Below are 144,179 nucleotides of genomic sequence, written 5' to 3' on the forward strand. Positions count from 1 at the left end.
GAAGAAAACTGTACAAATAACAATAACAAACTTAAAATAAAAAAAAATGAAGATTTAGAGAATAAAATTATAAAATAATATTTTGAGTATGCTCTAAATATAGGCCCTTGTTGTAACATTATTAAATATGACAATTAAAATGAATTAAAAAAATATTATATTATAATAATTATAATAATTAATAATTATAATTATAATAATAAATTATTATATATAAAAATTATATATAATGTGACACTAAAACACTGTTGCATAATTGTGAAGTGTAAAGAGAAGATAACAAATAAAAGCATCTTTGAACATTGAAATCATTTAATGTTTTAAAGCAAATACAGTTTACTTCACTGGGTCAACACATGTGAACAATATATATATTTTTTCATATCATTACCGACCTCAGCAGACATACATTCACACGGCTGCATGAAGACAAGATCTTTCTTTATGTTTTTGTTTTTTTGTTGAAGTTATGTACAAAGTCATTGTAATGCATCATACCCACATCTCTATACAGAACCCATTAACATATCAAAACCTATCTACCCAAGTCAATGTCAAAGTAGAATTATGGCAATAAGCTATACATCTCCAGCCGTCTGAGCGGTCTAATTTGTTTTCTAGTTCAGTTTGCAGTCAACGTCCAGACTTGAAACTCCACCACTTCTGTTCCCCCTACATACAGTAAACCCAGCTATAGTTTTCAAGGTACATTATTTACAGTGGAATGTCAGGCTTTGAAGTGGGCAGTTAGAAAGACATGAGACTCTGGAATGAAAAATCTAAAATCTTTATATCTAAAGAAAATGAGGAACATATAAAAGAAGGAATAAAAAGAAATATGTTGTCTGTAGAACAATATATAAAAAAAAAGAAAAAAAATCTAAGTATGTCCATGCTATTTAACATTGCTAGAAGCCTCAACATCAACTGATCCTCCAAGGGAAAAAAACAACAACAACAACAATTAACCAAAAAAACGCAGCTGATATGGGTCATGAATATTAATTGTAGTCGCTTGAAATCTCTTATTTGACATTTAAAGCCATAGTAGCCATTTGGTGGATGGATAACTTGTGCTTAGCTTGAGAAAATAATAATAATAATTAAAAAAAAAAAAACTTAAACTGACAAAACCCTGGGGGCACATTGTCAGTGAAAGAATGCGAGAGAAATGGAAGCGATATGAAAATAACTACATATAAAATTATGTACTAAATAAATTTCTGGAACAAAAACTTGTGCTTTAGCTGAAGTGATGCCAGTCTTTTCAATGACGGCCTTGATTAAGCAGCAGGTTTCCAGTTGTGAGCTGGTTAACAAAGTGCTGACAGACCAGCGATGTGCTGCTTTTTGTATTTTTGTCATGTCATATGAAACAGAGAGAGAATATTTCTATTTATGAGGGTTTATAAAATCTGGTACAAATACAGCTTCTATAATACTCGAAGTCCAGGTGATACGCTTTCCACCGCGCTGGCCAACTTCTGTTGATTCATATCTTTATCATGTCAATGTCGTAAAAATGTACAGTGAGGGCAGACAAGACACAATAACTCTAAAAAAGAAAAAAAAAAGAAGAAAACAATATGTACAGATCTAAAAAAAAACATAAAACCTTACATCTCACATGTCATAGGCACTGCAATTTGTATAACGCTGCACATTGACCTTACTAAGCTAAAATACAAGGTTTGCTAAGCAACAAATGTACAGTTAATCATCATGTGGTCTGTTTTAGGTCAAATCAAGATGTGCATGGGTTACCATTAAAGTTTTAATTCATATTTAACTTAGATGTTTGTATATTACGACTTTCCTCATGGGTAGGACCACAAGGATTCTGCGGCTGCAAGTTCTAGTTTGTTTATTGTGTCGATTCTTTTGACAATGGCTTCATCCACCAAAAAGAGTGTGGTACTCTGAGCTTTAATGCAGAAAAAAAGAAAAAAAAAAAGCCATCAGATTCAGTGTGGACCTGCTCATGGGCAAGAATTCTTTAGTAAGTGGCGTTCATCTGGAGTTTCCTCCATTTACAGGTCCTCCTGGATTGTCTATGTGTTTACAAAGGTTCAGCATCCTAATCTCGCGTCTTGTACAGAGTCCCGTTTAAGGCTGGCAAGAGAATTAAATATTTCATGGACAAGCCATGATAAATTCCACTAATGCATTTTTTTCTGTAGGGTGATATGGATGCAGTTAGGGAGGTTATTTGTCTCTGGAAATAAAATCCTTTAGTGGAAAACTGCCCACCCTTTCACAAAAAGTGAGAGTTGAACCAAACAAAGAGTGATTAAAGACAATAAAAAGGCCTGAATGCTTAGTACATTTTGCAGCCAAACAGGTGTCAGTATCTTGATGAACAACCATTTTATTTATTTAAATACATACTTATTTGTAGCCAACAGATCTGCTCCTTATAGAGGATCAGGAAGGATTTGGAAAGGATTCCTGGCTTTGCAGCAGATCCTGTGGTTTCAAAGATCCAGCGGTACATAACACGCCTGTCTGTGATGCCCAGCTGCTGCCATGTTTACCTCTGATTTCACTTTGGCTTGAGACTTTTCCGCAATTTCATTCCCATGACCCATGCCTTTCCCGCTACCTGCACTTGGAAAAACTTTTTCCATCAAAAGGCTCTAAATAGTGGTTGACAATCCCATGTGGAACTAAACATTACCTTTGAACCTGTTCATATTTACAAGATCTTAAAACATTTTGACCACTCCACATCACCAACTCTAAATTACAAACACCCTGTCTTTTTAACAACACCACATTATACAGGATTATCCTTTTGCGTCTTAAGAGTTTCAGAGGAAATGGATTTTGGAAAGCATCGCTATGAAAACACTGCATGTGATGATGGCACATCCGAGGTGGATCTATGGATGGAGACTGACTAAGACTGGCGTGGAGATTGAGGGGCGAGTGGGTGGGTGTAGTATATCTGTCTAGGCCCCGTTCGGCATGCTTGACTGCAGTGTGCATATGACTAACGCTGCAGATGTGTTCCTCAGCTCTCAGCATAGCTGGGTCTTAAAATAAATACTGTTTTTGGAGAGCAGTCAGAACCCACATGCATTTTTTTTTTTTTCTCCCGCATTGGATTGTACGCTTTCAGGCTATGCCACATTTTCGGACCCTGTTCGTTAGTTCTGGACCTACATTTAGGGTCCTGTAGGATGTTGGAAGCAGTGTTTGTGCCAAGAACTGCAGAATTATGATGTTTCCAATAAACACAATAGTGCTAATGTGACCTTTGACCTCATAATGACACATGACTACATGACTATTTAGTTCCACATTTTCTGTTAACCAACACTCCATATAAAAAGCAAGACTATATAAAAATGAACAAAACTATTAATGTAAAAGCAATGGTAATATGCTAATGAGATTAAAAAAGACAAACGATAAAAAAATAATAGTACATCCAGTGTAAGACTTTCACAACATGATCAGCAATATACCCCTTTCCAAAACAGTTACAGTCTCTTTTTATACATTTAATACATTTATAATAACAACAAAATGAGACAAAAAGGATAATACACTGTAATATTTTCAAGCGACCTGCCTGTCCAGCCTTACTGGATGTTGATTGGCATCAGTCAGTGGGAAAACTTCTTGCTGTTGTAGCAGGTTCATCTAAAAGCATGAGGATGTGCAATGATGTTGACGTGTTGATGCTGCGAGCTATTTTTCTACAGCTGTTTTCGATGGACTCTGATGGGGGCGGAGGTTACTGGGTCAGGGGTGGGATGTGCAGATAAGGATAAACACATGGAGGGAGGGTTCTAGTGATGGAGGTGGGTGGGTGTGGTCGGATGCAGGAGAGGGCAAAAGGTCGTTGATCTTTTTTCCGTGTCGTTGCATGCCACTCTACACGTACCACTCTTTCTTTGAAATAACAGAGCCGTCGGTTTGGGAGACCATGTCGTCGGCGATCTCGGGCTCGGGGTCGTACTGGAAGGCGAGAGTCCGTTCGTCGTAATCACGACTTTCGCCTTCATCTACGGTGAAATAGGGTCTCTTCAAATCCTCAGAGTTGCCGTCGAAATCTCGGTCGCCGCCCTCGAAACCGCCGGGCCCGCTAATTTGAGCCGGCTTCTTTTCATCGTCCGAGTCGTCGGGGTACTGCAGGTTCTTGGGCATCGGAGGATGGGCAGGCACGCCACCGGCCTTGCTGTATCCATTCCCGAACACATGTTTTTTGGTGCTGTAGTCGCCTTTAAAGGTGCGCTGGCGACGTCGCAGGAAGAAGACGAGCAGCCCGATGGCAGCCACCAGCAGCACCACCCCGCCAACCGCGCCGCCGATGGCAGCGCCGGAACTATGTGGCTCCGGTGGGATCTCACGGCCATCAGGAGGGAAGTTAGGGAATTCTGGGTAGGAAAACACAGATGGAAGGGGAGAGTGTGTCAGTGCTCTGGTGGGAAGGAGGTGCATTTGTGCAGGTGCTCATTTTTGATGAGGAAAGGAATATAGGGGTGGAGAAACAAAAGGGGAGACAGGAAGGAGCCCCCGCCCCGTAATCACCAACCCACCCCACAAAACCAACCCATTAGGACGGCTTCACATAGAAAAGCAAGAGCTGAAAGTTCAGTCAGAGCATGCATTTTATAGAAAGAACACAAGAATAAACACCCAAACTCTTTTGAATGAAACAATAATGAACAAAAGTCTTGAATCTTAGGGCTCCTATACACTAGAGCAGGGGTGTAACATTTCCCATTGGCATATGTTTTTGTTGGTTGCACCACATGACATTGGTTTCACATACAAAGAGTAGGATAAGGATGGAATTTGATCTGTGAAGGGTACGATTCAATTGGATTGACTACATTTACATAGTTTACAACCCATTCTATCTCCCAAGGTGTCAAAAACTGAAGCATGGTCAATGCCTTGCGCATCAATATTAAGACTCTAAAGGTACCTATAGAGATCACTGTATCGACAAACTAGGAAATCTATTGCTTTCATTTGCTTGCCTTATGCATCAGATGATGATAATTTCCCATGCCCTTCATGTCTGTGTGGAACAATGTTTCAAGTTTGTCAATATAGCAAAGACTTGGATTACCGTTTGGGCCAGATTTACTTAATAGAGGGCAAATTAGCGTGAGAGCGCAATTCCAAAAAAAAAAAAAACGCCGATGAGAGTGAAAAGCTGTGCGCGTGATCTACTGACGATGCACATGTTAAAGAACACAGACGCAGCCGGATCATTTCCATAACGCAATCTACCAGTTAGTGTCTGGTTTAAGACTGGCGCATACTTAAATAATGGCCCAAACACCAGTAAATTGACAAGCGCAAACCTTAGTAAATCACCTTGTGTGATTCATTTAAATACTCGCCTCCCATAAATTTTGCATATGAAAGGGAAACCCCTACAAATGCATATGCAATAAGATCAACTGTGAACAAAAAAAGAAAAAAAAAGGGTGTCCACGTCTTTTCAACGCAATTTTTTTCACTGTGTGTCTTTAGAAAATCCTGACAGTAGTTTTTTTAACGCCAAAAGAGGGTTTGTGCTGGCACAAGCTGTATCTGGCCCTTAGTAGTGTCTTAATAATGACGCAAAAGGCACTTGAGCATTATTTGATGCCTTGAGAGTGAGAATGGGTTGAATATTAATAGGTGATTTGTGGACCCGCCACTCAAGTCCCATTGATGTTTGCAGTAAATGTTAAAATTTTCCTCAACTTTAGGTTGCTTTACTCTTGCAAACTCTTGTGTTTTTTCTTTATGTCCTTGCGACACACAATCTCTACTGAAATCAAAGGATTTTAAGCATTCTATGATAGCGAAAACTAGTGCGTAGGCACCCTTGATTATTTAGGTTATTCACTGTAGCACTTTAATCTATCTGGAAGTAAAACTTGCATTTTAAGTAACAATCAGCACAAGTACACTCATAACAACAAGCCTACAGGTCTACAAATCTGACTGACCTCAAAAATTATGATTCAACATTAACACAGGTTGCTTGCATTTGAAGCTCTTGACCTTGTTGGCTTACATTTAATACATTTCATAGCATACTTTTTTATTCTCTCAAGCCATTCATGAAATATATGTATTTATTTTTTAATCAATGATTTAAATGAAGAGCCCCAATGCTGCAGGTGAAAGGCAAACCAAGCACTACTGCTTTCAAAAGTTCATAGCATCTCTCTAACCAGTGATGTGGTTTTTATAGTCATCCTGGAACATGAATCCCCAGCAAGGCTACTGTACATGGTTATAGCTGACATACTGGTTGTGGTTTTGTTTTCAAAGCACATAAAAGACATGCATCCAACAGAAAGCAAATGACACAGCATGTAATAAGCCCATGCAAAAAGTCAGTAAGCCATTTCTTAAAAGTACCCAAAGCACTGCGATTTGCAAACAGCAATTAGAGTTGGAGAAGAAATTCAAACATGCTCACACACATACACAAAACCGAGACGCGCAACTTTTTCAGCATCGGATCATTCACAATTGCTGGATTAACAGCTTATATGCTTACATGCGGTTTCTGAAGACTTTTCTTTGTGCGGCACTCCTTGTAAACATAACCAAACCACTCCAAGTGTTACAACAGGTCAGCGCAAAAATCTCCCAACATTCAAATATAACATAACATAACTGAAGGATTAAAAAATCCAGTTGAATCTAGTTGCAATGCAACAACAAGCTATCTTCTATGTTAAGCTTACTGAAACAATCATTCATTTTGTTGGTCTTTTCATTTTTATTTTCGTCACATCCAAAATCCCACTCCAAATCAGATTGTTTGATTGGCTCAATGTAACACATCAATGAAAGAAACCAACCCCCGGTTTCACAGACAAGATTTAGGCCTAATCCCAGACTAAAATACATGTTTGAGCTGTTTTAACTGAAAGCAACTTGTACAGACATATCTTAAAATATGTCCGTGCCATAGTTTTGTCTCAAGACGCGCACCAGTAATGTTTTTTTTTTTTTTTTTTTTTTTTTTTTAATGCCCTTAAATGCCCTAATTGACTTAAGGCCTAATCCTGACTTAATCTAAGCCCTGTCTGTGAAACCGGGCCTAAGACATCCAACAACATCTTGTATCAGCTTCACCAAACATCTTGCAAATGTGTCCTTCACAGGTTGTGTTCACACAACACTTGTGCGTCATTAGCAGCAAAATACAACTTCTTACAACAACGAAACAGTAGACACAAGACACTCCACATCATATTTTCATCTTGAAGCCTATGCCATTTACGTGCGCTAATAGAATATGCCGGTTAAAAAGGTCAGCGGCTGCATTGTGAAGGTTTCTGACTGCCTTATGCGACAGTGACTTATTGAATATAGGCAGTAATAAGGTGGTCAGGGTGAGCTGCATTTGACATATTCCAGCTCCTTAATTAGCTTCCGTTCTAGACCTGGCAGAGCACCGTCTGGTACCCACCACACACGCTGGGATGGTCAGATATTTCTCATTGACACGCTCAGACATCTTGTGAAGGATTATGGTCATAAAAAGCAAAAACCTCTAGGGGTTCAATCCATCTCGTCCTTTAATCTAAGAATATAAAGTTAAATGCTAATAGGGAAGAGAAAAAAGGCATAGCACCCTTTCAGAAGATACACAAAGTGCACAAACGGAAACTTTTCTAGCTACACAAGCCCAATTTCATGCATTGTTGCATTTTGAAATATGGCACAATGCTAGTACGTTCATAGTTGTGAGTTTAAGCAGAAATGTTCTGCTTCTTTGGTCAGTTTTCTTTTTCAAGTGAACTACTTTCATGACAGCAACAGTTTGAAGATAACCCTCGTAAGCAAGTTAGTGAAATTAAGTCAGTAAACTGCTGACATGGTTATAGCAAGCTGTTAACAACATATTGCTTTAAAGGCACTCTTTTTTTTTTTTTTTTTTTTTTTTTTTTTTAAGATAACTATGTCGCCCCCTAGAGTGTGGAAGATTGTTACCATTGCAATATGTTTCTGACCAAACAATGACTTTGATATGATTGTAATTCACTATTAGGACAGAAAATAAGGACAAAGATGGTGTAATCTGGTTTTGCTGATTACCCATCCTGACCAATAGCATTTAAGTTGTTTAACTAGTCTCCTAGCCATGCAGACAGTTGGCAGGTGCCCCAAAACCAGTTTATCCAGGCTAGGAGACCAGTTAACCAGTTAAAACTGTTGTTTTAGCATGGTCTTCACATATTTATTGTTGTATTTTATTTTTTAACTTTTGTATGTAGCTTAATTAGCTGCCTATCTTGGCTAGGACACTCCACATTTCTAATCTCAAGGTTTCTTTCCTGGTTAAATAAGGGCTAACAATATAATAGGCTTACAAATTATTCCATTTCCTGCTTAGACTCCATTAAACCATTATTTTATATTCTCAAACACCTCTCATTAATGTTAATGACAAATGCTAACACTAACAGGCTGCTGTTTCTCATATCGGGGGGGTCAAGGGAACAATTTGACTTGTGAAGTCTTTCTCTGAAGTTTAATTACTGTGACACTCCACGGCTAAAGCCATTCAAACGCAGGAACCCATTTATGTATACTCTACCTCTCTCCCTGTCTCTATTTCTCCTTCCTCTGCTCTTTCTATTCTAGGTTTAGTCAGTGTCCACACTGTGGTTTGGCCGCCGGTGGTGCGACCACTCTCTCAGCTATCAGCTCTCAAGTATTAATCTGGCCTTTAATGGGATTAGATGAACTGGGGGCTTCATCATACAGAGAGAGAGGAATCCACAGGACTGGAAGAGTTGAAAGGACCAGTCTTCTTTCTCTAATTCGTTCCTCTTTCCTTCAGTGCACCTTTCTGCCAGTATCTACCCAGCTCTTGCTCCATCACTCTAATTGGTAAACTCATTTTGTGCCCCTCATCCTTTTCCTGCTGAATGCGTGTTTATACTGCTACTATATTTATGACACACCATAACTAGCCCTAACCAGACAGAAACAGTAAAATTGCAAAATGACCCCCATGAAAAAATTATAGCAGATTATTTCAATCCGGAGGCCCCTTATGAAGCCTATAAACATTTGCCACCCAAGTTTTTTTTTTTTTTTTTTTTTTTTTTTTTTTGAAAACATCCATCTTTTAGAAATTTAATGGTATACACAGTTTTATTTTCTATTAGTTTATTATATGTCTGTATAGTTTTGATACATTTGTTTTATTTCAGTTTTAGATATTTTAGTACAATAGGTAAAATTAAATGAAAATGAGAACGGACATAAAATAATATCAAGTTTTCCTTAAAGTCTGCTATTAGCTCATTTGCATCCTATAGATCCTTTAATTTAAAGATCTTTAAAATGACTCCATCAGGCACACAATAGCTCTGAGATAATCAAAGGTATGGAGAACATAGACGAAGCCCTTGAAGCCTTAATTTGCAAAGCTAATCAATGGCAGTATTTGCTTTATAGACAAAGTACTGAGGCATGGAATGAAACGATCCCTCACTGCACTTCACAACTCTTTGATTCTCAATATCCGTTCTTATCTTCCTCTCGCACTATCAAAAACGCATCCTTGAAAATTTGTTTTATTTCAGCTGAACTATGGTAGCTCAATGCTAGCTCTGTTGATAGAGTTAGCATAGGCTGCTTCTCAATTCCAAGAACGCAGAGAACGGACTTGCGTTCTCGTGGAGTCCGGTCTTACCAGGCGACCTTGAAAGAACTAACTCGGAAGGACGCGAGGACGGAGAACGCATCATTTGAGAATTGAGATGTGCTGCGATCTTGTTGTTCAACTGACTGTTACAGCATATTATCAGTGGCTAATGCACAGTAAATACAACATAACATCACAAACAATTGTCATAACCTATTAAAAATTCTTTCATATTATTATTATTATTATTATTATACACATTGTTTTCATATAATTTTATATCTTTTTATTTCACCGCGTGATTTTATGAAAATGAGTAGCCTTTGGCTGTTATGCTTTGTCAATGTTACGATTATTTTTTATATGCCAATAAAAATACTGCAGGCTTTCTTCAGGTTATCATTTTATTAAAATTAAGCAAAACAAACAGTTTACTTTCATGAGCCGTCACGTATTTGCGAGCTTGTAGCTGGAATCTCACGAGAACTTTAAAGCTTACAGGCTTCCATACGTCGACTGCCGCAGCGTCTTGTGGGATTTTTAACGGTTCGATTCCCTCAAGTTTGCATTCGATGCATCCTCAATATCAAGAACACATCCGGGTACTTTCATGCGTCTTCCGTTCTTGCGTTCTTGAGTATTGGAACAAACTTCGACAGTTGATGATGACGTAGAGCAAGAACACAAGGACGCAAGATCGCTGAAGAACGCATATTGAGAAACAGCCATAGAGAACATTCTCAGAACTTTAGCTAACATTCTGGCGAGGTTCTCTCAAAGTTATTCCTGCGTTCACGCCATGTTGTAATTACCGCAATTACAAGATGACAGCACGTGATGCTCATTATCAACGCCGATATGAATCTGCAGCAGTCAGGTGGTACAGCGTCACATAGTACAAGTCGAAGCTCTCAGAAAGTTGTAATTATGAGTTCTATCAGGATGTGAATGCCTTTAACAAGTCGCAATGTCAGAATTATGGTAAGTATGACATTTTGTGAACGCACCTTATGAACAAACGTTATTCCAGTAACATTAATAAAATGTTCGTTCAAAGTTATCTGGTCTTTAGTAACGTTCTCAAAATGTTAGCACAAAAAAGCTATTTATATATCGTTCATTTATTCTGAAACATTTTAGTTGGATCATCGTCTAATGTTTTTAAATGTTACTACTTGGTTCGTAATGTTCAGAGAACACAAAAGAAATGTTCTCACAATGTTTACAAAAAGTGATAAAATGGAATGTTTCCTTAGCGTTTGTATAACCATGAAAATATGATGGGCCCTAGAATACACCCAGTGCAATGCTGCGCCAGGCACAACGCAAGTGTTTTTGCTAGTTTCAGACAACGCAGTTGATCATTTTCACGTCCTGCACCACATTTTTTAAATAGCAAATGCATTTGTGCCCATTTGTGCGCCCGTGCTGGTTTGAAAACGAGGTGTGTTCAGGCGCATTGTTGGAGAGAGGATAATTATTGGATTATTATTGCGTGCATAAAGATGAATCTGGCTTGTCCCATAGATGGTCTGCTCACGTGCTTTAACCTCATGTACGAGCAGATCCATTTCCTTGCTAGAGAAGCATTCAGTTTTTCCGCTTGCAAATTCCGCCATGTAAATAGCGAATCCGCCAAAGCACACCTGGCTTTTAAAGGGAATGGGAGGTGTGGCTCTGATTGGTTTCTTGCACATTACGCCCAAAACACACCCATTACTCATTAAGAGAATAGGGACAACCCTTTTAGACCATGCGCGTTGCGCACTGACCATTTCTCCCGCCATTAAACTAGCAAAAGTGGATTCGGACACACACTAAGTGCACTTGCACCATGCACTTTAGAAAATACGGTTAGATCATTAAATTAGGGCCCTAAAATGTTCAGAGAACATTTAGAAATGAATTTTCATAATTTAATGGGAATGTTACCAAAACATTCTTTGAACATAATAGCTAGGGAGCTAGCAAGCCCTGAGCTAAAAAAACAAAAACTGCTATGCTACTTAGGTGCCGTTCATTACCTCAGGAACTGCATCTTTAGAGGAAAATCCACATACAATGTGTGTGGGCCTGTTGTTAATCACGCTGGAGTAATCATATTACCACAACACCAATAATTCAGCAGTCTCTGGCTGTTTTTCTTCATCGGATGGCAGGGAAGCGGAACGAGGTGACAAACATGTAACGCGGTTGCATGAGGGGCCGTGAGGGATCTCAGACTTCAATGCCACGTCGCCAAAGGCTACACCTGCCAGAAGATAGATAAAACCTCACTCGCAGTGTGTCTCCAACTGCCCTGATACCATTAAAGCTGACAAAAGAAACCGCCTATTAACAAACCTCTGGGAATATGCAGATATTGTCATTACCCTGAGTTGCAATGGACAACCAGAACCCTGGTGGGATTAACTGGTCGAAGAACCATGAAACACTATAATTCAATCAAAGCGCATGAATTTATAACGCGTGACATGCAGCATCACAGTCTTCCCGTTCGGCTAATCATTAACCGGCTTTGAAATGCTGTGACAACATTTTTTTAATCATCTCTAGCTAGAGTTTACATTTATTTACATTCATTTTCTTCCATACCAGCATGTCTTTCAATGTGTGTAATCTGTTCTGACAATTACTAGCGAAGAAACGCGGTCTAACATATGTTCTCTGAGAACCATGGAGGTAACATGTAAATGAAAGTAAATAAATAAACACTAAGCTTGCATGCTACTAAAGGGACTGACTTGAACAGATGCTTGACAGCTACTTTATAATGAACATAGAACACCATCTATAAATACACAGAATAAAAAATAAATAAATATAAAATAAAAGTCAGTCAGGGATCAGGCGGCTGCCATCACTGTCATAAATCTAAATGAGCTGATGAGCTGCTCTGCTCGTCTCATGTGAGATTGACGACACTTCTGAATTTAGCTCTCACCAGATAGTGTCAAAGATGTGTGTGAAGAAAACAGCATTGTGCGAATGTGCGGGTGTTTATGTTGTAATATGTTTGTGAGAGAAAGACTCCGGGGGAGTACAGGGGTATGAAATACTGTTACTGCTTACTAACTAGGGCATATTTTATCAGTCACACTCCCAGTTATTATGCTTTCAACTGTAATTTAAGTGTGCTTATAACATTATTATTAACTATCAACCATCCAGAACACCATAGCAGCTATACAACCATCAGAACAACTTAAAAACCACAGAAAATCTAATTATTACTAGTCATAACCGAAACATTAATAATTTGGGTATCCTCAGTAGGCCATCGCGTTTATTCTCCTGACACCATTCCAATGCATTATACTGCCTGAGAGAAAATTGAATTATGTGATTTTGGCTCATGCAATGGAAATAATGGTTTCAAGATTTGTTATTTATTTATTTATCCCCCCCCCCCCCCAATTAAATTGTGCTGTTGCTGAAACTAATGTAAAAAAGATGTGACTATCATGGTCTCTTACCTCTGTGTTTAGTCAGAGCTCAAGTATGGAATTGTATTTATGAAATATTACACTAAAAATGCTGGGTTAAAAACAACCCAAGTTGTTTGAAAATGGAAAAACCCAGCAATTGGGTTCACTCTAAAAAATGCTGGGTTAAAAACAACCCAAGTTGGGTTGAAAATGGACAAACCCAGCAATTGGGTTGTTTTAACCCAGCGGTAGGGTTAAATGTTTGCCCAACCTGCTGGGTAGTTTTACTTACCTCAACTATTGTTTAAAAATTACTGTATTGCTTAATTAAAATTAACCCAAAGTATGTTGGAAATGAACATTTATTAATGTTCAATGAATAATTATTAAACAAACATTTATTAAATTGCTTATTAATAAATTTATATTAATAAACTATTCAATTTATATCCATAAAATATTAAAGCTTATTAATAAACATTCACCTTTTGTCTATTATTGTTGTCTCTAATTGCATCTGGTTTTTAATTTCCCAACTATTTTGGGTTCATTTTAAGCTAGCCATATAGCAATTTTTAAATAATAGTTGGTTTAAATAAAACTACCCAGCAGGTTGGGCAAACATTTAACCCAACCACTGGGTTAAAACAACCCAATCGCTGGGTTTGTCCATTTTCAACCCAACTTGGGTTGTTTTTAACTCAGTATTTTTTAGAGTGTTGTTTTAACAAACCAGTTTTATTTAACACAAATATTGTTTAAAAATCACTATACAGTATGGCTGGCTTAAAAAATTAAAAAATCAGACTCATAATTACTAGAGGCAACAATAATAATCAAAAGGTGAACATCTATTAATAAGCAATTTAATAAATGTTTATTGTTTAATTATTATTCATTAAACTTATTAATAAATGCTCATTTATTAAACATATTCATAAAATGTTACAACATATTTTAAGTTCATTTTAAGCAAACAATAAATAAAACAACCTAGCAGGTTGGGCAAACGTTTAACCCAACCGCTGGGTTAAAACAACCCAATTGCTGGTTTGCCCATTTTCAACCCAGCATTTTTTAGAGTGTAGGACTGTTAAAAGACTGAAATAACTTGAACGAATAAAGATTTTTAAATAAATAAATAAACCTAGCCTGTTACTAGGTGATTCTCGTTTAAGGGTTTGCTGCTGTTTGATATGTATGAGCATGTCTATACAAGCAGCATCACAGTGCAGGAGGCCATTCACATTCCTAACCTCTATCACCATCATGCTCTGATACAGAAAACTGTCCAACAGAGGCAGAAAAACTAGATGAAAGCCAATATAAAGATAGGGAAATCGAGCAGTGAGAAATGTGAGCAGAATATAGTGAATGAGCCAAAAAAAAAAAAAAAAAAAAGAGGGAGAATAGGAAAAAGAGAGTGACATAAAAAGAAAGTTAGGGAGGGCCGGTAATGGAGGAGGATGTGTTTACTCAGTAGTGAGAGATGGTGAGCGAGAGAGAGAGAGAGAGACAGAAATTGCTTGTTACTCTCCTGACTGGATTTGCCCACGGTTGTGAAGTCATGGAAATGTAATGCTGCCACAAAGGATAAATCCTCATCAGCGAGCTAAACTCAACAAGCAAACTTTCTCTCCAGAAAGCCACACAAAAGGCTCCTTCTCTCTCACTTTTCCTCCATCCTCTTACTAGCTATCATTCCTTTCCTTTCTTCCTTACAATGGTTTGCGCTTTAGTCAAATATTGCCTAATATTCAGGGTTCAAAGTTAAGCCTGATTGACAATGTTTGCAGTATGTATGCCAATTACCTCAGAAAATAATTTTGACTTGTCCTTCAGTTTGTAAAGATGCACTGACAATTAAACACTTACTGAACAAGTTTATTTTTGTGCTTTTAAAAGGATAGTTGACTCACCAATTTGAATTCTGTCATTATTTACTCACCCTCAATGAGTAAATAATCTTTGCTTTTATTTTGTTCTATTGAACTCCAAAGGAGAAATTTTTCATAAAGAAAGTCATACCAATGTTATATTAGTGTCAATAAAATACTATTATAGTTTTTGATAATATTATGATTTAGTTTTCATTTTTATACTTTTAGTTTTAATTGTTTAATTTGTTTAAGTTTTAGTAATTTTGTTCTTTTTTTATTTTTTATATATATCATTAAAGTTTTTATACATTTTTAAACATTATCTGAGTACATCAAAACTAAATGAAAATGAGAAATGTTGACTTGGAAACTACCTGAAATAAAATAAGTTGAATTCTTATTTTATTTTATTTTATTTTATTTTATTTTATTTTATTTTATTTTATTTTATTTTATTTTATTTTATTTTTTAGAAACATTTATTTATTTATTTATTATCATTATTATTATTATTTATTAATTTTTGGTGGTTTAGATTTAGTTAACTATAACAGCACCGAGTCATGACATGAGGGTGAGTGAATAATGACAGATTTTTTATTTTTTTTGGGTGCACTATCCCTTTAACTGTCAGTTCTAAAAAAATTCAACCTTTGAACGTAAGCCTGCGCTGAAAGTGATAACATGACGGAAAACTGTTGACATAGAGAGATGATGACACATTTTATGCTCTAACCTGAACTCGTGCTGGCATTCGCAGCTCATGATATATTTTCTCCAAAGAGCTGGTTGAATTTTTAGACATCTTAACCAAGCGCTGGTCTAATCTCATTTAGTAGTGGCACCCTCGTATCAAGCAAATTCTCTTCCTGATAGATAATCGGACTGACTGAGCATCATAACTGCCCATGCATGGCTCTTGCAGAACACGATAAAGGCGCAGCTTGACATTTCTAAGCTGATACGCATGAGATCCTGACCCAAACAAGACCGAATTAATAATCATTTTTAGTAGATGAGCTGTGCTGTTTGTCAAATGCAAACATGTCCCCTTCATCAGGCTGTCAGAAGCAGCTGGCGTCAGTAGAGAAGAGAGAAGTGAGGCAAGCGTCACTACTGGTAATGCTTAGGGTTAGAGATTAGTACAAACCCCAATAACCAAGTTAAACTTGAGCATATAGTATGTTTAACATTATGTGCTACAGACATGCACTATATAAAAAATAAAATAAATAAATCATTGAAGTTGTAAATAGAACAAAGTGTATAGAAGTGTTTTACTATAGTGTCATTCTACTGCAAAATGTTGTTTAATTCAATGTGTTACTTGCCGTTTCTTTTTAATTATTTGTGAAATTAGCCATTTCTGAGTAAAAAAGTGGTTCAATGTAAATCCTACACCAATTTTTGTAGTGTATTTCAAATCATTGCTGATCATCAGTCGATGAAAAGAGGCTTAGTCGACCAAAATTTTATTAGTTGCTTAGTTAACAGCTGGTGGTAATTACAGTACATCGTGAAAGACATCCAAACGCTCGCCTATCATTCATCAACCTCAAATATGGCTTATCATCTCAAACATGTAAGTAATAGCAACTTGACATTGACGCTCACTTTAACATTAAAATGTGGGGTATTCAAGTGTTTGTGTGGAGTGTGAAAGCTGAATATTAGCGTGCTTTTACTGCATGACAGCTAACATGGAGGCGCCGGTACGATCACTTGCGCTTAAAATACTCTGCAATTTTTGGTCAAACAGATAAGAGTAATAAATATTTTCAATCTGTGAAGAGTGTACTTTTATTTGTGTGCACTCACAATAATGACGAAACTTGTGCTTTTTAAAGAAAGCAAACACATTTAGCTTTCTGCTGTCTCTCTGTGAACTTAAGTGCACCAAAAAAGATCTGAAACTCCATGTAAACCTGCCTCACAGACATGAAAAATGTATCTATAGAAAGCGAAATGTCTACTTTTAAAGGGCACCTATTATGCCCCTTTTTACAAGATGTAATATTGGTCTTGGGTGTCCCCAGAATGTATTTGTGAAGTTTCAGTACAAAATACCCCCACAGTTAATTTATTATAACCATTTAAAAATGTCATTTTTGGGGCCTGTTTTAAAAAGAGCTGTTTTGGTGTGTACCACCTTAAATATAAATGAGCTGCATATCCCCGCCCTGCCTTTGGATGAGGGCGTAACTTACATACCTATGGCAATAAACAATGGCTGAGAGTGAGAGACCCGCTGTTTTGTATGGCATTCAGCCGTACATGTTTGAACCGGAATCAGACCCAGATGATGAAGAGACTCCAGCAGAAGAAACACAATTGAGAATGGAGCAGGACGTCTCTGAATGGTTATTTGATACATTTATGTACTTATAGAGTTTTAATCGCATCCCCTTTGCAATTATGGATGTGCAACACACACACACACACTGTGATAACGTTCGCGCAATTTTTTGAAACTACAAACACAAATACTGTGATAACGTTTGCTAAGTACATTAGATACACACTATACAAACAAGATTTAAATTATATACACAGACATTCTACGACGACGACAACAACTTCAGACGCATTTGTTATTGAATTGGCTGACATCGACTGAAATGACTATTTGCTCAAAAAACATTAAATACACTTACTTCTTCTGGAGGTGACGTTGGATTGCGAACAGTAGGCAACGATCCACACTTGAGGATTAACTTTGAAGCAAGACCTGCTTTGAATTGACCCTCGTTCTCAAAACAGTCAGTCAAAAAAAATTATTCGCGCAAACATAAACGTATTTTGGAATTTTGAGTGGCACCTTTCCTTCGTAAATAAAATCCATCCACTGCGTTTTCAGTGGCTCTGATGTCGGAAGTAAGTGAAAACTACTATGTTCATTATTACATCCCACAACAGAACACTTATGTTTCTTAGGAGACATTACCGGCTGTCGTTGAAACAATGGAGGATGGTTGATAGATCACCGACAGCGGGATCTATGCCAAAACCAGATTGTCAATCAAACCACGTGGGTGGGGCTTAGCGCAATTCTACGTCACAGTGAGAGCAATCTTAGAACAGGGCGTTCTGAGACAGTGCTTATGAATTATTGAGATTGTAAAAAAAAACACTGGGTGGATTTTTCTCATTCTAGGGTGTTTTTGCTCACACACTGCCAACACACATTTATGGTCAAACAACATGTAAAAGTGGATTTTGCATAATAGGTGCCCTTTAAATAAATCAATTCAAATGGAAAACAAATATTCTCAGGTTATGTAATCCATATGAAACACACATATAGGCATCTGCACTACTGCGGAGACGACGAGTCAGCATCGTCAACTTCATCACTGCAGACGAAAATACAGAAAACACTCGTTTATCAATTAATTATTAAAATGTTAAAGCAATCTCCTTGCTGTTTTACCCCCGACACATTCATAATCATTATTTCTGATGGTGCGCTGTGGCGCTTGAACGCTGCTTAGGCTGTGTTGGCATTAAAGGCTATTTTTTATGATTTATATGGTTTATTAATAAATGTGTGACTAGTCGACCAGAAAAATCTTTAGTTGAGGGCAGCCCTGTTAAAATCAAACATCAAGAAAAATGTAGTAACATAACTTCCTTAAACCTTTAATAGATCTTCATCATTATTTTCAAAAATGTTTTAAATATGTTTTTCAATTAAAAAAAAGTAGTTTTTGAATAACTGAATTAATTATTAATTCAAACATTTTTGTTTTATTTTGGAGTTTTTAGAGAGTGACCTTGCCATGTTGGTAAAATTATATATTATTTTGAGAGACTTCAACATGATTAAATATGATATTAACTAAGTACTTAAACATGATAACATTTCTTGATTTGTTGCTTGGACATTAATTTGATGGACAAATTAGATTTTTTTTTTCCTTTCCACAAATATTAACAAGCGCTAAAGATTTTTTGTTTTGTTTTCTAAGAAATAACAATAATGGATTATGCCAAACTAATTAAGAAGATTTTCCTTAATTTCATTCATTCTTTTAAAGTCAAAAACTCAAAGCCAAAAAAAAAAAAAAAAAAAAAAAAACGGATACTCATGTTATTGATTGATTGATTGATTGATTGAACAAACAAATTAATAGACAAGTCACATCATTGATCTTTACTCCAAGGGGTCAATGTTTGGTATGTATAGCATTATTGACCTCCTTACCAATAGAGCTTCATCAGGGTAGACACCATATTGAATTTCACATGGATAAAAACAAAGCTGTGAGGGATAGACAATGGCATGCAATGAATACATGTCCTAGATTACATGTCAATTTCAAAAATCTGAAAATCAATGCAAACAATCGATATGTTGTTAATGTTGGCATAATAAATAGAAGAATTGTAAATTTTATATTCATGGTGACTTTGAACAACAGCACAATCCACTGAACACACTGTACTTTTATCCCTTACAACCTCATTTTCATTCTTTTTAAAAAAATAAATATGGCGCCACCCTGATTAAGTTCTATGCTTATCATTGCATTGCATTTAAAATATATAGTAAGTAGTGTTCAGTACATACTGCACAATAAGCAGTATGCTAGCTTTCCTCTGTGTTGTTTTTGGGTCTGTTTTTTCCTGGATAATTTTGGTACGCTCTGCCTAATGAGTGACTCACTGCTGAGGCTCTGACCCTGGGTTACTGTCTGACCCACTTACACACCCTCCCAGGACTGATGCTCACAACAGTAACAGACAACGTGATGACAGGAGGAGGGGAAGAGAAGACAACAGGGGGAAGAGCACAGGAGGCTGATCACTGCCAGAGAAAACTCCGCACTGGCTGTGTGTCCTGCAGTGTGAATACTCCATCACAGACAGCAAATCTCCTCCCACAGAGAGCAGAAAATGGCCTCTGTGGAAGGAGGGGACTGGGGCGTCATAAATCGCAGATATGCGTCGTGGATGTCTTCAATCGTGCTGCTCCCTTCGGGAACATTCACATCTGCCTGTGATGGAGCAGAGACGGTAGGAGGAAAAGGAGGAGGAAACGGACTTGTATTGAAATGAATGTTAAAATTGGTGAATAAAATTATGCGTAGAATTTACTTTGAAGCAATTTTTACTCAGGAATTCCCAATAAATGTCACAAATAATTAAAAAGAAATGGCAAATAACACATTGAATTAAGCACACTGAATTTCTGTAAAAATGCCTAAAACGCCTAAATAAGGCATACCCAAAGTACATAGCATGCTGTTCTTGCACCATTTGGATTATATGCAAGATTTTTGGTTTCATATGTCTAAAATATGATATATTATACATATTATTGAGACCATATGATATGAATGTTTTTTAAAAGGACGTTTTGTTATTCATTTAAAAGACTCTGCTGAAAAAGAAAAACAAAACAAAAAAAAACATTGCTTTTGCTATGAATGCTGGATGCTTTTTACCTAGCTTAAATAGCAGGTCTTCATGGTAAACCAGGTTAATCATGAAGAAGCAGTCAAAAACTCTTGTGAGCAAAGCTTCAACATGTTATGCAAAAGTGCTTCGGGTACCCTGAGTTTGATTTTTTTTTTTTTTTTCATGATCCCGTTCCCCTTTCTTCCTCCTAATGCTTTCCATCTCTCCTCAAACCGTCCTGTCAAAATAATGGCAAAATGCCTGACAATATAACTTTAGAAAGGGGGTAAAAACAGCTTAATTAAAGCTAAATTCTCCTAACATCATTTTAATGTATTATGCTGCCAGGGTGAAAGTAGAATTATGTGATTTTGGCTCATGATATGGATAAAAAAAAAAAAAAATATATATATATATATATATATTAATAATAAAACTAACTAATGTCGAAAAAAAAAGAATACATAGAATATTAGGAATTTTAATAAATTGAATAATTACTAATTAATCTTACAATCTTTATGTAGTTAATTTTTGAAAAGATTGAATTTGCTGAAATTCGACATATATATATATATATATATATATATATATATATATATATATATATATATATACTCAAATTATATATGTAAACAATAAGGTACAAGAGGCTATGCTGTATCGTGAATAAGTCACGGCTGAAGGGGTTGCAGGCACTCCGCTTCCGCTTTGCATCATGCCTAACAACGCCCTTCAGCCATGACTTACTCACAATAGAGCACTAGCCTCGAGTACCTTAGTGCTTTTATAAAACGGTTACCACACAATACAAATATTAAAGCCAAAAATATGTATCAATGCAACTTTCATGAAGTAAACTTTCACTAAAAGCCTTCCTTCCGCCAGAAAAAAAAACAGTCCCTGACCGTGAACAGCAACAGAGGTTACATTATTACGCCATTAGATGGCGGCAAAGACTGTGTGAGTGTTTATGAGTGTGTCAGTCAGTAGCGAAGACTTTTACATTGAAAAGACTGAATTGCTGTGAACATAGAACAAGACACAACTGACAAATGCTTTGACTAGTGCTGTCAGTCACGGGAAAACCCCTTAACTGTTAAAAGGACAAGATAATACATCGGACATTTAAGCAGATTTTTTATTATGAACAAATGACTGACCTGAAGGAAAATGCTAAATCTGATTGCAGGTAATAAACTCGCTCACTTTATCTCTTCTTCACAACACTCTTCTACATATTACAGTAAGCTTCAATGAACAATATCAATATGGGTGTTGTATAGTGATACAGGAACTAACCATTTTATAATTGCATGTACTGTATATATTGGGTTGAATATATAATTTGGATGTTCCTTTCTTAACCAGATTAACTAGCAAGTCTTTATGGTAAACCAGGTTAAGTAGGAAGATTGCCGTCTTCTGAGCAAAGCTCCAACATATTATGCTCCAAGTTGGAGTCCCGGCTATAGGTTTTTTCATGATCCGTTCCCCTTTCTACTCTCCTAATGTTTTCTGTCTCTCCTCACACCGTCCTGCTTCACTAGCTTAATTCTGCTTGTTAAAAAGGCTATGTCATTTCCGCAAGTTTTGTACTTTTAGCCATGTGCATTAGCTTTAAGTCTCTGGTGTCCCCAAAATGTGTCTGTGAAGTTTCAGCTCAAAATACCCCACAGATCATTTATTGTAGCTTGTCAAATTATTACACCTATTTGGGTGTGAGCACAAACACGCTGTTTTTGTGTATGTCCCTTTAAATGCAAATGAGCTGCCGCTCCCGGCCTGCTTTCCAAAAGAGGGCGGCGTTTTAACAGCTTGAGCTATAGTTGCTCAGAAACAAAAAAGCTGGACAATCCCACAAAAAATGTCCTGTTTCAAAAGGAAATATGTCAACATAGGACAGAAAAGTGCACTCATCAAGCAACTTAAAATGGATTGGCTGTAGCCGTTTCTCTCTCTCCTAAAATAAACCAAAACATATCTCACACACCCAACAGAGAAAGAGGCCAGAAAAAAAAAAAAATAAATATGGAGAGGACGATGTGCACATGCTAATATCTCATTTGGATAATGAAGCAGAAGCTTAGTGGGAGTTGAAAAGTGGAAGTCACTTCCTGTAGAGAGCAGAGCAGGCCTGACTTCACACTCCATCAGTCCAGCACACTCAAGACTCGCCCAGGTGCTCGCCCGCCGAGACTCGTGGGATGCGGCAGCACTTGCCCACGGCTGGGCGGCACAGACCCCCCGACACGCAGCTTTGAGCTTGCTCTTCAATTGCCTTGACAGCCATGTTGTCCTTGTGGTGAGAGTTTAATGATACACAAAATCCACATGTACATCCTGCGGAGGGATGAATTATGCAGCAGGCAGCGTGTGGGAGCTCACAGTGTCATATCAGTCCGATTGAGACCGATTCCGCAATGACAAGCAAGACAAACAAATTTCACATCGCTGGAGGGATATCACACCAAGCAAGACATTAAAATGCCTCATCGGGGTGGTACTCAGAAAGACGGAGAGGATGAAAGAGAGGGATGAAACAGGGAAAAAGAGCATAGTGGACGTGAAAAGGAATGAAGCTAATTTCAGGTTGTCAATGTGAAATGAAAACCTATCCTATTTGCTCCCTTAATACACATTCCTGGTCTATTTGTGAATAACTGATCAGTGCATGATTTTCCAAATACGATGTATCAAAATATAGTAACTTGCTCCACCTCTGAAATTAAGTTCCCTTTTTCCCCAACATTTTAAATCATTCAATATATTATTTCACTCGTAAATATGATTAAATGCATCACAGAAGTAAAACGAGTTGCAAACACTTTCTCATTAATATTATTTACAGTAATATCTCAGTAATATCTTATTTTTTTTTTTTGTTTGAGGTGTAATAATAACCAATGATTTCACAGCCTACTTTTTATGGTCCAGTCAAATTTCAACAAATAAAATCAAGTCCCACCTACATTCTTCATAGTATAAGAGTGTTCTAGGAAACAGGCCGGTTCACACCAAGGAAAACACTGACAGCCAATCAGAATCCATCCTGTTTTAAGAGCTCAAGCATTTAAAGTGACAGATGACAAAACTGCAGCGCATGTTTAGAATGAACAGAACAATATCATCCGCTGGTTTGGACGCTAAAATAGCTATCGCTATACACTCTATGTTGGGTTAAAAAACGGCCCAAGTTGGGTTGAAAATGGACAAACCCAGCGGTTAGGTTAAATGTTTGCCCAATGTGCTGGGTAGTTTTATTTAACCCAACTATTGTTTAAAAATGACTATATGGCTAGCTTAAAATGAACCCAAAATAGGTTGGAAATTAAAAATTACACAATTACTAGAGGCAACAATAATAATCAAAATGTGAACATTAATTAAAAAGCAAATTACTAAATGTTTATTGTTTAATTTGTATTCATTTTTAGAATGTAGCTATCTTTATAGTTATTTCTCTTGTTGTGAAGAGCTATAGAGTCACAACTGTATGATACAAAGTAACAGTTGTGAGATATAAAGTTGAAATTATGAGAACTATTCCCATTTGTGAGATAAAATTGCAATTAGGAGAAATATAATTGCAGATATAGAAATAAAAGTTGAAATTATATGGTAATACTTTAGTTTAGGGTCCAATTCTCACTATTAACTAGTTGCTTATCAGCATGCATATTACTAGGATATTGGTTTTATTAGTACTTATAAAGCACATAGTAATGTGTTTTTCTTGGTATTATAATGATCATAGAATTACCACATTCTACAATCCCTTAATCCACCCAATTCCTACCCAATACCTAAACTTAACAACTACCTTACTAACTATTAATAAGAAGTAATTATGAGTGTATTGAGGCAAAAGTCATAGTTAATAGTGAGAATTGGACCCTAATCTAAAGTGACCAATTATATAATAAAATAAAGTTATAGAAATTGTTAGAATGATGAGAAACTTATGAAAATAAAGTCGCCTTGGTGATACATATAAAGTTACAATTTTTGAGATGTGAAGTTCCAATTTATGATAAAGACATAATCACTTTTGCATTTTATTTATTTGTACTCTGAGGTAGAAATATGCATTTCTTAAGAACATAAACAGGGTCAAGTTGCGTCTCCATTCCGTCTTTAAGATGAGTGAATGACAGCCGACGTGTGCGCTGGTCTATTCCTCCCTCCGTCCTCTTCAGGGACAATAAGAACAGCAGGAATCATAATTCTCATATGTGTGACCAGCTCTACACACAGTGGGATTTGTATAATTGGAGTTTTGTATGGCGAATCAGCCCTTTGCTCTGAAACGTGGCGTGAACGAATTTCAAATGAAGCCTGTGTGATGTGAGTGGAGGCTATCAATATATTAAAAGCCCTGACGTTTTCATGCAAATGAAACGCTCCTCAAATGGCTTCTTATCAATTCATATCCCAAGATATCTCTTGCCTTTTCTTTGTGTCGTGTTTCACTTTTTTGAGCCGTTTTAATGTCTGCCGCTCTCTTCCTCTTCATCCTCCACATTTTGCTCCCTTGTCAAGACTGGGAGGACATAATGTGTGACAGGAGTGAAAGAATAGGAGGGAGATGCCAGGGCTTGACTCAACCACTTATATAAAAGTCAGTAAACACCCCCCCATCCCTTCATCCGTACATTCACCCTCATGCCTCAAGGGCTCGTTTACGTTTCCATTTTATTCAATCGTCTCAAACGAATCCCAATATCGGGTCCACTCAGGCGTTACTTCCCGCAACAAGTATTCCTTTATTTATTTACACCTTCATTGATGTGGCTATGTTTTATTCATCTCATTTTCACCTTGTGCTGGGCATTTTCAACCTTTCCTCTGCTTTTTCCCCTCCCCTTCTGATTCTTCCTCTCATTTTGAACTTCATTTTCTCACTGTGGTGTGAGGGATTGCTTGCTCAGGCGAGCGTGAACAGTTGTCAGCGATGTGTAGCGGCGTTAAGCTAAGCGGTTTTGGCTCTCTAAACGAAGGGGAGCTAAGTCACCTATGCCACATTAACCCATGTTGTGCAGCGCAGCTACAAACGGGTGACCTCATGGGCCTTCCAGACTAGTCTGAGGAAGTCAGTAACTCATCTTAAAGGGATATTTAGCCAAATGAAAATTGTTAGAATTAATTCTTCCTCATGTCATTCTAAACTAGGGCCCTATGATTTCCACAATGTAGAAAATGAGGGTGGAATCACAGAATCCAGTCATAAAAATGGATTTTACAGTATAATGTGGAATGTCACAAAAAACGGTGTGGTTCTGTCTACTACACATACTGTTGTGTTGTCAGGATCTTAATATAAGAGGACACTCCACATGAATTTCATCTCCAGAGCTGCTCTCAGAGTCACTTCACCTGCATTTTATCATTTAATATGATACAAACTATCGTCATATCATATACACAAAGAAACTCAAAGGACTTGATGACATAAAACTTAAGAAATTCTGACAGAATTTATATTATGTACAGCAGGATGTACATCTCAAAGTATTAATAATAATAGTAATAATACTAATACTAATAATACTTTTTTTTATAATAAATGTGCACTAAATAATAAATCCAGACCAAAACAAACAAACAGATAACACAATTTCTTTTACTATTGTAATTTTTTCATAAATTATTTTATTGTTGAAGTCTTAAGAATTAAATTCATTAGACATGCTTTTTGAGTATTACATTTAAAAAAAAAAAAAAAAAAAAAAAAAACTATTTAAATGGAATCCATAAAAATTTAAATGGAAAACATAGATTTCAGAGGGCCCTTGAAATATTTCTTTTGTTAAACTTTTAATATACTGTTGTTAAATCCTTTGAGTTTTATGATTTCAATTGCTTTTCAATAGCAAAAACATTTATTTTTTAATTACAAAAATTTTAACTTAACCATATATATATATATATATATATATATATATATATATATATATATATATATATATATATATATATATATATATATATATATATATATATATATATATATATATATATATAAAACTCTATATATTTTATATATCATATCATGAAAATCTAAGTGCTATAATCGGGTCCCCGGTGCATCTACCATCCAAAAAAAAAAGGTGAAAAAGGACAACCCAGTAACTTCATTTTGGCAAGCCTTTCTCTGCAAGCATGTGAAAAAACGAGCCGTACAGATTTCACTCCCCTTGTGACATGGGAAGGGGAACTTATTATAATATTACTGCTTCTTAATCTGTATGTTTCCACCCAAATCTCCGTCATTTTGTTTTTGCGACAACGGTGTACCAGTAACACTGGTCCTGGAGTGCAGCTGTCCTGCACAGTTTAGCTATCAAACGCATTCAGAATCAAATGTTATCAAACATCCACAAAATGCATGCCATACCTATGAGTTCTGATATGCTCCATCATGAACAGTTTATAATGATGCATTTTGAGAGTTATATTTGCTATGTGAACTTCACCTGTATTATTTATGCCTCAGTGTATTGGAATCGTGAGCTTGGAGTCGGGGGGCACAAGCTCATTTGCATTTAAAGGTACACAGTAAATCGGCGCATTTTTTCTCCCAACCAAAAACAGGCAGTTAAAACATGGTATAATAAAAAATCCATGGGGTATTTTGAGCTGAAACTTCACAGACACATTCTGGGGACACCTTAGACTTATATTACATCTTCTAAAAAGGGGCATAATAGGTCACCTTTAAAATTCTGTTGCACTGCATATTGTGCCCTCATTATGACGTTTTTGCAACTCTCCGAATAACTTAGAGGTTCAAGTAGAGCTGGCATCACATCTGATATAATAAAAAAAATAAATAAAAATAAAAATAAAAATAAATAAACAAGGAAAGTCTGATAATGGACAGCTTCTGCAGCAGCATCAGATATAATCCAGATCTGTACATGAAGATATCCTCTGTTAATATGTGTGGCTCAAATGTTGTTTAGAAACGAAATTCATGCAAATAAAGACAAAGCTGTTAATATGCGAAAAGACAAGGTCAAAATACTGTCATAATACTGTTTATTGAGTAGTTCAAAGGGTGAGATCAGCAAAAGAGAGAGAGGGAAAAACAGAACGAGAAGAGAAAAAGAAAGAGAAAGCAGATGGAAAGAACCACACGCTTGCCCTCTTCTCTTTCTCAGGCGCGATAATGAGATAATTACGGGACCATCTTACACCACTCATTCTTACTCACTGCTCACATAAAGATGAGACCAGCAGTCTTCAACACTTCCCACACAAAAACTGAACACACAGTTTGGAAAGACGTAAATCTCTGTGTTCATTTCTTTAATTACAGATCACCACGGTTCCTCTGATGAAGGAATCTTTCAAAGGCTAACCGCTTCCTCAAAACTCCTAGAGCTCTAGAAAGACAAACCTGAAGGAAATTCAGGCATGTCAAAGGAAATATACAAAAATAGATCACAGATTAGACAATTTATAGAAGGTAGAAAAATTCAGGTAAGTTTTTAAGTTCAAAGCAAGTTGTCACCAGTATAATTAATTTATGACATTTATAATACCTGTCTGCCAAAACAAAGGTTTGGTATTTTTGTATGTTACCTTTTTCATCTGCTGTTTCAATACTTATTTTGTGTTTCATAATTGTGTCTGATTGATTGATTGATTGATTGATTGATTGATTGATTGATTGATTGATTGATTGATTGATTGATTGATTGATTGATTGATTGATTGATTGATTGATTGATTGATTGAGAATGTACAAGTTGGGGCAAGTTGTCATTGGTGTAATTTATTAATTACAATATCTGCTGGCCAAAACACAGGTTTGGTATTTTTGAATGTTACCTTTTACACTGCTCTTTCATTACTTGTTTTGTGTTTCATAATTGTTTTAATATTTTACTGAAATGCCATACCCAAACCAAACATGACATAAAAAAGCAATAGTACTTGCAGACTGGTTTGATTCTGTTTCTGTGGTGTGGGTCTATTGTGAAATCTCATAGGTCTAAAATCCCCTTTTAACTGTAAATTAAATATAACATATCTTATTGATTGGCCGTGATTGTCTCACGTTCCACATACTCAGTGTGGATGGACAAATTGCTTGTCACTAAAAACTTGGTCAGTATAGATGTTGTAATAGGCTATTTAATGCCATGTTCACAAAAGGTCAACATGTGTTCGATGAACTGTTTCTTGTTTTTCCTAAGCAATAATGCTGGAAATGTTCAATAATGCAATACACTTTGAAGTTTGTGTCTACTTTTGACAACATAACTACACTGAGAAACATTCAGTAGAGTAAAACGTATACTAATAGCTATCCTAACTGCAGTATTGCTAGCATGACTCTGCTCTAATGCTCATATGTTTATTTGATTTACTTTCAATTATTATTATTAGCCTATTACTATCAGCAGAATGGCCACTGATGGTCAGTTTCAGAATACAAGAACAAACCATTTCTTAATTTTTACCCTTGTTATGACATTATGGAAACAACTAGCACAGTTAGGTGGCCTGAAAATGAACCTAGTGTAAAATTGTTTAACACTCCTCATGCATTCAACTTCAGCTATAAAGCATTCGCTCCTCTTATCTTCAAGTCTCCAGAGAGAAAGAGAGGGAGAGGTAGTTAGCAAGAGAGATAAGATGAAAGATTCAGTTCTGAAGAGCTTTGTCAAAGCACCACTGTTAATCTACAGCGCATGAGACAAGCGATCAAACTACTTGACAAATTACGGCTCCTTAGAGCTTTTCAAAAGGGGAACATCCACTGAGGCAGATTTTTAATCAAGGTGCAATAGGGTGGGTCAGGGTACTTGAGATTCAACCCAGTATATCTAGTGGAATCTACTGTATACGTGGTACCCTGTATACGACGCCGGTTTGTAGATTTCCATTCAACTGTGTGCAGAAAAATCACGTTTGACGAGGTGAATTTCAATGGAGCCAGATGTTTATTACTCCATGTCTGGGCACCGAATGCAGTGGTTCCATGAATGCAGAGCACAGGTCATATGGAATGCATTAGTGGCCACAGGGTTTGAGTAAATTTCCACCAGTATGAAAGACAGCTACTGCATAGTCACTTGTTTTTTTTTATTATTTGGAGGACACTTCATTTCACATTCTGCCCTGCTGAATGTTAAGTATAATCCAGTCAGAAGCAGAGTAAAAAATCTGCCCGACCTCAGCAAGGCCTGTCCATTGCTGTTCGAGAGAAGAGAGATTGCGTTTGAAGTTTATGAAGCATCAGCACACGCTTTAACTGAGCCTTCCAGTGCTGATGCCAATTCAATCCAGCACAGAGACAGAGAGAGAGAGAGAGAGAGAGAGAGGAGGGGAAAACCACAGGAAAACAGACAGAGAGAGAGAAATGGAGCATTAGAACTCTTCATTTTAACAGTTTTAGTCTTAGATCTTGTCTTTTGTTGAAAATAAATCTTAAATTTACTCTTAAATCATGTCAAATTCATTAATTTTTAGTTCATTTCACTCTGACTGACATGGCATATCATACCAAACATTTTAGTTAAAGTTAATGTGCAAAAATGGAGGCCACAGTGGCTTCTCCAAATTGTTCCATTCAAAATTGCACTAATTTCCCTATAAGTTAAGATTTTTTTTTTTTTTTTGCAAATAGGTGTGAATTCAGGTTTGGAATAATACAGATTTTTAAATGTTTTTGAAAGAAGTGTCTTATGATCACCAGGGCATAATTTATTTTATTATAATGTAAAAAATAAAAAATAAAAAAAAATTATAAAATAAAAATTATAAATTATAATATTATAAATTATATATAAATAATTTATATAATATATTGTGAGATATTATTGCAATCACTACAACTGTTTTCTATTTTAATATATTTTAAAATAAAAAGTTAAAGTATAGTAAAAGTATATAAAGTGTATTATGTATAAAGTATATAATGCTATTGATATGAAACATTAATAAATATTAATGAATCATTTGAATTATTTCTATCTACATTATTCTTTGTTTAAAATCATTTTCATCTCATCTTAATTTTTGCAGAATCAGAAACGAGGAGACAACACATTTTGCTGACGGGATTAACACTGGTAGAAAGAAATAAAAACGTGTTGGTCACAAGCAAAAGAAACCGACAGAAAGAATGAAAAAGAGAGCACAGCTGTTGAAGGGTTGAGATTCGCTCTCTTTTAGATCTCCACAGCTTCTTCTTCACAATGTTATCATCTCTTCCACACAGTCTCGCAGCTGTTGCAAGCTCCTGCAAAGGCGTGCCAGCCTTGCCACGTTCTCCGCACACAAAGCCCTCCCTCTCTCCCAGGTGCAGGCAGGCGAACAATGGACAACCGCTTATGCAGTTCACAAGAAGCCAGGGCAGAGACGTGTTGCTCGGCATAAGCTGCGTCCCTCTGGCACAGACGCCACAGTTGCCATTACTGTGGGAGTCGGTCACGTGGAGGTTTCGGTTCTCACGCGGACCTTTTCAGGGGCAATGCGTGTGGAGCTGAATGAGCGCAGAACACTAGTTTTACAATGTTTGAGTGGGCTGCTTTTGCCAGAGGTATCACTTCCACTCTTGCCATGAGAATGAGGCTGTAATAGCCCATATGTGCTCTTCCGTGGAGAGGTTTCCCTCTAGCCATGATAAGGACAGATGGAAAAGCCTTATTAGCATCTCGTTTTGGCCATGCAGGCGGCGGTACAATACTACAGGGACCGCAGAACTGCAGCGGTGAAAATTTACAGACCCTCAATAAGGTTCTACATTGAATCTGGACAGAATGTGATTAGATTATGCACCCCAGGTGAATAAGGTAAAAAGTGGCTAATAGATATCACCATACTTCCCCAGTTAATTGATTACAATAAGAATTACAACGTTTTTTATTTATTTATTTATTTATTTACTGAAATGCTATGGTTAAATACGCAAATGAGACATTATCTAATTAAATATGCAGCAATTTGCATACATTTTCAGAACATAAATCTAAACACTGGATAAGTTCAAACATTTTATTTTCATTTTGTTGATATTTTAGAATCAAAGTTTTAGAATCAAAGAGGGGATTTTTATCACTCCATAAATCAGAGAAAAAAATAGAAAAAAAAAAAAACAAAAAAAAAAACATACTTGTATAAAATCAGCTAAATTATATCACTCTAAAAAAATAACTAAAGAAATTTACACAGAAAGATACTGTTTCCATTCAAACAGTAATATACCATAAAACAATAAATTCTGGGTAATATTTGTCATTTTAAGAAAATGACAAATATTTTCTTCGGTAACCTATAGGATACTTTCTCAAAAACAACAAATATTCTGGGTAATATTTGTTGTTTTTGAGAAAGTATCCTATAGGTTACCGTCTTGAAATGATAAATAATATTACCCAGAATGCATTGTTTTTACAGTTTATTACTGTTTCAATGGAAAACTGTATTTTACTGTGTAAATTATCGTACAGTTATTTTTTTTAAAGTGTAAAAAAAAATAAAAATAAATAAAAATCGCTCAAAAAATATTAGGGGTGTTACGGTACGCATATTCGTACCGAATGGTTCACGGGGAAAGTTCCAAATGGAAGTGATCATCCCTATGCCCTATGTAATCATCCCTATGTGAGTGTGCCGTATGTAGCCATATATATATATATATACACATTATATATACAGGGCTTGACATTAACTTTTTTGTTCACCAGCCACTGTGGCTAGTGGTTTTCCAAAGTAACTAGCCACTCAGCATTTTCACTGGCCACAATTTTAATGTTGGTAAATTACATTTTATATGATTAAAGTTGACTTTGTTATGCTTAAATGCATCTTCTGAAAGAATTCGGAATCTCCATTGCATGAAAACTTGCCTTAAAGTTACAATGGGCCATTTGCAACCCATTTTACTTCTGTAACCGGATACATTTTTGAGTCAAGATATTAATCAATAAAAAATAAGTAGGGCGAGACTTGATTTTATCTATTGGGCATTGATTAGAGTAGCCGTTACACACCAGAATGGAACCAGATGGTCGTAGGGTTGAAAAGTAAGAGAGATCTGAGATAGCAGCCAAAAAGTAAAATTGTTTCCGAGGCAGAGCAGGTTATTGCATTTAGATAAATGGTTACAAACATTTTTGGACTGATGAATCATCACAATAAGACCAGGAATGTGCATTAGAAAGTAAATAGGTCCATTCTGATTTCATGTTGACCTTAAAACAAAGGATTCAGCTGCAAGCACACAGCAACTACAGTTCTCAATGCATTGTGCGTAGGCCGAATATCTCAGTCATGGTTATTAATGAAATACTCACAGGAATGTGAATGAGATTAATATGGAGTCATAAAGGGAGAACAGCTGCTGCCATGAAAGTTGTGACTACAAATAAAACTATAATGAACTCATAAAAAAGGCATGATGGAATTGAAAGATTCAACACTGCAGACAAGCACAGCGTATATAGAATATTTAAAGCTGCAGTGTGTCATTTCTGCACCACTGGTGGCACCAGACAAAACTGCAAAACTACTGGATATTTCCCAGCCAACCGAGTAGCCTCATACTCACGCCATTGGTTGAGCCAGACGTTGACATGTTAAACACCACAGTGTTCACACTCCCCGCAAAAATCAACCTACGACTTCATACTTAGTTACATAATGCAAAAATGAAAAATTACACACTAATGGAACACATCACAGTAACAATCTCTCTTCATAAGTATCATTTTGACACTTCAATATCTGTAAGCTCTCCTACAAACAGAGAGGGAGAGACAGAGGATGACCTCTGGATGGAATGATCCATCAAAGGATAGACATTCCCGTAGAGGAGGGATCTATCATCAAATGGGCACATGCAATGCGGAAACAATCCTCAGGCATTGCCAAACAGAGGTCGGAAAGAACAAATAAGGCTTTCAGTGCATGTTCTGCCGGTGACCTTTGGCGAGGGAGAAGGAGAGCAGAGGAGACATGCAACTTCATGAGAATGACGTTTTCTGAACCCATAGGAAAGGTGTTTTACAAAGAGAAAATGGAGACTTTTATTCAAGTTTCCTGTTTCTAATATTTGTTTCCTAAGCAAATGACTCCAGTAATCTCATATTTATGTCTTTTCAGTTTCAGAAGAGATCACAGCAATGTCCCAAAATATTCTCAGATTTTTCCAAGCTACAAAATAACCATCAAGTAATCAAGTTAGAGATGTCAACATGAACTCAATCGCCAACACAAGGACCAAATTATCTTAGATATACTATCAACATTGATTTTATACTTCTATTCTCATAACCTTGTAACAAAGTCTAAACAAAGATTGCAGATGTGTTTTTTGTTTCAGGCTTTTATGCCTCGCACGGTTTGATATCGGAGAATATGGAGCTCATACTTGAGGAGGAAAAAAACACCTCAATTTTATTCAGAGGTCCAAACTGAGCAAAACTATGCCCATATTTATATGGACAAAAAGATGAAGTTCTGATAGCTGTAATGTAAATCAATGAGATGCAGACTACTTACATAAAATGCATATAAATATAAGAAATATGTCACTCTATATAGCAATAATGTGTCTTATTAAGATGATTTTAATTTAAATGCTTTAGTTTTACAGTCAAAACTCTGTAGTTATGGTGGTGGGGGAAGGATTTGCTTGCTAAAAAAGTATAAATTATCATTCAGATGACAGAGAGCATGAAGTAGATTGTGTACAACATGTTTTTCAGGAAGGTTTTGATCATGCTGATCATGTATTGGCCTTAGAATTTTGCGTATCAAATATGATACAATAGGCTTTATAGGGTTAATGTATGTCAACAACTATCTCAATTGTGTTTCTTCTTGGAGAAACATCTGAGAGAAAGTTGATACTTAAGTGGAATATAACAGATAACTCAAAGAAGTCTCCTAAGCTACAAAAAGAGAGCAATAAAATGTTCCATAGCAAAAGTACTAAAGTTCTGTCAACTCACATCTTGACCTACTGCTGAACTCTCACCAGTTGCTGCATTGCAATTTTAAAAACGATCAACAGAATCTCTTCCAAAGCAGAAGTGCTCTATACATATCAGCGGCAGAAATTTCCTGCCTGCGGTATATTTTCTTTCACCACTCCTCATTCAATATCAGCCATTCAGACTTCCATTAACGCTTTGCCCGTGCCTGCGGAGCGTATCATCAAAACCTGTCACGGAATGAGATGACATCACTGCATCCCCAACACATCACCAGAAACGCCAAATGAGACGCTGCGGGACGAGGAAGGTCTGAAAGTTTACACACAAACACACCCACGCAAAGAAATAAATGCAATGACCGAGAAAAGCTGAACCGTTGACTCCAGCATGCAAAGCAATGCATGTTAGAAGCTCTCCATTGAAGCAAAGAGAGAGGCGTACAAGCTATTATCAGAACAAAACTGAGGATGCCTACGCTCTCTTCAAATATTGGACCAATTTTGAGGTTCTGCTTGGCAATCTAGAGCAGAATCACCTCCTTTCATTACCGTCTTTTGTCTATAATGTATTGCAAAGCCTGCGGAGTGAACTACAGGTGTTTGATATGACAATTAGAGTGAAGGGAGAGGAACAGCTCCAGTTTTGCTCTGTTTTCATTTGTAGTTCTTGTTTTCACCCAAGAAAAGGCGGAGAAGACGGAGAAGATGTGGGAGACGAAAGTAGCTTGGAGAAATGTGAGTTTTTTGCAAAGTGGCTGTGATCAATACTAAAGAGGCAACAAAACTGTGATGTTATTTTGGGGGGGAAATGACAGGGCGCTTTATTCTTTATCTCAGCATCTGTCTGCGTGTGTGAGTGAATATTGTGGGCGCTAGCAACCTGATGTATGATGTGACTGTGAGAAATTAAAGAAAAGGAAATGAAAGCATTTCCTTCCTCTTCACTGTCAGGTTGTACCAATAGACCAATAGGTAGGAGGCCAACCTCCACAAGATCAGCACAGTGCAAAAAAAAAATGTATTTGCAGGCTTCAACATGCAGAACGCAGCACCAAAAGTATTCTGACACTAAAGCCACACTTGCCACAAATGTCTGAATGTCAACAGCATTAGATATTAAAGGGTTAGCTCACTCAAAAATGAAATTTATGTCAATAATAACTCACCCTAATGTCGTTGTAGACCCGTAAGACCTTTGTTTATCTTCGGAAAAAAAATTAGGATATTTTTGATAAAATCCGAGAGGTTTCTTTTGTGCGCAAAAACAAATAAAAAAATAACGACTTTATAACGACAATTTCTTCTCTCTCTGTCATTCTCCGATGCGCTTCCAGGTTGTGCGTCAGAACACTGACTCAGTATTGGCAGATTTCATCAAAAATATCTTAATTTGTGCTCCGAAGATGAGCAAAGGTCTTACGGGTTTGGAACGACATGAGGGTGAGTAATTAATGACAGAAATTTCATTTTTGGGTGAATTAACCCTTTAAACTATCACAAAAAGTAATTTGTTAGGATCACTTTTGAAAGTTGGTTTTAAACAATAGAGGACAAAATTATACATATATATATATATATATATATATATATATATATATATATATATATATATATACCTGGCTTTATATTTTAGGAATGGGGTCCCTTTCAAGATGATCACGGGGGCTCCTTTGCATGAAAAGGTTCAAAAACCCTTGGCTTAAGTGTTCAAATACTTTTTGTGGTCATCGTATCTGCGTGTTTGATAAGGGTGTTCAATGAGATTGAAAATTAGTTTGTAAAATAAAGGATTCTCTTTTCATTAGCACATGTTGACATGCTGTAGGGCCTTCATGAAATGTTTAACTCTTACAAAACTCACATTTCTGGAGCTACAATTGCCTGGGCCCTGGTTAAAGCTCTCCCAGCCCCAATGCACACACACAGAAACTCGGATAAGCATCCACAACTTACCCGTCACGTTGACCTCTACCAATCCAGAGCGTGTGCCGATGCTATTGGTGGCGTCACAGACGTACGTTCCTCCAAGCTCGTAGGTCACCGGGCCTTTGAAGAACAGGGTGTTGTTCTTGATTTCAATATTGTTGGGAAGCGATCCATTCAACCTGAGAAAAACAGTAGATGTTATTTTTTAGTTCACCCATATGGAAAAAAAACAACTCACGTTGGTTAAGGTTTGGAAATCAGTAGATCAGCTGTTATTACGAGGACAGATCTGCTATGTTATAACAAACCAAACATACCAGGCATACTTCAAGAACTACACATCTCAAACCAGCAGACGTGAAGGGTGGTACTACATAACGACTGAACGGGCCCTTACAGGCCTGAATGTTGCCCCAGGATAGAAGGAGTGATTTGAAATGAAGAAAACAAACAAAGATAAAAAGCAGAGATATCATATGTGGGGGAAAAAAAAAAAAAAAGTGTTATTTTGCTGCTACTCTTTCAGTTCTGGGCTGCTGCCCCTGAAGTTGGATCCCAAAAGACTAGGACAAACCGATCAAGAAAAATGTGGAGTCTGACTTGCTATGTGGCTTCCTGAGACATTAACTGTAGTGTCCTACCTGATTGTGGCCTAATTCTGAACTCTTCATGGTTCAGCTGCCCAGCGGTTCTAAACATGCCCCATTCTTCCTCTAAAGATAGACAGAGGTCACAATCTTTGGTGTGCTAGTGGCAGATGTTCTTCTTCCTTCTTATCAGAGATCAGTATAACGATGCCTCCCCAGGCACCAGACACCTTCAGATCATCTTGTTCCCACTTAACAAGTTCCTTCCTTCCATTTCAATGACACCCAATCTGCCATGTCTTTCAGGGTCTGGATAACTGGTGGCGTCCTTTATAAGGAGGACATTTCAACTAGGAACCTTCTGATGTTAGTGTTCTCAGAGCAAAAGATACAAAACAGTCCATTCGCTAGTACAATAAAGCATCTAAACAATGAAATGCACCATTTATTCAGGTCATCAAGCATGGTAGAAATTAGGCCAAGTCTCAGTCAGAGCAGAACAGATCATGCATAAGTAGTGTGTACTACAACAAGATCAATTATAAAAAGCATATTTTTCAACCTGATTGGATGAACCACATCTGAAGTTGTTCAAAAAACCCAACTGTCAAGGCACATTAATTGAATTCTATATTAATTCGACATAAACAGCCTATTGCTACGTTCAGCATGTTGGAATTACTGGGCGGTAAAAACACTTTACATCTTTGCCGATCAAGACACAGAAATTAAGACTTTTTTCACTGAAAGAACCGGAACAGTGGTAATTTTATAGTAATTTAGTATAAATTTTGTATACTTGGGGGAAAAAATCGTTAATTGTGATTATTAGTATTAACACATGAAATTAATTATAAAATGTCTCTTTTTTCGTATTCCTGTTATCAGTGTTTCATAAAAGCAATAAGCCAATTACAGTGATTTTACCATGGTTAAGTGGTGTTGTCAGACATGATGCAAATAACAGCAATGACTACTAAAAGTTCTATTACAAAACATATAAACCTCAACAACTCACACCACTGCCTTGATCCTTAGTCAATTTTACTGACTTGTTTTTGCAGAAGTCTTCTGTCTCCTTTCTTGCTATATTATTCATAACCTGGTTCAGGACAGGGCCTGTGAGACAGCTTTCAGCCCCAAAATGCAGAAGGTATAATGTGTTACTCTAAATGCTGACTGCTGCAAAGCAATCTGATAAGATCCAGCAGACGGAAGACGGGAGGAGAGATAGATAAGGAAATTTGTCACAATGAGCTGTCTGTAGATAAACGCTGAGTTTGAGTGTTTATGACTGTTCTGCTGGCTTTATGATATATTTATGGTAAGAATCTCTTGGGCATGTTTTGATAGCTGGGAAATTAACGCAAGTCTGAAACTGAAAGTGTGTGTGAGAGAGAGACTGTGTGTGAGTACTTACATCATATTTCAGTGTGAAATCTGAAATATAGGTAAGTTATATTTCATACTGTTTCGTACACTTTTGAATATCAGCATAAAGTCAGGGCCAAATGGTTGATTATTTTAGCCAAAAAACACCTATTTAGACAGGAAAAGACTAAAATGTAAAGCGCCCAATCACAGTTTTTATTTTTTTATTTTTAAAAACTTATTTTTATAAACTGAATATTGAATATTGAACGAGATAAAATCCTTGAGGCTTCATTTTGGCGTTCCTCTTCACCATATAGCTTTCAGAATTCTGATGGCTGGACAGTTAGGCCGTGTGTTCTTCAAAGCGTTTTAGCCAGCTGAAAATGCTAGGCACTCTGCTTAAAACGCTTATCTGTGAGTTTTTTTTTTTTTTTTTTCTCCAGTTAAGACGCTTTGTTGCTATGATACGAAATAACTGATTTTGCAGGTAATTTGTTTCAGAGTAAAAATGTCGACACAATGTGGAATACTTGCTATGTATGTTCAGAGACCAGCTATATTAAATTCTCATCCGTTTTGTTCCATTTTCTGCTTGTTGATGTTGTTGTATGGCAAGAATGTTGTGACGGTTGGCCGGTGTTGCATTTATCCCGCCCCCCTCCACTCTGATTGGACAGCTGGCTTAAAAGTGACAGTGATGAGCGCAGCGTTTTACTCAAAGTTGAACATTCTTCAACTCGAGGCGAACAGTAAAAAATTCTGAGCTCTCAGCGCTTGAGCGTGAAAAAGATGCTCAGCGCCTCGTTACGCTCCTGGCATTTAAAAAACCAAGCGCTCCCATTGAAAACAATTGGAAAAGTACGCTAGCCACTGAAAAAAAAAAAACACTTTGGTGGACACACAGCCTTAAGAACGTAATCATAGATCTAATCACAAATCCATTTGACTAAAGATTATGAAGACTTGCACAGATTAATTGTTCATAACAAGACTAGTAATGTGCGCTAACAGAGTAAATAGGTTTCAACTGATTTCATGCAGACTTTAACACTGAAGTGTGTCATTTTCCCCCCACTGTGTTAAAATAGTTTCTAGTAACGTTGTATATAGAGACAACTACTTGTAGGCTGACTGAAAAGCGTAAACACTCTGGCGCTTTCAAAACATTGCTCTGTTTATTTAAGAATCTGACCAGCCTGACATAGCAACAGCAGTTCAACCAATAGCGTGAGTTTGGGGCAGGTCTATGGATTTTTATTAAACATTTGCAGATTCTGGGAGAGTTTAGAAAAGCTGGAAAAAAGTGATTTGATTTTTTTTTTTTTTTTAAATATATTTGGTGAAGCTAGTGGTGCAGAAATTACACACTTCACAGACCTGGTGTTCTTCCCAGTTTTTTTCTCTGCTCATTTTTAGAAGGGCATTTGTGTAATATTTATGCATAACGTAAAATATTAAGCGTTTATACAATGTAACAGACTTCCGCACATTTGTAATTGAACTACTAGTACTTGTGTGTGCCTCCATAGTTGTTCTGGATTGAAATGTTCTGCAACAGCACGGTGATGACCTCCAGTGTAGCGCCCAGGGGACCCTTCAGAACACATTTGGTGTCCGCTCTGCACTGCTGCTGTGGCCGTCCCCTCTTATCTGTCACGCCGGCGCCCGTGTCTCTACCCATCACTGTCTTCTCCTCCGCCTTGCTCTGTAATCACACCATTCTCTTCTATCTTACCTTTTTCTCCCAATGTTTATCTTCTCGCTTTTCTATCAACTCCCACAGTTTGAATAATATAAATATTCTGCTTTTATAAGTGAATTGAGTCATCAGTGTTAATATGCATGTTTGTGTTCACAATATACTGATTCACATTGAATAAACACACACAAAATAACACTATTTTGATTTGGACCAGTAACAGCAACCACATCAACAAAAAAATCATTCAGAACAGTTTAGCAATGGCATAGCAACCAACAACAAGACTCTACACTGTGGCGACATCTTTTGCACTAACAAATTGTCCCAGAAATGTTGAACTTCCTTCCCATTTCCCATTGTCATCCTCCCTCCCAGTCTTGTACCTCATCTTTTCCCTTCTCACTCCCCATTTTTCCTCATTTCATCTCTTCCTTTTCTTCTCTTTCATGATACTTCCAGTTTCAGCATACCAATTACTAATTATAAAAATGCCTCGAGAAGACCTTAGCACCATCCGTGAGTCCCTCTTCACAGAGCTGGCTGCTGTATATGTGTCCTTTGATACCTTGAATAGCCCAGAATGTTCAGCGCTTTCCTCTCTCTCTTGTCCTCTCTCATTAAAACCCAACCCGGTCCACACAGGCGATGCACCCTGGGCATTGCCAGCTATTAATCCACCACAGCTGAAGTCCGGTGACATGTTTTCCTTTCCCAGCTTTCGCTGCCTAATTACAGAACAAATTGCCACATTTATCTCTCAGTTTTTGCTGCATAATTTCTCCATTTTTAACTGTAACACACGACTAGCTCATCCACTGTGTCCAACGTTGTTGGTGGTGTTTGGTATTGTGCGCATTTACATACACGTGCGTTCATGGGAATTAGCTGGGTGATGAATGATGGGACATTTTGCCGTGCTAATTGGCATATAAGTGTGGCGCATACGGCTACGGCGTGGTGCTGAATAAAAATGTGCACTAGGGAGTTCAAGCAAAAGGTTATATGGGTCATCTTACAAAGTTGACCTGAACCAGGGACACAGGAACAATCTGGAACAACACATTAGAAGCCTTATCAGCTTGTCTCATGAATATTAATTATGTGATGTAACTAGTGATAGGCTGATAGGTCAGGCCAATTAATCGCCATCAGGTTGCTGAGTTCACTTGGCCTAAGTGTGTACATTTTAAAATCTGCCAATAGCTAACAACTAACAATTATTGCTAAAATTCTAGTAAATATTTGTCTAAAATAAAGGTTAATTTCAGCCTTTTTCTGTATTGTATATATCTGTGATGATGAAATACATGACTAGAAAAATAGTCTGTAGGTGCATTTGAAACGTTTTAACTAAATCATCTTGTAATGAATGTCATTTCAGTTCTACTTTTTGAGTATGAATTATCATATGCAGTAAAATACAATACTTAAGCACTGTAAAAGGTTTTGCCTTTTACAGATCTTCAGATCTTAGAACTGTATAATGTATGAGCTTCTACAACTTTTGACCTTCTAACTGAACTCCTTACTGAATTCCTTTCCACAAATTGATTGTAGAAAAAAAAAACAGAATAAATTAAAAAATAATAACAGTTTTCTCTTAATCTTATTAAGTGCAAACAATAAGTGCAACCATAATCAAAGTCATCAAATAGAGACCAACTTTTTCTCCAAGCATGATATAGAGCCAAGAGATGATTACAAATACACAAGCCTAAGATAGCTTCATACTGGGAGATATTTACATGCATCAGAGACCCGTTTTCAAAATGCTGGTATTGAAATCGCATTTGAACCATAGACTGTAAAAAAATATGGACGTAGCGTCCGTGACGTCACCCATAGAGTTCTGAACAGCAGTTTTGATGCGTAAATGAGGCCGCGGCCATCTTAGCTGCACGTCACCAAACGTCACTCCCGGATAACTGAAAATGGGCAAAGAGGCGGGGAGGTGGTTTGAGCTGATATGACTAGTTGCTGAAACCACGCCCTTCTAGCTTGACGTGACCATGTTAACAGGCAAAGGAGCTATCTATCTATCTTAGATAAAATATTAATGAAGATAAGTTTTATCATCAGAACGTTCTAAAGGTTTACTGTCAATCTACGGAGTTTTTTAAGATATATATATATATATATATATATATACACCAGTAGTGTTGGGTGTGCAAATAACAACATGGAAAATCAAATGGGACTTCATACCTTTATAATGAAATAGAGATCGCGAGATGAATCCAATCTGTGGCACTTGGGTAAAATATGAGTGTCCATTGCAAAACAAAAAAACATGTCACATTTCTTCTGAATGATCTGCTCTCTGTCATCGTTCTTCAAGAAAGGATGCAATCTGAACAGCCTTTATGTTGTAAAACTGTATCTAACAAATAATGAGCCTGTGTCCAAAGTTATAATATCCAAGCAGTGCTGTCGGATTTTGATATCCTCCCGCCATTGTCATTGTAGTAAATCTCACAACCAAAACTTTCAGCCAATGCCACGATCCAACAACGTGTGTTCTGTTTCTTCCGCATGCATGCACATCTACACAGACACATGTCAGTCTTGAATATTATGCAGCAAAGCCATATTTTATAATTGTATAAAATAATCAAGAAAAAAAAACGGCTGAGATGCCAAATTCAGTGGCAGCTGAGGTAAAGTGATGGCTCACAGACAGCAGCGCAATCTACCTGTCACTCAAGTGACCACGCCCTTAATTATGCAGAACTTTAAGGCTTAATATAATTTAAACGGATAAGTTATAAAAAGATTCACCCCTCTCAGAGTTGTCATGAAGGGCAAAAATAGCACTATAGACCAAAACCACAATTTGAACCAACTTGTAAAAATGTTTTTTTTTTTTTCTGCTGTAAACTTGGCCAATTTAACATGGGACTCTATGAGATTCTGCTCTCTTTTGGAGCCTGTCCCTAGCGGCCAGTCGATGAATCGCAGTTTAAGTTACTTCCGTATTGTCTTCACGAGAGAAAGGGGGAGGTTGCCGCTTGATTTGACCGCACGCTCGCATTTTACTTCTGCTTTCACCAATGTGTGTACTCTGTGTATAGGGAGTGGCAGTGCTGAGCGTGAATTCTACAAGATAAAGACATTTATTAGACTGTGTTGTGCAACGAATCCTCCGCTATGGTCTTGTCAGTCATCTCATCACTTACTTTCGTCATGTGATCATTGATCTGCTGCACTACAAATGGCTCTGCAGCTTGTGTTGGTTAAGCTGGATGGAATTGAAGCAACTATTATCCAACTGAATTAAATATTTTTATTTTTATTAAAAGTCAGTGGAGGCATAATGTAAACCTAACGATGGCATATTCTATCTTAATTTCACCCTCATACTCCATCATGGCAACATCGCGGGACAGCTTTTTACCTTGACGAGAATATTTTCGCTATAGGATGTTTGTCAAACTTCAACCACACACCCTTTCTCCACAACCAAGCGCTCAAACAGAACGCGCATAGTGTTTCTGATTTTCAGTCAAGCTCAGTGAAATTCTAATAATGTTCTTCTGTGTGTGTTGTATGTGTATAATGATTAATAAAAGTTTAAATGATTAATAAGCAAACTTGCTGCAGTCTTGACCTCACCTACACACCAGCATTGTCCACAGAAAGGTTTGCAAAACAAACCCGAGACTGTGCAGTCAACATATTCATTTGGTAGGCAAAGCAATGATGTCATCTTTTGCCAACATAGTTTGCATCCAAACCCGTAGCACCTGAAACTCAACAAAAGTCACCCATCACAAGACTCAATGACAAACAAGATTTGATCTTGCTGTATATCTCTTTCACTGTTCTTTCAAACCAGTGTATTGGGGTAAGGTAAACATTCAGAAGTACACAAAGCGTAGCTTATTTTCTCATGTTTGATCTTGTTTGAAGGGTTATCAATGGCTCTGTGAGTTCTGAATAGAGCCATTGTAAACGGCTTTACTTATCATGATTGAGTGCTAACCACCAATGAATGAAGGAGTAGTTTATGGAAGGAAATGATTCTCTTATCAGTCATAACACATCTAAGCAGTCATGTAATATTACAGTAAACTGAATATTTCAGAGGAGCACTCTTCAAACATCAGTCATCATTTATTTAGTTTAATGATGCCGATATACACAACCAGTCAAACGTTTGGACAAACTGATCTTAAAAACCTTTTGATCTAAAGGGTTATGACTAGATGCTTGACATTAGTTTTGCAGATAAATATAAATTATGCATTTCAATATTAAAAAATAAAATGCTTATTTATTTTTTTTTTTTTTTTTAAATGAATGGGTTAGATGTGAAGGGAAATCAGGCAAATGTTCAACACACATAAACTCTTCTTACTGTTTAAAAGTAATATGAATTATATTATTTTTTTAACTTTTATCCATTTGTGTTATTTACTAAACTTAATATATACTTTACTCTTGGGTTAAAAACAAACCAAGTTGGGTTGAAAATGGACAAACCCAGCAATTGGGTTGTTTTAACCCAGTGAATGGGTTGTTTTAACCCAGCGGTGGGGTTAAATGTTTGCCCAACCTGCAGGTGAATTTTATTTAACTCAACTATGGTTTAAAAAATTGTGTATTGCTTGCTTAAAATGAACCCAAAATATGTTGGAAATTAACATTTATTAATATGTTTAATAAATGAACATTTATTAAAGTGGGGGGGGGGGGGTGGTAATCACACAGTTTCTGCCAATCTCATGTAAAACTTAAGTACCTATAGAGTAATATAGCATCCTTCATATCGCTGAAAAGTCTTTTGTTTTATCATATTTATAAAAGTTGCAAACGCTGTACCGAGTCTTTCCGAAAACAGCCGAGCGGTCCTGTGAGCGGAAACAGAGTGACGAGCTGTCACGCAGCTTTTGTGTAGAGATCGGCTGCAAGCTATCAATGGTCAGTTAAATTTAAACACACACAATGCACCATCGCATTATCCATGGTTAACTTTTGGATCACTATAATGAATATAGCGTATAGTGAATGATGAATAATGAATTAATGTATGCACTACATTCGCATTGTTTACATCATATGCACTTAGGCGCCTACTGCCAACAAAACAGATATTTGATGCAGTTTTACTCACCACCTGCGGTTCTGACTCATGACCGGATCATTACCACTGTGAGCGCTCCCTCTTTCAGTTTCAAACAATCTGTAAATCCAGCGTAGAACTGGGTCTTGTTTATAAAACCATACGCGCTGATCCTGAGGGCTCGAGCAGCCACAGAAAAACACGAGGTATTCTCCATTCATTTTAACCAATAAAAAAGTGATTGAAACTATCAGTTTCTTTGGTTATTTTAATAACAAATAACGAGAGCGCATCAATGTAATGCGTGAGAACAAATCTCTCAGCTCCACTGGGTACTTTGGGAAGCAAGGTTATCTTTCCCTCACAACCAAAAACACACTTCTTTGGTGACATTGTTGATTTCGTGGTCTAATAACAAAGTGACAAAACTTTCTCGAGCAAGTCTTGTGTAGCGCTGCTGACGACTTCCGTAAAGCCGAACGAAGTGCGTTGATGGGCTCTCGCTCTAGTGATTGCCTCTAGTAATTAAGTGTCTGATTTTTAATTTCAAACCTATATTGGGTTCATTTTAAGTCAGCCATATAGTAATTTTTAAACTATAATTGGGTTAAATAAAATTGCCCAGCATGTTAGTGAACTGCTTGATTTGTACCGACAGGAAGAAAACGACTTTTCAGAACAGCAACATTTAACCCAATCTCTGGGTTAAAACAACCCAATCGTTGGGTTTGTCCATTTTCAACCCAACTTGGATTGTTTTTAGCCCAGCATTTGTTAGAGTGTATCTATAATGTAAAATTCTGGAAAAAGCAATAATAAAAATTGAGTAGCTGTGTGCAAACTTAGCATAAATAAATGACTGTAATGTGTATTTGAAAAAAAAAAATGATAAACTATATATATATGTATTTGTAGTGAATGTGACAGACATAATTCACCTTGGTTATTAAGTGTAGTTCTGTACACTGTGTTTCTGCATAACTGTTCAGGGATCGCAGACCCTTTAAATGTTGGGAATGCGTGATAACGTAAGACGCTGGTCAGCGCTATCTTTCTGTTCTTTGTTTTCCCTTAAAAAAATAAATGCTCAAGTGAGATAAATGCAATAAGTGCTCAAAGTGAGAAGTTGTCTCTTGCAAATTACTGCAATTTCCACATATTGCTCTTTTTTATCCTTCACTATGCTTTTCACTTAATAATCATTACTCATTCATCCCACTATATTAATAGAGACAACAAAGAGATTGTTCGTAATGTGGATTAGTAGGTCAGGAGAGAGTAACTCACAGTTTCCACTGGTAGACGGTGACGGGCGGGTTGGCATCTGCGTTGCACGTGAGCTGCACGTTTGGACGATTCAGGTACCAGTTGCCATCAAAGCCCTCGATTTTTACCTCCGGCTCATCTGCATAAAAGCAAAAAAGCATCTTCAGGCAGAGTCTCAGATGGCTGTTCTGGGTCACATGACTTGGCGATGGGTGCTTGTCATAATACTGATTAATGTTCTGGGCTCATAGCTGAAAGGTCAAGAGTTTATTTCTTAAGCGATTGGGAGGAGAGCCAACAAGTGAAGGGTTACTGAGACTACAACCACCGCTGTGCCCTTTAGCTACCCACTTAGCCGCAAGCTACTCCAGGGCAACTATTCCAGAAATTGGCCTAATTGGATAAGAACCTCAGCTAAATGCCAAATTTCAATTCATTACAGCAATTTTTTTTTCTTCTTTTTTTTCTATTAATGACGATATTAAAATGCACTGAATACTTGATGGTACCAGTCAGTAATTTCTATGTCTCTTCAGATTTATTCTTAATTGCTTTTATGAGCATGTATAAGGCTGAGCAAATTCAATTTGGAAATGTTATACCAAAGGGTAACTTGATTAACAAAACACTCAAAGTAAATCAAGAATCAGGACGAGTGATTCTCTGTGAACTTCCCGTCACTCTAAACACGGCCTTTCACACAGACACGCCACAAGAACAATGTATTCTATAGCATGGTGCGGGAGAATGGGTGGATTTCCTCTATCAGTGGGCTTTATGGGGGCTGAAATACTGGTCTAAACTGCCCTAAACAATAGCTGATAACAACAGCGGCTGAGACAGGCCAGTGACACATCTCTTCCTGCTCTGAACCTCCTCCGCAGAACTTGCGTAACAGTACAGCATAAATGCTAACAATCTTATTATCAAGCACAAATACATTAATATGCATTTTTTATACATTCTTTGACATTCCAGTGGGGTTTAATTAATTGGATTAAAATATTGTATAACATACATTTATGTCATTTTGTGATGTATAAAATATACAATTATTAAGACTTTTTTTTCATATTTTTGAAAGAAGTCTATGTTCACCAAGGCTGCATTTATTCGATAAGGAATATTGTTCAAACAGCAATATTGTGACATATTATTACAATTTAAAAGAATTGTTTTCTATTTTAATATATTGTAATTTATTCCTGTGATGGCAAAACTGAATTTTCAACAGCGATTACTCCAGTTTTCAATGTCACAAGATCCTTCAGAAATCATTTTAATATGCTGATTTGGTGCTCAGTTATTAGAAGTTCTTATTATTGGTGTTAAAAAAAGTTCTTGCTGCTTAATGGAATGTGTGATACTTTTTCTTCAGGGTTTTTTTTGATGAGTAGAAAGTTCAAAAGACCAGCATTCATTAAATATAAATCTTTTGTAACATTATAAATGTCTTTACTGTCACTTTCGATCATTTTAATGTGCCCTTGCTGAATAAAAGTTTGGAATAATATTTTATTTTTTACCCCAAACTTTTGAATGGTTTCCGTGCATCACTGTATCACTGTTTCCACAAAAGTATTAAGCAGCAAAAAACTGTTTTCAACATTTATTAATAAGAAATGTTTCTTGAGCACCAAATCAGCATTTTAGATTGAAATCTGAAGGATCAGGTGATCGAGTATAATTGTCTTTTTATCTCACAATTCGGACTTTTTTTTCTCAGAACTGGTATAAATTCGCAATTGCAAGTTATAAAGTCAGAATTGTGAAACATAAACACGCAATTCTGACAAAAAAGTCTTTTTTTTTCTTAGAATTGGACTTTATAACTCGCCATTGCAAGTTTATATCTCACAATTCTGAGAAAAGAAGTCAGAATTGCGAGTTTACATCTCACAATTGTTAGAAAGAAATCAGATTTTCGAACAAAAAAATTCAGAATTGCAAGTTTATTTCTCACAATTGCGAGAAAGAAATCAGATTTGTGAGAAAAAAGAAATCAGAATTGCTCATTTATATCTCGCAATTCTGAGAAAAGTCAGAATTGTGAGTTTCTATCTCACAATTGCGAGAAATATATCAGATTTGCGAGAAAAAAAATTAGAATTGCGATTTTATATCACAATTGTGAGTTTATAACGCGCGCTTGTTAGTTTATAACTCATAATTCTAACATTATAACTCACAATTCTGACTTTATTTCTCACATTGTGAATATATATCTTGCAAGTATCAAAAAGTATCTTCATTTTATTTAGTGTCAGAAACAAGCTTCCACAGAAAACAGTTCTTCAAAATCTAATAATATTTCACAATATTACTTGGTTATAAATAAATAAATGCAGCCTTGGCGAGCATAAGAGCCTTAAAAAAAAAAAAAGCCCCACAGAATGTGTGTATCACTGTAAATCTATCGATGTTGTGCAATTTAATTTGTTCTGCTGGAGTTTAAAAGATATGAAGAAAATCAATGTTCTTACACTGAACGTTGAGTATGACACTGTCGGTAAAGCGCTCTGCACGGTAGGTGACGATGCAGGTCAGCTTCTGTCGGTGAGTCTCGCGGCTGGGCAACACGATGTAGTTGCTACGCACAGTCACGGTGCCATTCGGATTACGTGTTTCTTGAAACGTGGCTTCTCCTTTCAGAGCGGTCTCCCATTTGATGACACTGGGAGGCTTGCCGTTAGCTGACATGCAGGTGGCCACGGGCATCTTGCGTTTCGGAGTCCTTGCCACGATAGTGGGTGAAGTCAAGGTCATCTTGGTCACTGGCCGTGCTGGATAAAAGAAGTAAACAATAAATAAAACAGGGAAAAGAAAGGCTGTGAAAGATACTAAAAAAACAATGTGAAGAGGAACAACAAAGGTGCCCTTGAGAGTTAAGGAAAAAATCCACTTCCTCTAACTCTAATCTTGCTGTTCTGAAAAGTCGTTTTCTTCCCGTCGGTACAAATCAAGCAGTTCACTAATTTCTTTTTCCCCTACCCATGTTCAAAGCAAAAGCATCAGTCAAGCACTCAAACAGATGTAGAAACCACTCATTTCTCATGGTGCCCGAAGTCATCCAATCTCGATCCTTTATGAGCTGCCAATTAGCAATTAACGGGGCCCGCATCAAAAGGGAAGATGTGTGTTTATGTGAGTGCATGTCAAAGAGTGCTGATAGTGGGTCTGAGGTTTGTGGCGAGGGTTGATACGACATGAAGAGGCTCTTTGAAAGCACTAAGCTGGTTATCTCCATTCAGGTTGCTTGCTCTTACTGCAATGCCAGCATTCTCAGAGGACGCATGCGAACGTGATATACAAAATGGGCTTGGGAGTTAACAAGCCACACCAGTGAAAAAAACAAAAACAAAAAAAACAACAACAAAAAAAAAACACCCTGTACTTGAGCCAAGCAGCTCCCTTTGCTGGCTTAATGGAAAACATATCAACACTTCATTTCTAATTAGATCTGCAATCAGTGGGAGCATTACCCACATCTCTAACGCGATACTCTTCTCTTGCACCCCAACACACACACACACACACACACACACACACACACACACACACACACACACACACACACACACACACACACACACACCATGTTTTTTTTCTAACCTGTGCAGTTTCCCAAGAGATGAATCACTGAAAGGAAAGCTTTAATTGATGTCTGTTTAGGACATTTATTTATTAAAAGAAAAGTTAACCTAACAATACATTTTTACGATTTATGCACCCTCATTTTGTACCAGTCACATATTATTTTTCATGTTAGGCAGAATGTCAGAGAATCTGTTTTTCATACAATGGAAGTAGGTCGTGATTTAAACAGCCAAGCTCAAAAAGGCACCATAAAAAGTAGCCTGTCGTGCACTTTATTGCAAGTCCTCTGAAGTCAAATGTTGTATGGATCAATAGGATTTTTTTATTTTTTTTTTGGTCAGCCAAACCCCTCTGACCTAAAATATTTACTAAGTATTAAGTACTTCTTGAAATTTTAAGTTAAAGGGTTAGTTCACCCAAAAATGAAAATTCTGTCATTAATTACTCATCCTCATGTCGTTCCAAACCCGCAAGACCTTCATTCATCTACGGAGCACAAATTAAGAAATTTCTGATGAAATCTGAGAGTTCTCTGACCCCTCCATATACAGCAATTTAATAACCACTTTCAAGGCCCAGAAAGGTAGCTTAGGTAGTCAGAATGCTGACTCATTATTGGCCGGCTCCTGCGTCAGCATCACACGCATGCTTTGTGCTGCTCACGTGAACAGCGTCGGCCAATACCGAGCCAGAGTTCTGACGTAGAACCAGGAAGCGCTACAATGTAAACAACTTCATTCGCTTCATAAAATTAAGGTTGAACAACTGCAGTCATGTTGACTATTTTAACGATGTCTTTACTACCCTTCTGTGCTTTTAAAGTGGTAATTAATATCTTAACTTGTGTTCTGAAGATGAACGAAGGTCTTACGGTTGTGGAACAACATGAGGGTGTACTTAATGACAGATATTTTTTTGTTTTGTTTTTTTGGACCCACTTTATATTAAGTGGCCTGAACTAACTCTTTAACATTTTAATAATTTACCAACAAATTTGCCTGTTTATGGTTCTCTGATGTTGGTTAATGCCATTTTATTTGCAGTTTAAAAAAACAAACATCTTTTTTTTTTTTTTTTTTTTTTTTAAATTTTTATGATTTAAATACCTGATAGCTCACAAACCCTGGTTCTACTGTATGGCTTCAGAAGATCTGGAGTCGTATTCTACTTTTATGGTGCTTTTGGTCTTTTTGGAGCTATAAATCATAAAACACTATTCACTTTTGTTGTATGTTAAAGAGCAGCTTGGACATTCTGTGAAACATCTGATTTTGAGTTTCAGGGAAAAAGTAAACGATAAAAGATTGGATTCCTTTTAAAAAATGATAACCGATCTTTACCTGTGTGTGAAAATACATATGAATATTTTATACCTGCAGGTCAACTTAACAACAATCAATACATTTCAAATGAATGGAAGGTTTGAACCAAGCACATTACGCACAAGACCTGAAGCAGTCAAGGACAAAGATGATTTTTGTCAAGGGCTTACAGGGTTATGAATAAAATATTGCTGAAACAACATCCATTTACACCTTAATACCAATACTGCTAACCATGACAACACTTTGTCAGGGCTGAGAGTGCTGAGAATATTCAAGAACATGACACCTATTTCTTGCCTGTCCATTCATGGTGATATATATGTGTGTAAAGAACTTGCTGCTCCATGCAAAACCTTCCTCTACAGCTGTACGGTAACCTTGTGCTTACTTACAGCTGATTAACTATTGAAATTATTCGCCAAAATTAATTAATTCTTAGTGAAAGAATTCTAAGTTCTTACATTAAACTCATTCATGAAACATGAGCGGAATATTTCTTTAAGCAGTTTGTAATATTCTTTTGTAAACTGTCAATTTGATGTGACAAAAATAAAAATACTTACAGTACATAAACTGCAGAATTCAGTGTGGATTTCTATGTAAATTGTATGTACATCCACTTTTATACAACTTGTAGCATTCAATGCCAACAGTGTTTTCAAACAACTTACATATTTACAATTTATTTTGCATTAAATTTGAATTTTCGTAAAAATTGTTCACAAAACATTTATAAGGTAAACTGTCACATTTAATGTGAATTTGTTGATGTTATGGAACCATTCGAAAAAACATTATTGCGTAAAAAAAACAAAAAAAAACAAAGAATGTGGATTTTTTTATAAAAAATGTTTATGCACAATTTACTCTGTTTACTCTTTTTGTAAACTGTTCGCAAAAAAAAAAAAATTCTGTCTAAATTCGTAAAACCATTCTAGTGTAAATTTTTGCATTCATTGAAAATTTTTGTATAAATCATTCTTGAAATAAATTGTACCATTCAATGTGTATAAACTGTATTAAAATTCAAATTGTATGTACATTCTTATAAATTCAAAATTTTAGCACTGTATATATAATATATATGTTTTTGAACAAATTACACGCACACAAAACTGCCTGCAATTTGTGAATGAGGCCCGTTGTCACATTAATGTGACAATTTACAGAATGATTTTATGAATGACACAGAAATTTGTTCTGCGCTTTTTTCAAGAATGAGGCCCATTGATCCTCTGTTTGTGAATGAGTTCTTTTCACAGGAGAACAGCACTATATATGTATGGACTCAACTGCTAGTGTGGTGGCCTTACCAAAGACGGTGAGGTTGACCATATTCTCCCTGTTGCCTGCAGGGAAAGTGGTGTACTCGCAGATGTAGGCCGCTTCATCAGACAGCCGCAGGCTTGTGAACACAATGGTGGTATCCTCAAGAGAAGAAGGGGTCCTCTGGCGCACAGCGGGGTGCTTGAAGCTCACACGGTCTTTGAAAGGAGGCAGCACAGATACTCCCAAGGCTGGGTTGGCGGTGGCGACGTTTTGTTTGGTGCCATTTATCAGCTTTTGCCAGGTGACTTGAGAGATCTTCACTGGTGGCTTCCCGTTGATGAAGAGACATCGCAGCTCGACCGTATCACCCACAAATCCAGACTTGCTGGGGTCCGTCTGCACCGACTGCCCATTCCCCGCTGCAGAAAGACAGGAAGAGGGACATTACAAACAAGTCAACCAATCAGTGCTGAGAACGATGATTGATTAATGCATTATACTCACTATGTGGCATCATTTAAATGTAAAGGAAATAATTTGTTTAAGAAAGTTATTAAAAGGGACCTATTATGCGCCCTTATACAATATATTATAAGTCTCTTGTGTCCCCTGAATGTGTCTGTGACGTTTCAGCTCAAAATACCCCACAGATCATTTATTATAGCTTGTCAAATTTGCCCCTATTTGACGTGTTCCTTTAAATGCAAATAAGCTGCTGCTCCCAGCCCGCTTTCCAAAAGAGGGTGGAGCTTTAACAGCTCGCGCTTTGGTTGCTCAATAACAACAAAGCTGGAGAATCTCACGCAGCCAAAAAATCTGAAATCTGAGCGGCTCGTTGCATAGAAAGGCTTACTAAAACAAAGTTATCAGGTTGTTCTTTTTCACTTTTTCTGGGTTGATAGATGTACCGGGGACCCGATTATAGCACTTAAACATGGAAAAAATCCGATTTTCATGATATGTTCCCTTTAAGTTTCATTGGGGAAAAGAGTAATTTTTCTATAAACATTATTAGCTAATTCTAATAAATTGATAATAAATTAAAGTGACAACCCTAGCTTAAGTTACAACAACTCATTGACCCGACTCTGGCTTTCAAGCTACAGTCGAGTGCGTCCAAATAGCTAACATGGCAATTCAACAAGAGTACTTCAAACACTGTCTTCGTCGACAAACAGAACTAATTACAAGCATAGCAGCAGTGTTTACAGGCAGCATTAGGTCTTCAAGAGCTCCGGATGTGGACTTTCCCTGCATGTGTAATGATGGTAGATCCCCCCCGACACTGATCCTGACTGCCAACCCTCCCACACCACTCTATCCTAATTATTTCTCATTGGTAAACATCTCGGTGACAGCCTCAAGCACCTATTAATGGAAACAATGTGGGATCCAGTCTGAGTGTGCCCACAATGATGGCACTTGAATTAAGCTACAATAAACCAGGCAGGCAATTAGTAGTAAACGAATGGGTTTTCTATTTTTTCCCGCAATAGCTTTCAGGAGTTTGAAGGTATCTGTCACGTAGAGGATGCCTCCATGGCCCCCAGTTAAAACAATAGTGGTTTTGTCTCTCTAGATAACCCTAAATACGCCGTGGCCCATGGTCAAATACGTCTTGTTTTGGCAGGCCCCTGGTCTTTTGTCTCCCTAGTGACCTTCTTTTACCCCCTCCAGCTGAGAATGATGTGTCAACACTCAAACCCCTCCTTCCTGCCCCTTCCTTTTCTCTAAGTCTCGCTTTCTTGCACGTGCTATTACTCATACTTTTGTTTAACTACCCCCTTTACTTCACCCCCTGCTTTTCATTCATATTTTCTTTGTCTTCACTTCCTCAACACCTGACCAGATAACCGGCTCTTCTAACATTTCCAGCCTGTTATGTTTCTTCAGAAGGGCCATGCATCCATGGACACTTTCAGTTCCTGTTTAGCTCTACAGAGGCCATTCATAACAGAAGCTTTCCTGACCCATTAATAACTCTGAGGCAAACGTGTCTCTGGAGGGTCTATGACTTCTGTTGTCTTTAACAAAACTGTCGTAAAAAAGAGTATATATTTCTGCTCGCCGTCAGGTGCTGTGCTGTCCTGTTGGCCTCACTTCCTGCACAAACATATACTAAAACACATAGCTTCACCTCCCTCTTTCCTCTCTGCCTCTCTCTTATTTATGACTGGTAAAAGAGGTAATTACCTCCTACAGAGAGACCTTAGCAAAGAGGAAGTAACTCTGAACTACTGTACTTAATCACGCCACTCATAAAAGTTGGAAATACTGCAGGGAAAAAAATAAAAAATAAAAAATCCAGGTCATTTGATCAAATGGGTTTAATTTGTATCCCTAATATAAATAATATGTACAGTATATATATAAAAAAATGCTATAATAATGACATCAACTCCTTTCAAGATGTGAACTTTCAAGGACAATTTAGAGCCTCCTTTATTATTTCATCTTTTGTTTTGTTGTTTTCATCTTTCATATTTTTTTTGTATAGTAAACAACTGATCATTAAAAACTGCATGTTTGTAAAAATATCAGTATTAAATTCTCTTTTTCAGAAGAACATTGTAGTCTCATGACCTCGAGCACTTCTATCAAATTAAAATGACACAAATACACAAATTTTACAAACAAATCAAACACAAAATATCTGCTTGTTATTTGTGAATGAGGCCCATTGTTACATGAAAGTGACAATTTACCGAATGATTTTATGAATGGCAGAAATTTGTTCTGCTCATGTTTCAAGAATGAGGCCCATTGATCTTCTGTTTATGAATGAGCTCTTTTTCACAGGAGAACAGCAAAATCCGTATTAAATTCTCTTTCTCTTTCTGAGAAGAATGTTGTTGACTCATGACCTTGAGCACTTGTAATATCACATTAAAATAAAAACAAATTGTCAACCCTGTGAACTTTCTGAATATTCCTACATTGAAATGTGTTTAAAAAGTATTTATTTAGATTGAGATTGTATACTTAAACACATTGCTTGATATCATTTTTCAAATAATATTAAAAAGTATTTTAAAAAACACGTTTTTAAACTGTAAAAGGAGCCAGTTTCATTGAATGGCCATGTGAGTCTAAATATTTATACAGCATATATTCAAATTATACCTGTTGAATATGAGAGAATAGCAGGCAATTCTGAAGAGTTTAAGGTAAGCTACTGATCAGGGATCAGCTTCCTACTGATAAGGGAATTTGTAAGCCATTTTAAGAAAAGTTGAAAAACTGGTTTGAGAACAGGCCTGTGGGTAACATTAGTCATGATTGTTCAACAAGTATAGGCAAGTGTTTAAATGCTAAGTTCAAGACTTTGAAAGCCAATCTGGGAAAAGTTAAACATGAGAAGACACTGATAGTATAAAACTAAAATGGATCTCATGGCCAGCGGGGTTGAAACTAGCCACACACTTAGAGAGAAAGAGAGAGAAGCAGGGAAACTGTGTCTCTTCAACCAGTGTACACAGAAGTATGTTTTTTTTGTCTGTGTGTTTGCAAGTTGAAAATTTAAAGAAGAAAAAAAAAAGACAGTTCAAGGTCTCCACAGCACAAACTTCAAAGAAAGATACTCAAGATTTTAGTGAATGCATAGTACTGACCTCAAATAAAAATAAATAAACTCTTATCGCTGAAGTAGTGTCCTCTTTCACATGAAGTGTTAGACTGGTTGAGTTTCAGGTTTGTGTTTAGCACGAATTTGATTTTTTTTTTTTTTGCCATGACTTCAGCTGTGTCAATACCTAGCATCTGCATATGGATTAAACTCGCACATACAAAAATTACCATCACCGTAATGTTCCTGGTGGTTATTTCCAGCTCTAAGTCATAAAAAACCCTAACCCTAGGTGTGAGCATCATCAAACACCACTTATAATGAAGGGGATCCAGCTGGTGATGTGTCAGTTTTTAAACCGATGCACACCAAACCCTTCATTTCTCATTTACTCAGGCCTGTACAGATGAGATATTTTTGACCAGAGTGTATAGACCCATCAGCAGGCACTGTGAAACGACAGATTGATTGACTAATCGAGTTTGACAGAAAGACGGCTGGCAACCTCTGCACAGCTACCTTGGGGAACACCTGTGTCCTTGTACCCCTTGGTTTGACCCTGTTTCCACCTGAATTTGCTACCGTGACAGGGTCGAAACAGAGGAAATGCCTTGTGAAGTACCAATATTATTTACAGCTTGCCAACATAGGTTAGAAAAACCATCCGAGGCAGATTTAGGGGCTGAGTGTCTGAAATATAGGCCTAGTTTATTTTAGCTACATAGAGACATTTCTACAGAGGAATAGTAGAAGCAGACTATATCCTGCTAACTCCCTTTTTTGAGTCATCCACTTAGACCACCACAAATAAAGATCAGCCTTTGCTTTTGGGGGAGTTGTGAGAGGGGTAATTTTACGGCTCCAGAACTCAAATCCTCACATTGAGGAACTGAAAGCCTTTGGGCCCCCCTGACCCCGTTTCCACCTCCTCTTCCTCCACCCCAGGGCTGAAGGAGTCTTCCAAAGAAAGTAGGAGATGGAGAGTAATTATAGCCTGCACAGTGGAGTTGAACAATGGATGGCAATCAGGGAGAAAACTTGAGAATATAAGCACTTCTGTAAACAATAAAAGAAGTCAAGTTGCTACGAAACGGAAGCAAAGACAAACGGACTGCGAGAGAAAGTTGGAGTTGGCACAATGGTGCCCTTGAAAGCACAACAAAAAAAAAAGTTAGGTAAGATGAGCAACGATGAAAGTGAATTAACACACCGCAGAGCAAATCCTGAGGTCTTAAAGTATCATCCAGTAGATCTGACAAACACACCCAAGGGTGGTGTTTCAGACAACATTGACTCTACTTCCATTTTCAGGTCTCTTAGCTGGACTACATGCAGAAACTCATAATGTGGAGGGGAGTAATTGCATTGAAATGTCCTTGAGACATATGAAGTCAGAAGAGGCTAAAGCCTTCCAAAGTTCCCATTGCTCAAGGGGTGTTAAACAATCTCAGGTAATCACGATGTGGCAATGTATGTTTCATCCACCCATCGTGCCTCAGAAAAAGGGTATTAAACAAGTCCAACATAATGTGCAATTAGTCCCTCAACACTGAAACTTCACAGAAGTACACAATCTGGCAAGATTTCCATGTAGGTGGAAGTCGAGGATGAATGTGGTTTTCCTACCGGAGGATCCACTCCAAGGCCGACTTTGTTTTGCTAGCATAAAAACTGACCTGGGACCTCCAAAATAATGAAATATATAAAATACATGCAGTGCACACTAAAGACTACTATGTTCTAAACAAATCCATAAAGCAGGGGTCTCCAAACTCGGTCCTGGAGGGCCACTGTCCTGCAGATTTTAGCTCCAACTTGCCTCAGCACACCTGCCTGGAAGTTCCTAGTATGCCTAATCAGATCTTGATTAGCGGGTTCAGGTGTGTTTAATTGGGGTTGGAGCTAAACTCTGCTGTACAGTGGCCCTCCAGGACCGAGTTTGGAGACCCCTGTCATAAAGTATTGTTTGCAAATTAGCTGTAGCCAAAACCAGGTGTGCACACCTCAGATGAAATATTCTCCGAACATACAGGAGCCAGTGATGAGTAAATATCATCGAAAGCAGCAATAAGAAACTTTTCAAACTTTATATTTATCTACGCAGGTAAAAAATTGTTCACTGGCAGTTGGTCAAACGGCCTTAAGACATTTAATAAACATAAAAAATGCTAAAATCGCAATTACAGCAGAAATACCAGAAATGTCGTACCCTATGTGGGTAGAGGGGTGCCTTTGAATATTGTGTTGGACAACAGGGGACCTTCGAGTCAAAAAAGGTTGAGAACCACTGTTCCAGCTTTACTTCTCATGAAAGAATCACAGAATCTGCCTTATTCAATCAAACAAGTGGACCATGCGGCTGGGGTGGGGGTGCAACTAGGACTGCAACTAGGACGCCTCCTGTAAGATGCAGCATCAGTGTGGAGGCACACTCCAAACAGAGCTACCATTCTCCGCGACGGCAGCCTGACCGGATCTGCATCTCTCCCCGGGCACGAGGCACAACACTGGACCTGCTTCAGGCCTCTGAAAAAAAAAAAAAAAACTATGGCATTCAGCCCATCTCATTAAGAAAACCGCTGAAAGGCTTGTTTAGAGAGTCTACAAAATACGCCCCATTGTGTGTGGGTAATCTAATAGCAATCTAGGTCCTTCAGTGGGGAAAAAAGAAGAGCTCAGCTTCGGTGAGGAGACTAATATGTTTATGTGCTAGAGAGTGATGATACGGTGCCTGCCAGCACATCCCGCTCACGCTGTGGGCGCATTACAACGCTGTATCAAGTTAGCAGCTAAAAACAGAGAAGAGACTGTGATGGTGGAGTTCAAGAGTACCTCTAAAGTCAATGAGGAGAATGTAATGAATCCTACGGCCAGCTGTGCATGTACAATTCGTTCTAGCATGTTTGTTTGTGAGTGTGTGCGCATGTTTCTGCAGACATCCTGAAATGTTGAGTCCTGTCTCTATACACATGGCTTTCTGATTCCTGTTTTACCAGCTTCCTTCATCTACTGTGTCAACCTTAGCTAATATTTACCTTCATCACAAACCAGCTGCAACAGATGGTCAGCATTTCAGCTTTCACCTGTGCTCTGCTCTCACACCTTTCTCCATTAACGCACAAAACTTTACACACATTTCCCCTGAATATCCTTTTTCCTGATAGACCATCTACCATCTGCTTGACTGAGGCTGTGTATTTACCTGTACCAATGAACCATACAGGAAGTTATTTTCCATATTCTCTTTGTCAAGCAGTTTGGTAGACATCATCAACACACCCTAAAGGCCCCAATATACTCACAGCAAAGTTCATTTTCTTTCTTCGTTTAGGGGGAAAAACAAGTTCGAAATACCTTTGCAACAGACAAATGGTAGTTCGAAGGTGTTTACCAGCTGAAGCTTTTCTGGAAAGTTCACTTCGGCAATCTGTTTCTCCCAAAACAAACTCCAAACGAACTGATTTTGGTAAATGTGTATATATATATATATATATATATATATAAGGAGAAATATAGCATCTAATATTGACCAATACTGCTAAATTAAAAATATCATGTAAATTAGCTGGTTTTGTAACCTAACTTGAGCTAAAGAATATAACATTTTGGTCAAATTTTAGTGGTGATATGTTTTTTTTCTAAGCGTAGGCTTAGCAAACAGCTCTTTGAGATTTTGGCCTCACCTCATTCAAGCAGATAGGAGCTGCACTTGCATAACTTGAAAATAACTGGCCGAGGGCATTATCAAGATGGCCGCCAAGTCAAATGACTTGCTTAAAAGGACATTGCCCTCATCTAAAGAAGGCACTGATTATACAACCATATGTTGCTTTCTTCCATATTTGACTATGGATCCAACCCCACATGGCACAAGTCCAACGCGAGGAAGGAAGGAGCATACAGGCCCACGCTGCTTCCCCCCTGAGAGTGGTTTGAAGGCGTTGTGAAAATGTCAAGGGGATGTATCAGCATACCTGTGTTCTGCTCTCTTCCTTCTCATCATTTTTTTTTTATACACTGATTCATCTTTCACAGCTTGGCTTGCCAGCTCTTCCAATACATTTTTATATCCACAATCGAGCAGCAAGGATAGATGATGTAATACACATGCACACAGGCTTTGAATCTGTTATTTTGCAGGCATATTGCACTCCTTATAAAGGTCAATGGGTGCAGCAAAAACTTTAAATGATCGTTGCATCATGCAAACCAACCTAAACCAAAGAATTGCTTTCTAAACCGGGATCTTGTCTATGGCTACAATGGTTAATTTCTGACCAATTAATTTCCAAGACATACCCTGTCATTATCATGGGATATGATTGTTAGATTTTTAAAATAATATATAGACATCATACTTTGACAAAGCCATTTCTAACCAAAACCACAATGAGGAAAAAGTATATTTGCTAAATATTATAAAAAAAAAAAAATCATATTATAATTTATACATATTAACAGAATTGTAATTACTGTTCTACTTTAATATATTGTAAAATGTAATTTATTAATTTATTCAATTCAATTCACACACTTTATTCAGTTCAATTTATTCAACTTATGGAACGAACACAGTGCCAGTTCCATTTTTTCAGTAAGTAGAATAAGGAAGGTGTAGGACATACAACGTAAGCTTTTTGAAGAATACGAAAGTGCGTTTTTTTTTTTTTTTTCAAAAATGACCGATCGTTTCACTAAATAAGACCCTTATTCCTCATCTGGTATCATTTAAAGCCCTTTGAAGCTGCACTGAAACTGTAACTTTTACCTTCAACCGTTTGGAGGCCACTGAAGTCCACTATAAGGAGAATAATCCTGGAATGTTTTCATCAAAAACCTTAATTTATTTTCGACTGAAGAAAGAAAGACATGAACATCTCGGATGACATGGAAGTGAGTAAATTATCAGGAAAAATTTATTTGAAAGTGAACTAATCCTTTAATTAATTTAATGTGTCCTTGCCAAATAAAAATATTAATTTATCATTTTTTTATTTATTGTTTTTATTGATTTTAGTACCAAATAATCATATTAGAATGATTTCTGAAGGATCATGTGACACTGAAGGCTAGAGTAATGATACAGAAAATTCAGCTTTGTATCACAGGAATAAACATTTTAAAATATATTCAAATAGAAAACAGTTCTTTTAAATTGTAATACTATTTTACAATATTACTATATTTTTGATGATAACATAAAAGCAGCCTTTGTGAGCATATGAGACATCTTTCAAAAGAAAAAGAAAAATCTTAACGATTCCCAAACTTATACCGGTAGTGTAAATAATACGTATAAAATTTTGTTTTGTCTCGCTACAGGCTCAAAAGAGGTCAACAGTATTTACAAAGTGTAAACAGGCCGATACAAGACTTGGAGACAAGGTCGTGCTCACTATCGTTCTCTCTCTGTCCCTCTTGCAACATAAACAAGGACACTGTCATGGTTTCGGTTGGGCTGGAAAAAAAAAAAAAAAAAGAACAAACACAATATTTGTCCGTACTTGCCCTAACAGCTGATGACATCATCCTGATACAAGATACCAGGCCACCTGTCAGAGTCAGAGGAAGCGCGGGGCTGTTAGGGTTGACAAAACTTACGTAGTTAATGATTACAAAGGCCAACGAAACGACTACACAGAAACTGTCCTGCTTATTTGGAAAAGAGAGACAGAAACTAAACACAAAAATAAGGAAAAAAGGCTCAGCTGGCACCATTACATAAATGCATGCATAAATGCATAAGGGAGTTTTACACGGAACGATATTCAGCTAAATTATTGATGTCCCCATTCAGTAAAAAGCTTTTTCTGTGGTACACAGGAAAGAGTGACGGCTTCCTTTACTTATGCTGTGTTCGGAGTATGTATTTGTATTTGTTAGCGCATGTGTCTGTTTGAATATCTTTAATGTGTTGATGTATGCACAAGGATAGGTTTGCGGATAAAAGGACGGCAGCAGGCTACCTTCTAACAACATAAACATCTATAAAATGACTTTAACAAATGGAGACGTTTTAACAAACCACAGTCTCCTGTGGATATCAACATTAAAGTGACCAGCATTTCCCAGCGGGTGATTTAAAACCGACATAGCCAAACAACATGACCACTGCACGCACAAGCCCGTGAGTCATTGCAAATGCGAAGTAGTTTAGAAATAATGAACAAAACATAATTAATCTTTTATCGCACAGATTGCCAGATAAATACGCCCACGAGCGTTAAATGATCAGAGTTGGCAATTTTTCAATAATGCAGTGATATCCTCCGGCATAAAATCAATAACAGCTGTTAGATGTCTTCATGTGAAAAATAACTAATCAATAAATAATGTGGCCATGGCCATTACTGGTGGGCCATAAGTAATGGATTACACCTGAGACAGCCGTTGTCTTGGGCTTACTCTTGGTGGGTGGTTCTAAAGGGGGTTGGAGTCAAATTAAAATGAATTCAAGGATAGAGAGAAAGACAAAGGGGAAATAAGCATTGTGTACAATTAAGCTAAATCAATTGTAGAGTACTGAAATATTACATTATAATCATCCTTAAAGGGTTAGTTCACCTAAAATTAAATTTTATCACCATTTACTTGGTCTCAAGTCATTCCAAACCCATTACATTTCCGTTCATCTTCGAAACACAAATTAAGATATTTTTAATGAAACCTGAGAAGTTTATGTCCCTCGACCAAAATGTTGATAAAATCATCATAATCCAAATTCATGTGAATATATATTATTAATTTATATGATAAACATAAACAGACTTAATTTAGACTTTAATTCATATATTATCTCTTTCCCTGCCAGCTTTTTAGAAAAAATTGCCAGCATTTTTGATCATTTTCACAAAAGTTTCATGCCGCCCAGTTTTTTTTTTTTTTTTTTTTTTTTTTTTTTTTATAAATATCTGAACATGCAATATATCAAAAGGAAGAACAGATCCTCTGCTTTTAAACAAAAAGTTTCATAAAAAAGCAACATTTTGAGCAAAAAGCTGAGAAAATCTCATTTTTATTAAAGTCTACATATGGATTGGATTCACAACGATGATCAAAACATAGATGGAGTAGATCGAGTCCATTAACATCCCCAAAGCTTGCACAGTCCTATAGCTCGTCCTGGGTCGACATTTCATTCTGTAACTTTAGGCAGTTTTGATTTATATGCTGTTTAATGTTGTTGTGCATTTATATCTGCTTACATATGCTATCGCTTGTTTCTGCTTCTTACTCGCCTGATCAGGAGATTCAGTACATTTTTAGAAGATGTGTAATAGCGCCCCCTATTGTATAACAGTGAAAACACGGACAGCCGGAAAATTCCATCAGTGGTTGTCTCATAAATGACGGAAAGTTCCATCAATGGTGGGGAAAGAGTTAACACACGACATAAACACAGAAGCTTGTGTCACGTGCTAGAGCAAACCTCATTGGTTTGAGCTTCTGTGTTTACTATATGTAATGTGCTGCATGCATGTGTGTCGATCATTGTTTAGATAAAGCTTAAATTAAATCTGTTCATCATACAAAGCGATCATATTTCTTCACAAGACTAAACAAGATTAAATGGCGCCTTTATAACCTTTTTTTTTTTTTGATCTTCAAAATTTTGGTCAGGGGACAAAAAACACATTAAGTTAGGTTTCATTAAAAATATCTTCATTTGTGTTTCGAAGATTACCCGAAGACTGGGTCTGGAATGACCTGAGGATAGAGGATAGAAGTAAATTATGCCTATTTTCATTTTTGAGTGAACTAAATCTTTAAAATAACAAATTTTAATTGTGTCCAAGGTGGGTAATTTAATATTACAATACAAATAAAAATATTGCTCTAAAATATATTTACTCTAGCATAAAATAATAATAATAATAGCAGCATTTCACCAAACGCACTCAACATTATTAACCCCCTCTAACTGAAGCATATGACAGAGTAAAGCGTCATGCAACAGCGTGCAATACAACACAAACCCACTGACTCAAGAAAATCATGTCTGGTTCAACTTCATGTCTGTCTCTGATGTTTATATTGAGTGTGGGTTTGGGTGTGTTTTGTGTCCACTGCTGAGCCGATGGCCCCAGTGCACCTTGGGCTACATTGTCTACTCAGCACATCTAGCAGACAAAATATTTCAAGTTCAGCCAAAAGCGGCACTGGGGAATATGCTAAGACAGCCATGCATGACAAATCCTCTCCCTGTCCATCATCATCAATGTGCAAAATTTCAGTCTGGAAAAGTTCAAATCCAAAGTGTTCACAAGGAAAATCGGATTGGAGGTAAGTATAATGATTAAATGGATTACATGGATGAGCGATTTAAATGCTATGCATGAACGAGCATGATGTAAGATTCCAGGTTTGGTATGTTGCCAAAAAAAAAAAAAGTCACATTTTACCTTTAAATGTATATATTTTATGTAGGTTTTATATTCTGTAGATACTGGTATTGGCATTGGGCACTTGTCATTAAAGGATTAGTTCACTTTAAAATAAATTTTTCCTGGTAATTTACTCACCCCCATGTCATCCAAGATGTTTATGTCTTTCTTTCTTCAGTCAAAAAGAAATTAAGGCTTCTTGATGAAAACATTCCAGGATTATTCTCCTTATAGTGGACTTCAATGGCATCCAAACGGTTGAAGGTCAAAGTTACAGTTTCAATGCAGCTTCAAAGGGCTTTAAACAGTACCAGACGAGGAATAAGGGACTTACGGTAAAATGGAACTGGCGCTGCGCGTTCGTTCCTTAAGTAGAATAGGGAAGGCGTAGGACATACAGCGTAAGTTTTTTGAAGAATATGAAAGTGCGGTTTTGGTGGAACCACTTGGCCTCATTTGTTTATATAAAGCATATACATTTACATTTTTTCGAAAATGACCAATCATTTCACTAGATAAAACCCTTATTCCTCATCTGGTATCGTTGAAAGCCCTTTGAAGCTGCACTGAAACTGTAATTTTGACCTTCAACCGTTTGGAGGCCATTGACTAAAGAAACTAAAGAAAGAAGAACATGGACATCTTGGATGACATGGGAGTGAGTAAATTATCAGAAACATTTTATTTGAAAGTGAACTAATCCTTTAAGGCTACCTTATGACTTAACAAGTGTTTAGCTTTCCAAACTCCCAAAGTTCCTGTGACTAACAGTAGCACAACCCCCTAATAGGAGGGCAAATATAAAAACAAAAAGAGAACAGATAATCAATATTTGATGTGAGGTGCTGCTGACTGGAATCCTCAAGCCCCCTCCTGCGTCTCACTGATGAAAGAGTTTTATTAAAATTTCTTAGAGGGAAGTCATGTTGAGAGATTCATCCATTTTTAACGATTTGTAGAATAAATATGAAATGTCCATCAGACATAAAAGAGCATGGTTGATTATCAGGGTTTAAACAGGCCAGTATTGTGGAAACACTACAGCTGGGCCGGTGGGCAGCTTTGGTCTCTCCCCCTCATTCGACAGAGCAGATTGATCCATTAACATGTCCGGTTGGGAATTCACACTCCCACTGGAGGGGGTAGTGAGAGAGTCTGGACCACTCACAATTAACACATACATTTAGTATGCGACCGGCCAGTGCCATCATCTGTTATCTGGCACTAGATAATATCATAGAGATTTATAACTGGAAGAATATTAGGAATATTTTAGCCAATGCTACAACTATGAGGTTAAGACGAAATGGCAAAGCCATGATGGTTTCACTTTGGATTATTCTTGATTTTAAATGAGGTCTTAGGGCGCTTGGACATAAGGGTTTGTCACTTTTTTTTCTTTTTTTTTCTCAGTCAAGACAACGTAGTTAACGCTAGCAAAGTTGTTAGCAATCATTATCACATTTGCAAGTACTCGTAATTTACATGCATGTTTGGCATGATACAAAATACATTTAAAGGGGAACTTAGCTATTATTTCCTCTTTTTTTTTTAAATAATTGATAAACCCTATTAAAAGCTATTTTTTTCTACTAAAATGATCTAATAACACCTATTATCAGACACGTTTTAACATACTGTCATAATTGTAAACGCACTGGTTTGTAGTCCAGATAGTTTTACTGTCACCAGCACTTTCTTATTCTTCTAGTTATTTCCATATAGCAACTAATGAATCAGATGTCTCACACTTTCACTGAAAATAGATTACTTCCCCATTACAAAACAAGCATCGGTAAACCAAAAAGAGTTGCTTTTACATGATGCTGCCTCCACACCAGTAGGTGTCAGTACAAGTCCAAGACGACTGCCATGTCGGCCAGTGCAACATAAAAATGACTCAAAGCAACTTTAACTAAAAGAGCAAAGAAGGGTAGAAAAGTAAAGATGGTGATGTATAAACCGTTCAGTGTTTCTGAGGAAAACTCTAAGAGTATGGGGCTGTACTATTTCCGTGACCAAGACCGCAATGGATCTTTCCAATGGCTCTTTGGGAGCGTTCCATTCTCTACACACAGCCCATGGAATGCTCACCACATCTCTAGTCTCCAGTGCATGTGCTGCCCAGCTGGGTAGAGGGACGTCAAGTCCCCCTCCTCCAACTCTTCACCACACACCACAACTCAGAGTTCTTTCCCATATCCACACATGCACACACACACACACACACACACACACACACACACACACACACACACTTCAATGCATAGCGGGTCCAAAACACACCACATCTAGGTCCAAGATCCAGTTTTCACTTTCTCTACAATAGTTCTATAAACCTTCAATGTGACTTTTGTTCTAATCACGGAAACTTTCCAGAATTCTGTCAGATTATCTCAGCGAGTCTAGAGGTTGTTATTCCAGGTCACACATCAAAGAGCAGAGGAAACCCAATCCAAATGACACATCATCTATCATAATGCATGTCCTTCCATCAATAACCTTTTCCGCCAAAAAACCTAGCAGTCTGCGGTGCAATGAGTGGAAAGTGATATTCGGATGACATTTTTCTTAATTTAAAAACTCACCAAATAGATTTGCGGTCATCAAGCGAGCGACTGTACAGCAGCGTAGAGCAACTGTAGCATTCTAATAGCCTCTAAGCAAAAACAAGAACATTTCATTTTTAAAAGCACAGAACAGGAGATTTCTCAGAAGTGAAGTGCGGAACCGGGGCGCTGATTGCACATTTGAAGAGTTAAACATTGAGGCACTTTTGGCTTTCAATTAAATGAAAAGTATCTGGCTACGAAATGAAGACGAGAACCACAAAACCACAGGTTGAGGAGAGGGAGAGCGTCTGAAAAAGTCGAGGGGTGGAATGAGTTACAGCGTTCCCCACAAGACCTCAGAAGTCCAATGCTGTATATTGACATGAAGACCATGAGATGGAGGCTTTTCATCAGTGGAGTCTAAAGAACGTTAGCATATGTGTGTTAGCATATAGCACAATTCAGTGTGGTTGAGGAAAGGGGAAAAAAAGCAAGGCTAGCTCCTCATCCTTCACTGTAAACGCAGGCCTGAGGTAATTGCCTTGGTTGTCTGAAGTCAACAGGGTGGGTGGGCTCACAAAGGAGGGTCTCGGCTGGAAAACAAGGAAATGGACTTGTGGGATTACGTAGTGAGTCTGAAAATCAAAGGTTTTTGAGGAGTAGATTCTTGTCTTTTCCACAAAACAACTAGATTACAGCAGAACGACATTAAGATGAATAAGAGAGCAAGCTTTGTTTGAAGTTCAGCTTTAGGATGCAGGGATGTCAGTGGTTCTCTGTTGATAAAGGGTGTAAGATGAGTAAAAAGATTTAACTAAGGCTGTGGATAATTGTGGAGTTCGAGACAGTTTCAATGTAAACGCATTGACAGCACTTTAAATGGTTCTCTTCATTAATGGCCATCACTATAATTACCTGCTGTTTGAAAGATGTTCTGAGGTTAAACTCCTAACTGTGTCAGTTCGCACGACAAATTCAAACATCCCCAAAGGTCTACTGAGCCATTCTTACAAGGAGACAATCGCCTGTGAAAGGCGTCTGCTTTTCGCCTGATACCTTTTGATAAAGAAAGAATGGGGTAAATATATAAATAAGTCTAGCTGACATATCACAATAGTGTATTACTATTGATCAGAGACCCTGAAGCGAGCAAGAAAAGAGACTCAAAGGGAGATTCAACAACTCAATTAGCTTGGATTGAAATCACTGTCACTCACTGAACCTTGCAAGTGGAGGAGCACCGCTCGAAAGAACGCAAAATCGGGTAGTCTTGGCAAATCTGCAGCTTAAGGAAGAAACACAAATTTGCTAGCAGCAAAGGATTAAACTCATCATCATTTCCTCTCGTACAACAAACCATATTCCGGTGGAAATGACTCACATGCCCCAGATGCTTCCACAGGAGCAGCAAGTTATTGAATTTGTATAGCTCTTTTTTAAACACCAAAAATTTTGCATATAATAGCAACTCATTTCAACCACTGCCAATACTTGGCACCCACCTGGAAACTGAACAGCAGCCTGTTTCTGCCAGTGCAATCAACACACATTTGCAATTCAGTGGGGAGAATATGGAAAATTTGCATTATTTTTACATTATGCATTTTTTGATTGAGATGTGAAGTAAAATTTGTCATGTGTGCTGCCAGGTAACATTTAATCAATAGTTTACCCTAGAGATTTAATCAGATCAATGTCATTTTTGGTCAGCCTAATCTAAAGGCCTTTGTGACGTTAAATTGCGAAGATCTAGAGTTTTCACTGAAGGGCGTGTCCGTGGCGGCATGACAAAGTCTGATGTTTCGCCATGAAAAAGGAAGTTGTTGTAACTCAAATAGTTTACCCTAAAATGAAAATTTTGTCATAATTTACTCACACTTTTCCACACCTGTTTTGAAAACCATTGATTCCTAAACAATTTAACCTATTTGACTTCCATAGTATGGAAAAAAAAGACTGATCCCTTATGAAACACATCTGGTGGACATAACCCAAAATTAGCATAATTGTACTGTTACTAACAGTACAAGATCTACTAGTCGGTTAGCTGTCCAAAGAGCCCACCGACTAGTCAATTTTGAATACCTATAGTTTTGTACCAGAAATGTATAGTTTTTACAAAGGTTAATTCTTGGAAACAGACACCCATTCTCCTGATTTACCATTTTGTCACAGTGCCAACCCTATGCATAGCTTCTCCTTTCCCCTCCCTCGGTCTTTCCACCACTGTCATGCTTTGAAAGGATTGACGGGCTCTCAGACAGAGCTGATTAAAAGCTTTAAGGTCAGAGAAGTGGGACAGCTATTCAGTGAACACCTGTCTGGCCATACACACACTGCCAACCCAATGCATTGCTACGTGTGATCTTCATCACAGCATGATCAGAGACTCCAATAAAGCAGCCCTGTCGCTCCAACACAGCACACACACTCATGGGTGACTGCCCTACCTCTTTTGGCCAAAACGCCATCATTAAATGCCAAACAGGTCCATCTTTTTAAAGGTGCTGGAAGCGATTTTTCTAAACCTCATCCTCTTTTCAAAACCCATACTTCCACTGACATGTCAGAAAACCCGATGGCAGCAAACCCGAAAGTGGAAAATTATTCCCAGACAGAGAACATTTCAGACTGTGGCTCTTGTTTGATTTTAAAATTAATTAATACTTTTAAAATATCTCAGTGTGGTCAAAAAAAATAAAAAAATAAAATAGTGAATACTATTGCAGATAGGTTTTCTATAAAAAACAATGGAAATGAAGGATGAGTATGCTCAGTTTGAGAAAGCATTTGACATTGTTGAAAAACATTCACTTCCTGGCACAAGATTCCTCTGCAGTCAGCCAAACCTGAAGCTGTCCTGAAGTGCACTTTTAAGTCAATTCTAAGATGTACGACTGCTTGTGACTAGTATGAATACAGAAGCAATGTATATTTTTTCAGGCTGTGCTATCTCTTGGAAGAAAAATGCAGTTGCTCAGCCCTTCAAGACAAACAGCGTGCCTGAATTGAACAAGATGCAGCTTGTCTGTCACATTTTTGTTCATAGTAGTTGAGCAAAACTTAATTTGCCTGAAAGCCATTTTGTGACATCAGTAGCTATCGTTTGAGCACACACATATACTGCAGATGGATGTGCGACATGACATCTCAAGCAGTGACAGAAGTGCCCTGAACTTAACATGTTATGTGTTTTCTTTTCTTTTTTTATAGCTTAAACAGTAGAGCATGGCACTAACAATGCCAAGGTCATGGGTTTGAGTCCCACACTGTAAACCCGAATAAGTTGGCAAAAAAAAAAAAAAAAAAACAGTTGCACAAAAAACATTATATAACACTTAATTTTAGCATTTACTCTCCATTTCGAGTGCCATGGGCAAAGCATGCTTGGAAATAGAAATCCCAGCCCAGTTTCAGTTAAACTTAAGTTCATGTAAATGAAAAGAAATAAGTTCATAAAACTCAAAACAATGAAACAGGTCAGTTTACTTAAAAAAAAAAAAAAATCAGTTCTGTGAACTTAAAAGAAAAAGAAAGTGCTAAATACTCATAAAAGTTCATTTGACTGAACTCATTTGTTTAATTTAAGTTTATCCAACTCAAACCAATTAATTATTTTGAGCATTAGGGTTTACAGTGAATGCATTAAAATGATTGTATACCTTGAATGCAATGTAAGTTGCGTTGGATATTTTTTTTCAAATTCATATTCATTTTTTTTTCTTTTTTTTTTTTTTTTAAATTGGTACAAACTGCCGAAAAGTGATGGAAAATGGTGTATCAATTGTATTGTACATTTTAATCTAAATCATGAAAAAAATCTTTTGTCATATTTTTTTTTTTTTTTTTTTTTTTTGCTGTTCTGAGTAAGTAAAAATACAATCTTGAGGGTAACCAATTTATTATAAGTATATGTGTCACAAGTTCTATCAAGGTGACAGTCTGATTACTATTACCACAGCAGCAAATGTTATAATCAACACACTGCAGAAGTGTTAACTGAACCCATGGTCCTCAATATTTATTTTAGATGACTGCACTTTAGCCCAAGTGCATTAGGTTTACAATTGCAAATGTGTTTGTGGGATTTTTATGTCTATGAAAGTTTTAAAATAACTTCTTATTAACGGTTTTCTACTTTCTATGGTTATGCCAAAGAATTACTGATCATTAGAGGCGACTTTTCAGGATTTCTTTCCAAAAAGTTACAGGCATTACAGTTTACTTGGCACATAAGTTCTTTCATAAGGTCTAACACTGCTTTTCTGTCCAGAGTTGAATTTTCATTTGGAGATTAAAACTACAAGCTCAAATTATTAAGAGATGTTGTAACTATACGTTTGCATTAACCAAAGAAAATGTGAGTTTTGTTTGCACATGCAAAATTGTATTCTGGGTGGAACCCCAACTTTCTACGATATTGTGGTCACTAGTTAAGCCTTCGTGTAAGTTTATGTGACATTTTCCCACCCTTTTCACTTGCAAATATGATCACTCAAAAAGCAATAGTGTATATCTCTTCAAGAAGGCACAAGTTTCAGGTATCAATCATGTAGCACAAACATGCTGAAGTTCAATACTCGGTGTCAGGGATATGTTCAAATCTCTAACCTTACGTATGAGCAATAGTGATAGTGGTGCTTGCCTTAGCAATATATTAAAGAAGGAAACTCCCAAGCAGAGAATACTACTTTAACCTTCCCAGAACCTGCCTTCAAACTCATTTTCCTCCTTCAAAGCCATTATGTGCCTTCATCTTACTTTGAACATATACTCCTCTGCACAATGGAAATGGTGTAGTGTGACCTCAAAGATATTCTCAGAACTGATATGCGGTTTGTGGATACTCTATCAGGCCTGGCGCACATCGTTTTACTGCCAGGTGCAGGAGTATCTCCTGTTTTGCAAGTTCAGAAATCCTCTCCCATCCAGTGCAGTGGCTTAACCTGTCTAGCCTGATACGACTCATAAAAAAAAAACAAAGAGAACCGTTGATTGCTTGACCTTGCTGTAGTTTCCCACAATGATGAAAGCAAGCATTTGAAAGATAAAAAGGCACTCAATGTTCATTTGCAAAAACGGTGTACAGAAATATGGGTCACATTAAATGTCAGACTCGAAAAAAAATTGAAAAATAAAGAGTAAGTACGCGTTAAATGTACAGTCTAATTCTAGGACAATAACTTTTTCAGTTACATAGTATATTGATTAATTATATGACATTTACAATTTTCTCATTAGCATTCAATGTTAACCACTTAAAATATATATATTTTTTTTATTTTCTTAGAAAAAGGATTTTTATACATTTTTGAGTGCACTAGCAAATAAATGACCTTAAAGTAACAACCATGGACTAAAAGCAAGCAAACAAACAAACAAACAAGATTCCATTGTATCTTTAGCTATATATATAAAAAAAAAAAAAAAATATATATATATATATATATATATATATATATATATATATATATATATATATATATATATATATATATATATATATATATATATATATATATATATATATATATATATATATATATATATATATATATATATATATATATATATATATATATATATATATATATATACATATATAAAATTTTATATATATATATATATAAAATTAAACATTTTATGCATATATTTATTTATGTATTCTGTAAATCCACAGTAATGACCTAGTCTGCAAACCAGACAGCAGGGCGCAGGTTTCACTTTTACCTTACATAATGTTTTGCTTTAATATTTATTTATTGACCCATTTTTCACCTCTGTGGGAAATCATTCTCAAGAAGGTGAGACTTGTTCTTCTTGGTGTTTGTTTATTCTGTGACATGTACTGGTCCACACAGCTAGGGATTCTAATGATTTTGCACCATAACACATCATTCATTTTATAGGAGTGTTTGCAGTAAACACTGCTGTCCACTTTCACTGCATTAAAAAGAGCAGCTCAAACACTTTTCAAAACGTCTCTTTTTGTATCCCAATGAAGAAATAAATATGGGTAATTTGGGAATGACGTGAGAGAGAGAGAGAGAGAGAGAGAGAGAGAGAGAGAGAGAGTAAATACTAACAGATTTTGTCATTTTTATAATTTTTCATTTTAACGGTGCACACAAAATCATGTTTTTTTTCTGATACGGCTGTTGTCATTATAATCAAGTCAGGCGAAAGCTGTTCAGTTGGCTCCTTTAGCACCATGTTGCTATGACACTGTGTATATCAGATTAAGACGACACATGCATGGATCCACTTCTGACCGCATTTGCATGGGAAACAAGTTTATGAATGTAATGAACTGCTTCTAGCACCACTACAGCTGTTAATGGAGACAAAAATGACCCTAGTTTTGCAGCCAAAAGAATCTTCAAAAACAGGCATGGGTAAACCCATCCTCACACAATCCCTCTGTTTCAAGTGCGGTCATTAGAAAGGTTCATGTTCAACAAATCTGACATTTGGTTTGCTGTACATCATATTATCTACAGCCGCAAGGTATGTGTTTGTAATTGGTGGAGGGTAAATGTAACAATGTTTGTTTTAGTTTTGAAGGGATTCAACTCTTGGGCATGAGACGGGTGATAGAGCGCAATCTGTTCCCAAAACTGTCACTTTTGTTTAGTCGTGTTTATTCTAGTGTGCTATGACATAACATTCACATGAACTTGACTGGTGAGAGACTGAATTCATCTCCTTGTGTTTATTTTATGAAGGTTTTTACAATGTCTACGTCATTGTTGCAAAAATCACCATCATTGCATTTTGCAGATTTTTTGTCCAAACTAACTTGAATTTAAGGTATGTATTTTATAAATCCATGCATTTCCTGGGAATCGAACCCATGACCTTGTCACTGCTAGCATCACTCTCTACTTCAGGGGTGCCAAACTTAACACCTGGAGGGCCAGAGTCCTGTGGAGTGAAGCTTCAACAATAATTAAACACCTGATCCAACTAATAAAGTCCTTTAGGATTACTTGAAAACTAAAGGTGGGTGTGCTGGAGCAGGGATGGAACTAAACTCTGCAGGACTGTGGACCTCCAGGAGCTAAGTTTGAACGACTCAACTCATTCTACGACAAATTCTACCCAGAAATCTTCCAAATGTAAACATACTGCTCAGACTCAACTCTACAATGATAATTAAGACTCGTTTTCTTATGTTTACATAATTCATGTATTTAGTCTGACGATCAAAGGTAACTATGTATGCCACTGCGGGGGAACTTGAATTGAGTTCCATTTGTATTCCCAAATCAGGCAACTCTTTCAATATCAACAATGAAATTATTAATTTTCATATTTAACAAAAGCGTCCACACAAATTACTTGATTTGTTATTGTAATACTATGGCTTTAAAGATTAAATATGCAGGCAACACAACAAAAACAGCACTGATGAATATGTATGAGTGCTTCCAAGCCGTGCACCCGATTCGCTCAGACGAAATCAAGTGAACCTTATAGTGACCTACTTAAAAGAATGCCAGATGACAAGGCCATCTCATGCTTTTTCATCTTGCAGTCTAGTGAAGCAGAAAGGCCCACACTGCACCGTATTTTAAACAGGCCTCCTTATCAATGTGGTGTGGGCAGTCCTCAGGCAGCACAGGGTTTGGCTGATTAGCCCTGTGAAGGGCAGAGCGACTCTACCCTCCTACACTGAACTGTAGCGCTGCCACCACTTTCTGTTGTTAATGGCGTGTCCCACCCCTGCAGCATGAGACTAGAATGGTCCGAGTCTTCTGCTTCCCACCGTGCGGCTCGCAGCACTCCGCTTGGCCAGTGGACTGTGACAAGTCCGGGGCTCCAAGGTTGTTTGTGCCACACACCAGCCAAGTCTACAAGGCAAAGGTGACACTTAAACCTGCCACCCAGCCGGACCATATGGCAGCTGTTTCTTTAATCAACAAAGGTGTCTATAGATGACACTTGGCATACGCACCTGAAAAGAACCTGTTAAGCATTCAGACGTAACGCAATGCAGGTGTGCCAGGAAGCCGGTGTGAGTAAAGGTGAAGCGAAGCATCACGACAAGCAGAAACATGAATTTTCTATGACGCCCAAAGGCTCACAACTGCCGGTCTGCTCTGATCGTATACTTCTCATTAATTGTCTCACAAATGATGTATACGTTTCTCAAGAAGTGGGCGCAGCAGTTAAACCGCAGAGAGGCTGGCCACTGTGAAATCTCATGAGGTAGCGGTGACAGGGCTTTAACGCACAATGGCTGTGTGAGTCAAGACACACTCATCTGTTGAATAGTGCTGATGAAATTCTCCACTGAAGCAGTTCGAGCAATCATTTCTCAGCGTATGACTCCAAGACCCAATCCCACAATCCCTAAGCCTTTGCTTCTTGGCCACTGAGGGAAATGAGACCCACAAAGGTCTTGCTCCTCAACAGGGTCACTCAATAGCCACTGAAAACGGTGGATCAATGAACTCATTGTACTTTTTGTTTTTTTTTTATTATTATAGTTGGCGGCACAGTTGTTAAAAGAAAAAAAGCACAAACAGACGGTGGGAATCCTCAGAGGAGTTCATGCCCCACTGCACTGGGGTCTACATCAGTCAAGACAAAAGGAAAAATGACAAAAACACCTACTTAAGACACTCCGTTCAATATGAACAATGATTCAGCAATAGTTTCTTACCACTACATAATGTTTGGGAAATAACTAGTGAATAATGTAAAAATGTGGTTACTCTTGTATACACAAGCCAAACCACTAGAAGGCTAACAGGACCAGACAAAAGGTCATGAGATTGGTCATTTGCAATTTAAATTGTTCTTCACCAAGTCAACATGGAATCAAAACCAAAACTTTTTACTAACGGATTATGGTTTTGCTCTATTCTGGTAACATCCATTTTTCACAATGCAATGGATAAAATCATGTCCCACTCTACATTTTTTGTTTTGCTGATTCCTATTTTCCTCATAAAACAAAAACCAGGAAGTAAAATGAGTTGTGGACATCATTTTATTGTGGACTTTAAGTTGATAATACGCATGGTCTGAAATCACAACTCCGTTTTAATGGCATTTCAAGCTTCTTGAAAATTGTATGTTTGATTTTTGGACTATACATAATTTAGAGACAAAAACAACCTGCAGAATTGACGTTGTGTGTTATTTTGATATCAGAATGACCTTTCAATGAAACAGTAGACACAAATGCAAGGTTGAGTGGTTTTGCTCTGTTTTGTTCAAAGAGCATTGCCTTCTGATCTCTTTCCGAGATGTTTTAATGCCAGTTGACTCACCAAAGGCCAGCGAACATCTGCATTAATATGAACATAAGGCCTGAGAGCTTGTGTGTGAGGATGCTTTTTACACTCCCTCACTGTCTGACAACACTCTCACTCAATGACCTTCAAGTTGCAGTCTCCCAAGCTGAGGAGAAAAGAAACTGAGGAAGAAAGAGAGAGGATGGAGGGCCACAACAAGAGAGGAAATGCTTTTATTTTAGTCACCAGGTTTTATTTAAACCTCTGAATTAAGCTTCCCAATAAAAAAAAAAAAAAAAATCTACATATTATATATATATATATATATATATATATATATATATATATATATATATATATATATATATATATATATATATATATATATATATATATATATATACAGCTATGGAAAAAACTTAAGAGACCACTTAACATTGATTTCTGAACTTGGAGTGGTCTCTTAATTTTTTCCATAGCTGTATATATATATATATATATATATATATATATATATATATATATATATATATATATATATATATATATATATATATATATAATTTTTTTTTTTTTTAATTTATTTATTTATTTATTTCTTTTTTTACAGTGCAGTATAGTTTTGTGTTTGGTAAGTTAATTTCAGTGATTCATTTCTAAAAATCACTTCAAAATACATCCCTGAAAAACATGTATGATGTCCCTGAATGGCAATTTTCATATACTGACATGGTTCAAAAAATGTAGAGAAATACTGCTGTTTGTTGCGATGTTTTGTGATTTGGTGCATATAAATGACAAAGACTCAATGTTCTTCTTAAATATGTTTATTTACTTAAAAAAAACATTGGTCCTTGATTATTTTGGATTAGATTTTTTGCATTAAACATTTTGAATCTATTCAATAATAGTGCATGTTTGGTCTAAAAAGTTTGTGTGATTTAAAACATTTAATCAAATACTTGCGTATCAAATATCATCAAGAGACTTAAAAGTACTTGACTGAGAAACATTTTTAGATATATAGCTCAGCCCTGGCGTCTAACAAAATGAAAAATTACCACAAAGTAAAGAGTAGACATTTAAACAAAGGAAAGCACAAATTTACAGAAAAAAAAAAAAGAAGAAAAAAAAACTCACTTTCATATCACAAAAACTGAATGGTGTGCAAATACCATTGGATAATCACTAGAGGGGAAAAAAAAACAGATCACTTGCATTCAGTTGCATTTTTGACTTGCATAAATAAGCTGCAGTAACATAACACTATTACAGACACTTTGTCTGTGCAAAAACAAAACGGCTTCAAAAACTAAACCGCACACCAGTGTCCACTGGGGTTTGGTAGACTGAAGTATCATATTGTGCAAATGTGGCACTCTGAAAATTGATCCATGAAAAAACAAAGCCTGATCTGGGCTATCCTCACCCATTTTAATCATGCATGGAAAAAATAAGCACACTGCGCTTACGTGTGCACTTATATGTGTGAGGCCCCATGATGCCTGGAGTTGTGCACGATTCCTTCTGTGCGTCTCACGACATGCTGCCTTTGCGTGCGCAATATTGACTTGACAGCTGAGGAAGACGACGAAAGAGAGAGAGATAGCAACTGCACAACCCCGTCAAAAAGAGAAGAGGAAGTGCTGAGCTTGTTATGCCAAATGGCGTAATGGGAGAGACTGGAGCGTGCAGAGCATCAAATTTTCATCCGTGCAGCAGCATGCAGTTTAGAAGAGCTTTATGGATGCAAAACAGCAGAAAAATATCCTCAAGGAAAGGAACTTTATTTTTAGATCGTGATGGGCACTGTCTAGAATAATTTAATTAGTTTAATTACGAACTGCGGTGCGTGACCGCGCCAATGCGTTTTTTTTATGGTTTTTTTTCACTGTTTGTTCTCAGGTTTGATTCCGTAATCGCTCCTTCCACCCTGACGTTTAAAGTTAAATTAGCCGTTCATTTGAGACAGTCACACAATGACAGCACACCGGCTCCACTTGAGTTCAATATTTATGCTTCCCGTAAAATAAAGGCTGAAAATGGAGCCTCATTCATTGCTGCAATTCAATAACCCACCATCCTCCCTTTCCAGAACATGGGGGAAAATCCAGGCATCCATAATCCTACTGTTTCACACTCAGTAGGCCTACCTGGCATCAAGAAACAAGCTGGGACAGGAAAAAGAATTAAAAATGTCAACCAGCTTCCCAACAGAGGGAAATATAACCCAAAATGCAATCGCACAAGCAGGGGTCAGCTTCTCAAGAGGAGAGCCATGGGCTTCAACAATGTACCTCTGCAAAACCCCCAAGGATTGGTCTTTTTAAGCTTGGAATGGACAAGTTAGAAATGCCCAATGCCCATGTTGTGAGCTGAAATGGCTTGTTATTTCTCTTGCATGCCCATTAGTGTCCTTTGTGCAGTAAAACAACAACCAGACAGGAAACTAATTACAGAATGTCAAGTGTCCATCTATATCGTGAACAAATACACTTCCCAAGCCTGTCATGCTTATATATGCACCCGTTACCAAAGACACCTGCATCCAGACTCTGGATTCCAGTCTCCCAGATGCAAGCACCAGATGTACCCCAAGCCGAGCCAGCTTGCTGGAGAAAAGAGATGGTGAAAGGAGGTGAAAATAGCCAGGAGAATCACAACATGATTATAAAAAAAAAACTAAAAAAAAACAGCACAGTAGACACAATGAGAAAACCTGCTAAGACGTCCCTAAAGAGCCACGGATATAGACGGGAGCGCTTAGCTGAATCGAACGGGGATTTGACTGCCCAATGCATTTGGTTCATAATGAATGCACTTCCCATCGCTGGAAGTAAATGGAACGATTCGCAGAGGACTTGTAGACACAGGATGCAGTAATATTAATGGGCCTACACTGAGAAGATGAGCGTGTTTTTTCAATCGTAGGATTCAGGGACCTTGTCAAATTTTGTAGGATTTTGGCAAGGGGAAGTTCTGGATGGAAAACAGGCAGGTGGGGGACACAATTGAATGCATTGCCAGCTACTCTCAGACCTGAGGATGAGGAAACAACGAGGGAAAATGATGAAGCGTAGGACGAGTGTAAGAGAAAACCACACTCTACTGCCCTCAGGGGTGAGGTTAACCGTAGAGTGAGATGACAATACAGTCAACAAGTTTCGAAATGTGCTTCTCTTGCAAGGAACAGACGCATATACAAGACACAAATCCAGTCTTGCAAAATTTGTCAACGCCAGCAAAATCTCACCTGAAGACCAGTCAAACCGCTTCCTCGACTTTAACGTTCTCAGCAGGAGACAAGTGTAACGACGCAACCTAACGGATGCTGTGTGTTGAAAGATCTTTTTTCCCACACTCACCCACACTTAAGAAGATGGGAGTGGCCGTTTTGCCACAGAGTTGGTCCTGTAGTTGTCTTCCCTGTAATTGTCTACACATTGGCGAGACCGCAACATCGCCAATAAGAGAAGGTTACAAACCCAGTGCAACCAAAGCCAGAAAAAAAGGCCTCTCTGATTCACATTAAGTGTGTCACTCATGATCTGTGGCCGATAGCTGTCCTCTATTTTAAGATATTGTGTATTTTGGGCAAGAGAATGCAGTTAACCTAAGGGGACAAATCATTACATAAAGGACATTCACAACTGAGGACAAATGCAAGTAAGATGTTCTTAGTGTGTTTGATCGAGATCCTTACGAATATACTGTGGAAATATGTTACAGTGCAGTATTAGATGATAAAAAGGGAACTTTGATATGGTAAGGGATGGACAAAATGACAGTATTTACGTGCTAGTGATGGTAGAAAACTGTATTAATTTATACAAGATTTTGTTTTTTGGACATGTACAATGATGATACCATGTTTAGGAGTGGAGAATGAGAAGTGAGCTTACAAATAATGCTTGAAGGAAAAATTGTGTATTTCCTGTTCCCTCATTTTATTTCCATTCTTTTCCATGCTCATTATTATCCTCTGCACACAGCAGTGTTGTAGCAGTTGGCCGCAGGCCAGTTAAATGCAGGGTGCCTCTGTTAAATGCATCTCTATCTCTGAACCCGGTTTGCACTCTGGTGATCAGGAAGCGGTGCCGAGGTCTCTACGATTCCCACAGAATACAAACACTCGCACACGAATCACAGCCTCTGAAGAGAACAGGATGAGTACGTGACTGTCAGTGAACAATAGCTTGATTTAGGCTGCGCAACTGGAAATATGGGAGTTTTTGGTTCGTTTTGGAAGCGTAGCCGTAGGGGTGTTTCAACTGGGCTGAAACCGCAAGAACAGACTTGTTCCTCCTGTCACAGTACATGTCTTTTTCTCAAATGAAGCAAAGAGAGACAGAGTGATCACACAATAAATGCCTGTTGTGATCATTTAATCTCTCCAATGACATTTGCTCAAAACAGTACTTGAGGAGGTAGGGCAGAACACGCTGGCTGAACGCACTCCAAGTTCCTCCGATAAGAATAGAACCTGCATTTTGTTTATATACTATATAACTACCATGTTCATGAGCAAACAGGACATTGTGTAGCTACTTTAGTATAATTTGTCTCTTGATTCAGTCTTTCCTTCATAAAAATAATCGATGGCGGTTGTATTGACATTAAATATGGAAAAATGGGACAGTGGGGTATGCTGATGGGTTCTTGTGTTAACTGTAATTGCTCATCGTAATCCTGCGTGCGAAAAGACAGAGCGATGACACTTATCGTTGATTGTCCTCCCTCTGAAGCGGAGTTTAAGAACTACATGCCCGGATCCATCATTCCCAATTAGGCAGTTTTACTGTGAGGCCACACATAAATGTAAATGAACCATTTTCTTATTATCAGTCACTCTGTAAATCACTCGAAAATTACCGCCCTTGACAATTTGTTGGATCCGAACAGCAAAGGTGGGATGGTGATTTTTTAAAACACGGTCCTTTATCTCGAGCCAAGCTTGGGTTATATAAAAGCAATTGCGTAAGATCCTTTTTTTCTACTATTAGTTGCAATAGCCTTCATGGTTAATTTCACTGCAGTTCAGTAGCCTCCATTATTTTAAAAAGAGGCCTCTTTTATGCCTTAAACTCTGCAACAACGTTCGTATTAGACCCTTTGTGTGGTGTCTTTGAGGACAAATGAATGGTCAAAGTCATTGTGTTCCATCAAGCACAGATGAGTCCACATGAAAAGCTGGAGCAGAATTACTTAAGCTTCCGCAAAATATACGTTTACAAAGCATCATCCATTTTAACATATTCTGGTCTCTCATTACTTTGCATATACAACAACTTTGCTTAAGTTTCCATTACATTTATGCAAAGTTGTATTGTGATCATTGTGAACAGATGCAAATTTTGAGCTAGGTCTAACTGTTAAAGGGTTAGTTCACCCAAAAATGAAAATTCTGTCATTAATTACTCACCCTCATGTCGTACCACACCCGTAAGACCTTTGTTCATCTTTGGAACACAAATTAAGATACTTTTGATGAAACCCAAGGGTATCTGATCCACACATAGGCAACAATGTCATTACAACTTTTGACGTCCAGAAAGGTTGTTAAAAACATGGTTAAAATAGTCAATGTGGCTGAAGCGACAAGAATGCTTTTTGTGCGCAAAAACAAAACAAAAATAACTACTTTATTCAACAATTTTGAACCGTTGTCAAATTCAATGCAGGCTTCCTTGTTCACGTCCGAATGCCGGCTCATTATTGGCCGGATCCTATGTCAGCATCACAAGCATGCGTCGTGCTGCTCACATGTTCAGCTTTGGCCAACAATGAGTTGGCGTTCGGACGAAAAGAAGGAAGCCTACACTGAGTTCACTACGTATGACAACGGTTCAAATTGTTTTGTTTTTTTTTACTTTTACTATTGACTGTTTTAACCATGTTTTCAACTACCTTTTTGGACGTCAAAAGGTGCAATGAGGTTGCTGCCTATGTGTGGATCAGATACCCGATAGAACGAAGGACTTATGGGTGTGGAACGACAAGAGGTACTTAATGACAGAAATTTCATTTTTGGGTGAACTAACCCTTTAAGATACAAATGTTATGCCTTACTCACTTTAAAAAACAAATGTGTGAAAAGAAAACTGATAACCAATAAAATTACCAGTCAATCCGATTATCATTTATCTAATGATAATTAGATAGTGACCACCATCAAACTTTATCGTGGCATGCTGTAACCTCATAAAGTTGTAATAACTCTGAATGACAAAATAATAATTTTGTTTTTTGATAGCAAAAGACATATTTATTGAGATATAAAATAAAAAAAAATAATACATTAGTTATAATACATAATAAAAGAATATATATTGTGAGGGTACTGTGAATATACTGATGAACTTACACAACCCTTTGGAGCCCCAAAGTAATACAGGCAGAAGAACAGTTCTACAGTCAGAAAACCATACATTCATGAATCGCAATTATGAGAAGAAAAGTGGGGATGGGGTGAGGTCACACCTTCAGTTTGCTCCAATGAGGATCTCATCAGCATTGTAAACCCACTCTCTGGGAAAACACATCAACAGCATCTCTCCGCCGTCAACCCAAATTAGAGTTTAATGACCACAGTGTTGCCCATTCACTATTGTTTCCCCCCACAGAGCAGTCCCCTACCCGCAACCATCTGTAGCACCTTCATAATGTTTATCATCCTTCTCTAAACAGCCCATTTTCCCATAATCACCCTCTCTCGCTTATACAACCCCTCGTGATTGCCCCCCTTCTCACATATTTTTTCCCTCCACTGAGATCGCATTGTTTCTCGGCGTGGACCTCCGTGCCCCAGAAGTCTTTGCGCTTGTTGTTATTGTTCTCTACGCTTGGCCTTATTCACACACCAGGCTCAAAGTGGCCTTGGTGGGCCTGCGTCCGTGTGGCATTATAGCCTGGCATTCTTCAACTAATTGCCCTGGGCTGGATTTCCCAGCAAGCCTTGCACCAAATCAGCAGGCATATCCAGCAACGCTGATTACATGCCTGGGGGAGGCTGGATGCAACTCTCGACTGGGAATCAGACACCATGGAGGAAAGACAGAATGATGGGATAGGTGGATGGAGCGTAGGGTTTGTTTGTTGTCATTCACAAGAGGACAGCCAGCAGCAGGTGGAGGGGAAGAGGATGAGATGAGATGGAGGTTAGGCTACAGAGCCAATTATTTTCATCTCTTCGGTTGGCCTCTGCTAGCAAACATGTAATCTTAAACGTTCTTACTGATCCCAGGGCAACTCAAGGAAAGAAAGAGCGAGGGACCTAATAGATGAGATCAGATAGAAACCGCTTATGCAAGAGAGTTTTTCCTTGCTGCTCTGTCCTCCATAATGCTACCTCTATGCTCACTTCCTGTAGCACCCTATTAAAGTGCACATACATTACTGAGCTTCTCAACCGGCCACTGACTTAACATGCTGTAGGTGAAATGTAGAGTGGGAAATGAAGATGTTGGAAAGGTATTATCCTTGTTCCTGCCTTTGCCCATATTTTTCCCTCTCTCTATTGCTGTCTTGCATTTCTGTTTTGCTTCGCGGGATTCTCATAACTTTACATTAAGTCTTTAAGTAATTTAAGTAATTTCCATGACTTTCTTTGTGGTTGTGATTAAGGTATTAGTATCGTGTGTAAGAATAGAGATTATGAAATTGCAGGTCAATGGAATATTTTAGAACAAGACAAAATAATACCATGGTACATGATATATACAATGGTATTAAATTATTGTCATTTTCAAATAAGATGGTATTTACATAGAACTCCAATCAACTACAAAGAATGACATGGTATTACATTGGTACAAAGATAGTATTTCTTATTTTTCTTTTTATTATCAGTAATGTACATTATGGTGTTTTGTGTTACATTTTCTGTTATTTAGTTAATGTTTATTGCTTTATTTGTACACAAGTTTTTGCTATGGATGGATGGATGGATGGATGGCCTAAAATTAGCACTCGCCAAGCACCAAATGCAGGTAAAAATTGGTGTTGGCAAGTACTAAAACAGTGTCACTCGCCAGCTGGCCGGTAACATTTTTATGAAATCTAACAATGTATGAACGTGAATAAACGTGAACGACGACGGGGACAGTTGATGGGCCTGCATCGTAACAAAAGTTTAAGCTTTGACAAGAAGACTCGGAAGCTTGTTTCGTTTTAAATACTAAACTGCGCTCTTTTCCATGTCTTCTTGCAATTTAATGGACAAATTCATACAAAATTGTCTAAAAATCAGCAAGAATCCTAGTAAACAGTCGGTTATGTATTTTTAGCGAACAATAACAGTTGACAATGCAAACGTGTACAGTGTTCAGCATTAGTATATTATCCGTGCATTCAATCTTAAAGTGACAGTATTCCTGCGTTTGTGTTTTTAATGTTAATCAAACAACAAAGGACAGATAAGATCACTCACTGCTCTTGAACGAATAGCTTTTTTTTTTTAAACTTCATTAAGGATTAATCAATAAGGATATTTATTTATACAGTGAAGACTATGCAGTGTTTGGATAAATAAAAAAAGAAATCATGGTACATGTCCAAAAATATACTTTGCGGTTGGTGAAAGAATGGAGGGCAGAAGAGAATGCAGACTAGAAGTGTGTGTTCGATCAACAAGCTGCTGCAAGTAAGACAGAAGTCAGGACAGAATGTATCAGTGTGTGTACTGGGAGGTGTTTCTGTGTCTCAGTCATCCCAGGTGAACTCAAGAGGGAGTCTGACTGTGAAGGGCTGAGATGGTGTGTGCTGAAGTGATGGAAAACTGCCAGGAAGTATAAGACAACTTCTGTTGGTGTGTGTGTGCTCTCTGCAGTCAGGGAGGAATCTCATCTCTGCAGTAGTAGCTCAGCGCTGTGTTCCTGCTTAGACCTTGAGCACCGGAACCTCTTGACAATCTTACTCCATAAAGAAACGCCGACCTCTATGCAAGCTTGATGGCCTTTTATGACAGTGCAGTGCATTACAATAAAGGCTACATGGATGAGACATGATGCAAGCAGTCAACTTCACTTTATGGATCCAGAAAGAGGGGTCTTTGAAGTTGGCCCTCTTGTTGAGGACCTGAGATAGAAAAATAGAGGCTAAATTGCCATACTACTTTTATGAATTCTGGAATATGGTTTGTAAACAGGACGTAAGATACATCCACTTGCAAGAGCTAATGCACTTTACTGCACAAAAATGAAAAGAGCATTGCGATGTATGAAATATAAGTGGTTTGCTCTTTCATTTACCGTGGAAATTGTATCGATAGGTCTGGATTCATCATTATCCATGTTGTTTGAGTGCACACAGCAATCTGAGAGCAAAATACATTGATCTATAAAAGCACATGAATAACAAAGATGAGAGTTTGAGAAATAAAGATAACATGGAAAGGTGATTCAGAAAGTTTGAAGGAGAATTCTCACCACTTGCATATAATGAAGAAATGAGCGATATCAAGTCATGCTACTTTATTTGCTGTCTTGAATCAGAGAAGTCCATGTTCCCTAGTGACTGTCTCACCCACACGCCATGCCGGCCTTCCTTTCCCATTGTATGTTAGCTTGTCTTTGTTCAAACACTCAGCACCACTCCTTTAAAATGCTAACGCAAACCAAACAGTCGCAGGGAGCAGCAAAAGTCATTAGCCTCCACGCTGAATAGAGTCATGTGCTGTGGAATTAAGGTTAAAAAGGTTTTCTCATGTAAATGAGTTGACAATGCCCCCGAGAGGTGTTTAAACCCCAGCTGTAAAACCCTAATTCCCCAAACACATTAGCATTTGCTCCATAGCAACACAAAGCTAAACTTAGAAACCTTGAAAATAAAAGATACACCCTTATTAATAGGCCATAATAGACCACAGACCATTTGACACAGCACTGAGACTTAGCTGTCTATGCTTACGTTGTGACCGATTAGATGACAAATTGGTGAAATTAGACAGACTAACAAGAATGTCCTGGAAAAAGAAAGTGTGAATAGCTAAATAGCTAGCATCTTTCTTTGCTAGTCAACATAGACAACATAATTGTATAGACACCCCTAATTAAGGTTTGAACCCCACCAAAGAAGTCAAAACAAAAGGGTTGAAGGGGTCTTAAAAAGCACATATTCAAAGTTTTAAATCTACATAATTTATAAGGAAAGTTTAAAAAAAAATTTCAGTAACAAGTTGGATTACAAGGTACTCAAATGTTATTTCACTTAAGTGCTTGTGAACAGAAATCTGTGATGATAACCTAGTACCGGTACATTCCTCAAATGGAAAACATAAGTACTGTGATTATCACTTTATTTACACATTACAAAAACTTTCCTTTCTCGCTTAAAAATACAGTTGGTGTTTGGCTGACTGTGCTAGGGGCCAAAAGAGAATTTAGGTAGTGTGAAATGAACATCAACAGATTTTCTCCCACAGAAATAACATTTGAAACAGCTGAACCCAGTGAAATTCACTGTATAAATCACATAGGACATATTAGCATTAACACTTAGCATTCATACAAAGGAATCTTGTTTTGTCTGGCCTGCAGTTCATGCCTGTTAGCATTGAGGTGATTTTTATACTAGTGTACTTCTTGATGTAGACACAGTTAACCTCTAGCAGACATGTGTATTTAATGTTTACACTTTAAAGTTCACACTCAGTGGCGCATCCAATTTTTTTGTCCAATCAAATGCACTCTAGAATGAGAATGTTCATGTGCCACTTGACTTCGCCTAACAATAGGAAGTGGCTAATCATGTTTAAGGCTGTAGCGTAACAAAACCCCATTGTCTTTTTAAGATGTCTTCAATATGTCCTTCTTCAACTTTGTATTTCAGTTGGAAAATACGTGAATGCTGGAAAGAAAATGAACTAGTCAAGCCATTTCATGGGGACATTAAAAAGCATAAAACTGGGTAAGCAGCACCTGTGAAGCTGAAGGCATGCATGTGGAAGACCACAAGTCCCGGAGCTAAAAATGACAGTTTTATTGGAGCATTAAATTGTTTTGTTCTGGAAAATGAGAACTGCAACCTGAAAAAAGCCCAAAAATCCAAAGGAGCGAAGTAAATCAGACTCATATGTCCTATTGTTTCATGCAGTCTAAGATTTTTTTTTTCTTTTCTTGGCATAATAAAGAAAAGAGGCACAAAAAGAAAGTACAAAATGAGAAATATGCTCTTGTTTTCCCGAATCTAAGTCTTTCCTTCTAATATAAGCTCTCCAAGTTAGTAAAAAGACATAAACACCAGAGCAGCCATTTTGGCGCATGCTTTCATATTACAAAACCAAAAGAAGCCAGAAGAAACAAAGAAAGACAAATGAACCATGCGACCTTTCCGAGACATTAGCCATTTAGAATGGTATCTGATGCAATGCTCATCTAAAGAGCAAACATTTAAAATCCTGACATTACCACTGCAGTGTTAACTTTAACTAGCACGCCTGCCTGAATGTTTGATGAAACAGAAGATCCTTTGTTGTGTTTCTCCCTTTTTCATGTTCTAACCTTAACCACTGGCTTCATGTCATGTCCAACGGCATGAGTCAGCGTGTGCTAAAACAAAATGTCCACCCCCACTTCCTCTCTCCCTATCCATAGTGGAGGGTGGTTGTGTTCAGTAGTTGGGAACGCTGTCAGGCCCTGTGAGTCTTCCAGCCCTGCTGCGTCACACTCACTTAACATCTGCAGCTCCCTATCGGGCTGAATATCTCTCTTGAACGTGCCACAGCACACGCAGCTCCCAAACACGGACGAGATGCCATACGAAGACGTCCTATATGATAGATTGCACCATGCACGTGAGGCTGTGTTGGCTTGCACAAATGAAAACGCTGTGATTGATTGGATTCTATATACAGTATGTACATCCATGCATGCAGAATAAAAACGTTGCAGAGCGAAGAAATTCTGGGTAGTGCACTGAGAGCTATGTAGCTTGTATTGCCAGACGTTTAAGACTTATTAAGAAACCGTAGCGTTCTGTGTAATAGCAGCTTCATATGTAAGCCACGTAGTGTAGTTATGTAATTAGTCATACGCAAATACACCAGATAATCTTGATTATGGGAATTAAATCATGTAATGACATGTATAAATTACGTGAGTGTACATTCAATGAATTACACGAGCGACCAGTATATGAGCACTGATCGGGCCTGACATTAATTAGAGCTCTTTACACGTGTTCCCTGTCTACTAACCTTAAACATGCTTGGTGAAAGACATATCACTAAATTTCAGTGCAGACATTCCATCTCAATCTAGTTTAAAGGATTAGTTCACATTCAAATGAAAATTACCCCAAGCTTTACTCACCCTCAAGCCATCCTAGGTGTATATGACTTTCTATTTTCTGACAAACACAATCAGAGAAATAGTAATAAATATCCTGACGCATCCGAGCTTTATAATGGCAGTAAGCGTTACCAAACGAGTATGAGCTGAAGAAAGTGTCTCCATCCATCATAAACATATTCTATACAGCCACGAGGGTTAATAAAGGCCTTCTGAAATGAAGCAATGCGTTTCTATCTAGCTTCCGCCAGACCGCCTTCCACATTCTACTTACAAAGAAAGTGTAAAACTCTAGCAGTTCAAAAAGCTCACACTACGCAACGTCAGTTTACACTTTCTTCGTAACTTGAATACGGAAGGTGGTTTATGATGGATGGATGTGGATGGAGATACTTTCTTCAGCTCACTGCCATTATAAAGCATCAGGATATTTATTAATATTTCTTATTTGTGTTCATCAGAATGAAGAAAGTCATATATACTAGAAAGAAAGAAAGAAAGAAAAATAGAAAGAAAATAGTAACTTCATTTTTTTTTTCATGAATCTGGTGCTAAAACACTGCATGCAAAAAAAAAAAAAAAAAAAAAATAATCATTCCAAGTGAATTTCCCTTTGAGTCTCTGCATCTTGTTTTGTGGAACGTCACGTGGAGCTTTAGCACCCATGGGGCACGTGTTAGGGACAAAGGAGAGTGACATGTCAGCCCCAAGGGTTCTGAGACGAATGGCACCATGCCATTCTGCATGAAACAGAGCCTGAAGCAGCTCAGCATCACTATCATCATCATCGTTGTCGTCTTCAAAAACAACATCCTTCACAAAAAGGCCCCTACCATGCATCGCAATGGCCCTCCACATGCATTATAGACAGCAGGGTTCACCCACATGAGGTGGAAGATTACAGCAATAGATGGAAAAGTAATGAACTATGACTGCTCCGCTCGGCTGAGCTGTCGGATTAGAGGTACGATGAGAATCATTTTCAGGGTATTGCCGTAATGGTAGCACAGTGTGAAACGTGTTTCATTTTATATGTATATATATAAAAAATGCTGCATTGCCACACAAAATACTGATTGATGTATTTATTTGTTTTTACTTGCGCATCACTACACAATTCGTCATCGTAATTTAAATTTTGGCTTCCGTTATGTGCATAAATGGGGGGGAATGGTAATATTCTGACCTCTGAAATTCTCGGGTGGGGTTTGAGCAAAGTTGCATCTCAAGTGCAACTTTGACCTTGGCAAAATACATCATGTAATATCTTATCACATATATGCCATTCCTTTCCCTGATGCAGGAAGCAGTGGCGATGAAATGAAAACACTATCTCCAGAGATGCTGCATCATTTTAATCCGTTCCCACTGACTCATGGCTTCTCAAATAGAAGGAAAACTCAATTTAGAGAAGAAGAATCACATAAAAAATATATTCTGAGAGCACTTCAAGAAGCATTGAGGAGGTAGAATCTGTGACGGACTCGCGTTTAATAACCTTGACCACAAAAATGCTTTCATATTGTGTTGTGGACAACAAAAAAACAATTCAAATACAATTCTGACAAAAATAAGTCAAGTTCTGAAAGCACCTCTACTTAGTTCACTTCCAGATATTAAGTGAAAGAAAGTGTCAAATGCCCCCTACTTGCCAAGTGGTCTTCCCCACACCTGCCAGTGCTGAGAAAGGACCCTTGAGAGGAAGGGATGTGCTCATACTTTTGGCCCAGTGGCTTGCTTTTACTCTATCAAGTCGACTGACAAAGGCTGGTTCAGTTAATGCAACACTCATGGGGGCTGTGAACCAACTGGAAATCCTACTGAAGAGGAGGTGAAGTTGAGAAAAGGTAACCACCGTATGGTCAAGACATTGAGGATGACTGGAACCACCTTTGACCAAATGTAGGGGATCGTACTCAAACAAAGGTGTCATCACTGGCTTATCCAAACACACGGACAGCAGCTTGCAATAGGGTGCAAAACCCATTAAACTTTGTGTTGACTTAGGAGCAATGTGCTTTTGTCATTACCACTGCTCATATGCTCTACTTGTCCTCTCTTGCTGCTTCTTGCCATATTGAAGCACAGCGACCATGAGTGTTGTGCTTGGTGCGAAAAAAAAAGAAAAAAAAAACACGGGGGTGTGGGCAATGAAGTATAGTAATGAATTGTGACAGTTCCTTCCCAGGGATGAAAATATTAAACCCTTCCTTTTTTAATGCAGTCTCTCGCTCTCAATCTCGCCCTCCATTTTTTCCATCCTCTTCTCTCCCCTCATGGCTCAGAGCAGGGATGGGTACATCTCCGTATAGGATATTCAAGCAAATCAATCAATTAGCTGTATGTGCTGAGTTCAGTCTGAGCGTGGCAGCTGGGGGGAGTGGCCTGAATCCGATGCAGCGAGGGGATGGGCGATGTGCAGCGAGCGTGCTTCTGTCGAGCACTTACTCGTGCGCACAATGGGGTCAACACGTGACCCCCCTCCAGCACGCAGAGCATCCCTTCTGCGACGCTTCGGGCCCGGGCACACAGCACCATCTGAGTTTGCTCTACGCCATTCAGTATTCCGACACACCGAGGAAAAAGCGCAGCCCGAGCAGCTAAATATACATCATGTGCTGTCATACTCTTGAGATCTGAGCAGAAACAAACCAAGGCAGGGTAAACCGGATCAGCTGGCATTGCAAAGGGCTCGTTCATGTGAAATATAGGAGCGTCGGTGTGAGAACTAGTTAGAATTCAGTCCGAAGGGATAGAAAATGCCCTCTGCGATGATTAGGGCATAAAACGACACAGATTTGTAGCTGCGAAGTCACGCTGCATTTCATTACTAAGCGGTTGGCAAGTGAAAAGAAAGAACAGCAAGAGCGATTTTTCAACTTCACCTTCAGAGGAAGCGTTTCCCCGTGTCCTATGCAACCTTTCACCCACTCACGGTTTAATCAGAGGCCCTCTTTCCCAGGAACCTTGAGTCAGTTGCATGTAATCAGGCTTCGCAAGTTGCCGTGGCACTGATAAACGGCCAAGGGACTCTCGCTGCACCATTTCCCTATAAATATAAACCGTAAATCTGCTTTTTCATGTCAGGTGTGGAAGACAAAATGGCAATTGCAGACACAGCTAATAAATACGTCTACTAAATAAAGCAATGAGTAAAGAGATGGCAGCCAGCACTGGAAGTACAGCATCTCAGCAGACAAGTGAAATGACCAGACTTTTGGCAAAGCGATTCCAAAAGAGGACCTTAAATACCAAGATTATGTCTCAATGAGAAGATGTACATGAGAAGATATATGTATAAAGCTTCAGAGCAGCATTATGGATTTAGACCAAAATGGCTTTGATCCTGATGTTTCTTGTTTATGCAGAGTTAAAAATTCTCAAATCCGGCATCTGAATAGGCCTTTCTGTAGTCATTATCTCCAATTTGCAAACATATAAAGGAAATAAGAGGTAACAAAAGCGTTTGAGGCACTATCATACCCCAAACAGAGCTCGAAATGCCTTTAATTCAAATATAAAGTAGCATTTAATGACAGTTTATCTGTTTTCCTCACAGCTGGGCCGGCTTTTCATTGCGAAAGGGAATTGCTATCTGTTGGAAAAAGCCGACTCCTACTCTGGAAAAGGATGGCAAAACCCTCTTTGTAATGGTAGATAAACAGTGCAGCTGGAATATACTCAATGTGGCTTTTCTCGCTCTCTCTTTCCTTTCAATTCTTTGGGCAGCATTACTTGATAAATTCGGCAAAGAAAGGGCATGGGTGGTAAATCTTACATCATGGAATTATCATACATAATATGCAATTGTGTTGAAGGTATATATCACAATCTAATTCAAGTGATCTAATAATTGTAATCAATCTGACTTAATGTGGAAAAGAAAAGCCACTGATAACATTTTATTCCACCCACTATAAGGTCACACAGTGAGTAGTTCTTCACAAAAAAAGATTTTAACTTTTCATTTGTCTGCTTTTTTAAATCACTTTTTAATATCAGGTTCTGACATCAAAATTGAGATGCCTCAGTATGTCTGCAGCCATCCTGATGAAGATAGAAGTTATAATAGACACTCACAAAGATGAATGCCAAAAGTTGTATTATATTGACATACTGAAAGCAAACGCAATAAAGCTCTTCATTTAGGTGAAATAAAAGCCTCAAGGGACAGTTTAAACTCCTGTGATGTGTAGTGTAATTGCAGCTGTGCAATTCCTCATGATTTTTAACACCTCCAGTGCTTCCTTTAGTTCGCACCTTTGCATATGCAAAGAACAGCACACGCTTACGGCAGCGAATAATGCTGCATTATTCTCCTGTACTTATCAAGCTCTCAGTTTATAAAGACATGTACACGTTCACGTCACTGTGCGGGTGATGATCTGTCATTTATCAAGAAATCTGACAAACACAGTGTTTTTGTCAAGAAAACACTCTATCATAAAGAGCTGACCATGTATCTTGGCTCCACCACTGATATCTGATTAATCTGTGTGGTAAGTGTGAGCTGTCAGGGCTGGCATGGGGCTTCTTGAATGATGGATTTTCCAGCCTGGATGCGTGAAAAGCAGTTGTGGATGTCAAGACTCCCCTGACACACATTCAGTGCTGATCAATCTCCCATTCCACCGCCCTGGGCCTGCCCCTGCCCATCAGCATCAATCCAGCACAAGTAAATACAGTGAGTGGCTTAATGCATCTCCATTCTGTTCCCATAGGACCTCACAGGCCAGAGAAAGAGAGAGAGAAGCAGTTCTCATACATAACAAAATCTGAAAAATCTCACAGTTGACAGGTATACTAGCTTTTTTATGAGGGATATCTACAGGCTTCCCAAATTTTATGAGTGGACACAACCTTGGATGGTAGTGACAGATCATCATTTCAGTCAGAATGATTATTTGGGCAATATTTGGCCATTTTTTAGATTAACGGCATTGGCAAATGACCATCTCCGCTCAGCCAATTAGAAAAAATGCTACTTTGGTTATGTAAGTTTAAAAAGGAGCCAACAATCACAAATGAGATCTTAGAAGAGTTATGCCTCTCTCATAAATATCCCTTAAGAGATCTAAACAATGTCTCAAACTGTACTCTGTATATTAAACAATGAGCTTTTTACTGCTCAGACGATGCATTTCCATGGCAAAAATAGAGACTGATTAAATAATACATAAGTATAAAAATACAGAATTAATAAATTAATCTGGAGAGTTCATATTGAGATCTTGCACACTTATGAGGTAACTTGGCAAATTTGAGCACAGTTTGAGGTGTAGATATTGTACAGAAGACACATAACATTTCTGAAGTATTCTGCTCAGGAGAAACATTTATCCAAATTAAGAAACAATTGATATATTAAAGACATTTCTTTTGTGATTTTTCATTCCTAAGGGAAAGCATTTCACTGTAAAAAAAAATGGTATGATTAATAAAATCATGACAACATATGTTTTTACATTACATTAACATTAAAGTTAAGCATTTCTCAACTTTTTTTTTTTATTAGTTATACAAGATAAAACTCATTTTTTTAAAGGATTAGTCCACTTTCAAATAAAAATTTTCCTGATAATTTACTCACCCTCATGTCATCCAAGATGTCCATGTCCTTTCTTCAGTCGAAACGAACATACAAATGTATATGCTTTATAAACACAAATGATCGCCTCGCACGTGCTTCCGCCTTCCGTATTCTTCGGTATTCTACTTACGGAATGAACGCAGCACCAGTTCCGTTTTTTCCCTAAGTAGAATAGGGAAGGCATATGACATACAGCGTAAGATTTTGAAGAATCCGGAAGGCGGAATGGTGGAAGCACTTGCAAGGCAATCATTTGTGTTTATAAAGCATATACAGCTGTATTTTTTTTTAAGCACATGACCGATCGTTTTGCTAGATAAGACCCTTATTCCTTGTCTGGTATCGTTTAAAGCACTTTAAAGCGGCACTAAAACTAATTCTGACCTTCAACCATTTGGAGACCATTGAAGTCCACTATCAGGAGAATAATCATGGAATGTTTTCATCAAAAAACTTAAATTCTTTTAGACTGAAGAAAAAAAGACATGAACATCTTGGATGACATGGGGGTGAGTAAATTATCAGGAAATTTTCATTCAGAAGTGAACTAATCCTTTAAGTCAGTTTAATATAGGCCTAATTTAAGTTGAAATGACTTGAAAAGAAATGAACAGCCAAATTGATTGTACTTAAAAACTAAAAATACTTAAAAAAAAAAATTAAGACGCAACTGAAATTTACTTTTACACTGAATATGAATGAACTCAAATATGTCTAATCACATTCTTCCAAGATCAAATGATCTGAGCTATGACATTCACATTAGTTTTATAATGCTATGTATATATAATTTATAATGTTCCTGAGAAATTTTAGGAGAAACCTCTGAAACAAAATTGAACACTTAACTGAGAACTGCATAAAATATCTTTAACTACGACAAGGTAAACATTGAGCAATACATTTTTCCTCTGAGATTTTCCTCTTATGCGGTTAAGGAGAGTGTATTAAACAAATCACAGCCCGTCTACACCCACACTTACTTACTCATCTAGTCACACAGACACACATAAACACACGTATCAAATCAGCATCACACAACCGCAGAGTCAGCAAATACTCCAGAGTATCACATAAATTACAGCAATGTTTCAACATGGCCCCAAATCAACACGCAATCAAGACCTGGGCAACGGGCCGGCGGTCGCAATTCTCTCAACCTCTGCTTCGTCTCTGAAATCATTACACATTGTCGGCTCAGCAAAACACTGCTGAAACGGTGTACAACAAGAAGTTTAATTCCAATGAGTTTTAAAAGTCCAAACAAACATGAGCACACAGATACACTAACACTTTGTCTTAAGTGACAAAGACAAAAAGGACGAGCTTAAAGCGGTGGAGAGGTGCAGCGTTAATTACGATCCACGGTAACTGTGGTGTCACCTGCTTGGAAGGGCTACGTGCACTTCTCTCTCTGCTGTGTCTAGACACTGGCTTGATTAATCCCAGAGAGAGAACTTTAATCCTGATCCCTGTACATACGGCCCACCAGAGCCCCCACCGCTACCCTTTGGCAAAAACATCTGGATTTCAGTGTTACGCAGGTGGAATAAACACATTAGGAACACAACTGGTTCTGAAAATTAAAGCACTCAATTAAAAACTATGAACTCAGTAATATTATAAGGTATAATGTACATGAATGAAACACAGGCTACACATTTCTGCTTATTATTCATTTAATTTAAAGGTGCAATATGCAATATTTTTGCAGTAAAATATCCAAAAACCACTAGGCCAGTGTTATATATTTTGTTCACTTGAGTACTTACAATATCCCAAGTTTCCAACTATTTGTAAATCGTGACAAAATTTGCAATTTTAACCAAGGCTCCAGGATGTGTGAGGAGTCGCCTGTCAATTGTGTCATACCCACGTTAACCCTCGGTCTGCCTCAGTTTCTGGTTTTATTTTGTAGAAACCATGGAAACACCAAAGATGCTTTAATATATTACACGTTTTAATAGATAAGGGAACAACTGTTTTGATATATTTATAGATAGAAAACAAATTATTGTTATATAGCTCAACACGTTTAGTCTTATTGTTTTTTGTGAGTACCATGCTTTACCATGCCTCAGAGAAAACACTATTTTGTCAAGTAGCTAACATAGCATAATCAGATGCAGCTTTATTTTTATTAACAGTAATATAGTAAAAATATAGTAATTATAGTAATAAAATATAGTAATTTTCTCCATCATACAATATGTTTTAAAATTAATTGCATGCCATTTATCAACACAAGCCATCCAGCATTTAATATGATATTCTAAAATCAATCTATCTTACTGCAGTGTGTCTCAAACAAGTGTCTCACAGCAGCCACTGAGCAAACGCTCAGAGTAACGTTATAACATCATTTTCAACACACTCAAATGTATCTAATATGATAAACAGAGCTGCGTTACCTCATACTTATGACCGGGAAAGCGGAAGCGGCGCTGGCGACTGTGTCATAATAAAAGTTCTGCTGCTCCTGAGGCGTGTGTTGCGCAATCGCTCCAGCGGCCTCGTTCAGCTCCCATAACACTCGGTCCTGCTCTGCTTCATACTACAGTAGCGTTAATAATCACGTGCTATGAAGCATAACCTGATATTGCTGAGTTCAACATGTTCCTAGGTCAACATTTTTGTTGATCCTGGAACAACATTCAGATCAGCCAATCAGATTTGAGGGACAAGTTTACAGATTATGTCAAGTTTAGGCTTAAAATCGTGAATTGGTGCTTCTACATCAGTGTTATTCATCTATAATTTCCCTCTGATTTTTGGGATAACTTATGGGTAGGGTAAGGTTTAGGGGTAGGAATAGGGTTAAGACTAAATTTTCAGACTAGAATGTTGTTCCAGGATCAACAAAATATGTTGACCCAGGAACGCATCTAACTCAACAATATCAGGACGTTCATCCATGAGCATGATTTCTGCCTGACTCCAATCCCTATTCTTTTGCACCCTCCGTTAAGGTGGAGACCACATGTCCCAATTTTCCGCTCTCAAACTTGGCGTCATCAAGCTACGCCTTTGTTTTGAATAGACTTCTAGCGACCTCTAGTGGACAGAATTATTACATACTATACCTTTAATAAATGTATATTTTTAAAAATATATAAAATCTAATTCTACTTTTTGTGCACTTTTTACAGAATTCAGTGTTCAGAAATATCCTTGTAATAAGCTATTCTATTAAGTTAAAAAGCTATTTCTATCCCACAATGCCACGTTCCTTTACGATCAAGGGAACAAGCAGAATGTTGCCTTATTCTTTAAAACCAGTAAAAATGTGAATCAATTGGTATATCCGTTCTGCACCAGCTTATTATATGAGACCTTTAATATTCACATTAAAAAAAAAGAGACGCTCCCCATCACCAGGATCAAATATTGTTACCTTCCTGAAACTGACAAAACTGTCTTGTTTCCTCTGACAGACTCTGTTCGTACCTGCTCTCTTAGTGAACAACGAGAGCGAAGGGTTATATGGTGCCAAACAATCTTTGGCTGATATACGGTGACTGACGTTAAAAACAGGGGGCTTTGACAGGTCCTGTAGGTAGTAGGAAGGAAGAATTATGAAGGTTATAAAATCCGATAGTATACGCATAGCAGTTGCGAACATACGGCAGAATTGTCCCCCAAAAAAATAAAAATAAAAAAAATGCTCTGGAAGTTTGGCCAGTAGTTTTAAGTCTACATACAAACTGAACAATGAATAAGGAGATATACTGTCTACATTGCATAGCTATACCAACTCCCAGAATACAGGAAGAAAGGAGGCATGGAGTAACTAAATGCCATAAAAATAGAACACAAACACACACACACACATACTGATTCATTCGCAACTCAAATCCATCATCTAAAGCTCAGTATTTCATTTCATGCATCCAAGATTCCGCAAAGGAAGACGTGCTTCCAGGAAGACAGCCATCATTAATTGCAGGGGATTCGCATGAACACGAGCCATGTGCACATCCGAGCACACACAATTGTTGAGCCTGCAAATGGCATAGATCAAAATGCAGCTGAAAGCGAGAAAAGCAGGCAACAGGATAGTCACTGGAGAATGTTCAGAACGGTTGAATATTTCACGGCAGCAGGGAGCATGAGGCTAATACTTTCCTGCTGCTCCGGCACGTCACTGTGCAGGTGTGGTAACTCAGACTTGCAGGGAAAACTAAACTGCGGGAGACTATTAACTGAGAGTGTTGTATTTAACACCTTCCTCCAGTGATGCGTGTCATTGAGAGGCAATTAAAGAAAAAAACGCAACTCAAAAACTCAAAGGCCTCTTCGTATAAGGAATCCACACGCCCCGATATCATGCCATCTCATTAAACCTCAAACAAGTCTACAAACAAACAAATGGTATCAGTGACCCTTGATAAATACATCATATGGTTCAGAAATTACCTTTCAATAAAGATTGTCCATGAAACAAAGAATTACTCATGCTGTGGTTGGTAAAAGTATATGCTGCCTCTGTGAGGCTGACAAATATATGTCTCTGTGTGGTCGGTCAGCCTCACGTCTTCCATTATACAGAAATTACATCTTTTGCAATGACTGTGGTTAAGAAAAGTAAATGCTGGTGTCTGAACCCTGTGGTCAAAGGTCTTGGGCAAGAATGATCAATATGCATAGTTCTGCAATAAATATAATTAGAATAGTGGAACAATATGACATAATCTCTTACAATTCCTTAACAAGACTTTTTAAATCAGTTTTTAACATTAAGGGATGCAGAGAATGTTTTAACATCTGATAACATAAATTATCCTTATCACACCCAATCTTGTTATTTCTCCTTCTTTCAACATAGAAAGCCCAGCAAAAAAGGAGACACTGAAAAACAGATTTGCCAGTACAATAATTTAGTCTTGTTGAGTAAGTAACTAAATGTGTCGCTACTAACTTAACTACATTACTAAACATGTATCACTAATGTGCTAATGGCTAACAGCAGGAGAGGATGGGTATGTACGTCTGTTGGCCAATCCCATGCTGGAATCCCAGGCATGGCACTGTGGTGGCACAGTTCTAGTGCCCCGATGACTGCCGCATACTCCACACCCCTGACCCCTATTTCCCTGTTGGTCAGTGCCGTCACAAATCCGAAAAGCCTCCCAGCATCTCCATGGTGACTGGCCCTGGCTGAACAGATGGCCTCAGTGTGCTGAGCAGCAATTAAAGAGGGGGAGAGTGCAGAGTAGAGAGAGAGAGAAAGTGGGTCAGGATCAAGGGGAGTGCGTCCGACTCTACTCTGCTGCACGTTCACAGTATAAACACATACACATGCACTCTTACGTACACATAAACAGACTGACGTGTATGTCTGTGCACACATACACTCATGCATCACTGCATCCCTCATTCCCTGAGCTCTCCCTTCCCTTTACAAAAACAAAAGCCCTATGCCCTATCCGCCCCCCTCACATCACAGAGGCACAGTGGAAACACTGCACAGGGCTTAAAAACGTTGGATCCTACTGGAGAAAAGCATTGAGAACTCATTCCCCAGGATCTAACGATAACATCCAAAGTCAGGAGCCCTAGTCAAAAGAATAACGCTACCAAATCCCAGCCAATTGGCTTAACCCTTTCCACTTCCTTCCCACCTCCAAAATCCTTAACTCCACTTGATTACTTCCACAAGAGCAGCATCCTGACACATTTCTTTCTTCTTCCAGTGGTCATTAATTCACAAACAATGGGGATAGAAACTCCCCCTCAACACAATGGGCCTATATCCAGCTTGCATCCATGTCCCAAGTTTCCCAGTTGGGTTCCACCAGAACCTACACATATCTACATACGAATGCAGGCTCAACCTAAGATTAAATAACAATAATTCACCAGTTTAATGACAATACTATTTTATTAATCCATAAATTACATATAGCTTAAACATGTGGCATAGATCAAGTGTTTGTTGAGGGAACTTTAAGGGGTTTGGGGGTCTATACCACCCAGAGGATAAACAAGTGGAACAACAGAAAAAAAAAAAAGAGTGAAAGAGAAAAAGATTAATGACACAGGAAAAAAAGAATGAACATATTTTTTCTTTAAACAGTTCTTCATCCAGCCAGAAGTCCCTTGCTGCTCAGGAACATGGCTTCGACTCAGGAAGACGATCTAAGAGTGAACTGTGGTCAACCCTGAACAGGGGAGTCATTAAGAGGTATAACACCGCCCCCCCTAGAACTCCTAGTACATCCCCCACAGATCAGGCATATAAATCAACAAATTCCATTTTCCATGAATTAACAAAGGAAACGTTTAGCTTTAAGCCATTTTACAGTACTCCTCAGAACTTGCCAGCATGGATGGGTCACATCCAAGACCTTGTTGTGTTTCCTGCAGTAATATGAACAATATAGGGCTCTATACTGAGTTCCTTTTTCATTTAATTTTCATTATGAGATTTGATTTGCCCCTTCCTCAGTGTGGGTAGACAAACAACAGCAGTGATTAAGCAAATCAACTGTTTTGGAGAGTGGTGAACAGTGGCAGCACCAAAGCTCTTCATGGCAAGGGAAACTTTGCCTCTAATTCTTCTTAACATCCACAGAGCATGATGGAAGAATAGAAGTAGAAGCCACGCTTCAGTAGGCATCATAGGGTGCTACATTGTCTCTGGCTATGTGCATGTTGTTGGGAGGTGGATTATTTAGCTTGTATGAGTAAATGCCCCTTCTTCTCCCTAGTCAGATATAACTCTTGGCACTGACTGAAGCACAACAAGGACTTGGCTCCCTATGTTTACTGGCTCCACAGCTTTTTGTGGCTTTCATACTGGCTGATGCCACAGCTAAACCAACCACACTACGCCTCAAGAAACGAGCCAGGGATTAACCTCCCATTCAGCTCTCCTGGCACAGTGGCTCTCAGAAGGTGCGAAGGGAGGGGTGAGGGTGGATCCACTGTGAGAATGAGGTGAAAGGGTTCTGGTGGAGGGAGGGTGTTGTCTTTGGCTTATCCTCAGGGAAAGGAACTATACCTCCCAGCTCAAGGAAAGTCAATCCTCCACCTGTGTAGATACAAGCATGAGTTTTTGTCGACACAATGTCTGAGTTTGTTTCACAACTTTCACACAATGTTGCCGGCTTCGGTCACAGGGACAGTAAAGGAGTTAAGTGCCTTGTTCATGGGCACAAAGGTAATGCTACATGGCCTTCCTTGTGAGGACACTGATCCAGCAACCTTCTGGGTTACCAGCTATGGCAACAAACTTGACTACAACATATAACCTGTTGTTTACCATACATAGGCCACCACTGATACAAGTAAACGTGCCAGCATATTACACTGCGCATAAAACACACACATTCATGATGTTGATTACCAATTTTCTAAATGGACGTGAGTCAATGTGACTCTAGCATTAGGATGAATGCAAAATTATTTTACTCAGGGCATTAAGCTACATCACACACTAACCTTGCAATAAAATGATCCACAATATAAGATTTCAAGGCTTTTAATATCAATGCACACTGCTCTCTGAGACACTGGGGACATGCACTATTATTGTGAGAGAAAGGAACCACACCCTGTCGCAGGTGGCACACAGGTGATTTAATCACAGATGAGGCGGCAGGCTTTATAATGCACTCAGGGACAAAGAGTCCCCCCTGGGCCAAGAGTAAGAACTGCCTGAGGCAAGTCAGGGTTAAATGACTGAGTTGGGGCAAAGATTTGTACTGTGGAACATGTATGCAGTCATGTTTCAAGAGTGTGGCCATCAGAATGCCTGAACAGAATATTCTTCCCTTCACTTTTTTTTCCTCACCTCTCTTTCTTCATTCTCACCCTCTGTCTGTCCCTTCTCTACAACAAGAAAGGATGAAATCTACACGCTTTGCCCTCTCTCTGTTCTTTCTCCATTCTCTGTTTCTTTCCATATGTAACTCACACATGCAAGTTCTGTTTCAAAATCTAATTAGCTACCTACATAGGCAGCATTTTGAGGTATCATAGGAGTGCACCAAGCATGTATCATAATACTAAAAAGTATTGATAGCTCAGTGTAGTGTTGTCAAAAGTACAGACTTTGGGACCAAGTCGATACTGAAATTTTAAAAATGTGATGCTTTCAGCACTGTTGAGTTGATTCGTAAACACCTCTGATTGGCCATTGTGTTCACAGCTCATCAGATATGTCTGTGATTGGCTACAATAATCAGCACTTCAAAAACATGTTGTAAATAGACATCAATGATGCTCTTCACTGAGCGCTTACACAGATACGCACGGAAGCATTTGAAAGTGGCAGCGGACTGATAGACGCCTGTTTTCAAATGCTCACGCTTTCAAAATCCTTACAAATTCAAACACTTCCGTGTGCTTTCACACGCTCCCGTGCGTTGATCACTGTAGCCAATCACAGACATATATGTTGGGAGCGTGAACACAATGGCCAATCAGAGGTGGTTACGAATCTGTTCTACAATGCTCAAAGCGTCACATTGTTAAAATTTCAGTAATGACTATACATTATTGGCTAAAATATCCAGTATTTATACTGAACTAGCGTTGTCAAAAGTACCAACTTCGATACTGTTATTTTAATTCTCATCAGACTAGTTTTTAGCTTTGCAACATGCTAATGGCAAATTCAATCAAAATGAATCTGGTCTCCCATGCATGAAGCACAACAATTGTATGATATAATGAGTAAAGTAGAGATTTACAAACAAGTATCATCTTTCACTTCCATTGGGAAGTTACCTTAGAAGGAAGCAAGGCAATTCACTTCAGTTTTTTATTTATTTTTTTATTTTTTATTTTTTTAACTGAGCTACAATGGCACCTGTACTAAACCCCACACTTACACAATAAGGTGAAATGCGACGTGAACCCACTACCCACAGACACGTGAAACACAAAGTTCTAGGATGGTTATGGATGTGTGGGTGCATTTGGGCAGAATTTTTCCCTCTTTAAATAAAGAAGTGACACGGAGCTGTGCAGCCATGCCTGAAACTGGTGAATCAATATCAGACTACATTAGTTACTCTGGCATCAGAGCCTGCCAGGCCAGCACAGGATCAATGCCAAAACAGCAAGCCATCTCTCGGTTTATCTTTCACTCTGCAACTCTGTCTATATCTCTCTACCTGTCCAGCCAATCAGAACAATTTCAGCATGAATGGAAAGTTTACTCTATCTCCGAGCAAGTAATGCAAAAAGACAGCCTTTCAATAAACAAGGATCTGGATCTTTGGTCATAGCGGATATAGGAAAGAAAATTCTCTCACCTTCAAATTTTACATCTCAATCAGTAGCTAGTTTGGGATTTCAGAGCCGCTGGAGATAGCTGAGAAAGTATTGATCTTAGCTAGGTCTATCCGGGTGCTGGCTTGAGTCAGAGTAGAGTCTTAGCAGGACGCAGCGGGAGCAAACGCGCATTGTCGAACAGAATAACTAAACCTGTGATTTTTTTTTTATTATAATTTGTTTTCTGAAGCAGACCCATTACCCGTCCCTTTCCTATTACAACTTGCTTTAAAGCACGGCCTGCACTCTTAACAAGTATGCAGCCTGGAATATCAAACAACTAGCATAACTAGAAAGAAGAACATTTCATCCAACAAACAACTTTTTGTCTATGGTTATTCTTGTTGTGTCTACCTATCGATGGAATTCATAACTTGAAACACGTTTCAATAGATGCAATTGCGACTTTAATATGCAACTTTAGATCTGCTTAGCAACCACAGTTCTTGCCTTTTCTTCACCCAAACTTCTATTTGCCAATAACACCCACACAAACATACACACTCACACATCCATCCAATACAGAATCTGTAGATTTGCTGTCCCCTTGGAGACAGAAGAGGCAGGAAAACTGCAGCCATATTCACAGAATTCCTTCTCTCTATTCCCCTGACTGACGCTTTCGCACAGGCCAGTAATCGCCAGTGCATGTCTCTTTTAATGGAGGCACATCAGCCCAGCTGCCTGTAGTAAATTGACTTGTTCAGTCTGAGAAGCCTGTATGTGTGCGTACATGTGCGAGAATCTGATATATTTTATTTCAGAGGCATACACAGGATTTTAAAGGAAGGCCTGGAATTATCCAATCGCTCAATCCCAGATCAGTGCTCTGACTAACCGCTTCACTTCTCTAGCGTCACACTATTACCCCTGCTGGATGCCTCTCAGCAGAACCCTCACTGGTTTATCACAAATGGAGCCTGTGAAGTGGAAGACTTGATAAAGACTCAACATAAACCCTTATATAGGCTTTTGATTGACAGCTATAAAGCTATCCTATACTGGAAATATATTTATTATAGGAAAGCACGGATATAGAAATCTGTAAAATGCTTTATATATTTGGAGTATATTATATGATTTATATATTTCATGAAATGTCAAATACATGTCATATATATATATATTATACAGTATTTAAACTAAAGCACCAATCTACAATATCATGTTTCATTAAAACTAAAACATTATAGACTATAAGTCATGGATTACTGTTTAATCCTTTTGAAACCTGGCATAGAAAGTGTATACCGTTTGAAAGGGATATAAAGCAGATTATTATTAATAAAAAACACATTCATATTCTTGGATGGAGTTTTAGTATGTGCTAAAAGTATATTTAACAATATAAAGTAAACAATTTGGTGCGATTTAAGTGAACATTTGAATTGTCAAAAACATGTAATGAAATTGTTTGGTCTCCATGCTAGAAGCATGACTAAATACTTTAAAACATGAAAGAAAATTTTCTGAGAATATGGGATTTATTTATCCAGAAGTTAACAATAGTGAATGCAGTAGCCTAGATTAGTCATTTACTAGCCATGGGCGGCTTGGAACCCCATACTATCAAAACTTGGGAAGACTATGAGTTTGAGCAAAGTTCAGATGTTCATGTAGAGAGAGAGATGACTGTGACAGACAGAACAGAGAGAGAGAAATGGAGGGATTATTAACACTGACCTCTGAGAGGATTTCATTTAAATGAGGAATCCTAATGAGCTGATCCACGAATGACACACCCGGGACTGTGACCTATTCACAACTGAATTGAGAATGCATTGAGAATTCAAATTCAATTCCTGAATTTTAAATTATTTGAATTGAGGTAGCAAACAGAATGCTGAAATTAAAGTCTGATTAAACCTAAAAAAAAAAAAAAAAAAGGAAAACAATATATATATATATATATATATATATATATATATATATATATATATATATATATATATATATATATATATATATATATATATATATATATATATATATATATATATATATATATAAACACATTCTGGTTATGCTAGTAGTAATGAAATAAATCTAAATTAATTAAAATAATTAATTCATGAATACTGGACTAATGAAATTCCTCTCTAGTGTGACTGGTAATATTGTAATTCCTTTTCCTGTCATTCTAATTCATCATTCATTCAAATTCCTACTCACAAATTGAACGGGAACCAATTCCTGAAATTCTGTAAGAAAAAGCAGAGAAAACAAGAGAAGCCAACGGAGGGAGGAGGGGAAAACACTGCAGTAATACAGCTGAAGTATCTGTTCAGTGAGTGGAAAACCAAGGGTGGGAGGATGGGTGGGCTTAACTATTTAATCTCTAAATCGAGATGAGAATCGCTAAATCAGATTAATACCAAATCAGAACAGCACAAGCAAGATCGGCTCCCATTTATTGATTTCCTTTTTCTTTAGTCGGCTGATTCAAGCATTTCGACTCGAAACAGAACAGGATTTTCAGGGGTTTGAAGCAGAAAATTGCAGCTGCGCTTTGCAGATAAAACAAGAACTCCATTTGGACGGATGGGAGGGAGAGGTTCGTGTGATCAGGGACCTGGAAAACAAGTGTGTGTACCAGCGCCGCATGCATACGCACAGAGACGGTCGCAGGTGCACGCAGACAATATGTTCTGCGCTGAGACATCATAAGGATGCTGAGGCTAAAAGTTCCCAGCGCAGAGTCACTTTCAGGTCAACCTGATGCTAAAAACCCATTCCCATTAACTCACTTCACAGGCCCACCTAAAGACCCTCCTCAAACAAAGAGAAAGAGGACGCGTTTGCGTGTGTGCGCGCATGTGTGTTAATTTAGCACTTACTCTGTTTTTTAGTGTTATTTGTGCAGTCAGCTGTGCAGTGGAGAAACACTCCGCGCTGTCACATCCACTCCATTATTTAGATCAGGAGCTCTCACTCATGTTTAATTCACCATCGAGCGGCTACGCCGCATCTAGACAGAGCCGCACAGCACCACCTAAATGTGCACTACAGACTCAGCCAAAAAACACAGTGGTGGAAGTCCTGCGAATGTGACTAATTAAGCATTTGCATTAAAAAAAGGAAACCGCTTTTTTAAGCAATACCATTTATGTAGCACCAAGAGACTTTTCAGGGAGAATTCTGGGTAGACAAAAAGTCAGTGTTGTATATTTGCAAATGCAAAACATGCAAATCACATAATGCATGAGGCATGCAGCTTGAAATTCCCCATCTTGCAGGCCGGTTGTGAGCGGAGAATGCGGCAGACTACCGTAATCTGGCGTACTTTACTCAGTTTGGGTTTCTTGATTGTGGATTAATGTTAAAACTTCCTAGAACTTACTAAATAAACATACTTGAGAAGCTACAATGAATAATTTATTTTGACTAGATATGTACATTCACAGAATGTATCTTTAGGGGCTATTGCGAAGGTACTAGGAACTAGCCGCCAGGGTGGTTCCCCAAGAACTAATGTTCCTAATGTTAGCTGAGCAGAAACACATAATCATGTTTCGCTTGGTCCCCTCAAAGTTGTGATGGATTTTCTCCTTAAAGGTGCTAAAGATGATATTTTGTTTTATACATTTTTGCAATATTACTTGAAACTGTCTTTACTAACTGATAAAAGACTATTTATTAGGTGCACTGAAAGGAATAATATTAATATACATCATATGTGCACGAGGTAGGGCCTTAAAAACATCAGCCAATTGTTTACACGATCATCACGTAAATGATTGGCCCTCTGGCTTGTCAATCACTGACGTGACGTTCCTTGTGAGAGACGTGCGCTGATTGGCGCTCTGGCTTGTCAATCACTGCCATGACGTTCCTTGTGAGAGACGAGTGCAGCTGCACACTCCAGTAGCTTTCCACACTCTACAGGCGCCGCATGCAATGTTTTTGTCCGGAGACAGGAATAACAACTGCAGATTATGAGTTACCTGCGGTGAGTCCGACATAATGAGTCCACTAACACGATACAGCGAATGCCGGTGGTAAACACTCGTGTTCCAATACTCGTGCACAAGTTTTTGGAGGCGTTCCCTCGAAAGGAGGGGGGTTGTTCTTACGCATGCGCTCATTTCAAAAACTCAGTAACAGTCTTTGGTTTCTCAGTCAATGAAAAGATCCTCTTTAGCACCTTTAACTCGAGAGGTCCATTTATCACTGTTTCCATGTTCGTAGATTTAGTTTGTGGAGTAAATATAAATGCTATAAACTGTGTGTGTACACAGCTTTTTAATAAATGGCGGGTGTGTTGCGTGCATTCGACCAATCACCATACAATTACGTCACTGGTAGTTCGTATAGTTCTGGTTTAGACCTTACTCTGAAGTAGGAGCTAAAATCGTTCCTGTGGTGCGAACACAGCAAAATCTGGGTACTTCCACCAACAGTTCTAGAGACTATGAAAAGGTTCCTCCAAAAGACCCTTTTAATGTGAAGGTTTTTTGATTTACTACCTGACTGTTTTTTTTTTTTTCTTTTCTTTCATTTTAAGAATAAATTAGTTTAGTTTAGTTTATTTCTTTATTTGAAAGGGGACAATGTACATTAATAAACATTAAAACAATGTAAATGTACCCGAGTTAGCTCAAAAGTGCTAATTTTCATAGGTAAAAAAGCTCAAATGCGCCACTGCAGTATGACAAATACTCCTATATTTACAATACAATCTATGAAAAGAAGTCTTAATATCGTAATAAAATATCTTGAAAAACAAAGACTTTTGCAGTTTAAAATAGCATACAGATATCTCTGTTTAAATGATGGCAAATAGCAATGAAATTATGTTTTAGGCAATTATGTTTTTATAATACACAAAATATACATTCTATGATGAGCCTCATTTATACGTGTTTTTGTGGTAAAAAGAATGACAATGATGCTTCATAAGCACAAGACGGCTTTTTTTTTTTTTTTTTTTTTTTTTTTTACTGGATTATGGCTGGTTAGGGAATAAGATGCAGGTTTTGTGATGAAAAATAACCTCTTGAAAATGACAAACCCATATTTAATAAGACACAAAAATTAATTGCGCTTACATCCAAATTCCCACTGTGCACAACACTGGAGTTCCAACCAACGTCTCAAAAGCTGCTTTAGCAGTCTGCAGGGGTTGCTAGCAGTGGTCCATGAGGTAAATTCACCATAGTAATATTATTTGGCTGTCACTCTCACTGTTCTTCCTTAGCTCGGGGCAACATTCCATGCATCACCCCGGTACCAAATAAACCCAGCTATACTCCAAGGGAATTGGATGGAGCTCTCATCTGCATGCTAATGTTTAACCATCCAACCCAAATGTCTGTATAATCACTTTCACAGCAGAACTCCATCCGGTGAGCATCCCCCGCCAAATGCTGTGCCATGTGTCACTGTCAGACAGTTACGACTATCTCTCTCCAAGGAGGACAGACAATCAGACCGAAAGACATGCAATAAAAGACTTTTCCTGGCCTACATTTGACCTCTTGGGGTTAAGCAGCACTTATTGAGGTTTGGCTGATGAGTTCTGCAGGTTTTTCACCCATACAAGCTCTATGATCCTTTGGGAAACACCTGCTTCTGATCAACGTCCGCTTTTATGACCCTGCTTCATCTGGTTTTTGGTTTTCAAAAGATCCACTTCAAATAAGAACTCATCCCTGTCTTGCAATTACAAGCACATGCAAAAAGCCAATCAGCACAAAGACATTCAACTGTAGACCATTGAGGTCAATTTCCTTGTGAACAAGCCAATTGTAAACAACTGAAAATAGCTAATAAACAGTGCTAATACTGGTCTTTGGCGTAGTAAAGAATGTAACATTTTACATTTTTATACAATAAATATTACAAAACCGAAGGAGCGTAACTACTTGAAAGTAAATCCTTCCTGTAATGGATACCAGAATGTCCACAGCTAGTCTTTCACACGGTAAGCACCAATAAGCAACAAGCCTGCTGGGTAAACAGGACCGAAGGTGTCTGAAAGCAAAATTATTCAAATTTTGCAGAATCAAGTTTGCACGGTGCCAAGTTATTACTTGGATTACATTTCAGAGCTAGACAAATTCACATTTTGAATAATTGCATTTCTGCGGTTGATGCTCATCCATCATTGGAAGTGTTCATTCCCCCAAAATGTTTAATCCAACTAAGATGGGGATTTGGAGTTGAGAAAATCTCTTTAACCAGCCTGAAAGGCAACGATCTATATGAGTGAATATACCACACAGACCTGTCCCAGCCCCCTTCATCCCCTGAACGCACAATACAGCGAAGACAGTTAAAGAGCAATGAGAAAGGAAGCGAGGGCTTATAGATGAAATTATAATGACGTCACAACAAGCAACTCAGCTTCCGGGTTCATCAGACAACCAGCCTTTAGTGATTGATATAAGTAGCGCAGCAGTTTTAGGTATGTTTTAAAATGTATTTAATAGAATAATTATTGTTAGTGAAAATTATAATAAAGTAATTCCTATTGTGGCACGTCAGCCATACGCATTCGACTTGCATCTGAAAAGCGTTAACTTCCGCGACATAGTATGACATGACGTACTACGCATTATAACGTAGGACATAGCTTAGTCTGTCATGGCATAGAGTAGAACGGACATGTCATTGTGTACTACGCCGCGGAAGTTAGCGCTTTTTAGATGCAAGTTGAATGCGTATGGCTGTCGCGCCGGAAGCTCGTTATTTTACTTTATAAAGCTTTAAATAAGATTGTTGTCTTACGCAAACCCATTGATTCACTTCAGAAGGCCTTTATTAACCCCTCAGAGCCACATGGAGTACATTTTATGATCGATGGATGTACTTTTTTGGACTTCAAAATCTCATCCTCTAATCACTCCCATTATAAAGCTTGGACGAGCCAGGATATTTTTAATACAACTCTGATTGTGTTTGGCTGAAAGAAGAAAGTCATATACACCTAGGATGGCTTGCGGGTGAGTAAATTAAGGGGCAAATATGCATTTTAAGAACAATGTGTGTTTTGATTTTCATATCCTTCGCAAATGTTATTTAGCCTTAAATTTGAAACCGTGTATTCAGAAGATAAAATCAGCTATTTGCAAATTCAAGGTTCGTGTGATGCCTTAGTCGATTGGGTCTTATGGGGTCACAAAGGGAATCAGAGGTGATAATGATGACCAGGGTCGATGAACGAAGTCATAATTTCGCCAAATCCTGGCCCTGATCCCTCAATAATGACAGAAATCTAGTTTATGGAAACAGGGTGTTGCAACCCCACACACAGCAATTACCAGCTCAATTTGTATGAAGCCATAATTTAAAACAGCTCTTTTTCAATTTATCTGAAGAACCCGAAAGTGTCACCACCAACACTTTTCATGTCTACTCCCATAGTATAAAACCTCTCCTTTGCGACCATATTCTCATTATGATGACGGACTGGCGGCAAGTACCCATCAATGCAACTATAACACAGAACTAAAAGCACAGCCAACTAATGTGACGTATTTTGAGTGAAGCGTATTTTGTAAGACATTTGTGCATCGAGGGGATTGAGTATGCTGCTGCTGTTTTGGCACGGTCAATTTCATCTTAAGCACTGCTGTGGATGGTTCATGTTAATAGCTTTCTACGTTATTAATTTCAAGAATGGCTGGGCAGACCCCATAGATCACTTCTGCTTGATGATGAGGTGTACACGATAACCCTTCCTGCTCTCTTACCTGTAAACCACACCTTACTTTGTTTTACACTGCAGTAATTAAAAGCTATATTTACCCAGATAACAATTTAAGTGGCTTGGTTCCAAAACCTAGTGAGCTGCCTTGCTGTCTACATAGAAAGCTGCTTTCTAAGGTGGCGTACTAACTCATAAGTGAATATTTAAGACCGTTCTACATGGACAACATTTCTGTGAGTCATAAATATAGCAAAGTGCACATAAGACTCAATTCCCAATTTATTTCAATAGAGTTAGGCTTTAATTTGTTGCTAACTAGAAATGCACCAGTTGACCAGCCTGATTTTTCATTTTATTTCTGCCAATCTCTATTCCGAACCTGGGCACAAACTGAATTGCAATCATTTCCTATCTTCTTAACCTCCGTATGATGCCTGTTTATAAGCGCAGCACTGGTTTGTGTACAGCGGTAAACAAGAAAACATTATATTGCTGCTTTTCCATAAGCGCCACCTACTGTCAAAGTGTGGATTTGCATTTTTATTCAGTCTGTCTGCTGTATATATATATATATATATATATATATATATTATAAAGGTCAGTTTGTCCTGTTACAGAGCAAATAAACAACAAATGTGCCTTTTAGCTTAATAATTACTTTTTGGAACAGCCTTCATGTTGGGAGCACACCTATGATACCTTAAAATTTTGCCTACAATGGTTTTGGAAGAGAGACAGTGTCTTTGCCAAGTCTGCAGCATTTGAATAGAGCAAACAGATGCATTTGATAACTAGACTTCAGTACAGGATCGTCAAATAAAATGTTTAATACTGAACAAGGACACTTTAAATGAAATACAAAAACAGTTTGCATAAAGCATATGAGATCAAGTTCAGTGGGAGAAATAACACAATTCTCCTTTGAAAAATAAATAAATAAAAATACGTAACTCAAACTACCATCTTAACTCATTTAAAATGCATGACTAAACTCCAATTCAATGAATGGGCGCACTGACAGATGAAATCAATAAATAGAAACTGGCTTTTTAATGCAACGTACTGTTAAACGCCGTCAAAGAAAAGCGGTTAAAAGTGTTAAACGGCATCAAAGCGTGACTGCAACTCCTAAAAACAGGTCCATTCACCAAAATGGTTTCAGTTATGTAATATATTCTGATGTGAATTGAAAATGGTTTAAATCGGTATGGGACTCATGTCAAGGCAAGTAACCTAATGCAAAAGTAATGAACACTTTACTTGGAAATAAAACAGATTTTCAACACATTTGGAAATACAATTGAGGAGTGTTAACCATCTGTCTGACTTTATCCCAGTTTCTCATGGGTGGAGTGGAACAAGTGATGGTTTTACACCCACACGCACACACGCACACTTGTTTGCCAGCTAAACCATCTATTGTGGGGGTCACAACAGCTTGTATATCACTTAGACCTTCAAAGAGGGCTGACATTAATAGGCTCACCTTTTGACCTCAAAGTGAATGACCAAATTCCTGTCATTGCACATAAAGAAAAGAGTAAAGCCATTTGACGTGAAAGGGAGCTTTTGCAGCAAACAAAATATATTTTCCCCCCGCTGAACTCTTGCGCATTTGTAATCTTTCTCGTGCACATCCGTGAAAGACCCTGGGCGATCTGATATTGCTCATCGCAGCAATTTAGAGAGTGTTGGCAAAACCCACAAATTAAAAACGCCACTCAAATATGGCTTTCACAGTCAATGGGATAATCAAAACACGCAAGGGGGGTATATCACAAGATGTTCTTCTTCTCTCTCTTGATTGAACCACTTCAAACGAAATTCAAACATGATTCCTCCAGCCAAGAATATAATCCTGATCTTTTACATGAACCACAGGATCATCTCTACACAAATCAGGAAAGACTTTGTGATCAAAGAGCAGAACGCACAGAATCAGCTGTCATGCTCTGCGGAAAGGGGACTCATGGGTAACAAGGCCAACCGGGTATTTGTTCCATTCTGTGACATTCTGGTAAGTAAAATATTAAAGTCGACCTAAAAATCAGAATTGACCCTATTCATTGTTCGCTCTATACATAGTTTGTTTAAGGGGGGGATGCAGTGACATCTATATTTTACATATTTTATGTACAGATTTCACTGATAAAGCATCTTCCATATTGCACATGCAGTAGCTGAAAGTGCTTTAGAAACAGGTGAAAAAGCATTTTGGGCATTCAGCCATTTTCTATCTCATATTAACTCCGACACGTGCACACAAACCACTTTCGTAGGTGGTTCACCTTGAAACAGCCCTCTTAGTGAAATTGATGTTTGTGGTGGGCTCAAATTATTAAGGTATAGATTAGAGCTCCTCCATGAAATACTCCTTAAATCGAGCAAAACTATGATGAATGCTTATTTCTGAAGCTTTAAAAAGTTTCCCAGTCCTTTAATGGAAAAAAATATTGCTAAAAATGTATCACAGGAGGAAATGACGATTTACGAATCGGTGCTGGTTTGCCAAACACTGGAGGTTAGGAGAAAATATCCATTTAGCATCTGTTTTACTCTATAGGGAGAGCTATAAGTCATGTAATCACTATCAAACAGCACAGCCCGTTCCATTACTCTTCTCTTTCATCCTTTGCATTGCTGAATGAATTTTAGCCACAAAGAAGAGTTATCCATCCGTTGTAATTTTATATGAACAAGGAGAATTACAGAACAGACATGTTGTATCACAGCCCAACATGTGTTGTTAAAATTCACTGTACATGCTTTATGACAGCATGAAGACATTTTCTGTGTTCCTGGAGGAAAACAGACATATAATGAACTAAAAGGGATAGTTCACCCAAAAATGAAAATAATGTGTGCCAAAAAAAACAAAATAATGACTTTTTAACAATATCTAGTGAGGGCCAATTTCAAAACACTGCTTCGGAGCGTTATGAATCTTTTGTGTTGAATCAAAGATTCGGATCACATATCAAACCGCCAAACTGCTGAAAACACATGACTTTGGCGCTCCGAACCACTGATTCAATTTGTAAACCTCCGAAGCTTCATGAAGCAGTGTTTTGAAATCAGCCATCACTAGATATTGTTAAAAAGTTTCCATATTTTTTGGTGCACAAAAAATATTCTTGTCGCTTTATAATATTAAGGTAGAACCACTGTACTGTTTTAAATATGTTTTTAGTACCTTTATGCATCTTGAGAGAGGAAGTACCATTTCTGGCAATGCAGGCCTCACTGGGCCATCGGATTTCATCAAAAATATCTTAATTTTTGTTCTGAAGATGAACGAAGGTCTTAGGGGTTGTAGAATGACATGAGGGTCAGTAATAAAGTCATTCGGGTGAAGTTATTTTAAGTGACCCAATTAAGTAGACACAAAGTGAATTTTATATGGCTCCCTGAGTTGATTCAGGCATTCAATTTCAAATATTCATTCATCCAATTAAATTTCATATATTTTAGTGTCACATATATGACTATAGTAGCTAGTTAACAAACTTTTTAGCTAGCAATAACACACATCAGCATCTTAAATGATAAGCATTAAACGCTCTTTCAACAAAGCAGTTATGAAATTAGCCCACAGCCTAAGCAAAAGCTTTACTCTTCTCCACATTGGTAACCTACTGTAATTTAAATTGTTGTTATAATTCCAACATAATTGAACATTAAACACTATTACACACTATCAAGTTTCTCTCTTTTCTCATCTTGCTCAAAAATACATAAAATAACACTTAATTTGATTGTGCCATATGCAAAGCATGCTGGGAACTAACAAGCCCCGCCCAGTTTCAGTTAATGCAACACAAACCATTCATGTAATCCCAACACAAACGGAATAAGTAAACTTCAATTTTACATATATTTAAGTGGATTGAACACAATCAAATTAAGTTAGGTTGTTTTAACTCATTTTAACTAAGCAATTTGAACAAGCAGCAATTGTTTTTTTCTTTCTCAGTGTTCTGCAGAACATAAAAGAAACTATTATGAAGATTGTTGGTATCCGAACAGTTTTGGTGACCATTGACCATTATGTTCCACAAACTAAGAAAGTCATACAGACTTGTGAGTTAATAAAGCATCAATCTTTGATTGATCTGGCCTAGCGTTGAGCCATTTCAGACTTTATCAATAGATCAGAACACCCGAGAGATTCCTCAGGCCGCATTACAACCAACAGGCTGCAAATTGCCCTATTAATAGATTAGCCTGCCAGATTCCAACTTGGCAAAAAAAGGGGGTGTGAATCTCAGAGCAGATAACATTATAAATTACGACACTTCTGCCCATGCTTTTCAACGGGAGAGCCTTGGGCGTCAAATCACAGCAAGCAGAACCGCATCCATATAATTCATTACGCTTCATTATTTTACTCTGCTTCGCAGCACCGCTAAGTATTCAGCTGTACGTGTAGCTGCACGTGAAGGAGGGCAGCCCTATCGGTTCTGACATGCATATGTGCACGTACAGTTGATTTATGCTGAGTGATTGCTTTGCCTCAGAAAGAGAAACAATAACCAGATGTCTTCTAAGACCCCCATTCCAGCTGTTAATTGCACAGCAAGTGTCTAGTAAACACAGAACAGAGGTGAACAAAGAGGGATGTGTTCGCTACGCCCGGGTTGTGTATATCATTAGATTTGTAAGGTGTCTTGTCAACAAAGCATGCTCAGGTTTGTTTGCTCAAGGATCTTGTCTGAACGGATCTTTGCGACTTTTTGTACGCTCTCATAACCTCTCCCACCATTTTTATATCTTATGACTTTGAAGTCTTAAATTATAGCCTACCCTGAAAAGAAATTAATAGTTCTATGCATATCATTACTGTCAAGAAAGTTAAATATTTTGCTCCATTAAGTTACCAGCATTGCTATAGTGAGGAACGCAAGCCAATTAATTCTTTCTTTAGTCATCCCTTACCCACAGGAACAAATGCTCAAAATGCTGACTCTTTTATTACCGTGTGCCACCATCAACAATTTTACTTCTAGTTCCTGCATCATCTTGCCATGCGAGTCATTTGGTTTTATTAGATCACATGACAAAAGTCTACAGGAGCTGAATCTGGAAGCAGCCTTACAGACACACATTTGGTCACCGTGTGATTCAAACAAGACTGTTCTGTTTCTGGAGTCGCGCCAAAGGAAACATGCTCAAGCTAAGATATTTGCAATTGTACAAGGTGCCATATATTACATGAAGCTTAACGATAAAATCAACACCTTATGGCAAGATCTAGGCATTCTTTGAGCCTTGCAAATCTATTAGTGAAGCATTCTATCACTACAAAGAAGCAAAATATTCTCAACATGTTTGTTTTTGAATGTTTTGATCAATGATGCTGGGATGTCTTCATCACTTAAGAGTGGAAAAAGGGAGATAATAAAGGGAAGAATCACCCAATGAAAGGAGGTTTAAGGGTTATCAAATAAGCCTTTCACTCAGCTGACCCTGAACAGCTGTTTTGACTGGCTTAGTTTCTTCTACAGAGCCACTAGGGGCAGGCCGGAAAAGCGCTCTAAGACCAGCCAATATATCAGACAGTTTGTTTACAACATTAGAGGTCAGCAGTGCAGTATTGATTGGAAAATATACTCTCAAGAGCAGTTTATTAAAAGACACCTAACGCTCGGCCAATAGCAGTACTGTCAGAGACTCTGGGGAACGCACATGAATTGAATACTCTCTCTGATAAAGGAACAGGATGCTTTTAAAGGGATTTGAATTAGGTTATTATGTCACTCCATGTGATCTATTTGTTTTACAGGAAGGAAGGTTTAGGTATTGAGGATGAATGTGGGAGGGCAGCTTCTCTGATCTTCACAGAGGGGTCACGCCCATATATCACTCACAGACAAAGCAATTGCTTTAATCTGACAGCTAAAAGAAAGTTAACTAATTCCAACTCATACTGATTTGCTGCACCTTAGAACATTATGAACTGTATTAATTGCCAGAACTAATTGGTCATTACATAAATAACTGGAATGTTGAGTCATGAGGGAAAAGGCAATGCAGCTAACATATATATATATATATATATATATATATATATATATATATATATATATATATATATATATATATATATATATAATATCTTTCTTTGCAACTTGTCATAAATTATGTCATGTCTACTCAATTTATTAAACTTGAGTTGGACAAAAGTTCACTTGTAAAAAGTGCTCTCTCTCTCTCTCTCTCTCTCTCTCTCTCTCTCTATATATATATATATATATATATATATATATATATATATATACACTCACAAACACACACACACACACACATTCATTATTAAATTGTAATGTGAGTGATTCATCGCTATGGGTTACTTGATGCCACTCATTTGACATCTGGCGTCAAACGATAGTCAAACGAAAAAGACTAATAAATAAATTATCACTTTTATATGTAAACATGAATATCCATTATTTCTAAAAACAAATTTAAAAACGAACATCTTATTGGTCCCCTACATTACCTTAACTCTCCAATAATTCACACTTCACAAGCAGCACACATATTCTAGCACAGCATCACTATCGCCATCTGCCTGTATCTCATGTTTTCATGCGTACAGTTCTAGTCAATTTATCTTAATTACGGAAACACTGTATCGTCAGAGGCTTTAGTCTAACTTTCCACAGTTATGAACCTCGTAGGTTTTCTGAGTCTTATTAAGACGCCGAATGACCATCTGACAAATGACAAAAGCGCATATCTGACTGACAGACATCCTTCAGTGGAGCTCACGGACTTACCTGGAGCGTTTACCGCGACCAACAGGACTATCCAAAAAGTCGCCAACATCGCCATCGCGCTTCACGCCTTGCGCCAAATATCCGATCTGATATCGCGATCTGCAAAGAGCGATCCGGTGATTCATGCAACTTCAACACAATCCACTTCTGTCCAGCCTTCACTAAACGACAGAAAGTCAACTGTTATTAAAACTGCATTCAATGCAACGTCTGCAGAAGAGTTTAGTACAGCCAGGAATCTAGATCACATCCAAAGCCCGTGTAAGATGCTGATCGAATCTGATCTGATTCTGCAGATGAAAAGTCCGCTCGACGAGGCGGATAAGAAGCAGACAAGTTCAGGGATCCCGCATCCCAAGCGTTGAATCCAGTGCGGCTGCTCAACCCCCTCAAAACAGAAGCTTAATAACAGTGCCCTGGATAACGGGGCGTTTAATGCATCCAATCCGTTTGCTCCACAATACAAGTACGTATAATTAGATTCTTCTGTACTTTGTTTTGCGCAGTAGTAACCAGAATATGTCCTATAAGTCCCAACGGTCCCGGTCTGTTCCCTCAGTTTGGGAGTCTGGGGATTATCAGATTATTTTTGCTGAGTGCTGAAGATGTTTCAACAGACCTCAAATCCGTTCCGAATAATTTTTTCCCGAGAAAACGGACTGTTTCTCCAGAATATGGCAACAATTCCGTGGTTTGGCGCACTTCAGGCACTGCTGCCACAACCTGAACTGTTCTAATGTAGCTGATACAAGCGCGAGAAGAGATCCGAATCAGGGTGATGTCAGAAATGGGCGGGATTTCCACTATAGTGAAGCGGGAGTAGGAGGATTTTGTCCGTTGTTGCCATGTCCGCTTTTAATAAGCGACTTTGTGCTTGTTCTTGCTTATGGCAGTGGTTGTCTACAGTTTTTGTGTTTTATTCCCATATTACAATCAAGTGGTTTGTTGGTGCACTAATGCAGCTGTCAAATATACCCATCTACTGTTTAAGTCACACTCTATATAACGTCTTTATTGTTTCCCCTGTTGTTCCATATTTAGGGGCATCAAACTGACAGTGACTTGCAGAAATAAAGCTACTGGACATCATTAATTAATTTTCAATGAGAGCTGGCGATTTCCAGCGGCGTGAGCAACAGGGACTAATGCCGCGTTCCAGGCAACCCGTAACCCATGTTTTTCCAACCTTCTACCAGTGAAAGTGCACTGAACAGCAGTCAAATCCCACCCGTGAACTCGTACTAGATCGATGTACTCCCAGTCACGGGTTCTGATGTCACATAGCCTGCGAAACAACAATGGCAGACCCTAGGGATACGGTGTTTATGCAAGTGCACGGTAAAATAACATAAAAAACAAGGTATAACAGCTTCTCTTGCCTTATGCGCCGTTTTCTTCATCTGTTTCCCTCATATAAGCAAGGAGGAAGCATCTTTAGTGATAGAAATAATTGTTAATGAGCATATACGGTCCGCCATGTTGGTTTGTTTATAGGCTACTACGGCAGTTTTGCTTGACTTGCCTGGAACGCTACAAAGTCGTGAGTCGTGATTTGAAGTCGTGACTTACGGGCTCAAAAACCTGCCTGGAACGCAGAATAATACCTTTTTCACATTTCCGAGATTCTCAGAAGCGGAAGTCAACATAGTTGGGTATTCTTATAATTTTTGCATTCCCATTTAATCCAACAGCAAAAGATAAAATCCACAATAGCATTTCTGTGTGTTTCCAAAAGAGAAAAAAAAATTATAATAATGAAAGCTTGATCATGGTGGTCAGAACCAACGCTATCTCACAACCAATTTGTACGCATTTTACGTGGTGGCTAATTCATACAAATTCGTAATTCATACGATTTGTCTAAACCCTAGTGATGGGTAGGTTTAGGGGCAGGGTTAGGGGTAGGTCATTCGTACAAATTCATATGAATTTGGCAACTTGTAAATGTACGATTTAGCGAAAAATGTATGAAATCATACAAGTGAGGTCATACGAATTCGTACGAATTAGCCACCTCATAAAATACATACGAATTGCCGTGAGATCGGGTTGTCAGAACAGAGAGAAAGATGTGCCAATACTCCCCATTTAAAAACACAAACACAGAAACTAACTAGTTTTCTGAAATGTAATGCCAAGGTAATATTGTCTTATAAATGTATATTAGCCTATTTTAGAATATATATATATAGGCCTAAAACACAAAAAAACAAAACAAAAAAAAACAAAAAAATAGGCTGTATGATGTTAACTGTGGAAACGTACCATCGCAATCTGTGAAAAAGATCCAACAAGTGATGCAACAGGACTACTTTTTGTAAATAAGCAGCAACATGATTGTCAGAGACCTGGTTGCCTGTTTTCCCGAGTGAGATCTGGCAACACTGATTTAGTCGCCATTGCGCAAAGTTAAACTCTGAGGGGAGAATTAAATTCACAGAAACGATCACAAATATATGCTTAAAGAGATGTTCTACACGATAAACCGGAAGATATCCCCATGATATTATTATTTGTGAGATAAAACGTTGTCGGGAACATCTTATTTAAGCCCCCAGATGCCTATTTTTGAGTCAACGACCAGCAATTTGCTTTCATTAACATGCCTGACAGTAAAACTCAAGACTTTGAGGGACTTTGATGGACTTTGCGGTCGTAACGCTGAGGTTTGCAGTCAGTGCTTCACTCGATGTATCCATTTATATTTCATCAGACTTTATCATTTATTAACAGTAGTACCTGTTTCCATTTCATAAATTTACTTCAGGTTGGACAGTCAGTGTGACAGAATCTGAAGTGATTGAGGAGGTGGAAGTAGTAGAACACTTCCCTCTGCTGGTCACCAGCTCATGAGTTCCTTTGGGTAAACCAGATGGTAAATTAGACAGCAGTGTGGAAGATTACCTTTACTGAAGTTTTTACAGATCTGATCCTCTGCATCAATTTACCTCACGTGAGGGTAAATGACTTTGAAATGTATCAGAAACAAGAACACAAGCAACTTGGTCTGAAAAAAAGACCAATACATGCACATTGCCTCACCAAAAAAAAAAAAAAAAAAAAAGAAAAAGTAGTTTTTTTGTTGTTGTTTTTTGACATTTTTATTTATGTAGTTAGTTTTACAGTTTGTATCACCCATAAATATAACATATACCTCAAGGTCAGTGGCCTTCGCAAAGCCAAAATATTTAGTCACTGAAAGAGTTTTTATAGTTTTACTGAGTATTTGCAGGGATCCTCTTTTCAATATTTTTTCTCAGATTTCTTTACACACTCACTCACTGGGCCTTTCTGTATCATCAAAAATCATTGAAGTCTTTCTTTTTTTTTTCTTCTTTCTTTCTTTCTTTCTTTCTTTCTTATTTATTTATTTATTTTAAATCTGATATATTGTAGCATAAGCATTGATAAAACACTTAATTGGGACATTTGAATAGGGAGATGCTGAGCAAGGCAGAAACATGTGAGAAAAAGGAGAAACAAACTGCACAGATTAATAATGACATCATGTTTGTGGATTGCACAGCAAGTGAGGAAAGTTGACTGAAAGATTTACATTTTATAGTGCTATGGGGGCCAAGATCCCAAAAAGAGGCCTGTACCCAAAGTCGCTTATAAAAAGCAGACATGGCAACCCTGACATTTCTCCAAACCACATAGGGGTTGGCAAAATGACCAAAATCTTGGTTGCCTCCATCAAGTTCCAAATAAAAAGAGAAACTAAAACAGAAAATGAAACACAGGTGCATTTTACTTGTAAAATACTTAATTTATTGGATCATCCAAAAATATGCATTACCAATAATATGCATATATGTATTAGTCAAAAAGGATCAAGATAGACTCTAAATGATAAAGATAGTTCTGACTCTAAATTCCGAATGAATACTCACTTCACATTTGAAGACATTGTAAAATAGCCAATACACACGTGTGACTGCACATCCATTGAATTATAAATGAATATGGCAAGTGGTGACACTATAAACAACAAAATTATTTTTTTTTTTTATTCCTGTGCCTGACATTTTTCAACAAGTTCTCCTTCATCTTGACCTGTTTGGGGCACATCCAGCTCTGTATTTTTGTAACTTTGTAAGTTTCTTTGTCACTATCATGTGTAAATAATTTAAAGCAGTCTTGCCCACTGATAGCTACACAAATATATCCACAGCGGTATAAATGATGAAGCAAAATATCTATCGGCTGACACTACCATCACACTATATATATATATATATATATATATATATATATATATATATATATATATATATATATCTATATATATATATATATATCCGTACCACCCAGCCCAACTGCCACATAGTCACAATAATCTTGAAATGAAAAAGTGCTAGTAACAGATGCTAGTAAAAGTGCTAGTAACAGATGCAGTTTTCATGTGATAAATGGAAGCAAATTCTTAAAAAAAATAAATAAATAAATATGGTGGCAATATTAAACTCCGTGATTAATTTACGCACAATGCACGCACAAGATACAGTTTCCCATGCGCTGTGGGTGGGAGTTTCTCTCAACAATTTACAAATTGGAATGACTGATTTTATTCATCAAAACATTCATTCTGAAGTGTTGATGGAACAACACTGTTTAGTTTGTAGGATCTGGTGTTTGATGCATAGAGGTGTTTTGACTCATAGAGGAACATGCGGAGCCTCCAAAACAACTAGAGCGCTTGATCTTCGTGCTCTGTTCTTTATATAAATGACCATGGACACAGACAAAACTAAAAAAAAATAATAATAATAATCATCTGCAATGAATATGAGCCATCCATTCTTTCCATTGCACTATTCTCTCACATTTACAAATGACCCATGAAACAAATACATGACTGGTAAAGTTTACCCATTGCATGAGAGTTCAACCCTTTGCTGTTTGTTTCTACAATAAACAGACACTCCTTTCTCCTCCCATTTTCTCTGCCATAAATACAAATGTGCTAGTTTAGACACACACAAATATGCAGTTTGGCCATCCATTGTGGGGCTGCATGAGGTTGTAGTACGTACACACATCTCTAAATATCATGCCCATGGGAGACAAGAACAATCACAAATACACAATATTTATTACATTTGCTCCACAACAATATCAACAATCACAGCTGAGCATTGAAAGATTTTCAGCAGCTGAATGGGATCATGCACATATGAATCTCTTAAATGATTTAATATTTACTGGACGACCACCTTGTCAATACTGTGTGCACCATCGTGTGTCAGAATTACAGAAGCTTTACACCCCAATGAACCTCATTTATGAGAATCAACACTAGGGCTAGCTGTTGGATATTACTTAACTCATGACTGATTTAATGATTATGGATTATACGAATATGCATACTTCCACACTATATAGTAGGCAAAAAAAGTAATATCAGAATTCACATTATTCATAAAATAGTAGGCAATAAGGCTGTGTGTACACCAAAGGGCTTTTTCCTAAGGCCAACATTTTTAATTTCTCCAATTGTTTTCAATGGGAGCACCGCATATTTAAAAAAAAACGCCAGATATAAGCCATGACTCATTTCGAAGGCTGTGTCCTCCGCAGATCACACTTGTCGGCCGCATACGTCATTGAGGATGCTTCATTTCAGTAAACTGACCACTACATCCCAAAGTCATTATACAACAATATAAGCTTCACTCGCATCTCGGTGAGCTGTTAGCTGCCATTCTGTACTCGCTGTACATCGACACAAAATCATCAATGGTTGACTTTTTAATGCTGTATTTATATTTTAACGCAGTTATCACACTTGCCTAATTTGCCATTAAGTCAGTTATATTGCAATAAAGGCAAAGCTAAAGACCAACATTTGATAGAAAACACTTTTATTTAAAGCTGCTGTCCGTAACGTTTTTTGTGTTCAAGATTTACAAAAATTATATAATGAGAATGTACAACATGAATCCATTTTCCAAATCGTGTTTTTGTCTTACCCTGAATCATTATGGTACACTTATAATAAGTGTTTATATTCAGACTATTTCAGACTGGACTGGTAGGACCCGCCGCAGTAACTGCATGACTCGCCGTAGACATACACGGAGAAAAGTAGCTCCAGTTACAATGTTCTTCCGCAAGACGCGTGCAGTTCTGTTTATTAACCGCTAGAGGGCCAAAAATCGCGGACTGCACCTTTAAAAATAAAAAAAGACATTAATTACCACTATAACCTGCAGATGGTGGCAGACGAGCATTAATTTGAGCATATATCAGCCTTTTCTTGTAATAGTTTTTCACTCATTTACTATATTCTATATTCTGATTATAAACTATATTACACTATTGATGCTCGACACACCAACAAGTGAAGTTTTACAGCTGGTTTATATTATTGCTGAAGTTCTAAAGAATAGTCCATTATAAAACGGTTAGTTTCTGTCTATGATTCTGATTGGACAATAGCTGTGTTTTCTTCACAATAAAACACAGCTATGACCACTTCAACCAACGGTTGTGTGTATCACTACACAACCCCCTAGCAACCACTCTTAGCCATGTAAACTGTTCTCAATTGACATTGTTCATTGAAGCTTACTGTATTATGTAGAAGAGTATTGTAAGAAAGAGATCGAGTGAGCGAGTTTATTACCTGCATTCATATTTATCATTTTCCTTCAGGTCAGTCCTATGTTCATAATAGTAAAAAAAAAAAAATCTGTTTAAATGTCCGCTGCAATATCTTGTCCTTTTAACAGTTGAGGGATTTTCCCGTGACTGACAGCACTAGTCAAAGCATTTGTCAGTTGCGTCTTGTTCCGTGTTCAAAACAATTTAGACTTTTCAATATAAAAGTCTTCGCTACTGACTGACACACTCATAAAGACAGTTTTTGCCACCATCTAATGGCGTAATAATGTAACTTCTGTTGCTGTTCACGGTCAGGGGTTGTTCTTTCCAGCGGAAGGAAGGCTTTTTAGTGATTTTACTTCATGAATGTTGCATTGATACATATATTTTTTGGCTTTAATATTTGTACTGTGTTGTAACCATTTTATAAATGCAATAAGGTACTTGAGGCTAGTGCTGTAGCGTGAATAAGTCATGGCTGAAGGGGTTGCATTCACTCTGCTTCACGTTGTGCCTAACAGCGCCCTTCAGCCATGACTTATTCACGATACAGCACAGCCTCGAGTACCTTATTGCTTACTTATATCATACGTATGTCCGGATTACATTCGTACTACACAGAACATACTTTTCTAATGGTCAAGGTTCAAAAGAAGTATCTATACTCAGAGTATGTACTTTGTGATTTTGAAAACAAAAAACAAAATCTTGCAACAACAAATCTGATTTTGCAAGATCAAATGAATTCCATGGAAGAAGAATATTGATCAAAATGCATAAAATGCACTGTTCCATTTATATTTAGAATGCAATGATAATGTTTCATCCAGCAAACAACCTAAAAGCACTGAGAGCATAATGTTGCAGACTTCACACGCAGTGCTTTGAGTCATTTTGGTATCCCAAGAGCAGAATGATGTATGGTGTATCTGGACTGTGTCAGGATCTGAGCGATTTCCAGGAAGTTAGAGAATAAAAGAATGTGTTTCCACTTTGGATGTCACTGTTAAATTGATTTCTCTGGGACACAGCAATAGAGTTAGGTAGTGTTTATCATGACCAACAATACTGTGTTGTAGACATGTGGCTCGGTCAGCAATTGAAACCCAATGCATGCAGCTGAATTTGTAACTGACATTCAATACATGCAATATGATGCTCAGGATAAGAGGTAAAACAGAGGCAACATGCCTGTTATTGAGTAGTTGTGTTACATTCTTGTTTCTACATCTCTCTAATTTCAAATTAGACAGAGCTAAATTATTATTAAAAGAAATTGAACACTGTTATATGTACTATTAAATAATATTTTAAAATTGGTATAACATGGCCATTTCTCACCCTTTTTTGACCCGTCTTTGTCTCTTTAAGGCTTTTAAGACCATGTAAGCACATGTGAGTAACAACACAGCCTATCCTTCAATAACAGACTCTTTGCATCTGCATCACATCATAACAGGTTCACAAGTGCTGAAATGTGCTGCACAAACTGTCAGTAATATCTTCTACTATGGATGGTGTTCAGAAATAATACTGCATTTTTGCTTATACATTATTATTTCATTGAAACAGGCAAGGCCAAGCTGCTACAATATGAAAAGAAATATACTTAATACTTTTTTTTTTTCACCCATTTGCCTGCTTCTTCATTTTTTACTCCTTTTTTCTTTTCTCTCTCGTGAGGTGATTCATTTTTTTTTTTTTTTTTTTTATGTATGCCACTTTTATCATGTTTTACAATTCATTCTTCATTGACCTTGAGCTGAAAAGGTGCTCAATGAACAAAATGCATGTTTGAAAGGGATAGTTCACCAAAAAAAATGAAAATTCTGTCATTAATTACTCATCCTCCTGTCGTTCCAAACGCTAAAGACTTTCATTCATCTTCGGAACACAAATCTTTTTTGATGAAATCTGAGAGCTTTCTGACCCTCCATTGCAACTGACGCTTCAAAAAGTTTGAAAAGATCGTAAAAATAATCCATTTGAATTGAGTGGTTATTCCAAATTTTTTGAGGTGACTCGATTGCTTTCTATGATAAAAAGATTTAATTTAGGCTTTTATTCACATATAAACATTGATCAGCGAGCATAAACAGAAGCTCAACCAAACCTGCTTGGCGCGTGAGAACAAACCTCTTGCGGAAGCTCAAATGTGCTGCGTAACAAGAATGAACCTCATCGGTTCTCACACGTCAAGCAAGCATGATTGAGCTTCTGTTTACCACAACTGATGTGTGAGTTGATAAATGTTTCTATGTGAATACAAGCCTAAATTCAATCTGTTCATCACATAAAGCGATCAAGTCTCTTCAGGAAATTTGGACTAAACCGCTCAATACATATGGATTAGTTTTACAATATATTTATGACTTTTTGAAGCATCAAAGTGGTAGTTGTGTAGCTGTCTATGGAGGGACAGAAAGCTCTCAGATTTCATTAAAAAGATCTTCATTTGTGTTCCCAAGATGAAGTCTTACAGGTTTGGAACGACATGAGTAATTAATGACAGAATTTTCATTTTTGGGTGAACTATCCCTTTAAGACACTTTCACCACTGTACTGTAAATTATGCTTTGCAAAGGGTGTGTGCAAGAAAACAGAATTGGATCACATTTAAAGAATGAAAACTTCATGGATTATGAAAAATACAAGTTCTCAAATTCAGTGAACAAGTTTATTGAGCACAATTTGGATTTACAAAGTGCAAGCTGCCTATGAGCTGGATCTTTTGATGGTTCAATCAAAAAGTGACACAATCTCAGATTTACCAGTTTGAATTGGTCAGATGAATCATTTACTGAAACCTCTCAAAAGGGAACAAAAAATATAATAAAACTTTTAAACTGGCCAAAAAAATACAACATTTTTATCATGTAATAAACATACACACATATTGTTGCCTTTCTGTAACCTACTGTAAAGTAAAAAGTTATTTGCGAGCAAACACAAAGTTTCTAGGGCGAATGCTATGCGGAACTTTTCATTGAATTTTTTTTTGCATCTCATATTCTTTCTACCACCATGTCCCTAGAGGCTCCATAGAGCACTAGTAATCCAGATTTGATACCCAAAAATTGTGTCCAATTTTGCTTTGCATAAAAAAATAGCACAAAAGTAAGATGGATTACCTGATCCTGGGTAGCAAACATGGGATTTCCAAATCCAGATCATTCTGATCCAGACTAAACTTTTTGAACAACTGGCCCCAAATGATTCACTTACAGAAGTGTTATTATAATATTACTGTATACACACTTATGTCTTTGATAAATGGTTGTCCTTATTTTCATAGCTTACCGTAAGCCTATTGTTAATGCAATGAAATGGATAAGCAGGCCTACCATATGTAATAATATGACAGAGATGTTAACTAAAAGACAAACCTTTCACCCTTATATTTCACAAAAAAAAAAAAAAAAAAAAAGTTTTTGCTTAGTCTTGAGATTTTAACTCTTGAGATTTGTCCTCTATGATTATAGCCATTTTAGCCCCCCCCCCCCCCCCTTTTTTTTTTTTGAATTACCATTCTCTTTGTTTTTCTACTGTCAGAATAATCAAATCTAACATTATGCATCAAGTGCTGCCATCAACATCCTGCATTTTTGATTCCTTCCCTTTGTGGAACAGCATTATTTTATGTTTTAACAAAGAGCAGGCAAGACATGCATGTAGATGACTTGTTCTGCTGGTGCGCATCTGATGATCACTGTAATTTTCTTCAACGATAACTAGTTTGATGTCAATGGGCTCTTATGTTTACTATATTTTTATTAATTTTTTTTAAAGGAAAAACAGGCTTCTGAACAGAGACATCACATTGAAGATGTAACACATGCTGTCCATTGTACAATTCTCACCGGATCCCTTTGAAGCTATACCCAAATTAAGACAACAGTTAAGGAAACATGCCAACTGCTTATTAATTAAACTTGAATGTGTGTACAAGTACACAGAAACCATATTCTGAGATGGTCTGACTATTTAGCCATGACTGTAAGGCGAAGTCAGCACCATCTGCCCGCTCAACCACCCACCATCTGGGATGCATTTACCTCAGCATCCCTGATATCACTTTACTGAGTGTTTATCAGTGCTGCAGCTCATTCTGCTCCCCACCATTGGGACTCTGCAGGGGGGAAACTCATGTGACTGTCGGGTCACCGCTTTGACAATCTACTGTGATTACAGGTAAGACAACAGTCAGCACATCAGCCCTGGTTTGTCAGCTAATACAGATCTACTGACAGCAACTTTGAGTGCTCAGTTAAAATTATAATAATATTTGACAAGTAACTACATTCAAAATAAATGCAAAATTTGCATATCCTTTCAACTAAGGCCAGAAGGCGCTGTGGTGCTGAGACTGGATCCCAAACAAACTGTTAGATGTTTCCCGGAATGTTTTTAGTTAAGTTTACCTTCTTTAAGTCATTCGTTCGTAAGATTGGTCTGGACCACTCTTAGCTATACCTTATCACTTCAACTGCACACAGTTGTTCAAAAAGTATAATCTGGATAAGAATGATCTATCCAGGATCAGATAATCCATTTTTCTTTTGTGTCATTTTTTTTTTTTTTTTTTTTACAATTGATTGGATTGCCATCCAGATACACAGTTTTTCAGATTACCACATCTGGATTATCAGTGCACCTGCTAGCTGCTAGTAAAGAACAACAGGTAGATGATTCAATGTGGGGTCACTTTTAAGTGTTTTATTTGAAGAGAGAGAAAACAACATAAACAAACAAACATCCCCTTCCATTTTCAATTTCCTTTAAACAAACAGATCTCTATAGATGCACTAAAGGGACATGGTGATGGGAAAAAAAATGTGGAATGGGTGAAATATTATATTTTTTAATGCTTTCGCATTGCATTTTGTGGCAAAATCTAATCTAATCAAGAGCAAAATTGTGAGTGTGTGTAATGTGTGTATTACATGTATATTACATGATACAAATGTTGTACAAATTTACAAATTTTCATTAAAGTTTTGTTAAATGTTGGTCCTGAAACAAACCTTTCTGCTTGGATCGGAATAATCTTTTGATCATTTTGGATCAAAGGTATCCCAATCTTACAGAAAAGTTTTGAACAACACAAACTGATGATTTGATCCAGATCAAAACCAAGATTCAGAATCCCTTTTTTCTTTTGAGCAGCCCATTTTCAAGACTATTTAATCCGATAGCCGAAATCCGATCAGATTACAACTTTTGAACAGCTGGGCCCATGCTGATTATGAAATCAAACCGTCAGATCAGAATTCACATTACTGCATATATGCAGCAAATGTATATGATGCTGGGTGTTGTTAGCAAATCAGTTTCAGATTTGGACATTTCACAAATAATGAACAGAACTGTACTGTTTTAGTAAATATGTCCATGTAGATCCTTTCAACATGGAAGAATTTCTTTGCTTTTGTGTATTATGAACTGGGCCAGTGTGAGCTTTGGATTAACAGTACCCTAAAAACCCTGAGACTGTCAAAGAAAGCTGAGCACCATGACAGTCATTTAGTGCATAAAGCATTAGAGCCCTGTAGCACATGCTGACTTTGGGCATCCTGGCCCTGCAGCGCATATTTTACAAACCATGCCCTTAAAATGAGGGCCAAAGAGAAAATGGTGAGCTTAACAAAAGGGCCAGTAATGCATGTAAATTTGAAGTCCCAGTCAAGAGAGTCATGTCCCCAGCAGGACCTTAATGCCAATTTTTAGTTTGCAAGAAGTGATTGGACTGGGCCAACGTGCACCCAGTGCCCCAGGCCCTTGACTGGATAAGAAAAGGTTACATTCACTTGTACTGAATATAATTAAAGATGAGCACCTGAAGGCCTAATATACTTAAAGGTGCAGTAAGTGATTTCTATAAAACACTGTTGAAATTGGATCAGACCGAGCACCACAACATACTTGTAGCCAATCAGCAATAGGGGGCATGATCTCATGATGGGCGAGGAGAGAGAGTGAGCAGGAGGGAGATTTGAAGAAAGACTGTAGAAAGAGAGATGACTGAAAGACATTACAAAAGAGAAAACGTCAGAGGAATATCACTGGAGAAAGAAGGGTTATGATCAGGCAAGAGCTTTAAGACCCACGTTAATATAAGAAAAGTTTTCCAGGGAAATCCTGAAAATGGATGCAGAGATTGTTTCTGCTCCATATGTGAGAAACATTGTTTTCTTTTGTTTTGTTTTTTTGAGTGCGTGTTGCTGGTGACTAAAGGCCTTTGCACACCGAGTCTGAAATCCGCATGCAAAATTTTCGCACGTCAAAAAATTAATTCGACCTCATATTATGTCAATCACATTTGCACACTGCCTCCGAAACTTTCGTCTGTCATAAAAAAATTTGGATCAGGTTTGATTTTCTGCGTTTTTCACATCCGAGCCACCGTACGCGAACGCCAAAATCAAGAATGCCATCTGACAAGTTGATCCGCGTTGTCTACAACGCAAAGCAGTAGCACTGAAACAATGTATGTGAAATACAAAGAGACAGAATATAAAGACAGATTGTGCCAGTAGCAAAGCATCAAACTGAGCCACTGACATCCTGAAGTAAACTTTGAAACACTCGATCGGGATAATCACGCAGCTCCTCGATGAGGTGAACGCTTTCTTTTTCACTTTTAAAGAAGAGAGAGGACAACTAACGTGCTCAACGGATTCAACAGATTCATTAATACGCATCGTACTCAGTGTGCAAGGTCTCTGTGCGTGACGAATTTTTAGGATCACAAATACGAAAAAACGCATGTGAAAATTTCGGACTCAGTGTGCAAAGGCCATATCAGCCTAGAAAATCACAACTTTTCATTTTCCGTCGGTCTTAGTACACGATTTAACTACAGAAGAGTCAAGTTTTAAATAGGAAAAATATCAAAACTCTTTGGTCATTTTTAAGCGCGATGCTAACGGTCTAATCAGATTCAATGAACTATGCTAAGCTATGCTAAAAGTGGTACCGCCAGAACCGGAGATCGGCTGAATGGATCCGAAAACAGTAAAACTCAACTGTTTAACTCTAAGGGAGTTGGAAAATGAGCCTATTTTCAAAAAAAGTGGAGTGTTCCTTTAACAACCAGCTCTTGCTTGTATATCTTGTTCTTCCATGTTGGTCGTTCGTCATCTCTGCTTTATTTTTTCGTGAAGCTTTATTTTGCTTTGCTTCTGGTATGATAAAGAGACGTTTACTCTTGCATTGCATTTTGGGGGCGGAGCAATGAAGGGAGGGGTTTGTTTGTATAGGCTGATTTCGAATTCTGAACAGCATCAGTGTTTACATGTACACTTTTTTTGTCATTCCGATCAAAATCATTCCAATTGAAAGATTCAGTGGACTGTTTACATGAGACATTATCTAATCTGCTATGGTGTTTACATATGTCAGTGTTTTCAATCAAAATGACTTTGTGACATGCGGACATTAGCCTATCTTTTATCAACATGTTCCATTATTTCGTTTGCATGCTATTTTTATGTAAAGTGTTGCTCATAATCATGCAACAGCATGAATTTGTAGCATATTACTGCTGGAAGATATGAGGAAAAGACGGGCCCAGGAAGCTGACCTTTTTGGTGGCTGTGCATCTCTAAGGAGCATCTCAATAATACCCCTCCCTGCTCTGAAAAGCAGAAGCGTGTGGATGAAGGTTCGTAGTAATGATACACTGTGTTCCTCTAGTGTATTTAATAAATGTGTAACTTTGCCGTGAGCATATCGGGACCTTTTATTTCAGAGATCATGGTTTTTCATGGCCCCTGGACAAATGTCTTTGAAGGCCCAGCATGAAAGATAGGACCAGCAGTAGACCACTTCAAGGCTTCTATCATACTGCCTATGTATACTTATAAAATGTAAATACTGTATATGGATACAAAGCATATGTTTTGTGTTTGTTCTGGGTTTTATATTTTGTTCAGTTAAAAATTAGTGTCTCCGATTCATTAATTTAGGCTTTGTTCTTATAAAGCCCAATCTGTCTCAGCAGCTTACAAATACTCTGAGATCCTGTTATACACATGAATATGAATGAAAACGCAGAAAAACCCTGGAATGCCTGATTGAGAACCAAGAACCCTTGTACAAGGCCAGTGGTTTTGCATGAAAGCGGATTGCTTAGATATCTTTATTAGGTTAGAATGGTCAAATCCCAGAATGACCAATTTAAAATCCTGCCCTGACTTTACCCTTAGGCTGAACTTTCATTTCCTTATTTTAAAAGAATGCATCGTTAAAATTCTTTGCATGTTCTTTTCTGTTGTTCATTGGCTCCTACTTAGATTTCATAATTTATCCATCAGCAGTGATCTATAACAATTATGTTATTTTAGAGATTGGGACGATTGCTGCACCTGAGAATGAGACGATGACATGCCAGATAACATCCCTATGGAAGCCTGTTTCCACTTCAGAGTCAAATAAATGAATAAATAAGGTAATTGTAACTGTCATAATTGCAATTTTTATATATATATATATATATATATATATATATATATATATATATATATATATATATATATATATATATATATATATTGTTGGGGATAAACAGTTTAGGACCCTTGAAACCAGATATGTTGCATAAAAGACCCTGAGTCAAAGTTTAAAAAAAGAAGAAAAATTTAATGAAGAATAGTTTGCAGTTTTATCAGCAGAAGCCAGCTTCAAGTCTCCCAAGGAGTTCGTAGGCCGATCTGCGTACATTCACATTTCCACAACAATTATACTCTAACAGAGTCAACTAACTACGTCATTACTTCAGGTTGGATGATTCTGATTGGCTAAGGAAAATAGACAAGATTAGAAATTTTCCACACGTGGACAGATAGTAAGAAGCATATCTCCCTTCGTCGTGGTGATGACGAGGGGGACCCTAGATTTAGGTACCAGATGTTCTTTTGGGGTCATGATGTGGCGTCTGCTGGTCTCAAGCAGAATGCCAGTTGTCCAGTACAAAGGGACCTGCACAAAACACTTAGCGCACATACACAGATACACATGATTCACAGCTTCTTCAAGGCTGAAGTTGATCTGAGCTCTGCTCTGAGCAGGAAACTTTCCCCAAAACATACTGATAACATGTTCTTTTCTCTCAGTGAGAGGTACAGAGGAAAATAGATGCTTTAACATACATTGAAGAAGTCATTTAAATATTTTAACAGAAATATAAATGTTGATTAATAACTTAAAAGATATATATTGAAGCGTCAGTGTATTCCAGAATCCACCCCTTCAATATATATATATATATATATATATATTTTTTTTTTTTTTTTTTTTTATTAATTAATTTCTACATTGAAGTACAGCAAATATCAAGTAGGTTAAACATTTTTATATTTTTTTTGCTCAGTAGAAAAAAAAAATCAGATCTGAATACAGGTGATAGAAAGAGCAATACAGAAAATGTAAGAAAAATAAGCTCAACATTGTATATTTCTGTATTGCACAATTGCAACTATATCTTGTGATTAATTGTATTTAAAAAGCATTTATTATAACAATAAATACACCAATTAGAATGGTATAATGAGTTTAACATGTGTTTTTAAAAGTCTGGCAGTCTTTGCTCAAGAGACAGTTTTAAAATCATCCATATGGGACTTTATTGCTGAACATGGCTGGACATGGAACGATAAGCCATTAGGGAATCATCTGGGATAAACCTGATCCCTTTCCATGTGTGTTAAAAAGTAAGCACATAATGATGCATTAACAATTAGAGGGTTTTGGTTGGGTTAGAAAGCTATGGTGCATTAGAAAATATGAGTCAGTTGTAATCTTTGCCCCATACAATCAGTAAATCCATTTATTGCCATGCAATGCCTTAATGCATTGATGGAATTAATAGTTTTATTAGAGAAAAGTATTGATTTGATATATGATATTATTTTTGCACTAAAGTTCTGTCCTGCTCCACCATATTCAGCATCTAGAGGACTTCAAATGACACTATTGCCCATAAAACCATATTTTGGTAAAATATATAATTTTGTCCCAGTCTTCATTAAAAGGCCACCCAGCTTATGCTAATACTATTCCCAAACAGCATTAGAGTTTTTAGATTTATTGCTCGGAAATGTATTATTTCCTCCTGACCTTGCTGGTCCATTAAAGCAGCACTATCAAAGATGAATACACAGATAATCTGATGAGTATGACTGCAGAGGGGAGAGCTCTAACCGAAAAAGCATAGTAGTGCTGATAACTGTGCAGGATTCAGTAATATACAGATTAAGGAAGGCTGGTGTGTTAATGCTTGAAACGTCCCTGGAGATCCATGTTGTGTTAACACTAATCACAGTTGTTGATGTGGATGTTCACAGGGATAACTCACGCTTTTAGCATGAAAATGTATGGATGTGATACAGTGTCTGCTGTAGATTTGACATTATAGGGTTTCTTTTAGCAACATTAGTGGAGAGAAAAAAGCAAATGAGAAAATAAGAAACATTCCACCCTCCTTTTTTTTTTTTTTTTTTGTATATGAAAACTCCCCCCCACCTAGCAAATCTCTATTTATACCAGACATCCTCATCTGTACCTATTATATTACCAATTCCAAACCACATCAATCTTAATCACTACTATTATTTTTGTATTTAATCACTTATAAGTGATATATAATTGTTCATTAAGGCTGGAAATGAAAAACACCTTATATTCAGGAGTGCATAATTATAACGCAGGTTTTCACTTAGAGGGAAAATGAGCCAACAAAAAAAAAAAGAAAAGAAAGGAAAAGAAAAGAGAAGAAAAGAAAAAAGAAAAGAAAAGATATTTAAATGCACGAGATGGATGCAATACTAATGCAATACTAGAAATTGCAAAATTAAGGCATGACCAATGGACAGAAAAGCAGGGTCAGACAAAAATGGGCGGAGAAGAAAAGACACATGTTAACTGCAAAAGAATTAAGAATTAAGTTGAAGAATTAAGTGTGAAACCATTAGGAACCCTTTAGTCTCCAATGCCACCATTTTCCAGAGCTGCAACCTACCTGGAGTCTCCAGAAGTGCAAGGTGTCAGGATCTCAGAGATTTAGGTTAGGTAAAGAATCCTAAAAATGCCCCCCGCTTAAGAATCACAAGCTGAAGTTTTGTAAAATACATAAAGACTGTTTTTAATAGGCTTTATAGACAGACAGATTGAGAGTGACTCTTGAAAGACCAGCACCACTGTTTGAAGAATTTATCTTCCAAAATTTGGCAATCAGCCTTATTAGTCTTAGTAAAGTCTCTTTTTTGGCTCATTTTGCCTGCAAAAGAAAACCACTTTATACATAAGGCGTTTTTCATTTCCAGCCTTCATGAACAATTATATATCACTTATAAATTATTAAATTAAAATTAATAGTAGTTATTAAGATTGATGTGGTTTGGAATTGGTAAAATGTGCTTGGAAAAAAGTATGATCAGAAAAAAATAACTTTAGTAAACCTTAGAAAACCTTAGTATTTCTTTCTTTTTATCCAGTATGTGACGGTGCGGAAGTCCACGAGCCTTCCAGCATCCGTGCCCATATTTGGAAAAAAAAAATTAAGTGAAAACTTATAAAAAGGACATCAATTTGTAAACAGGGTGTGAAGTATTCGAGAGAGGAAACAGAATGCACTTACCACTTACCTGGTGAAGCAGCTCCAGCTCTTCCGTGACACGCATCGCAGCATCTGCCATGGCTAAACTGGAGTGAGACCGAGAGGTTTATTGCTAATACTGGCTACGGAGCAAGATCGTGCCGTTTCCCTGCAGAAGAGTGCAGAATAATTCGTACCAGCTCTTCTGAGACGACGCGACTCGCATCTGCCGTGGCGAACGAGTCGAATAAACAAAGCAAGTTACTCCTAACAGTAGCTGCAGACCTGTGCCGTTGTCCTGCAGAAGGCAGGAAAATCCATACCAGCGAGTCCAGGTATTCCATCTCCATGCACGTCCTCTGAAAACTCTCCAAACTCTCTCGAAGGCCTCACCACAAAGAACCCGCACACACACACTCACCACAACAATACGCACACACACATAATATACAAAGTCACGCATTCACATCTTTACTTTCGTTATCGCCTGTTGGCATATTGTGTTTTTCTGACCTTGGGAACTGTCGTTTATTTAATCCATTATTTGCTTCGCTTAGTTTTCTTAGTTTTTTTTTATTTTTTGTGTGACTCATTTTGGAGTTATAATGTGGAGAAAAACTGGACACCTGAAACTGTGAAACTGCCGTTACTACTACCCAGGACGTGAATATATGGAATTGTTTTTTTTTCTTGCTGTTATTATTTTGGTTGAATGTGATATCTGTGGTATAATTGCATTGCAATCTCTTTATTGTTTGACTAAAAATATATATATATATTCACTTGAACTGCATACTTGTTTGTAAAGTTTTTTTTATTATTTTCATGTAACTGGTATTTTATACCTGGCGCCCGAACTTTATTTGGTTAAAACCAAAAAAAATGTAAAAGATTGATTTTGGATGGGCCGCCACCGTTACAGAGTGGCGCCCGAACAGGGACTTGAACATTACATTTTTGTGAAGTGTTGAATTACAGAACCTTATGGTAAATTCCTTGGTGTTAAAAATGTTAAACAATTTTGTTGTGTTTTTGGAGTAGTATCTCATGAGGAAGTTGTAAAAGGTTTTTTTGTATATGTGAATCTGCAAGACAATTGAAGAGTTGAAGTGTGAACTAAACACTTGATGTGTTTTTTGTGGACTGAAAAAAAAAAAAAAAAAAAAAAAAAAAAATTGTGACTGAAAAAAAAAAAAAAAAAATTGTGAAATTCTACTTTGTACATTCTGTTTTTGCTGAAATTGTGAAATTGGGGGAAATTGGTGAAACTGTACTCCTGTACATTGTTTTTTTTTTCTGACCCCCTTGTGCCCACAAACTGACACACACACATTCCAAATCACTCATCTCATTTATTGATTATTTACACAACATTTTACATGTGTCATTGACACACCCAACACAAACATGGCCACTTCTACGCCTCCCTCAACCCCCTCTCCAACCACTTTTGTGGACATCGATCCACCTCCAGACATATCAACCCCTGTCTGGCCTCCTGAGCAACAATTGCTACAACAGCAACCAAGAGTTTACCCACTACCACATGTCCCCACCTTCTATTCAACACCCACTCAGTCCAGCAGTGCCCTGCCTGGAACCCATGTGCGTTTTGTCTCCCCAACACCAGATGTCAGACCACCAGTCCAAGTTCCCACCTGGCAAGTAGGATCAGATCCCATGCAAATATGCACCTCTCCTGACACTTCCCCATCATCTTCAGGAGCTCAGCATGATCTGCCTGGCTATCTTCCAACTCCTGGAAAAGACATACAACATCTTACCACACAAGTACAAGGTAATTGGGACAACCTGTTTGACTTCATGAAACAGCAGGAGAAAGCTGTGAGTGAACTCACCCAACAGCAAAAAACTGCCACTTCCCATAGTGATAGACAACTTGGAGACCTGACTGCCAAAATGGAGGCCAACCAACAGAAAATTCTCACCACATTAACTGCAACTAAAGCTGATACATCTGATTCAGATCAACTTGTCAAAGCCATAAAAGTGATGATCTCACAGGAGTTACAAAAAGTGGAGTCTACCTTGATTGCTGAAGTCCGGTTTATGGTGGATCAACTTCAGGTTGAAATTCAGAGAGACCTCCGAGATACCTATAAGAATCTTCAAACAGATCATGAGCAGCTTTCCACTGAATGTAACCAGTGCATCACCCAGGTTGACAAGCTGGCTACCCAATTAAGTGAACTTCAAACAAACATGTTGAAAGACAAACAACAAGAAAAGGAAATGTCTGATCACCTAAGTAAAGGGGTACAACCACCACCTATCGCCACACTTACCACACCATCACCACTAGAAAATGTCCCAGAGTGTCCTCCTATACCTGCTGGGAAAAGTGACCATTTAAAGTTGACCTTTCCCACATTTGGAAGACCGTCTGATGACTGTGATCCTTTGCTGTACCTTACACGGTGTCAGGACTTTTTGGCATTGCACCCACTTGCAGAAACTGACATCCTAGCAACCTTCCGAAGCGTACTCCATGGCACTGCACGTGACTGGTGGGAGGTCGCCCGATCGTCAGTAACGACATGGAACGACTTTGAGACTGCTTTCCGCTCAGCATTCCTCTCGGAAGACTACGAAGACGAGCTGGCTGAAAGAGTCCGCACAAGGTATCAAGGTGAGAGGGAAACCATCAGAGATTTTGCATTTACATATCGTGCTCTCTGCAGAAGATGGAAACCTTCCTTAACTGAAATTGACATGGTGAAAATGATTCTCAAAAAATAAAACCTTACCTCTCCAGCGAGCTACGTAGTCGGGTGAGCACCGTGGAAGAACTGGTAAAACTGGGACATCAGATAGAGAAAGACCACGAGCAGCAACTGCAGTATGAAAGATGCATGACCAGAAAATCACCACAAGAAGCCATTCAAAAACCCCTCCCCAATAAAACAACTGGTCAGCCTCAAGTACAATGCTGGAGATGCAAGGGACTTCACTCACCTGGTTGTTGTCCACTTTATTCTAACGTTAACCCATCAAATCAACCTGCAAAACAGCAACATCCTTTCACTGGTCAACGGCCATTTCATTCCCGTAAGTCTGGAAGTCAAGCAACGAATAATTCAGTGACTGCTACAACAAATAAAATGTTGTCCACTGCCAAGAAGTCACCCTCAAAGCCAAAACCTGTTACTAGTCCAGTCATCCCACAACAATTGGTTGTTCCAGTCCGCATCGGTGGGTGGTCTGGAAAGGCCATAGTGGACACAGGGGCCAGCTACACCATCATCCATGAAAGTCTGTGGCAAAAGTTTTCTCCGCAAGAGATTCTCCAACCTTGGTCTCTTGGTCCATTGTATTTAGCTAATGGTGAAGCAGAGATTCCCTTGGGATGGTTTCAATTACCAATTCATATACACAACAAAACTTTCACTTTACCTGTTGCTGTCCTTTCCCCGAAGGCTCTTGCCTATGCTGTAGTTCTGGGATTGGATTTCATCTTCTTCAGTGGCCTGCAAATCAATGTAATTGATCAGAAATATTCATTTAAGTCCACACCACAAGAAGATCATCCCTTTCAACCAGGAAATGCCAGTGTTCCTGATATAAATCCTCAACGCCAAAAGACAGGACATGTAAAGATGTTTAACCAAAGCCTCACCCTGTTAAGTTCTATCCCTCCACCACAACCTGTATGCCGATCCTCACCACTTGACAGTACAGATGTACAAGTTTTAATTGACAGTGCTGTGAGTGAAGCTCACATACCTTTTATTGACAAAAATACCTTGAGAGGAATTCTGGAGTCCAACCCTCAAACGTGTTCTCGTCAACCAGGTCGTACGGATGTCCTCCAACACACAATTTATACCCAGCACCCAGTGCCCATTAAACAGAGACCTTACCGCATGTCCCCTGGTAAGCAAGCCGTGGTACAAGAGCAACTTGTGGAGATGTTGAATGCAGGAATTGTGGAACCCTCACACTCTGGCTGGGCCTCTCCTGTGGTCCTTGTTCCAAAGAAAGATGGTAGCCTTAGATTCTGTGTTGACTACCGTAAGCTCAATGCTATCACAGAGAATGATGCTTACCCACTTCCCAACATCACTGAAATCCTTGAATCTCTCTCTGGAGCAGCCATTTTTTCAACAATTGATCTCAACAGCGGCTATTGGCAGGTGGCTATGGACCCCCAGAGTAAGCCAAAGACAGCATTCATCACTCCATCCGGGCTCTTCCACTTTAATGTCATGCCCTTTGGGTTGAAAAATGCACCTGCTACATTCCAACGGTTAATGGAGACTGTACTGGGAGAGCTACGTGGAAACATTTGTTTCGTCTACATTGACGATATTATCATATATTCACCCTCTGTAGCTCAGCATTTCAACGACCTCCAAACTGTTCTCCATAGACTGCAGGAAGCAGGTTTGACCATAAACCTTAAAAAGAGCAAGTTCTGCCTTAAAGAAATTACATTCCTAGGACATGTTGTTAGTGTCAATGGTATCACTGCAGATTCATCCAAAGTGGAAGCTATCAGATCTTACCCTGTGCCACGAAACATCAAAGAGGTCCAGCGCTTTCTTGGATTAGCGGGATGGTATCACCGTTTTGTCCCAGACTTCTCCAAAATCGCAGAACCCATCAATGCACTGAAAAAGAAAGGACATTCTTTTCATTGGTCACCTCAATGCCAAGAAGCTTTTGAAAAATTGAAGGCTCATCTCACATCACCTCCTATTCTGGGCCATCCAAATCTCCAACTTCCTTTCATGGTTTATACCGATGCCAGCGATACCGGACTCGGTGCTGTATTAACACAACGGAAAAACCAAGGACTGGAAGAAGTCATTGCATACGCAAGCCGCACCCTTAACAAAGCTGAATCGAACTATTCTGCTACTGAGAAAGAGTGCCTAGCAGTCGTATGGGCACTTGAAAAATGGCAGCATTACCTGGAGCACAAGATGTTCACTGTTGTCACCGACCATACTGCGCTACAGTGGGTCATGGGTTCCCCAAAAACCACCAGCCGTCTCATTAGATGGGCCCTACGATTGCAAAGGTTTGATTTCATCATTGAATACCGAAAAGGCAAACTGAATGTAGCACCTGACGCTTTGTCCAGGATTTCCAGCTTACCTTGTTACAACTTGTACTCTAGTCAGGAAGAGGCTGTTGAATTTCCAGTCTCTGCTGTGTCGATTTGGGAGGAACAACACAAAGATTCTGAAATCATAAAGGTGTTTAAAGCATTGGCAGAGAACAACAACAACAACCAAAACTTGAAGGACAAATATGAGGTTAGAGAGGACCAACTGTATCATAAGACCCACCTGTCAGATGGCCAAGTCCACTACAGAGTGTACCTGCCTCGCAGTCTCATACCAGCTGTTCTTAAACACTACCATTCCCATCCGTTAAGCGGCCATGCAGGTATATATAAAACCTACAAACGTCTGCACAATGTTGCTTTCTGGCCAGGGATGTGGACGGACATCAAACATTATGTTAAGTGCTGTACCAAATGTCAAACACTGAAAAGTGAAAACCAAAAACCGGCTGGCAAACTACAACCCGTTTCTGTGTCACAACCCAACAAGATGGTGGGTGTCGACATCATGGGGCCCTTGCCAAGCAGCACACAACGTCACGAGTACCTTCTGGTTTGTGTGGACTATTTCTCTCGCTGGGTTGAGTTCTTCCCCATGCGCAATGCTAATGCTCCAACCATAGCAAAAATTCTCAGGACTGAAATACTCACCCGGTGGGGCGTTCCAGACTTCATCTTGTCTGACCGTGGCACCCAATTTGTTTCCTCCATATTCAAAGAGCTGTGTGCAAAATGGAACATCATTCAAAAACTAACAACAGCATATCATCCACAAACAAATATGACTGAGAGAGTTAACCGAACACTGAAATGCATGATTGCCTCATATGTGGATGACAACCACAAGAAGTGGGATCAGTACTTACCTGAACTCCGTTTTGCCATGAACTCAGCAGTACAGGAGAGCATTGGGATGTCCCCGGCAGAACTTCAACTGGGAAGGAAACTGCACGGCCCCATGGATAAATTACTCCAGGGTAAATGTCTATCACCATCCACTCCATCCTATGATGTTGTCCACCATCTTGCACAGCTGAGGTTGAAAGCAGATGAGTGCTGTAAAAAAGCCCAAAAAAGACAGCTCAGAAGTTACAATAAAACCCGGAGAGAAGCCTCATTTGAGGAAAAAAGTCGTGTCTGGTTAAGAAATTTTCCCCAGTCCAGCGCTCAACACAACTTTACTGCAAAACTAGCCCCAAAGTGGAAAGGACCTTACCGGGTATTGAAACGGTTAGGCCCACTGAATTACCAGATAGCACTGGAGGAAACCGGAGAGGACGTCCGTACAGCTCACATATGTAACCTTAAACCATGCTACCCAACCTCAGAAGAGATTGAGTCCCAGGAAAGGGAAAAACTTAAGCAGTTATTCCAGCAAAGCTCAGATGATGAAGAATTCTTGGGTTTTTAAAAAAAAAAAAAAAAAAAAACCCACCTGTTTGGTTTGTTTGTTTCATCAACCATGGGTTGTTTTTTCCTGGGGGGGGGAGAGTGTGACGGTGCGGAAGTCCACGAGCCTTCCAGCATCCGTGCCCATATTTGGAAAAAAAAAATTAAGTGAAAACTTATAAAAAGGACATCAATTTGTAAACAGGGTGTGAAGTATTCGAGAGAGGAAACAGAATGCACTTACCACTTACCTGGTGAAGCAGCTCCAGCTCTTCCGTGACACGCATCGCAGCATCTGCCATGGCTAAACTGGAGTGAGACCGAGAGGTTTATTGCTAATACTGGCTACGGAGCAAGATCGTGCCGTTTCCCTGCAGAAGAGTGCAGAATAATTCGTACCAGCTCTTCTGAGACGACGCGACTCGCATCTGCCGTGGCGAACGAGTCGAATAAACAAAGCAAGTTACTCCTAACAGTAGCTGCAGACCTGTGCCGTTGTCCTGCAGAAGGCAGGAAAATCCATACCAGCGAGTCCAGGTATTCCATCTCCATGCACGTCCTCTGAAAACTCTCCAAACTCTCTCGAAGGCCTCACCACAAAGAACCCGCACACACACACTCACCACAACAATACGCACACACACGTAATATACAAAGTCACGCATTCACATCTTTACTTTCGTTATCGCCTGTTGGCATATTGTGTTTTTCTGACCTTGGGAACTGTCGTTTATTTAATCCATTATTTGCTTCGCTTAGTTTTCTTAGTTTTTTTTTTTTTTTTGTGTGACTCATTTTGGAGTTATAATGTGGAGAAAAACTGGACACCTGAAACTGTGAAACTGCCGTTACTACTACCCAGGACGTGAATATATGGAATTGTTTTTTTTTCTTGCTGTTATTATTTTGGTTGAATGTGATATCTGTGGTATAATTGCATTGCAATCTCTTTATTGTTTGACTAAAAATATATATATATATTCACTTGAACTGCATACTTGTTTGTAAAGTTTTTTTTATTATTTTCATGTAACTGGTATTTTATACCTGGCGCCCGAACTTTATTTGGTTAAAACCAAAAAAAATGTAAAAGATTGATTTTGGATGGGCCGCCACCGTTACAAGTACAAATATCTAATTATTAAATAACGATTCACTTGAGAAGCATAATTACTTATTATATAAAGTTTTTTTTTAATGAAAGAATTATAAAAACATTAAGACACTTCATGCATAAAACAAGAAAAAAAAATCTGCCAATGGAGTCAGAAAAATAACCTTGATATTCCTTAAAATTATATATATATATATATATATATATATATATATATATATATATATATATATATATATATATATATATATATATATAATCTATCTATCTATCTAATATATATATAGATAGATAGATAGATAGATAGATAGAGCAGATAGATAGATAGATAGAGCAGATAGATAGAGCAGATAGATAGAGCAGATAGATAGAGCAGATAGATAGAGCAGATAGATAGAGCAGATAGATAGAGCAGATAGATAGAGCAGATAGATAGAGCAGATAGATAGAGCAGATAGATAGAGCAGATAGATAGAGCAGATAGATAGAGCAGATAGATAGAGCAGATAGATAGAGCAGATAGATAGATAGATAGAGCAGATAGATAGATAGATAGAGCAGATAGATAGATAGATAGAGCAGATAGATAGATAGATAGAGCAGATAGATAGATAGATAGAGCAGATAGATAGATAGATAGAGCAGATAG

General features: G+C 37.8%; 1 protein-coding gene across 1 annotated transcript; it reads right to left on the reverse strand.

Moving 5' to 3' along the window:
- Positions 1-348: 348 nt before the first annotated feature.
- nectin1b (nectin cell adhesion molecule 1b) lies at positions 349-118,458 on the reverse strand. The gene is made up of 6 exons (XM_067389723.1): positions 117,737-118,458; positions 52,446-52,820; positions 48,694-48,993; positions 46,232-46,349; positions 36,247-36,398; positions 349-4,385 (listed from the first exon to the last, which is right to left on the reverse strand). Exons 1-6 carry the CDS (start codon positions 117,789-117,791, stop codon positions 3,883-3,885), a joined length of 1,503 nt encoding a protein of 500 aa, XP_067245824.1. The 5' UTR covers positions 117,792-118,458; the 3' UTR covers positions 349-3,882.
- Positions 118,459-144,179: the final 25,721 nt, after the last annotated feature.

This window comes from Chanodichthys erythropterus, chromosome 7 (assembly GCF_024489055.1).
Source record: "Chanodichthys erythropterus isolate Z2021 chromosome 7, ASM2448905v1, whole genome shotgun sequence".
In the NCBI taxonomy this organism is placed as follows: domain Eukaryota; kingdom Metazoa; phylum Chordata; class Actinopteri; order Cypriniformes; family Xenocyprididae; genus Chanodichthys; species Chanodichthys erythropterus.

Bases quoted from the DNA above. Each gene is read 5' to 3' on its own strand.
- nectin1b (XM_067389723.1), bottom strand. From the start codon at position 117,791: ATGGCGATGTTGGCGACTTTTTGGATAGTCCTGTTGGTCGCGGTAAAC. The intron at 52,821-117,736 runs GTAAGTCCGTGA...GTCTTTCTGCAG, and splicing joins GGTCGCGGTAAACGCTCCAG to CGGGGAATGGGCAGTCGGTG. The intron at 4,386-36,246 runs GTAAGTTGTGGA...TTTCCTACCCAG, and splicing joins GGTAGAGGTCAACGTGACGG to AATTCCCTAACTTCCCTCCT.